This window comes from Pleurodeles waltl, chromosome 5 (assembly GCF_031143425.1).
Source record: "Pleurodeles waltl isolate 20211129_DDA chromosome 5, aPleWal1.hap1.20221129, whole genome shotgun sequence".
NCBI lineage: Eukaryota > Metazoa > Chordata > Amphibia > Caudata > Salamandridae > Pleurodeles > Pleurodeles waltl.
The window spans coordinates 90,075,118-90,219,296 of record NC_090444.1 but is presented as its reverse complement, the minus strand read 5'-3'; positions in this window follow the sequence as shown (position 1 = coordinate 90,219,296).

Genomic DNA, 144,179 nt, shown 5'->3' with positions numbered 1-144,179 from the left:
CAAGCTACTAGAAGGTGGGCACAGGATAATTTGGATTGTGTGTGACTTACCCTGACTGGGACTGTGATCCCTATTTGGACAGGGGTGTATACCTCTATCAACTAGAGACCCCATATCTAACATTGGTGATCAGCAGTGAGTATAGGACTTGTATTTGTGCATTAACATAAAATAGCTACGTGTACACTACCTACCCACAGTTAAAGGTCAATTTGTTTTTTTCTCTTTTTCTGCAAATTCGTTTTTCTGCTTGAAATTTTAACCTAATCCTCAAACAACGTGTCTCTGGCTGGTTCTCAAGTAGGAGCTGGAGAGTTCAACCTAGCTAAGCTGGAGACATACACTGTCAGCCAGCTGAAAGGGTTCAGCAAGGGAATCGGAGTACCTACCCGGGGTGCCTCCAGGAAGGAGAAGTACCAAAAGGCACTGAATGCCTGGGCAGAAGCCCGTTTACAAGAGAATGTTGAGACGGAGAAGCCAGAGAATGGCCACTCAGAGGATTTGCTACCACCAATGGCGGAAGTTACCCCTGGAATTGTGCCCCTGGCTAAACCAGGGGACAGTGTTTCTAGCCATGGCCTGACCGCAGAGGAAAGGAGGGAGGAGAAAATGTTTCAATTGAAATGGCTAGGTTAAACACGGAGGCAGAGAAAAGGAGAACTAAGGCTGTAGTTGAGAGAGCTTTGGCTGAAAAGAAACTTCTGTTGGCTCATGAACTGAGTCTCAAAGAGCTGAACATCAAGGCTAGGCAGTCTTAGTCCAGCAGTGATGGTGGCAGCATACATGCAGGACCTGCTGGGGACAAGCAGGTTTGTATACCCAAAAATGTGGTGCCAAGTTATGTCGAGGGAGATGACATTGATAAGTTGTTGGCTGCTTCTGAAGCTGCACTAAGGGCTCATGGGGTTCCTGAAGAGCAATGGTGGGCATGCTTGTGGGGATATGGTCCAGTTGTTGGGAGGGACACACTCCTCACTTGGGCCCAAAGGATCAGAACACATACTCAACCATGAAAAACAGTTTACTTGCCAAGTTTGGGATGACCCCTGAGAAGTACCGTCAAAGGTTCAGGGACAGCACAAAACTCTCCACGCAGACATGGGTAGACTTTTTGATTTTTCCAGTAAGGCCCTGAATGGATGGGTGCAGGGAAGTAAAGTAGATGACTATGAGGAGTTGTATAGTTTGATCCTGAGACATCATATGCTCAGCGTTTGCTTTACAGAATTGCGCCAGCACCTAGTTGACAGTAGGCTGACTGAGGCCAGGCAGCTTGCTGGGATGGCGGGCCTCTGGGTTAGAACCAGAGTATCTAAAAAGGTATCTGATGGGGACACCAACAAAGGTGGTCAGGGTTCCCACTAGAAGAAAGATGGGGGAGAAAAACTTAAAAATAAGGAGTTCTCAAAAGGCCCGCAAAACAATTCCCAGGGGAGTGGTGGTAACCCATTCTCAGTCTGAGTCTGAGTCTTAGAAGAGGCCAGGGTTCTTTGATAAGAAGAAAGGGAAGTTTCTACCCAAATGCTTAGAGTGCACTAAGCATGGTCACTTCAAGGGTGACTCCAAGTGTCCCATGTCAGCACAGCCCCCCACTGGAGGGCAGACACCTGGGTTGGCTAACGTAGCGATTGGGGAGGAGGTAGTCCCAGAAAGTTTTGGGGAACAGATAGAGGTAACCCTAGTGTCCCTGGGAGATAAGGAAATGGTGCCAAATGCCCACATGCCTGCCAATACTTCCAAGTATAGGCAGTGGGTCACCATTAATGGGCAAAGGGTAGAGGCTCTGCGTGACACAGGAGCCAACATGATCACTATCAGGGGTCAGCTGGTGTCAGCTGGTGTCAGCTGAGGAGGCATTCCCCAATATATTCCACCAGGTCATAGTCGCTGACAATTGTGAGATTCACCTACCGGTGGTTCTTGTTCCCTTTGAGTGAGGGGGGTCTCTGGTGCTCTAAAAGTAGCTGTGAGTCCTGCCATGCCAGTAGATTGTCTGCTAGGCAAGGACCTTAAGCATACCACCTGGAAGGAGGTGGAGCTCAGGTCTCACCTGGAGATGTTAGGTTTGCCTGAATGGGTCTGCATGGCCACACGGTCCATGGCTGCCCGGGATGGGAGTGAAGAGCGTCTGGAGCCTGGAACAATGGCCCAGGCAGCTGCAAAGAGGAAGGTGCAAGGGGCTTCGGGAAACCCGCCCCCGATGTTCCCGTGGTGATTTACGGGCTCCCGGAGGATGTCCTCCCATGAGCCAACAGGGGAGGACATCGCCGCCTTGGGTAACCTACCTGAGCTTGCGGGCTGGCAAGTTGAGGTTGGGCCAACCAGAGAACAGTTATGCAAAGCGCAGAAAGAGTGCTCTACTTTTGAGGGTTTGAGGTGACAGGCCGTGGCCCAGGCAGCAGGTGAAGCTTCTGGCAATCACCATATCTAATGGGAGAATGATCTCCTTTAACGTGAGCACAAGGTGCTGGAAGTGGGACACCATGTGTGCTGGTGGGCCCCCAGTGCTACTGAGGCTTCCTACTGGGTTTGGATCACGACATCTCCCTGGCAGGACATTTGGGGCAAGACAAGACCTTTGCCAGGCTTGTCACCCACTTTTATTGGCTCCAAATGCGGGTAGCCTCAGATGCTTTCTGTAGGTCCTGCCCAAACTGCCAGGCTAGTGGGAAGACAGGGAAAAGGCTGAAGGCCCCCCTGATCCCACTCCCCATCATTGGCACCCCCTTTGAAAGGGTGGGCATCAATGTCATTGGTCCCTCGGACCCCAAAACTGCCCCAGGCAACAGGTTTATCCTGGTTTTGGTGGACCATGCCCCCAGCTATCCAGAGGCAGTCCCTCTAGGACAGTGACTGCACCGGTGATGATCAGAGCTCTAATGGGGATATTTACCCGTATGGGATTCCCAAAAGAGGTTGTGTCTGCGTTTATGAAGCCCATGTGGGATGCGTGTGGGGTGACCTACCAGTTTAACTCCCCATACCATCCTCAATCCAATGGGCTTGTAGAAAGGTTCAAAAAGACCCTAAAAGGCATGGTCACAGGCCTACCTGAGGCCATGAGGCGTAAGTGGGACGTCCTCTTGCCATGCCTTCTCTTTGCTTATAGAGAGGTGCCCCAGAAAGGGGTGGGGTTTAGCCCCTTTGAACTTCTCTATGGGTACCCTGTCAGGGGTCCCCTAAGTACAGTAAAAGAGAGGGGTGGGAGAAAGCTCCCAGGAAACCCCCCAGGATGTGGTCAGTTACATGCTGTGCCTCCGCAACCAGATGCAGCCCTTTTGGAAACAGGCCAAGAGCAACCTCAATGCCAGTCAAGAGATGATTAAGCAATGGTATGACCAGAGGGCCACTCTGGTAGAATTCTCACCTTGAGACAAAATATGGGTAATGGAGCCAGTAGAGCCTAGAGCTCTCCAGGACCACTGGACTGGCCTATTCGAGATCAAGGAGCGGAAAGGGGAGGCCACTTAATTAGTGGACCTCAAGTCCCCTCGAAACCACTCAAGGGTGCCCTAATCTCACCGACACCGGAGGACACCGTCACCGAGCTGCTGCCTGCACCATGACCTGTGGGCACCGCATGTCGCTTCGTCCCATTTCAGACAGCAGCCCTGACGCCATCAACGACATCAACACCAGTGTGCCTGACTTTGTTATCGGCCAAGTGTTCGAACTGCAATGCATGTGACTTCAAGGGCCCAAGGACCCCAGCACTGACCTCTGGAACTGACGCCCACCGACACCTGCCGATGCCAATGACACTGCACTCTGAATCTCATTGTGAGGGCCCCGATGCCCTACATTTCCAAGGTACTATTTGTGGGTCTTCCTGACAGTATAGCTAGCCTGCGACCCCGCGATCGGCCTGAACTGTTGTCAAGAACCCTCAGTGTTGCAATGTTTTGACTCTTGTGAAGTGTGAAAGAAAAGCAAAATATCTGTAGGTCAAGAAGTATCCACAGTAGAAGAGGCGATGTCCTTATTGGCAGATAGTTTGTCGAGTTGCATTACAGGCATTACACGGAAAGAACATAGAGAGAAATCCAAGATGGCCGCCAGGTTGTTCAGGTACAAGTTACAGTTCTAGTGTTGCACTCCTGAGATTAAGCTGTTAATACGTGTGTGCGCGGGACTCAGGCGCCAAGACTTCAGCTGAGTTCTGACTGGCTTCCGGTGGTGTTTGGAGAGAGCACTTGACATGAGGTAAAACTTTCCAGTGAGGTCCCTGCGACGCGGATATTGCAAGGACTAGTCAAGTGAGCCACAGATAATGCTTTAGCAGCCTAAAGACGATAAAAGTTCCAAAGTATTCAGCAGTGTTCTCGAGTTTCCGGCTGGGTTCCACAGTTCAGATATGACAAGAATATTTCTAATAAGTTGCAGATGATTTTGTTAGCCATTAAAGACGATAAAAGTTCTGAAGTATCTAGAGGTCTTCTCTGCAACACCCGTGAATGAGCCTCAAGGATATTGTTACCTATAAATGGTTTATACAAAAGACAGTTAATAAGAATCTCATCTTCATAAGTCATATGACTATATTTAACTTCTATGCATACATAGGAAGTGTAGTCAAAAATGCACTAATAACATATACCTGCGAAGAGACAGCAAAACTCGACAAGAAAATATCAAATTGACTATTACTTCAAGCATTCAGATAGTCCTCAATGTAACTTTATTTACTAATAACATTAACACATGCCATTTGAGAGAGAGGCAAATCCCTCAGAAAATTCAAGTAAAGGGTGTTGAGATTTTAGTAGAAGTAAACCTAATTAATTGCTAGTAATGTAGAAGGATTAGAAAATAGTGTGTCCATAGTAATTGTGGTAATCTTTCAGGTGCTGTTTCCAAGATAAAAGGAGAAGTGTCTGACAGACTGAGTTAATGAAGAAGCAGACCTGTGAGGCAGTCTCTCTTTATCCCAGTCCCCTTTCCCCTTCCAGGGTGCTCGTAACAGGGAACTCCATCCGTTGTGAGCACCCGGGGCTGGGATTGAGGAACTATCTTCTGCTCCTGAGGGAATCGAACCAAGGTACCTTGACAACTGTTGGACTTGTTGTTCACAATGCCGCGATAGCCCCAGATGGAGCTATCAACTTCAAGGCACTGTATTTTTAAGTAATATTCATATCTTTATTACTGTATGTTGGATTTTTTCGTTTTGGTCTTGTTTTACACAGATAAATATTGTTTTTTTTCTAAAACTGATGAGGTGTTACTTTGTAGTGTTTTCACTGTATTACTGTGCATTATGTGCAAATGCTTGACACATTGCTTCTGAAATAAGCCTGACTGCTTGTGCCAAGCTACCAATGGGGTGAGCAGGGGTTATCTGAGCTGGGTATCTCCCTTACCCTGACTAGAGTGAGGGTCCCGACTTGGACAGGTTGTAAAATGACTGCCAACTAGAGACCCCATTTCTAACAATAAGAGCCACAAAAAATGTACAAATTTACAAATTCAAGGGTGATTGTTTCATTTTAGTCCAATAGATCTGATAAAAATCCTATAATGTTCTCGTTCAGAAGAATACATATCATTACAGTAAATTTGAATTTAAAAAAACTTCTGTATTAGTATTTGTATCCCCATGTTGATGAAGATATTACATTTTACTTACTCAATATTTTAATGACAATGAAATAAAATTGCCACCATTGTATTCTCTGACCTTTGTTCTTTACTCCACCCCAAGTACCTTGATGTGCCTATCAATCTGAGGCTATGCCCATATGCAAGCCAGTTGTATGGCAAAGTTGCACAAAACGCAGCAGGCACCAATAGTCTAGCACACAACTTGTGGGGAGTACACCAACAAAAATCCACCCTTCTATGTTCACGACCTCTGAAGTGTGACTGATCACTGTAGGAAGTTGGCACTGTATGTACTATTCCAAAGTAAGAAATAGCATGCACAGAGTCCAAGGGTTCCCCTTAGAGGTAAGATAGTGGCAAAATGAAATAATTATAATACTCTATTTTGTGGTAGTGTGGTCGAGCAGTAGGCTTATCAGAAGGTAGTGTTAAGAATTTGTTGTACACACACAGGCAATAAATGAGGAACACACACTCAAAGACAATTCCAGGCCAATAGGTTTTTATATAGAAAAATATATTTTCTTAGTTTATTTTAAGAACCAAAGGTTCAAGATTTACAATCAATACTTTAGATGAAAGGTATTTCACTCAGGTATCATAGGAACTTTGAATCAGCAAAATAGCATGTACAGTTTTGGCAAAAATGGCAATAAGCTTTTTTAAAACTAGACACAGTGCAAATTTCAACAGTTCCTGGGGGAGGTAAGTATTTGTTAGTTTTGCAGGTAAGTAAACCACCTACAGGTTTCAAAGTTGGGTCCAAAGTAGCCCACCGTTGGGGGTTCAGGGCAACCCCAAAGTTACCACACCAGCAGCTCAGGGTCGGTCAGGTGCAGAGGTCAAAGTGGTGCCCAAAACACATAGGCTTCAAAGGAGAAGGGGGTGCCCCAGTTCCAGTCTGCCAGCAGGTAAGTACCCGCGACTTCGGAGGGCAGACCAGGGGGGTTTTGTAGGGCACCGGGGGGGACACAAGTCAGCACAAAAAGTACACCCTCAGCGGCACGGGGGCGGCCGGGTGCAGAGTGCAAACAGGCGTCGGGTTTGCAATGGAGTTCAAAGGCAGACCCAGGGGTCTCTTCAGCGAAGCAGGCAGAAAAGGGGGGGGCTCCTCGGGGTAGCCACCACCTGGGCAAGGGAGAGGGCCACCTGGGGGTCGCTTCTGCACTGGAGGTCGGATCCTTCAGGTCCTGGGGGCTGCGTATGCAGTGTCTTTACCAGGCGTCGGGTTCTTAGAAGCAGGCAGTCGCGGTCAGGGGGAGCCTCTGGATTCCCTCTACAGGCGTTGCTGGGGGATGTTCAGGGGGGTCAACTCTGGCTACTCACAGGGTCACAGTAACTGGGGAGTCCTCCCTGTAGTGTTGTTTCTCCACAGGTCGAGCTGGGGGCGTCGGGTGCAGAGTGGAAAGTCTCACGCTTCCGGTGGGAAAAGTGCAGTCCTTTAAAAGTTGTTTGTTTGTTGCAAAGTTGTTTCTTCTTTGGAGCAGAGCCACTGTCCTCTGGAGTTCTTGGTCCTTTTAGATGCAGGGTAGTCCTCTGAGGCTTCAGAGGTCGCTGGACCCTGGGGACGCGTCACTGTTGCAGTTTTTCTTGAAGTGGGGAGACAGGCCGGTAAGGCTGGGGCCAAAGCAGTTGGTATCTCCGTCTTCTCTGCAGGGCTTTCAGGTCAGCAGTCCTTCTTTGTCTTCAGGTTGCAGGAATCTATTTTCCTAGGTTCTGGGGCCCCTAAATACTCAATTTAGGGGTGTGTTTAGGTCTGGGGGGTTATTAGACAATGGCTACTATCCCTGAGGGTAGCTACACCCTCTTTGTGCCTCCTCCCTGAGGGGAGGGGGGCACATCCCTAATCCTATTGGGGGAATCCTCCATCTGCAAGATGGAGGATTTCTAAAAGTCAGAGTCACCTCAGCTCAGGACACCTTAGGGGTAGTCCTGACTGGCCAGTGACTCCTCCTTGTTTTTCTCATTATCTCCTCCGGCCTTGCCGCCAAAAGTGGGGCCGTGGCCAGAGGGGGCGGGCATCTCCACTAGCTGGAATGCCCAGTGGCGCTGTAACAAAGGGGGTGAGCCTTTGAGGCTCACCGCCATGTGTTACAGTTCCTGCAGGGGGAGGTGAGGAGCACCTCCACCCAGTACAGGCTTTGTAACTAGCCACAGAGTGACAAAGGCACTCTCCCCATGTGGCCAGCAACATGTCTGGTGTGTGGCAGGCTGGCAAAACTAGTCAGCCCACACTGGAAGTCGGGTATGTTTTCAGGGGGCATCTCTAAGATGCCCTCTGGGATGTATTTCACAATAAAATGTACACTGGCATCAGTGTACATTTATTGTGCTGAGAAGTTTGATACCAAACTCCCCAGTTTTCAGTGTAGCCATTATGGTGCTGTGGAGTTTGTGTATGACAGACTCCCAGAACATATAGGCCCTCATTACAACTTTGACGGGCGGCGGAGGCCGCCCGCCAAAGTTGCGCCGCAGGAATACCGCACCGCGGTCTGAAGACCGCGGCCGGCATTCTGAGTTTCCCGCTGGGCAGGCGGGCGGCCGCCTTAAGGCCGCCCGCCAGCCCAGCGGGAAACAACCTTCCCACGAGGACGCCGGCTCGGAATCGAGCCGGCGGAGTGGGAAGGTGCGACGGGTGCTACTGCACCCGTCGCGTATTTCACTGTCTGCTATGCAGACAGTGAAATACAAGCGGGGCCCTCTTACGGGGGCCCCTGCAGTGCCCATGCCATTGGCATGGGCACTGCAGGGGCCCCCAGGGGCCCCGCGACACCCCCTACCGCCATCCTGTTCCTGGCGGGCGAACCGCCAGGAACAGGATGGCGGTAGGGGGTGTCAGAATCCCCAAGGCGGCGCAGCATGCTGCGCCGCCTTGGAGGATTCTGACGGGCAGCGGAAAACCGGCGGGAGACCGCCGGTTTTCCTGCACTGACCGCGGCCAAAGCGCCGCGGTCAGAATGCCCTAAGGGGCACCGCCAGGCTGTCGGCGGTGCTCCCGCCAACCGCGAGCCTGGCGGTCACAGACCGCCAGGCTCGTAATGAGGGCCATACTCTTATGGCTACCCTGCACTTACAATGTCTAAGGTTTTGCTTAGACACTGTAGGGGCATAGTGCTCATGCACCTATGCCCTCACCTATGGTATGGTGCACCATGCCTTAGGGCTGTAAGGCCTGCTAGAGGGGTGACTTATCTATGCCATGGGCAGTGTGAGGTTGGCATGGCACCCTGAGGGGAGTGCCATGTCGACTTAGTCATTTTCTCCCCACCAGCACACACAAGCAGGCAAGCAGTGTGTCTGGGCTGAGGGAGGGGTCCCCAGGGTGGCATAAGACATTGTAGTAATGAATGAAGCGTTGAAGGTCAAGTATGGAGCAACCTTTATTGTAAGTTGAGATGCAAGGAACAGGTCCGTTCAGGGAATACGCCAGGCTCAACTGACTTCAGGAGACTGCACGTAATCGAACGTGGAATCTCCCTAGGTCAGCAAAGCGAGCATTCCAGTACAGAAGTATGACACACTACACATTTCCAATAACAAGAGAATAAAATGCGAAAGAAAAAAAACAAGGAAAATAAAATATAAATATAAAAGAGAAAATAATTAAACATGAAAATCAGAGACGTCAGCTAAGTATCCTAACAGGTAATCCTTCAACCAACCAGGAGGCATCACTTTCCTTTTCCTTTCTACAGAGTCACACTGAAGTGCGCACTAAGACACATTCACATTCTCTGACTCTGCCGTCGAGTCATTCACATTCTCTGACTCTACCGTCGAGTCACTCACACCCACCTCCTCAGTCAAAACACTATCATGAAAAATTTGTGGAGACGGGGCAGCATCGTGACCCGTAACCTCATCTTCCAACCATTCAGGCCGTACAGGCCTTCCCTTCTCACCTCTCTTACTGTTAATGTGGACTTAATTCGACCCAGGTCCCTGTATATTTCTAAGTAAAACAATGCGCTTAAGATTCCACACCTTACCATCACTTAGTTTAACGGCATTGTGCAAAACTTCCATAACACGTTCAGACTCAAAGTACTGGCTTTCACCCTTCTTGACTTTATAAGGTTTTTTTACTCTAACCCAATCACCAACATTGATTTCCACAGGCTTGACATGATGGAGCTTGTCATAATAAGACTTTGATTTCTCAAGAGACCTATCCAAACAATTCCTAACACTCTCCACTGACCAATGTTGGATGCCTGTCTCAACTAACCAAGCAGGGTTAGGTTTGCCTCTCGGACTCCTTCCCCTCATAATAACAAATGGACTGAGACCAGTAGTCACGTTCTCAGTAATCCTATACGCCCACACCGCTTTAAAAATGGCAATGTGCCAATCCTCTCCCACATTCATAGCACTCTGAATTATACCTTTAATGACTCTATTGAACCTTTCCACAGTGCCATTTCCACTGGGATTATACAGAGATGTGGTTTTATGTTCAATTCCCACCCTCCAAAAATACTTCTTTGCCGCATCCGACATAAACTGCACACCATTATCACTTAGTAACTTAGAAGGAATGCCTTCTGTGAGGAAAACCTTATCCAAAAACTCCAGCACGCTTACCGTATCTGCTTTTTCTAAAATACCAATTTCTGGCCATTTGGAGAACAAATCAATAAGGACTATTACAAACTCTTGAGAGCTACCAACTGGACCTAAGAGATCGATGGCGACATATTCCCATGGTTGCCTGGGAACAAACGCTTGCTGCATAGGTGGTCTAAGGTTACACAAACTCTTGTCAGCAGAGGATCATACATGACAAGTTCTGACAAACCTTTCCACCGACTTGTCAACTCCTGGCCACCAAAACAACTCTTTAACCACCGACTTAGTTCTAACGATGCCAAAATGTCCCTCATGACACAAATCTAAGACTACTTCTCTTAAACCTGATGGAGGAATTATTCTATCACCTCTCCAAAGAACATTGTTTACAACAGTGAGTTCGTTCCTGACCTCCCAAAAACTTCTGCATTGTTCAGGTAACAGATCCTTCTTAGGCCATCCCTCTAACACATATTTGAAAATCAACTGTAAATTGGTGTCCACCTCCATTTCCTTCCTCCAACTATCTTCGTTAAGTACAGGATTACCAGAATCATGTATAAGAGCCACATTCCATTCATACCACGGGTCATCAACACACCTCTCCAACAAATTAGGCAATCTAGAAAGGCAATCAGCCATTACATTACTCTTGCCAGGTACATACACAATGCGATAAATGTAATCCTTTAGACGCATAGACAACCTTGAAATTCTAGCTGAAGCCAGTACACTCCCTTCACTTGTAAGCAGTTTAATCAAAGGTTTGTGGTCACAGCGAATAGTTATGTCTTTTCCCCACACGAATGCTCGGAAGTGCTCTAAAGCCTAAGCACAAGCTAAGGCATCCTTCTCTATAACTGAGTATTTCTCTTCTGGAGGAGACAACGATCTGGAAGCAAAAAGTATAATTTTTTCCTTACCATTACAATCTTTTTGAGACAACACAGCACCTAAGCCTTTATTACTTGCATCCGTGGTAACAAAAGTATCTAACTTAGGGTCAAAACTTCCCAAACATGCAGCCTTTCTTAATTCCCTTTTTACACACTCAAACTCATGGTTGCATGCTTCATTCCACATGAATGAAGAGTTCTTTTTGAGCAAAGATCTTAAATTGTAGACCTTACTGGCAAAGTTCGGAATAAATTTGGCACAAAACTCCGCCATGCCCAAAAAAGATCTTACTTCGTCCTTAGACACAGGAGGAGACAGCCCAATTATAGCATTCACCAAAGAGGCTTTAGGTCTAACACCCTCACCACTTATCTCATGTCCCAAATATTCCACACTCCTCTTTGCACATTTACACTTACTCAATTCAATAGTCAACCCCTTATTACCCAACACATCCAACACATGTTCCAACCGCTCATCATGCATGCCCTTATCCTTTCCAAAAATTAAAATGTCGTCTTGGAAGCACATAACACCTTTGATTTTCCCAAAAAGTTTGTGCATAAGGCGTTGAAAAACAGCTGCTGCAGACGCAAAACCGAAGGGCATCCTCTTGTACTGGAAGCATCCAAAGGGTGTGATAAAGGCTGTTAGTCTTTTGGAGTCCTCCGATAAGGAAATCTGATGATATGCAGAAGACAAGTCGATAGTGGAAAACCAACAAGCTCCTTCCAGACAAGAAACCATTTCCGTGATTTTGGGTAGAGGAAAACGATCAATCAGAATATTATTATTTAAATACCTTAAGTCCACACATAAACAGATTTTTCCATTACTACGCCGAGCTATAACTACAGGCGAAATCCATTCCGAACTCTCAATCGGTTCGATCACATCCATTGAAATAAATTTGTCCAACTCCTTGGAAACTTCCTCTCTGATCATAATTGGTACAGTTCTGACTTTATGAATTTTTGGTACAGCTTCTCTCTTTAATATAATTTTATGTTCAAAACCGGTAAGTTTTCCCAAGCACTTATTAAATACCTTTGAAAATTTGGTTTCCATCAAGGAGGTCAAAGAGTAGTCTTCGTCGTTCACCAATAAAACCTTGTCTTTACCATTTGGATTCAGAATCATCTGTAACTGTCCTTGATCTTTCCAACCTAGAACAAACGGACCTTTTTTGGCCACATATAATTTGCCTCTTGCACTCCTATTCTTGAATGAGAATACCAACCACCTAAAACCCAACAAGTTTATTTTTTCTCCTGTATAACTTTCCGGCTGAATGTCAGGTGAGAAAGCTGCTTGCCAATTTTATCCACGAAAGACTTGTTCCACCCATCTTCATTCACGATTGTGAATGGAGAACCAGAATCTGCATACATTGTAATATGTACTCCACCAATTTCCATGTCACATATGGGTTTTTCCTTAGTGTTAACCTCCATTATATTAAGGATGAAATTCTTATCCTCATCCATCGCTCTAGGATCCGTTTCCACTGTGTCACATTTTACAACGTTTTCACCTTCATACATATACTTGACTATTTTCTTTTTAGATTTACAGACTTTTGCAAAATGGCCCACCACTCCACATTTGTTGCACTTCAATTTTAATGCTGGACATGACTTGGAGGGAGCTAAGTGGTCTTTGTTATCACATCTGTAACACCTTCTTTCAGTTTCCCCACTCTTTAAGGTTTTTCCAGGTTTCCGATTGGTCACTTTATAAACACCCTCCTCATTTTTCCCAGTAGATTTTAATTCGGATAAACATCTTTCAGAGATCTCTGCTTTCCTTACTATGGCTAAAATTTCTTCCAGAGGAGAATCGCCATTTATCCAAAGTCTCTCTTGAATAGATTGATTGCTGCAGTGCATGACAATTTGATCTCTAATAAGTTCATCATGAATTGTCCCGAATTTACAGTCTAGGGCCAATTTCTTTAAGTCTGCAACATAATCATCCACCTGCTCATTTTTTTCTTGTTTCCTTTGGAAAAACTTATAACGAACAATTCCCATACAGACTTTTGGAGCAAAATACTTGTCAAGATCGAGCATCGCAGCATTAAAAGCACAAATGTCGCCACTTACAGCGTTTTTAAACATTTTACTATATGTTTTCAGGCCCATAGGACCCAAAGAATGCAATAGAATTCTCTTTTTCTGTTCTGCAGACATCTTGTTATCAACGTCGATAGCACCTAAATAATTTAGAAAATAGTCCTTCCACTCTTGCCACTTAATGGGTGGAGAATTACCCATGGCCCAAAATGCTTGTGGGGGAACGATTGTAAAGTTAGCTTGAGCCATATCCAAGGCAAATATAAGGAACACAAATTGTATGTTTATTAATTGCTCTTCCCTTCCCGGACCTGTTATTTCTTCCTTCTTCACAGTAGGTATATTTTCTTCTATTATTTTTTTTAATTTTTATAAATCAAGTCCAGCTTCAATTATACTTCTTTCCTTTAGTTTAAGAACAAAAATAACTCTGTAGAAGTAACATCCATGCTGCCATGTTTCTATTGTCACTAAAATGTATGTGGAATCTGCCACCGTGCTTCGCGTATCCTCTTTTTTTTTTAATAGAAAGGCTAGCGTCTCCGTCACCAGGGAGACGCTAGTAAACGCTGCGTCAGTTTCCTTAGCGTGTTGGTTGCCAAGGAGACGCACAGCTGAAGCAGCGTCAGTCCAGGGAAATGCACGCGCAGCGTCTGTTGATAACAGACGCTCGTGCTGAACTCGCGCCCAGTAAGCGCCTGACACCAACGGCCGGTGTTATGAAAAATAAAAAAAACAAAAAAATAAAAACATGGAAAATACACCTACGGAATGTTCCACGCCGGCAGTCAGGAAGCACTACACGGCGAGGCAGCAAAGCGAGATTGGAAATTGAAAAAAACAAAAGACGATCCGACTGGAACAAAAAAACAACGAAGGTTCGAAGAAGCCGGCTCCCTCGTCGCCAAATTGTAGTAATGAATGAAGCGTTGAAGGTCAAGTATAGAGCAACCTTTATTGTAAATTGAGATGCAAGGAACAGGTTCGTTCAGGGAATACGCCAGGCTCAACTGACTTCAGGAGACTGCACGTAATCGAACGTGGAATCTCCCTAGGTCAGCAAAGCGAGCATTCCAGTACAGAAGTATGTCCTCACCAGCACACACAAGCTGGCAAGCAGTGTGTCTGTGCTGAGTGAGGGGTCCCCAGGGTGGCATAAGATATGCTACAGCCCTTAGAGACCTTCCCTGGCATCAGGGCCCTTGGTACTAGGGGTACCAGTTACGAGGGACTTACCTGGATGCCAGGGTGTGCCAATTGTGGAGACAATGGTACAGGTTAGGGAAAGAACACTGGTGCTGGGGCCTGGTTTGCAGGCCTCAGCACACTTTCAAATCATAACTTGGCATCAGCAAAGGCAAAAAGACAGGGGGTAACCATGCCAAGGAGGCATTTCCTTACAATCACAAAGTGCAATTGAATATGCTTCCGTAGGGAGTGAGGAGATGGGCAGAGAGTGCATAACTAACGTCACATACAACAAAAATATGTTTTAGTTTAAAATGTGGCTGCATTATAAATGTAAAACATTTGACGTATACACATGCATTGGTTGACAACATCATGTATGTAGGAAGGTAGCCTCTTTCTAGCCTTGTTACCCCCACGTTTGGCCTGTTTGTGAGTATATGTCAGGGTGTTTTACTGTCTCACTGGGATCCTGCTAGCCAGGGCCCAGTGCTCATAGTGAAGACCCTATGTTGTCAGTATGTTTGATATGTGTCACTGGGATCCTCCTAGCCAGGACCCCAGTGCTCATAGGTTTGTGGCCTATATGTGTTCCCTGTGTGGTGCCTAACTGTATCACTGAGGCTCTGCTAACCAGAACCTCAGTGTTTATGCTCTCTCTGCTTTTAAAATTGTCACTGCAGGCTAGTGACTAATGTTACCAATTCTTATTGGCACATTGGACCACCATTATAATTCCCTTGTATATTGTACCTAGGTACCCAGGGTATTGGGGTTCCAGGAGATCCCTATGGGCTGCAGCATTTCTTTTTCCACCCATAGGGAGCTCAGACAATTCTTACACAGGACTGCCACTGCAGCCTGAGTAAAATAACGTCCACGTTATTTCACAGCCATTTTACACTGCACTTAAGTAACTTATAAGTCACCTATATGTCTAACCCTCACTTAGTGAAGGTTAGGTGCAAAGTTACTTAGTGTGAGGGCACCCTGGCACTAGCCAAGACGCCCCCACATCATTCAGGTTCATTTCCCCAGACTTTGTGAGTGCGGGGACACCATTGCACGAGTGCACTACACATAGGCCAATACCTATATGTTGCTTCACCATGGTAACTCCGAACGTGGCCATGTAACATGTCTAGGATCATGAAATTGTCACCCCATTACCATTCTGGATATTGGGGGGACAATTCCATGCATCCCCGGGTCTCCAGCATAGAGCCCGGGTACTGGCAAACTATCTTTCCAGGGTTTTCTCCGCAGCTACTGCTGCTGCCAACCCTCAGACAGGTTTCTGCCCCCAGGGGCGTGGGCAGCCCATTCCCAGGAAGGCAGAACAAAGGATTTCCTCTGAGAGAGGGTGTTACACCCTTTCCCTTTGGAAATAGGAGTTAAGGGCCTGGGAGGAGTAGCCTCTCCTTGCCTCTGGAAATTCTTTGAAGGGCACAGATGGTGCCGTCCTTCCATAAGCCAGTCTACACCGGTTCAGGGATCCCCCCAGCCCTGCTCTGGTGCGAAACTGGACAAAGGAAAGAGGAGTGACCACTCCCCTGACCAGCACCTCCCAGGGGAGGTGCTCAGAGCGCCTCCAGTGTGTCCCAGACCTCTGCCATATTGGATGCAGAGGTGTGAGGGTACAATGGACAGCTGTGAGAGGCCAGTGCCAGCAGGTGACGTCAGAGACCCCTCCTGATAGGTGATTAACTTTCTCTGTAGCCAATCCTCCTCTGAGGGCTATTCAGGGTCTCTCCTGTGGGTATCTCACCAGATAACGAATGCAAGAGCTCACCAGAGTTCCTCTGCACTTCCCTCTTCGACTTCTGGCAAGAATTGACTGCTGACTGCTCCAGGACGCCTGAAAAACTGCAACAAATTAGCAAGAAGACTACCAGCAACATTGTAGCGCCTCATCCTGCTGGCTTTCTCTACTGTTTCCTGGTGGTGCATGGTCTGAGGGCTGTCTGCCTTCACCCTGCACTGGAAGCCAAGACGAAATCTCCTGTGGGTCGACAGAATCTCCCCCCTGCCAACACAGGCACCAAATTTCTGCATCACCGTTCCTCTGGGGCCCATCTCATCTTGACGAGCGTGGTCCCCAGAACACAGGAGCTGGATCCAAGTGTCTCCGACAGTCCAGTGGCCCTTCTGTCCATATTTGGTGGAGATAAGTCCTTGCCACCCCACGCCAGACAGTAATCCTGTGTACTGAGTGAACTGCAGCTGCTAGGGCTTCTGTTGCAAGACTTCCTTTGTGCACAGTCTAGCCCAGGTCCCCAGCATTCTGTCCTGCATTGCCCAACTCGCTGAGTTGGACTCTGACTTCGTGGGACCCTCTTTTGTTGTGCTGAGTCGACCGTCGTCCTCAGATCTTCTGAACGCCTGTTCAGTTACTTCTGCAGATGCTGCCTGCTTCTGCGTGGGCTCTCTGTATTGCTGAGCGCCCCCTCTGTCTCCTCCTCCAAGGGACGACCTCCTGGTCCTTCCTGGGCCCTGGCAGCACCTAAAATCCTCAAACGCGACTCTTGCAGCTAGCAAGGCTTTTTTGCAGTCTTTCTGCGTGGAAATAACTCTGCAACCTCCAGCACGCCGTGGGACATCTTCTGACCAAAGGAGAAGTTCCTGGCACCTTCCGTTGTTGCAGAATCTTTGGCTTCTTCCACCTGGAGGCAGCCCTTTTGCATCTTCATCCGGGGTTTAGTGGGCTCCTGCCCCCCCTGGACACTTACGTGTCTCTTGGACTTGGTCCCCTTCCTTTCCAGGTCCTCAGGCCCAGGAATCCGTCTTCAGTGTTTTGCAGTCAGTTGTTGTCCTTGCAGAATCCCCTATCTCAACTTTACTGTCTTTCTGGGGTAGTAGGGTAACTTTACTCCTACTTTTCAGGGTCTTGGGGTGGGGTATCTTGGACACCCTTAGTGTTTTCTTACACTCCCAGTGACCCTCTACACACTACACTATGCCTGGGGTCCATTCGTGGTTCGCATTCCACTTTTGGAGTATATGGTTTGTGTTGCCCCTAGGTCTATTTTCCCTATTGCATTCTATTGTGTTCTACAGTGTTTGCACTACTTTTATAGCTGGTTACTTACCTGATTTGGTTTGTGCACGTATATTTTGTGTATATTACTTACCTCCTAAGGGAGTGTATCCTCTGAGACACTTTTGGCATATTGTCACTAAAATAAAGTACCTTTATTTTTAGTAACTCTGAGCATTGTGTTTTCTTATGACATAGTGCTAAGTGATATAAGTGGTATAGTAGGAGCTTTGGATGTCTCCTAGTTCAGCCTAAGCTGCTCTGCTATAGCTACCTCTATCAGCCTAAGCTGCTAGAACACCTCTAATCTACTAATAAGGGATAACTGGACCTGGCACAAAGTGTAAGTACCACAAGGTACCCACTATAAGCCAGGCTAGCCTCCTACAATGTATATCTGTTTGATTTTGTAATGAGAATGTTTAAGATGTCATCCTCCACATGCAGATCAGCCCTAGTGTGAGATGTTCTTACACACCAAAGAGCCATACACCACTTAATTTCAGCATGAATCCATGTGCAATAGGTGAGAGGCAGACGACATACCTGTTGTGTGTACTTCAAGGAAAGGTAGCATACACCTCAGTGAAGCAGCCCCTAACATCACAGATAGTGTGCCAGTTGTGTCTGTTACTGAAAATGTATGGTGTGTTTGAGATGGCTGAGTGGCATGTGGGTGCAATAAATGGCATCTTACCCACAAGTGAAGTGGGCAAAGGCATAACAATCCCTTGTCACCCTTTGCCTTTCCTCCAACTAGTGTGACAAGGCAGTAAGTGTCTGCACTCTTCTGCTGATGCATCTCAGTACCTGATGCAAGCTTTGAGACTGTCATGGTTGTGAGTGGCCTACATTTTCTGGGTTGACCCTCTGGAAAGATTCAATGGCTATATAATGCAGTGAGGCCAGTATTTTGACAGAGGCAACAATATAGCCTGGGAGCAGACTATAAGTAACTAAAAGACCTACCCCCAACCTGAAACCACATCAAGAATCACTTCAGCTGAGAAGAGCTGTCTGTCACTGACTACATTTTCTGAACTTGCCAAAGATGTTTATCCTTTACCTGTAAACATTCTCTAATCTCCTCTAATAAAGCCATCAACACAACAATTACCGACTTAGTGAAGGCAAAAACAAGTTGGTGGGTGTATGAGTTTATTTCTTATGTAGTCAACCTACATGTGATTGGTTAGTGTTATAATGAATCTTACCTGTAGATGAGTGATGGAGTCCAGAGCCATCACTTTTTGCATTTGGCAAGTGTTTACATTAATATCATTAATTTCCTATATATTTCTTTTGTTATTTGGTGCATTCGTTATTTTTTAGTGAGAGCATTTTACAGGTACCTATGAGTGGTCATGTATCCTGCCACACTTACTCCAAGACCTGTCTGGAGTATTTTTACTAATGTTTTGTTCTCTTTCTGACTATAATTACTTTAAAGTTTGTTCATATCAATTGCCTTACTCTTTTGTTGGTGTGTTTTGATACGTGCACCTCCCTTACATCTCCTTCTTGCCCCTTCCAAACCCCACCATATGGGAGTATCAAGCCACTCTCCTTTGTTCATCCCACATTTATTACTACAGCTTATACAGAAAAGATAAGAGAGGCGGAATTCTCTGGGCGTAGGTTGTAAATTGTAATTTTTAGTACAGGAGTCGTACTTCTTTAGTACCTCTTTACATCCTACAATGAGTTTGTAAGTGGGTCCCATACTTTTTACCATTGTGCTAACCTAAACCCTCCTTACTCTGATATAGACTTATTTTAAATTTAACTAAAATGTAAACAAAGGAAGTTTCTTATCTGAGCATAGCACACCACTCTTCCTGTCTTATCAGCAATGTCTCACCAACTGAAGAATGCAAATTGTTTATGCAAGAAGAAATTACTGTGATAAAAACATAAAACACTATTTTTACATAGAAACCAATGTAATTCCTGTTGAAATAAAAATAAATACTTAAATACTTTAGGAATACAAATCAATGTTTGCTAACAAATACAGAGATTATTTTTGTAAAGTATTTTTACTTATTTAACATGTTTTGAAAAACAACCTGTGGGAAGCTGGCTCTGTATATGGAATATCAAAAGGAAATATAGTGTGCACAGTCAGGGGGTTCCCCAGAGACTTAACAGAGGATAAGGTAGATAATACTAATTCTCTTTTTTGTGGTGGTGTGGTCGAGGAGTTAGGCTTATCAGAGGGTAGTGCAAAGCAGTTGTTCGTACACACACAGTCAAGAAATAAGACACACACTCAACTAACTCCAGGCCAATTGTTTTTATGTAGCAAAAATATATTTTGTTACTTTATTACTAGAACCAGAAGACCTTTGTTGCAGGTAAGTACACTCATAAGTTGGTATTACGCATATGTATCAAATGTACTTTGTTTGGTTTTGGCAGATAAAACAGTTTACAAGTAAGTAGCAATTTTCTATTTCAAAAGGTGACACAGTGCATTTTTTCTTAGGATTCAATAGAGTCCTGGGACATGGGGGTGTCAGCAGAGAGAACAGGTAAGTACATGTTAGACGTGACAGCCTTAGGGTGGTCACTCCCAACTTTTTGCGTGCCTCCATCTACTTTTTGACACTGTTTTTGATGGTTTCACCACTGCTAACCAGTTCTAAAGTGCATTTCTAAAGTACATATGCTCTCTCCCTTAAAACATGGTGACATTGGCTTATACCCCATTGGCATATTAAATTTACTTTTAGGTCCCCTGGAAAGTGTACTGCATGTGCCCAGGGCCTGTAAATTAAATGCTACTAGTGGACCTGCAGCACTGATTGTGCCACCCACACAGGTAGCCCCTTAACCATGTCTCAGGCCTGCCATTGCAAGGCCTGTGTGCAGTTTCACTGCCACTTCAACTTGGCATTGAAAAGTACTGGCCAAGCCTGAAACTCCCCTTTTTCTACATATAGGTCACCCCTAAGGTAATCCCTAGGTAACCCATAGGGCAGGGTTCTATGTAGGTAAAGGGCAGAACATGAACATGTATATTCTATATGTCCTGGTACTGTAAAACTTCTAAATGAGTTTTCCACTGCTGTGAGGACTGCTCCTCTCATAGGCTAGCACTAGGGCTACCCTTATTTACTGTTATATACCGTCATATTTAGTATGGGCAGAATGGTAATACAAAATCCTGCTGACTGGTGAGGTAGGCTTTAAAATTACTATTTCAGACATGCCACTTTCAGAACGTGAGCATTTCTCTGCACTTAAAATCCTTCTGTGCCCTACATCCTGTCTCCAATCCACGTCTGGGCTGGGCTGGTTGACAGCTCCCTTGTGCATTTCAAACAGGCAACCACAAAAACAGGATGCTCAGTCACACCTGCACACATCTGCATACTCAATGGGTCTTCCTGGGCTAAAAGGGTGGAGGGCCTGACACTTACATTGTAAAGGACAGTGGCCTGCCCTCACACAATGGACTTCCAAACCCCCTACTGGGACCCTGGCAAACAGGATTGTACTGAAAGGGGGCTTTGTGCACTTCAAAACTACTCTTTGAAGCCTCCCCCACTTCAAAGGCACATTTGGGTATATAAGCTGGGTCCCTGACCTTACCAACTCTTCTTGGGAAAGATACTCTGCACCAGAACCTGCAACCTGCCAAGAGAAGCTGCCTGGCTGCCCAAAGGACTCACCTGGATTGCTTTGCTGTAAAGGACTGCTGCCTTGCTGTTGCCCTGCTGCCTTGCTGGCCTCTGGATCTGCTGAGAAGTGTTCTCCAAGGGCTTGGATTGAGCTTGTCTCCTGTTCCTGAATTCTCAGGCCAAAAGACTTCATCTCCGCAAAGAAATTCCTTATGCAGCAAAAATCAACGCACAGCCTGCCAGAATCTATGCACAGCCTGCCTAGTGGTGAGAAAATAACTGCATTACTGTGCCGGAACGACACAGCCCAGCTCCCTGAGTGGAGATCGATTCAGTGCCAGTGTTGCAACAAGAACTTTGACGCACAGCCCACTGGATTGATGCATCGCCGAGCCAGAACGACGCAGCCCCACTTCCTGCAAGAGGAATCAACGCAGGTTCAACCTGCGACAGAAACTCCACAGCATCGCCCACCGGATCGACGCACCAAATGTGACTTCGTCCAGCATTGTGAGAGAATAGGGCTGATTGCAGAGGACCCCTAACTTTTTGCCCCCATTTTCCACCTTTTGCTGGTGTTTTCCTGACTCTGATGGTGCCCTGGGTCTTGCAAAACAGTCCCAGGGCCTGTGCTCTGTGTAAAATTAGTATGCAATTAGGCTAATTATAATTGGCTAAGTCAACCTACCTGCAAGTCCCTAGTATATGGTAGGGCATGTAGGTTTAGGGCCCCCAGCATAGGTAGTGCCCCCACAGGTGCACTCCCGAGGTGCCCTGTGTCATTTTAAAGGCTGGCCTGCCTTGATGGCTGCTTTTAAATTAAAGATATATACAAATTCGACTTTGGAATTAAAAGTAGTTCCAAAGTCTTAAACTACCTTACTTTTACAAATAAGTCACCCCTAAGGTGTGCCCTATGTGCCCCTAGGGCTGGGTGCCATGTAACTATAAGCAGGGACCTTATAAAAATAGTTTTATGAGCCCTGGTGAGGTAAAAACAGTCAAATTTGTTTCCCCCTCATTATAGTGAATGGCCTCCATAGGCTAGAATGGTGAGACTTTATTTTAATTTTAAAAGTCCCCTTAAGTAACAGATACCAAAAGTTTAGTATCAAATTTATTGTTATAATAAATCCCACAACTTCCAGTTGTGGGATTTAATATAACTTGTTCAGGTAAAGAAAAGTTTCCAACTTCAGCCCTGCAGTGTTTTCGCTGCTGTGCTCTGATTGACCAGCCTCTACCAGCATGAGGTGTGAAGTGGCCTGGCTTCACACAAAGAGATGTGCCTGTGGGAGGAGATCTCCCCTCCGCAGATGGTGAGGCAGGAAGGGGAGGGCTGCCAAACAGGTTTTCAAAGGCAGAGAAGGACATTTGGAGCAGCCCAGCAACACCCCCACATCTTGCAAACCCAGACAATTAGGTGCCCCGTTGATTAGATTAGGAGAGGGCAGGAGAGGGATGTGTTTAGGATTTTTAGCCACACCAGTGGGTGTGCTCAGCCAGATGTAACCTCCAAAAATCACTTCCAGTAATGATGGATATTTGAGGAATGTTGCCTCCTGGGATTGATTTTTGCCACACTTCCCAGGAAGTGGTCATCATAGAGGGAATGACCCTGCACCTGATTGGAGAACCAGGTCCCCCCTGTTTTTCACCCAGGAGCAAGGATAAAACTGGCAGACCTGCACCCACACCTCAGTTCCCTACCAGATCCCCATCAGATTCCAACAAGGAAGAACTACAGGAGAAGAAGGACTGCCCTGCTGGACCCCTGGCCTGCACCTGGACCCTGCACTCTGAAGGACTGCACCAGCTGCACACTTGGGCTTCACCACAAGAAGGGCTTTGCCTGGCTTCAACTAGTTCAAGGAGGGACTCCCTGTTTGCTACAGGTGAAAAATTGCTAACCAGAGTCCCCTGCACCAACTCCTGAAGAAACAGACCAGCTGACCACTGTCCAGTAGCCAAAAAGGAGTTTGCCCAAGGTGCATTCTGGGAGTTGTAGTACACACATTTATCCTGAGCCTATGGATTTCCTGTGAAGATGATAAATTCAAAATGTGACGATCTTTGTGCATATTACGTCCCTAGTACAATTCCAAATGTTTTCCAGGGAATGTTTCAGATTGTTTTGTCCTCATGTTAAAAATTTAGGTGGTCATTACAACCCTGGCGGACGGTGTTAAAGCTGCGGTAATACCGCAAACAGGCCGGCGGACAAAAAAAGGGAATTACGACCCTGGCGGAAACCGCCAACTAAGACAGCCACTTTAACACATCGCCCGCCACGGCGGTACAGACAAACAGCGCGGCGGTCACCGCCAACAGACAGGCGGAAGACAATGTACCGCCCACACTATCACAACACACCAATCCGCCACCTTTTCCAGGGCGGATTCAACATGGATAAAAACACGGCGGAAACAGCTTGTGCTATGGGAAAGCGCTCACCTCAACACATCCCACGAGGAACGTGGACACCATGGAGCTGGAACTACAAATCTTACCTGCCCTTGCATTCCTGCTCATCTACGACCAACAGCGACGTAGGCGCAGAACATACCGGGGGAGGGGGAGGCAAAAGTTACGGGGACACCCACCAAACACCCCCAACCTTCCATATTACAACATCCACACCAATGCATTCACAAAAATCACAGTAACAACCCACAATCCCCCCGGAAGAATGCAAAGACAAAGCGAATAGCGGTCAAACTTTGTATTGTGCCAATATACTACTCATTAAAAAATATACGGATATATATATCACAAAATCTGTCAAAAATAAATGTACAATACAAGAAGTAGTGCAGACATGTACACAACAATGTCCGTGCACCAACAGTCCAAAAATGCATGGGCGACGCCCACAATAGATACCTGACCAAAATCCGAGAGAACACTGCTGGGGCATCAGATAGAAACAATACAGGCACCTCAGGGGGAAGGGAAGGGGGGGCACCTCAGCCAGATGAATGCGAAGCCAGATCCACGACGGGGCTACATGCCCATTGATGTATCCTGGGGAGTGCAAAGCCACAGTCTCTCAAGTCTCTACAGTGGGTGGCTTGCCCACTGCCTTATCCTGGGAGTGCAAAGCCACAGTGTCTCAAGTCTCTCCAGTGGGTTGTTTGCCCACTGCTTTATCCTGGGGAGTGCAAAGCCACAGTCTCTCAAGTCTCTACAGTGAGTGGCTTGCCCACTGTTACATCCTGGGGAGTGCAAAGCCACAGTCTCTCAAGTCTCTACAGTGGGTGGCTTGCCCACTGTTACATCCTGGGGAGTGCAAAGCCACAGTCTCTCAAGTCTCTACAGTGGGTGGTTTGCCCACTGCTTTATCCTGGGGAGTGCAAAGCCACAGTCTCTCAAGTCTCTACAGTGGGTGGCTTGCCCACTGTTACATCCTGGGGAGTGCAAAGACACATCTTCGCAAGTAGATGCAGTTCTCTACTGGTACTGGGTGGGACTGGTGCCCAGACTGAATGAGTCTCCCCTTGAAAGTACATGTCCTGTCACAGTTCCAGCTGCACATGGGAGAACGATGCCTGATGTGCCGGACTATTCATACCCACATGGTCTTTGCCCTGTTCAGCGGTCTTCACCATGGCGGTCTTTGCCCTGTTCAGCGGTCTTCACCATGGCAGTCCTGACCTTGTTCAGCGGTGCTTAGCCATGGCGGTCTTTGCCCTGTTCAGCGGTCTTCACCATGGCGGTCTTTGCCCTGTTCAGCGGTCTTCACCATGGCAGTCTTGGCCTTGTTCAGCGGTGCTTAGCCATGGCGGTCTTTGCCCTGTTCAGCGGTCTTCACCATGGCGGTCTTTGCCCTGTTCAGTGGTCTTTACCATGGCAGTCTTGGCATTGTTCAGCGGTGCTTAGCCATGGGGGTCTTTGCCCTGTTCAGCGGTCTTCAACATGGCGGTCTTTGCCCTGTTCAGCGGTGCTTTGCCATGGCGGTTCTGGTACGGATATTGGTGTGTGGCATTACGATCTCCACACTGGACATTGGTGTGTGGCATGACGATCTCCACACTGGACATTGGTGTGTGGCATGACGAACTCCATACTGGACATTTGTGTGTGACATGACGAACTCCACGCTGGACATTGGTGTGTGGCATGACGAACTCCATACTGGACATTGGTGTGTGGCATGACGAACTCCACACTGAACGTTGGTGTGTGGCTTGACGTTCCATCATTGCCCAGCGGGGCTGTGGGATTCTGGACCCTCATGGGCTGTGACTCCGGCGGTGGCGGTGGTCTCCTGACCAGTAACGATACTTGAGCCCTCCTGGGCTATGACTCTGGCGGTGGCGGTGGTCTCCTGACCAGTAACGATACTTGGGCCCTCCTGGGCTATGACTCTGGCGGTGGTCTCCTGACCAGTTACGATACTTGAGTCCTCCTGGGCTGTGACTCCGGTGGTGGCGGTGGTCTCCTGACCAGTAACGATACTTGGGCCCTCCTGGGTTATGGCTCTGGCGGTGGTCTCCGGACCAGTTACGATATTTGAGCCCTCCTGGGCTATGACTCTGGCGGTGGTCTCTGGACCAGTTACGATACGTGAGCCCTCCTGGGCTATGGCTCTGGCGGTGGTCTCCTGACCAGTTACGATACTTGAGCCCTCCTGGGCTATGGCTCTGGCGGTGGTCTCCGGACCAGTTACGATACTTGAGCCCTCCTGGGCTATGGCTCTGGCGGTGGTCTCCGGACCAGTTACGATACTTGAGCCCTCCTGGGCTATGACTCTGGCGGTGGTCTCTGGACCAGTTACGATACTTGAGCCCTCCTGGGCTATGACTCTGGCGGTGGTCTCCGGACCAGTTACGATACTTGAGCCCTCCTGGGCTATGACTCTGGCGGTGGTCTCCGGACCAGTAACGACAGTGCTGGCGGTTGTGTCTGGACCGCCGGAAATGATGGCGCACTTCTCCGCCGTGACACTCACAACAGGTTGGGGAGACTTCCTCAGGACCTTCCCCACCTTCTTTTGAGTTACAGATGACTCACCAATCGCCTTGGATCCCATTTCACTGTTTGTCCCACCAGGAGTCTTGACACGGTCCCGTCGTCCACTCTCCAATTTCGGAGCCTTTACAGGGGGTGGCCTGACAGTGGCTTGGCTCCGGGTCCTACTGCCTGCCCTGGTGGACGGGGCACTCCAAAAACCTGGTACACGCACCACTGGTACTGGAGGCTTTTTGGCTGAGGCGCTACGACGGGACTGATGAATTGGAGGGGGGGGTGGTGGCAAAAAGGTCAATTTGACAGAGGGACAGTTTCTGACGGACACTGGGATGGGTAGTTGGAGGGGGTCCGGGAGTGGAGGTAGAGGAGGTGGTTGTAGGAGGTGTCACTTTAGCTGTTTTGGGTGCAGGTGTAGGTACTGGAGGCTGTCGTGAGGTGGATGTATGTTGGGTGAGTGATTGCCGGCGTTTGTGTACTTTGGGAGGGGGCGTCACAGACACACTGGGAGAGGACACAGGGGACGTGTAAATGGCAGTGGAGGTGGTGAGTGCAGGTGAGTGGCTTGTGGTGCTGGGTGTCCTGGTGCGAGTCCTAGTGCATGTAGATATGGTGCATGCAGGTGTGTGTGTAGACGAGACTGGGAGGGAGGAGGGAGAAGAGGAGGAGGGGGACACAGTGGAGACAGTGGATGTTGCTGTGTCTGAATGGGTCTGATGCTTGTGTGAGTGCCTGTGGTGTGTGTGGTGCCTATGTTTGCTTGAGCTACTTGTGTGTGTTGACTTGTGTGCATGCTGGTCTGTAGGTGTGCTTGGGATGGGCTGGGGTACAGGGGATTGGGTCTGGGTGGAGGAAGTTGGAGGCTGGACACAGGGACAATGGCTGCCATCAGTGCTGAAGACAGAGATTGCAGGGTTCGCTGAAGGACAGCCTGACCAGAATGAATGCCTTCCAGGAATGCATTACTGTGTTTCAACTCTCGTTCTACACCCTGGATGGCATTCACAATGGTAGACTGCCCAACAGTGAGTGACCTGAGGAGGTCAATGGCCTCCTCACTGAGGGCAGCTGGGGTGACTGGGGCAGGGGCTGAGGTGCCTGGGGCGAAGGTGATGCCCACCTTCCTTGGTGAGCGGGCACGGGGCGAACACTGAGGTGCTGCTGGGAGGGCGGTGCTGGTAGGGGAGGTGGCGGCTGTACCTGTAGAAGTGGGGCGCACAGATGGTGCCGCCACCACAGGGGAGCTCCCATCGGCGGACAAGTCCGTGTCGCTGTTTGGTGATCCTGTGGCCGACGTGAAGCTCCCCTCGCCCTCCGTCCCACTGGTGAATTCAGAGTCTGTGGTGTGGCCCTCCATGGCCATGTGGGATGCAGCTCCCTCGTTCTCCGGTGCCACTGTACCTCCGCCTGTTGATGCTGATGTACAGAAGGACAGGGAGAGCAGAGAAACGGTGGAGACAGAAGAAAGAGAGTTTTAGTGCATGGCATACCGCTACCGTTGGCGGACAAGACAAACGCAGCAGCCCCCTGCATTACGCCGTGCTCCTGCCCTCTGCACATGCAATTTCTGGGATATGGCCTACATGGCAATGGTAGAAATCTGCCCACATGGATGGCAAAGGGGCAACTATACATCAATTTGCAATTTTTTTGAGCTGGGGTAGAGTGCCACATGGCCTACATAACGGAGGGGCCTTGCCTACCTAACTCGCCCTTGCCTATGGACACCCACAGCCCACCACCCCCACCCAGACAGCTCCACTGCACGCAAAGTCCATAGGATGAGGTTGTACTCACCCCCTTGTGTCTGCTGTGATGTCCTTAAGCGCCCATGCAACTCCGGGTAGGCCACCGCCAGGATCTGGAACATCAGGGGGGTCATGGTGCGATGGGCACCCCTCCCACGTTGGGAGGCCATCCCCAGCTGAGCCTCCGCCGTCTTCTTGCTGCAGCGGCGAATGTCCTCCCATCTCTTCCGGCAGTGGGTGCCCCATCTCTGGTGGGCCCCCAGGGTCTGGACTTCCTTGGCGATGGCACGCCAAATGTCCCTCTTCTGGTGGGCGCTGACCTACATGACATGCACAAGGAAAGAGGAACAGTCATTACCTACAGCACCGTCGTTGTAATTGGCCCCCTCCCAACTGTATCCCTGTGGCCCATTCATCCCCATGCATGACTGTTCTATGTACTCTGCACCCTTCCCTCATCCACCCAGCCCTCTCCACCCAGGCCTAGCCCATACAACGTGCTCCCTGTGTACTAACCTGTTGGTCTGGAGGACCGTAGAGTAGCGTATACTGGGGGAGGACCCCATCCACAAGTTTCTCCAACTCCTGTGCAGTGAAGGCAGGGGCCCTTTCCCCAGACGCAGCAGCCATCGTCGCTTCCAGACCGAGGTCACATCAGCACTAGCAGTGTAGGTCCTCTCCTGTCGAAGGTCAGGTATCTAGTGATTGAACAGATAGAAAATGGTGGTGACGTCCGCGGCGGTGCGCATCATCACCGCCAGCGCACCTGTTCATTGGCTCCTGGGACCCATAGGGTCCAATGTTAACCAATGCAGCATTGCGCCGCGCTCTACGACCGCCTACCGCGACGGTGTCCAACGCCAGCGCAGTTACTCCACAATTCCAATGTCCCAGTTTAGAGGTCAGGCAGCCACCATTTCAGGGGCCCACATGGCTTCAATTACTACTGCGTCACACATACCGAGGCCTACACTCAAAACCTTTCCCGGATGGGTTCATTGTCTGTTGTAGTCTTGTGTGTGACTGTGGGTACATACCTAGAGGAATGCTGACAGTTTCTTCGCTGTTGTCCTTCTTAGGCACCGTCAGTTGGGACATATTGGAAGATGGCAGAATCCGCTGGTGTACCGACCGCTGGTGGACCTGTTGACAATGGAAGAGCGACATGTCATCGTGACCTACCGGTTTGACCGTGCCACAATCCAGGAACTATGTACCCAGTTGGAGCCAGACCTGATGTCACCAATCCGCCATCCGACTGGAATCCCCCCTGACGTGCAGGTGCTGTCAGTGCTCCATTTCCTTGCAAGTGGGTCTTTTCAGACAACAGTGGCCATGGCATCAGGGATGTCCCAGCCTATGTTTTCCAACGTCTTGTCCAGAGTGTTGTCTGCCCTGCTGAAACACGTAAGGAGATACATCATTTTCCCTGAGGTGGAGGATTTGCCTACAGTGAAAGGTGACTTCTATGCCCTTGGACATATCCCCAACATCATAGGTGCCATTGATGGGACCCATGTAGCTCTGGTCCCCCCGCAGGAATGAACAGGTGTACAGGAACAGGAAGAGTTATCATTCCATGAATGTCCAGGTGGTCTGTTTGGCAGACCAGTACATCTCGCAGGTAAATGCAATGTTCCCTGGCTCAGTGCATGACGCCCACATCCTGTGGAATAGCAGCATCCCTGATATGATGGGTGAACTCCAGAGGCACTGTGTATGGCTATTGGGAGACTCTGGTTACCCCAACCTGTCCTGGCTACTGACCCCAGTGAGGAATCCCAGGACCAAGGCAGAGGAACGGTACAATGAGGCCCATGGGCTGACTAGGAGGGTGATCGAGCGGACCTTCGGCCTCCTGAAGGCCAGGTTCAGGTGCCTCCATATGACAGGTGGGTCCCTATTCTACTCACCGAAGAAGGTGTGCGACATCATCATCGCCTGCTCCATGCTCCATAACTTGGCATTGCGACGCCAGGTGCCTTTTCTGCAGGAGGATGATCCAGATGACGGTGTTGTTGCAGCAGTTGAGCCTGTGGAGCCTGTGGACAGTGATGAGGATGAAGCTGATGAGGACGAAAACGACAACAGGGAGTCAGTCATACAGCAATATTTTCAATGAGACACAGGTGAGTACAATTTCATGTTTCACATTATATTACATTTCACACGTCTACCTCTATCCTGTACCTACATTTCACTCCCTATTTGGTAACTGAGTTGTCCCCTTCCATTTCAGTTTCAGTAATGTGGTAACCTACGTGTCAACAGCTTGCACCCTTGAAAGGCTTGTGATGTGTGACATTGGTATGTTGACCTTCCAATGGGTAACCTTTTTTAACACTGTAATTGACAATACAAAGTTCACAATCATTGACTGACTCCAATATTATTGAGGTTTCAAGGGTGTTTATTGAAGTGCATAAAAATGTAGGGGGGTTGTGAAATGGGGAGAGGTCATGGTGGAAGAATGTCCATGGCAGAGTCCAGTCTATTAGTCTCACAGGCACATTGGACATCTGGCCATTGGAAGTGGAGCTGGGGCAGCTCCAAGCTGGACAGGGTAACAAAGTGGGACAGTGGGGGGACAATCAGGCTGGTCTTATTTCCTGGCGGGTGTCTTGCCATCTTGCTCTGTCCTGTTCCTGGATCTCAGGGCCCGCTTTCCTGGTGGTTGTCCCTCTGCAGGGGGTGGGGTGCTGGTGTGTTGGTCCTGTGGCGGGGCATCCTGTCCACTAGCGCCGGCGGAGGTGGTGGGCATTTCATCGTCCTGGCTAGTGTCAGGGGCCCCTTGGAGTGCCACAATGTCCCTCAAGGTCTTTTGAATGTCCGTCAGCACCCCTACGGTGGTGCCCAGGGCGGAGCCGATGGTCCTGAGCTCCTCCCTGAACCCCAAATACTGCTCCTCCTGCAGACGCAGGGTCTTCTGCAACTTGTCCAGGACCGTTGCCATCGTCTCCTGGGAGTGGTGGTATGCTCCCATGATGGAGGATAGGGCCTCGTTGAGAGTAGGTTCCCTTGGCCTGTCCTCCCTCTGTCGCACAGCAGCCCTCCCAGTTCCTGTGCCTCCATCCCCTGGACCGTGTGCCCACTACCACTGCCCCCAGGTCCCTGTTGTTGTTGGGGTGGTGGGTTAGCCTGGGTGCCCTGTAGTGGTGGACACACCGCTGATTGACCTGTCCTGGGTAGGGAGGTTTGGGCCCGCTGGGTGGGTGCTGTGCTGGTGTTCCCAGAGTGTGGCAGTTCGGTGTTGGGCTGTGGCTGGGCAAGGGGAACCGACTGTCCTGAGGCCCACGATGGTCCGGGCTGGTCATCAAGATCCAGTAGGGCAGAGCTGCTGTCGTCACTGTGGGCCTCTTCTGGGGGTGGAGTGGTGTTGTCTGGACTCTCTGGTGTGGTGACGTTCCTTCGGGTTCCTGCGGGGGTATAAGTACATGATTATTGCATGTGTGTGTTTCATGGTGTGCAACGGTTGGGTGTGCGTGAACCCCAGTGCAGGCATTCCTGTGTGGGGGTTTGTGTGGTTATGTTTGGGGGGTGTTGTGGGTATGTGCAGTGGGCATGCTTTAGTGATGAGTGTCCATGCTTAGTTGTGTCATGCAGGTCTTGGGGTTGGGATGGGTGGTTGGTGTTATGGGTAGATTAGTGAGGAGTTAGGGTGATAGGGGAGGGTGTGAGGGTGGGTGTGTGTGATAGCATGCAGGTAGGGTGGGGGATATGATAGTGAAGATTTGACTTACCAGTGTCCGTTCCTCCAACGACTCCTGCGAGGCCCTCAGGATGCAGGATCCTCCCATGTTGTTAGTTGTGGGAGAGGAGGTGGGGGTCCGCCACCAGTCCGCTGTACCGCGATGTGGTGCCTGGATACCGTGGAACGCACCTTCCCCCGTACGTCGTTCCACCTCTTCCTGATGTCCTCCCTATTTCTTGGGTGCTGTCCCACAGCGTTGACCCTGTCGACTATTCTTTGCCATAGCTCCATCTTCCTGGCTATGGATGTGTACTGTACCTGTGAGCCAAATAGCTGTGGCTCTACCCTGATGATTTCCTCGACCATGACCCTGAGCTCCTCCTCGGAGAAGCGGGGTGTCTTTGGCGTGACATGGGGTGGTGTGTGTGATGTGTGGGGTGGTGTATGTGTTGATGAGTGTGGTGAGTGTAGTGGTATGTGGTGTGTTGTGCGTGGATGTTGTGTGGGTGATGGTGTAGTGTGCCTCTGTGTGATGGTGTTATCTATTCTGTGCTGTCTCTCTCTGGCCTTCGTCTCTGATTTGTGGTCGTAGGGGTTTGTGGGTGATGTGGGTGTGTGTTTTGTATTGTGTTGGGTGTGTGGGTGTGGTGTTTGTATGAGTATCAGGTGTTTGTATTTGGAATTGTCCAATGTGGCGGTGTTTTGGAGGTGTGTGTGTATTTTGAGCACGGCGGTGTGTACAGCCAATGGAATCCCGCGGTTGAAAGACCGCCGCGTGGATTCGTGGGTCGTAATAGCATGGGCGTGTTTCTGTTGGCGTGGAGGTGGAGGATTTGTTTACGCATATTTATCGCTGACCTTTGGTGTGGCGATCTTGTGTGGGTGTCTGAATTTTGGCAGAATCCGTGATGTGTGTCATAATAGCTGTGGCGGTCTCCCGCCGCCGCCGCGGTGTATTGGCGGTCTTCTGCACGGTGGTAAGCGGCTTTTACCGGCAGTGTTGTAATGAGGGCCTTAGTGTTTGTTCTAAATCAGTATTCTAGAAGGTTCTTGTATTTCTAGACATTATGCGACGTTTCATGTATAGCTTATATGAAACATTGTATTAACCCATTCTTGATTTTTTCCAGGTAGATTTCTTGAGGCCTAGTTAGAGTCTAGTTCTAGGCCATTCATGTTCCTTCAGTCTAAGTGTTATTTCATGTTCTGAGCATCATTGAACCCTAGATTCAACAGAGTGTTATTTCATGTTCCGAGTATCATTGAACCCTAGATTCAACAGTGTTATTTCATGTTCCGAGTATCATTGAACCCTAGATTCAACAGTGTTATTCAACAGAGTGTTATTTAATGTTCCTAGTATCATTGAACCCTAGATTCAACAGTGTTACTCAACAGAGTGTTATTTCATGTTCTGAGTATCATTGAACCCTAGATTCAACAGAGTGTTATTTCATGTTCCGAGTATCGTTGAACCATAGATTCAACAGAGTGTTATTTCATGTTCCGAGTACCGTTGAACCCTAGATTCAACACAGTGTTATTTCATGTTCTGAGTATCGTTGAACCCTAGATTCAACAGAGTGTTATTTCATGTTTCGAGTATCGTTGAACTCTAGAATCAACAGAGTGTTATTTCATGTTCCGAATATCATTGAACCCTAGATTCAACAGAGTGTTATTTCATGTTCTGAGTATCATTGAACCCTAGATTCAACAGAGTGTTATTTCATGTTTTGAGTATCATTGAACCCTAGATTCAACAGAGTGTTATTTCATGTTCGGAGTATCATTGAACCCTAGATTCAACAGAGTGTTATTTCATGTTCCGAGTATCATTGAACTCTTGATTCTACAGTGTTATTTCATGTTCCGAATCCCATTGAACCTTAGATTCAACAGAGTGTTATTTTATGTTCTGAGTATCATTGAACCATAGCCTCAACAGAGAGTTTTTATGAAACTCAATGTGATTATATCATGATATTGTGTTGTTTAACCTTTTGCTTTCTACAGGTCTCCTTCCCAGCTGTTCCCTACCTAATCCTCTTTTCCCCCACTTGGACTCTCTCAGGCTCTGTGATATTTCTATCGGAGCTTTGGAGCTGTCTAGTGGTGGACTTGTTGGGAACGTGCGCAGGCCCAAGGATCTGATCTCCGTGACAAGAGGGCAGGAGAGGGGTGTGTTTAGGATTTTTAGCCACACCAGTGGGTGGGCTCAGCCAGATGTAACCTCCAAAAATCACTTTCCGCCATGATGGATTTTTGAGGAATGTTTCCTCCTGGGATTGATTTTTGCCACACTTCCCAGGAAGTGGTCATCACAGGGGGAAGGACCCTGCCCCTGATTAGAGAACCAGGACCCCCCTGTAGGAAGTTGTCCGGGTCCTCCCAGCCAGCGTATCCGAGGAGGGCTCCAAGGACGTCGGATCAAGATCCAGGTTTACCCCGGTCGAAGGATTTTCACCTCGAAAAAAATGATGAAGTCCGAAGGTAAAAATCTCCACCGAGGGCTCCCGCGACACGTATCCGGAGAAGAGTTCCAGGAGGTCGGATTGGACTGGCAGGTTCGTCCCGCTGGAGAAAATCTTTTAAAAAATGACTGAGTGCGAAGGTAAACTTTTGACCGGGGCCTCCTGCGGGCTGTAGCCGAGCCGGACTCCATTGCGGTCAGCCTTAAACTTTGACTTTGCCCCGGTCGAGGTGCAACCAGATGACCGGATTGACGCTTTTTGTTTCTAGGCGCTAGAAAACAATAATTCTTTAAAAATTCATATCTCCGATTCCCCTTATCCGATTTTATTCGTTTTTGTGTCATCTTAAAGATAAAAATATAATCCATTTTTATAAATTGGTTTGGAATTTTTAAACTGTTTCCTGTGTTTTATTTAATTACTGATTTGTGATATTTGAATGCTTTACACTCTGGGGGTCATTACAACATTGGCGGTAAAAGCTGCTTACCGCCGTACAGAAGACCGCCAATACACCGCCGCGTCTGCGGAATTCCGCCACAGCTATTATGACCCACATCTGGGAATCTGCCGAAATTCAGACACCCACACAAGTTCGCAACACCAAAGGTCAGTGATAAACTGGCGAAAACAATTCCTCCACCGTCAGGCCAACAGAAACACGCCCATGCTATTACGACCCACGAATCCACATGGCGGTCTTTCAACCGCGGTATTCCATTGGCGGCACACACCGCCATGCTCAAAATACACACACATCTCCAAAACACCGCCACATTGGACAATTCTAAATACACACACCTGATACACATACAAACACCACTCCCACACAATCAATAATATATAAAACACACACCCACATCACCCACAAACCCCCTACGACCAAAAATTCAAGACGAAGGCGACAGAGAGAGCACAGCAATAGACAACCCCACCACACAGAGGCACACAACACCATCACCCACACAACATCCACTCACAAAACACCACACACCACTACACATCACCACACTCATCACCACATACACCACCCCACACATCACCAACACCACCCCATGGCACGCCAAAGACACCCCAGGTTTTCGGAGGAGGAGCTCAGGGTTATGGTGGAGGAAATCGTACGGGTAGAGCCACAGCTATTTGGATCACATGTGCAGCACACCTCTATAGCTAGGAAGATGGAGCTATGGCGAAGGGTCAACGGAGTGGGACAGCACCAAAGAAATCGGGAGGACATCAGGAAGAGGTGGAATGACCTACGGGGGAAGTAGCGTTCCGTGGTCTCCAGGCACAACATCGCGTTGCAGCGGACTGGCGGCGGACCCCTACCTCCTCCCCCACAACTAACAACATGGGAGGAGCAGGTCTTGACCATTATGCATCCTGAGGGCCTCGGAGGAGTCGGTGGAGGAATGGACACTGGTAAGTCAAATCTTAACTATCATATCCCCCACCCTACCTGCATGCTATCACACACCCCCAACCTCACCACCTCCCCATCACTCCAATTCCTCACTAATGTACTAATAACACAAACTACCCATCCCAACACCAAGCCCTGCATGACACAATAAAGCATGGTCACCCCTCACTAAAGCATGCCCACTGCACATACCCATAACACCCCCCCAACCATCACCACACATGCCCCCACACAGGAATGCTAGCACTGGGGTACACGTTCACCCACCCATTGCACACCATGACACACACAGATGCAATAATCATGCTTTTATATCCCTGCAGGACCACTACTTAACATCACCAGACAGGAGGGTCCAGAGATCTCTACCCCACCCACAGAAGAGGCCCACAGTGATGACAGCAGCTCTGGCCAACTGGATCGAGATGACCAGCTCGGACCATCGTGGGCCTCGGGACAGTCGGTTCCCCTCGCACAGGCACAGCCCAACACTGACCTTCCACCCTCTGGTAACACCAGCACAGCACTCACCCAGCAGGCCCATACCTCCGTCCCCAGGACACGTCAATCAGCTGTGTGTCCACCACTACAGGGAACCCAGGATAACCCTCCACCCCAACAACAAGAGGGACCTGGGGGCAGTGGTAGTGGGCACACGGTCCAGGGGACGGAGGCACAGGAACACAGGGGAACTGGGAGGGCTGCTGTGCGACAGGGGGCAGACAGGCCAAGGGAACCCACTCTCCACGAGGCCCTCTCCTCCATCATGGGAGCATACCACCACTCCCAGGAGCCGATGGCTACGGTCCTGGCCAAGTTTCAGGAGACCCAGCGCATGCAGGAGGAACAATATTTGGGGTTCAGGGAGGAGCTCAGAACCATCAGCTCCGCCCTGGGCACCATCATGGGGGTGCTGAAGGACATACAGAACACCATGAGGGACACCGTGGCACTCCAAGGGGCCCCTGACACTAGCCTGGATGATGAAGTGCCCACCATCTCCGCCGGTGCTAGTGGACAGGACGCCCCGCAACAGGACCACATCACCAGCACCCCACTCCCTGCAGACGGAGAACCACCCCGCAAGGGGTCCCTGAGATCCAGGAACAGGACAGAGCACGATGGCAAGACCCCCCCCAGGAAATGAGACCACCCTGATTGTCATCCCACTGTCCCACTTTGTAACCCTGTCCATATTCGAACTGCCCCAGCTCCACTTCCTATGCCCATATGGGCAGTGCACCTGTGAGACTAATAGACTGGACTTTGCCATGGACATTCCTCCACCATCACCCATCACCATTTTGCCACCCCCTCCAATAATTAGCACTTTAATAAACATCCTTGAACCACAAAACAATCTGGAGCCAGTCTGTGATTTTGAAAATGTGTATTATCAATGACAATGACAAAATCTGTTCGAAAATGTAATGTCAACATACCTATGTCACACATCACAAGTCCATGAAGGATGCAAGCAGATGACACACGTTGGTAACCACACCTGTGAAACCAAAATGGAAATGTACAACTCAGTTACCAAATACTGCTTCAAATTGACAGACAGGATAGAGGTAGAAGTGTGAAAGTAAATGTACTAGTAAAGAAAGTGTTCTCACCTGTGTGTCACTGGAAATATTGCTGTATGACTGAGTCCCTGTTGTCAATGTCTTCTTCCTCTGCTTCCTCCTCACCACTGTCCACAGGCTCCACAGCTGCCACAACACCGTCATCTGGACCATCCTCCTGCAGAAAAGGCACCTGGTGTCGCAAAGCAAGATTGTGAAGCATAGAGCAGGCGATGATGATCTGGCACACCTTCCTTGGTGAGTAGAATAGGGAACCACCTGTCATATGGAGGCACCTGAACCTGGCCTTCAGGAGGCCGAAGGTGCGTTCGATCACCCTCCTAGTCCGCCCATGGGCCTCATTGTAGCGTTCCTCTGCCCTGGTCCTCGGATTCCTCACTGGGGTCAATAGCCATGATAGGTTGGGGTAACCAGAGTCCCCTAATAGCCACACCCGGTGCCTCTGGAGTTGACCCATCACATAAGGGATGCTGCTATTCCGCAGGATGTAGGCGTCATGCACTGAGCCAGGGAACATAGCATTTACCTGCGAGATGTTCTGCCAAACATACCATCTGTACATTCATGGAATGATAACTCTGCCGGTTTCTGTACACCTGTTCAGTCCTGTGGGGGCCGGACCCGAGCTACATGGGTCCCATCAATGGCACCTATGATGTTAGGGATATGTATAAGGGCATAGAAGTCATCTTTAACTGTAGCCAAATCCTCCACCTGAAGGAAAACTATGTAGCTCCTCATGTGTTTCAGCAAGGCAGACAACACTCTGGACAACACATTGGAAAACATAGGCTGGGACATCCCTGATGCCATGGCCACTGTTGTTTGAAATGACCCACTTGCTAGGAAATGGAGCACTGACAGCACCTGCACTTGAGGGGGGATTCCTGTGGGATGGCGGATTGGTGACATAAGGTCTGGCTCCAACTGGGTACACAGTTCCTGGATTGTGGCACGGTCAAACCTGTAGGTGATGATTACATGTCGCTCCTCCATTTTCAACAGGTCCACCAGCGGTCGGTACACCGGAGGATTCCGCCATCTCCTCACATGTCCCAGCTGACGGTGCCTAGGAAGGACAACAGCGACCACAGAGTCAAGCAATTCAGAGGTATGTACCCACAGCTACACAGAACACAAAACAAATTCCAAAAAAGTTGTCTGTATGTGTGTTGATTCCAGGCCTAGGTATGTGTGACGCAGTTGAAAATGAAGCCATGTGGGCCCCTGAAATGGCAGATTCCTGACCTCTAAAGTGGGACAATGGGATGTGAGGTAACTGCGCTGGCGTTGTACACCATCGCGGTAGGCGGTCGTAGACCGCGGCGCAATGCTGCATTGGTTAAAATTGGACCCTATGGGTCCCAGGAGCCAATGACGAAGTGCACCGGCAGTGATGATGCGCACCGCCGCGGACGTCACCGCCGCAGACGTCACCGCCATTTTCTATCTGTTCAATCACTCGATACCTGATCTTCGACAGGAGAGGACCTACACTGCAAGTGCTGCTGTGACCTCGGTCTGGAAGAGACAATGGCACGTGCATCTGGGGAAAGGGCCCCTGCCTTCACTGCACAGGAGTTGGAGAAGCTCGTGGACGGGGTCCTCCCCCAGTACACGCTACTCTACGGTCCTCCAGACCAACAGGTGAGTACATAGGGTGCAAGTTGTATGCGCTATGCCTGGGTGGAGAGGGCTGGATGTAAGTAGGAAAGGGGCAGAGTTCTGCGAGCATGAAGGAGTGTAAATGCATGTTCCACATGGCAAGGGCAGGGATGTGGGCCACTCACTTCGACGGTGCAGTTGGTAATGACTTCTCTTCTTCCCCTGTACATGTCATGTAGGTCAGCGCCCACCAGAAGAAGGATATTTGGCGTGCCATCGCCAAGGACGTCCGGACCCTGGGGGTCCACCAGAGACGGAGCACCCACCGCCGTAAAAGAGGGGAGGACATTCGCCGCTGGAGCAAGAAGACGGCGGAGGCTCAGCTGGGGATGGCCTCCCAAATTGGGAGGGGTGCCCGTCGCACCATGACCCCCCTGATATTCCGGATCCTGGCGGTGGCCTACCCTGAGTTGGATGGGCGCATGAGGGCATCACAGCAGACACAAGGGGGTGAGTACACTCACATTCTAATGACTTTGCGAGCAGTGGAGGGGTCTGGGTGGGGGAGGAGGGCTGTGGCTTTCCCTAGGCCAGGGCGAGTTCCGTAGGCTAGGCCCCTCCGGAATGCAGGCCATGTGCCACTCCACCCCACCTCTGTAGAGTGCCAAGTACAGGTATACAAGGCCCTGTGTCATCTATGTGTGCAGATGTCGACCATAGCCATGTAGGACATATCCCAGGAACTGCATCTGTAGAGGCCAAGAGCAGGACGTAGTGCAGGGGGCTGCTGAGTCAGTGTTGTCCGCCAACGGTAGCGGTAAGCCATGCACTCAACCTGTCTTTCTTCTGTTTCCCCACCCCTTTTTGTGCTCTCCCTGTTCTTTTGTGCATCAGCATCATCAGGCGGAGGTACAGTGGCACAGGAGCACGAGGGGGCTGCATCCCACATGGCCATGGAGGGCCACACCAGGGACTCAGAATACACCAGTGGGACGGAGGGTGAGGGGAGCTTCACAGCGGTCAGCGGATCAGCAACCAGCGTCACGGACTCGTCCTCCGATGGGAGCTCCCTTGTGGTGGCGGCACCATATGTGTCCCCCACTTCTACAGGTACAGCCGCCACCCCCCCTACAAGGACTGCCCTCCCAGCAGCCCCTCAGCCTTCGCCCGTGCCCGCTCATCCAGGAGGGTGGGCATCACCTTCGCCCCAGGCACCTCAGCACCTGCCCCTGTCACCCCTGCTGCCCTCAGTGAGGAGGCCTTTGACCTCCTCAGGTCACTCACTGTTGGGCAGTCTACCATAGTGAATGCCATCCAGGGTGTAGAAAGGAAGTTGCAACACACTAATGCATTCCTGGAGGGCATTCATTCTGGTCAGGCTGCCCATCATCGAACTCTGCAATCTCTGGCCTCAGCACTGATGGCAGCCATTGTCCCTGTCTCTAGCCTCCCCCCTCCAACTTCCTCCACCCAGGCCCAATCCCCTGTACCTCAGCCTATCCCAAGCACACCACCAGACCAGCCTGCACACACCTCAACACACAAGGGCAGCTCAGGCAAACATAGGCACCACACATCCCACAGGCACTCACACAAGCATCACCCACATACAGACACAGCAACATCCACTACCTCCACTGTGTCCCACTCCTCGTCGTCTCCCTCCTCCCTCCCAGTGTCGTCTACACTCTCACCTGCATGCACTACCACTACAGCCACTAGGACTCGCTCCAGAACACCCAGCACCACACCCCGCTCACCTGCACTCACCACCCACACTACCATTTACACGTCCCCTGTGTCCTCTCCCAGTGTGTCTGTGACGCCCCCTCCCAAAGTACACAAACGCGGGCACACACACACCCAACATCCATCCACCTCACGACAGCCTACAGAACATGCACCTGCACCCAAATCATCAAAAGTTACACCTCCTACAACCACCTCCTCTTCCTCCACTTCCAGACCCCCTCCAGCTACCCGTCCCAGTGTTCGTCAGAAACTTTTCCTGAGCAACGTTGACCTCTGTCCCACCTCCCCCCCTTCAATTCATAGGTCCCGTAGTAGCACCTCAGCCAAAAAAAGTCTGGTACCAGTGGTGCCTGTTAGAGGTATGTTGAGTGCACCAGGGCAGCCAGTGTGACACGGAGCCAAAGCACAGCCAGCCCCCCCGTGAAGCACCAGAAGTTGGACAGTGCCCGACGGGAGAGGGTGAAGACTCCTGCCGGCAAAGCCGCTCACAAGGGTCCTGGGGGGAGTGTCGAGTCAGCTGTTACTCCTCCCAAGGTGGGGAAGGGGCAGAAGAAGTCGCCAAAGTCTGGGAAGAGCAGCACGGCGGAGAAGGCCGCCATCCTCCCCGCTGCCCAGGACGCCACCGCCAGCCCCATCGTCACTGGTCCGGAGACCACCGCCAGAGTCAGTGCCCAGGAGGGCAGCACAATCGTTACTGGTCAGGAGACCACCGCCAGAGTCAGTGCCCAGGAGGGCAGCACAATCGTCACTGGTCGGGAGACCACTGCCAGAGTCAGTGCCCAGGATGGCCCCGCAGCCACAGCCCCGCTGGGCAATGAGGGACCGCCATGGCACACACCGCTGCACAGGTCAGAGAGCAAAGTCAAGCACCGCTGAACAGGGCAAAGACCGCCATGGCAAGCACCACTGAACAGGTCAGAAACTGCAAAGTCAAGCACCGCTGAACAGGGCAAAGACCGCCATGGCAAGCACCGCTGAAAAGGGCAAGCACCGCTGAACAGGGCAAAGACCACCATGGCAAGCACCGCTGAACAGGGCAAGCACCGCTGAACAGGGCAAAGACCGCCATGGCAAGCACCGCTGAACAGGGCAAAGACCGCCATGGCAAGCACCGCTGAACAGGTCAGAAACTGAAAAGTCAAGCACCGCTGAACAGAGCAAGCACCGCTGAACAGGGCAAAGACCGCCATGCAAGCACCGCTGAACAGGGCAAGCACCACCAACTCAAGCATCGTTAGCCCATGTGTGGCAGGGGCAGTGACGGAACTGGGACCGTCACGGGGAGCATGATGCACTCTGGGCACCAGTGTCCCCTCCAGAACCAGTGGAGAACAGCATCCACTACCTGACTCCTTAACAGGATGAAGCACTCTGGGCACCAGTCCCCCTCCGGAACCAGTGGAAAACAGCATCCACTACCTGAGTCCTTAACAGGATGAAGCACTGTGGGCACCAGTCCCCCTCCAGAACCAGTGGAGAACAGCATTCACTACCTGAGTCCTTAACAGGATGAAGCACTCTGGGCACCAGTCCCCCTCCAGAACCTGTGGAGACTGTCATCCACTTGAGAGACTGTGGCTTTGCACTCCCCAGGATGGTACAGGCGGGCAAACCACCCACTGAAAAGACATGTGAGACTGTGGCTTTGCACTCCCCAGGATGGTACAGTGGGCAAACCACCCACTGAAAAGACTTGTGAGACTGTGGCTTTGTACTCCCCAGGATACATCAATGGGCATGGAGTCCCGTCGTGGATCTGGCGTGGTGCTGTTATCCGGCTGAGGTGCCCCCCCTTCCCTTTCCCCTGAGGTGCCTGTTGTATTTCTATCTGATGCCCCTGCAGTGTTCTCTCCGTTTCTGGACAGGTATCGTGTGTGGGCCTCGCCCATGCATTTTGGGCTCAGTGGTCCATGGACATTGAAATGTGCATACCTGCACTACCAATCATGATGTATATATTTGGAATGTGTATATATTTCTGTATATATGAGCTTACTGTATTTTGATACATTACAATGGTTTTACTAATTTCGTTTTGTCTTTGCATTCTTCCGGGGGGAGTTGGGGGTTGTTACTGTGATGTTTGGAAATGCATTGGTGTGTGTTGTAGTGTGCGAGGGTTGGGGTGGGGGTGGGAGTGTTGCATGTGTGTCCCTGACTTTTGCCTCCCCCCTCCCCTATGTCGTAGGTGCAGTACTCACCATTGTCTTCGGCGCCGCCGTTGCTGATGTCTGTAGATGAGCAGGAACACTATCGCAGGGAGTATTTGGAGTTCCGGCTCCATGGTGCCCTCCTTCCTCGTGGAGTGTGTTAAGGTGAGCGTTTTCCCATTGTAAAAGCTGTTTCCACCGTGTTTTTATCCACGGTGAATCCGCCCCGGAAAAGGTGGCGGATTAGCCTGTTGTAATAGTGTGGACAGTACTTTGTCTTCCGCCTGTCTGTTGGCGGTGACCGCCGCGCTGCTTGTCTGTACCGTTGTGGCGGTCGGAGTGTTAAAGTGGCTGTCTATGTTGGCGGTTTCCGCCACAGTCATAATTCCCTTTTTTGTTCCGCCGGCCTGTTTGTGATATTACCAACGCTTTAACACCATCCGCCAGGGTTGTAATGACCCCCTCTGTCTCCTAAGTTAAGCCTTGTTGCTTGTTGCCAAGCTACCAAGGGTTGAGCTGGGTTTAACTTACTGAGACCTAACTGGACCTAAGTGGAGGTTAGTGGCCTATTGCTAAGTGTATGCACTTACCTGCCCTTACCAATAACCCATTTTCCAACATTTTCAGTGCAGAGTGGTGGGATCCTGTACTTGTGTTCAGTATCACATTACAGATTTAAGTAAAACAAATAAAAAATCCATTAAATTGTCCTAGTGCAAAAAAACGTTTAATTTTTAATTCAGATTAATTTCAATTATTGAATTTTTGAGATTTTTGTAAATTCTTGTTTCCAATTTTTGCAAAAAGTTTTTGTTGACACAAAACCAGGGAACCATGGAGCTTGATCTGGCTAGCCTACCCACACTGACAGTAGTCCAGCTTATGGGGTTGTGTACTGAAAGAGGGTTGCCTGCAACCACTGACCTCAGGAAGCATGTCCTGGTCAAATCCCTGACAGCATGGGCTGAGGCCCAAGAGGTAGACTCAGAGGAAGGTCCAGAGGAGGAAGAAGCAGGGGAGGATGCTAGCTCCAACTACTCAGGGGAGGGAGGGCATCTGAGCCTAAGTGAGGAGGAGGAAGTTCAGTCCTCACTACACACAGTCACTAGTGTCATACCCAAAGCTAGTTGGGAGAAGGGGGTCCCTTTAGGAGGAGAGAACCTGTCCCTCAGGGAAAGAGATCTGGAGGCCCAGCTAGCATTTATTGCTTTGGAGGCAGAAAAGCTGGCCCTAGAAAAGTGGGCAAGGGAAGAGAAAAGAGATGGTGGCAGCGACAGAGAAGCTGAGGTGTCCACGGGTGTTTTTTTCCCCCCAGATTACCCAAGGGGGTGGTTCCTACCTATGTAGAGGGGGATGACATAGACAAGGGGCAGAAGGCCTTTGAGAGGGCACTCCAAATGAGAAGGGTTAGGCCTCAATACTGGGGTTCACTTTTATGGGAGTTGGTCTCCAACTCAGGAAGCATAGGCTTCTGACCTTAAGTGGGGAGGAGGCAGATTCATACCCTAGTATGAAGAGGTGCTTAACTAAAAAGTTTGGTCTGACCCCAGAGCAGTATAAGATGAAGTTCAGGGACACCCAAAAGGTCAGTACCCTGTCTTGGGTTGACTTTGTAGGCACCTCACTTAAGGCACTAGAGGGCTGGATTCATGGCAACAAAGTAAATACTTATGAGGGGTTATACAATCTGATCACGAGAGATCACATCTTGACCAATTGTATCCAAGAAAGGTTACGCCAGCATCTAGTGGACTCTAAGCTGACCAACCCTAGAGAGCTAGGGGAGGCAGCTGATGAGTGGTTGAGAACCAGGGTGGTTGTCAAGTCCCAGGGGGGAGACTCCAAGAAGGGGGGTCAGATCCCCAAAAACCTAAGGTTGGAGGTGGTAAGCCCACCCCAGAGACTCCCTCTGTACCCCAGAACCCTAAGAAGGAGGAAGGTAAATCCTACTCCAACTCTGACAAGCAGAGACAGGGAGACCCAGGGTTAAAACAGCTCTTGGACAGTAAGGCTTGCTTTGACTGTCAGCAGACAGGTCACTTCAGAGGAGATGCAGCCTGTCCAGAGAAGGTGGTTAGCACTGGGCTGTCCAGTGTAGCCATGGAGGAGGACTCCTCAGATGATGAAGTCCTCCTAGCATTGAGCTGGGATACAGGACCAGATGGTAAGCTGGTGATACCTGAGGGTGGGAGTAGGCACTTTCACCCCATTCAAGTGAATGGGATCCCTACCACTGGCCTGAGAGACACCTGTGCCAGTCACACTATAGTGAGTGACCGGTTAGTGACCCCAGACATGTATGTCCCAGGAGAGACCAAGAAAGTCAGGATAGCCATAGGGGAGGTCACCTCCAAACCTGTAGCCATAGTGCCCCTAGAGAGGGAGGGTATCCTTGGCTGGTTTAGGGTGGTAGTCAGTGCTGACCTCCCCCTAGATTGTATCCTGGGCAATGACCTCCCAGAGGTGAGTCTGGACCCACATGGGGCGGTCGCCCAGGGCGCCCCCCCAACCCAAAGTCCTGGGGAGTCAGTCCCTGCAGTTAGGAGACAAGGGTCCCCAAGAAAAGGAAAGAAGAAAAGGAAGGGTGGGCCACTCTTAAAGAGAGTTCCAGGGAGACAAAGGCCTTCTGCCCCAGTGGGGGAGGAGCTCAGAGTTGGCCCTGGTGAGGCCCCACCTGACCCCAAGGAAGTCCTGAGTAGTCAGGCAGCTGTCCAGATGCAGGGTGTTGCCCCTGCACTGACAGAAGGGAGAGTGGAAGGAGGGTGTCTGCCACAGAAGGTGGTAGCCCCCCAATCTAGACAGCAAAAGTGGTGCCAGGACCCCACAGTTGCCCCTAAAGCAGCTCAGCCACCTGTCAGTTGAGAGCTTAGGGTGTGGTTCTGGGTACTGACAGCTGTCAGTAGCCTCTGCTGGGTGCTAGCCTTCCTGGCAGCACTGTACTTGGCCTGGGAGGCAGACCCCAGGGCAAAAAGCAAAGTAGGCCCCCTGACCCTGTTGGTCATGGTAGGGTTGCTTAAGTGTTGGGTGATCTTTTTGGGTAAGCTAGGTGTTGCCATAGCAAAGTTAGGAGTAGGGGAGGTGGGCACCTCACTACCCAAGTTGGCAGAGAGAGAGGAGGAAGACCCCCCTAGAGGGAAGTTTCAGTTTGAGACTTTTTACTGTCTTTTTACTGTTGGGATGGATACACTACCCAGAGGGAGTGACCATGGCAGGAGGTTGTAAGGCAGAGTAGGCCCTGCAAAGGGACAGCCTGTTCTCTTTTTCTGTTTCTCTTCCACTTTTTGCTGGTGTTTTCCTGACTCTGATGGTGCCCTGGGCACTTCTAACCAGACCCAGGGCCTGTGCTCTGTGTAAAATCAATATGCAATTAGGCTAATTATAATTGGCTAAGTCAACCTACCTATAAGTCCCTAGTATATGGTAGGGCATGTAGGTTTAGGGACCCCCGCATAGGTAGTGCCCCCATAGGTGCACTGCTGAGGTGCCCAGTGTCATTTTAAAGGCAGGCCTGTCTTACTGGCTGCTTTTAAATTAAAGTTATATGCAAATTCGACTTTGGAATTAAAAGTAGTTCCAAAGTCTTAAACTACCTTATTTTTACATATAAGTCACCCGTCACCCCAAAGGTGTGCCCTATGTGCCCCTAGGGCTGGGTGCCATGTAACTATAAGCAGGGACCTTATAAAAATAGTTTTATAAGCCCTCGTGAGGTAAAAACAGTCCAATTCGTTTTTCGCTCATTGTAGTGAATGGCCTCTATAGGCTAGAATGGGGAGACTTTATTTTAATTTTAAAAGTCCCATGACGTAACAGATACCAAGAGTTTGGTATCAAATTAAGGGGGTCATTACAACCCTGGCAGACGGTATTAAAGCTGCGGTAATACCGCAAACAGGCCGGCGGGAAAAAAAGGGAATTATGACCGTGGCAGAAACAGCCAACATAGAAAGCCACTTTAACACTCCGACCGCCACGGCGGTACAGACAAGCAGCACGGCGGTCACCGCCAACAGACAGGCGGAAGACAATGTACCGCTCACAGTATTACAACAGGCCAATCCGCCACCTTTTCCGGGGCGGATTCACCGTGGATAAAAACACGGCGGAAACAGCTTTTGCAATGGGAAAACGCTCACCTTAACACACTCCACGAGGAAGGAGGGCACCATGGAGCTGGAACTCCAAATACTCCCTGCGATAGTGTTCCTGCTCCTCTACAGACATCAGCAACGGCGGCGCCGAAGACAATGGTGAGTACTGCACCTACGACATAGGGGAGGGGGGAGGCAAAAGTCAGGGACACACACACGCAACACTCCCAACCCCACCCCGACCCTTGCACACTACAACACACACACCAATGCATTTCCAAACATCACAGTAACAACCCCCAACCCCCCCGGAAGAATGCAAAGACAAAACGAAATCAGTACAACCATTGTAATGTATCAAAATACAGTAAGCTCATATATACAGAAATATATACACATTCCAAATATATACATCACGATTAGTAGTGCAGGTATGCACATTTCAATGTCCGTGGACCACTGGGCCCAAAATGCATGGGCGAGGCCAACACATGATACCTGTCCAGAAACGGAGAGAACACTGCAGGGGCATCAGATAGAAATACAACAGGCACCTCAGGGGAAAGGGAAGGGGGGGCACCTCAGCCGGATGACAGCACCACGCCAGATCCACGACGGGACTCCTTGCCATGGTGGTCTTTGCCCTGTTCAGCAGTCCTTGCCCTGTTCAGCGGTGCTTGCCAAGGCGGTCTTTGCCCTGTTCAGCGGTCATTGCCCTGTTCAGCGGAGCTTGCTATGGCGGTCTTTGCCCTGTTCAGCGATCCTTGCCCTGTTTAGCGGTGCTTGCCCTGTTCAGCGGGGCTTGATTTTGCTGCCTCTGACCTGTGCAGCGGTGTGTGGCATAACGGGCCCTCAGTGCCCAGCGGGGCTGTGGCTGCCGGGGCCCTCCAGGACACTGACGCTGGAGGTGGTCTCCGGACCAGTGACGATAGTGCTGCCCTCCAGGGCACGGACTCTGGCGGTGGTCTCCGTACCAGTGATGGTAGTGCTGCCCTCCTGGGCACTGACTCTGGCGGTGGACTCCGGACCAGTGACGATGGGGCTGGCGGTGGCGTCCTGGCCAGCGGGGAGGACGGCGGCCTTCTCCGCCTTGCTGCTCTTACCAGACTTTGATGACTTCTTCTGCCCCTTCACCACCTTGGGAGGATTCACAGCTGAGTCGACACTCCCCCCGGGACCCTTGTGAGCGGCTTTGCCGGCAGGAGTCTTCCCCCTCTCCCTTCGGGCACTGAACAACTTCTGGTGCTTTACAGGGAGTGGACTGGCAGTGCTTTGGCTCCGTGTCACACTGGCTGCCCTGGTGCCCGGTGCACTCCACATACCTGTAACACGCACCACTGGTTGCGGACTTTTTTTGGCTGAGGTGCTAGTACTGGACCAATGAATTGGAGGGGGGTGGTGGGACAGAGGTCAAGGTTGCTCAGGAAAAGTTTCTGACGAACACTGGGACGGGTAGCTGGAGGGGGTCTGGGAGTGGAGGAAGAAGAGGTGGTTGTAGGAGGTGTAACTTTAGATGATTTGGGTGCAAGAGCATGTTCTGGAGGGTGACGTGAGGTGGATGGATGTTGGGTGTGTGGGTGCCCGCGTTTGTGTACTTTGGGAGGGGGCGTCACAGACACACTGGGAGAGGACACAGGGGACGTGTAAATGGTAGTGGGGGTGATGAGGGCAGGTGAGCAGGGTGTGGTGCTGGGTGTTCTGGTGCGAGTCCTAGTGGCTGTAGTGGTAGTGCATGCAGGTGAGAATGTAGACAACACTGGGAGGAAGGAGGGAGACAACGAGAAGGGAGACACAGTGGAGGCAGTGGATATTGTTGTGTCTGTATGTGGGTGATGCTTGTGTGAGTGCCTGTGGGATGTGTGGTGCCTATGTTTGCCTGAGCTTCCCTTGTGTGTTGAGGTGTGTGCAGGCTGGTCTGAAGGTGTGCTTGGGATAGGCTGGGGTACAGGGGATTGGGTCTGGGTGGAGGAAGTCGGAGGGGGGAGGCTAGACACAGGGACAATGGCTGCCATCAGTGCTGAGGCCAGAGATTGCAGGGTTCGATGATGGGCAGACTGACCAGAATGAATGCCCTCCAGGAATGCATTAGTGTGTTGCAACTCCCTTTCTACACCCTGGATGGCATTCACAATGGTAGGCTGCCCAACAGTGAGTGAGCTGAGGAGGTCAATGGCCTCCTCACTGAGGGCAGCAGGGGTGACAGGGGCAGGGGCTGAGGTGCCTGGGGCGAAGGTGATGCCCACCCTCCTGGATGAGCAGACACGAAGCGAAGGCTGAGGGGCTGCTGGGAGGGCGGTGCTGGTAGGGGGGGTGGCGGCTGTACCTGTAGAAGTGGGGGGCACAGATGGTGCCGCCACCACAAGGGAGCTCCCATCGGAGGACGAGTCTGTGTCGCTGTTTGCTGATCCGGTGACCGACGTGAAGCTCCCCTCGCCCTCCGTCCCACTGGTGTATTCTGAGTCCGTGGTGTGGCCCTCCATGGCCATGTGGGATGCAGCCCCCTCGTGCTCCGGTGCCACTGTACCGCCGCCTGATGATGCTGATGCACAAAAGAACAGGGAGAGCACAAAAAGGGTTGGGGAAACAGAAGAAAGACAGGTTAAGTGCATGGCTTACCGGTACCGTTGGCGGACAATACAGACACAGCAGCCCACTGCACTACGCCGTGCTCTTGGCCTCTACAGATGCAGTTCCTGGGATATGGCCTACATGGCTATGAGTGTCATCTGACCACATAGATGACACAGGGGCATGTATACCTGTACTTGGCACTCTACAGAGGTGGGGTGGAGTGGCACATGGCCTGCATTCCGGAGGGGCCTAGCCGACGGAACTCGCCCTGGCCTAGGGAATCCCACAGCCCTCCTTACCCACCCAGACCCCTCCACTGCACGCAAAGGCAGCAGAATGAGTGTGTACTCACCCCCTTGCGTCTGCTGTGATGCCCTCATGCGCCCATCCAACTCAGGGTAGGCCACCACCAGGATCCGGAACATCAGGGGGGTCATGTTGCGATGGGCACCCCTCCCACGTTGGGAGGCCATCCCGAGCTGAGCCTCCGCCGTCTTCTTGCTCCAGCGGCGAATGTCCTCCCATCTTTTACGGCAGTGGGTGCTCCATCTGTGGTGGACCCCCAGGGTCCGGACGTCCTTGGCGATGGCACGCCAAATATCCTTCTTCTGGTGGGCGCTGACCTACATGACATGTACAGGGGAAGAAGAGAAGTCATTAGCAACAGCACCGTCGAAGTGAGTGGCCCACATCCCTGCCCTTGCCATGTGGCACATGCAATCACACTCCTTCATGCTCGCAGAACTCTGCCCCTTTTTTACTGACATCCAGCCCTCTCCACCCAGGCATAGCCCATACAACTTGCACCCTATGTGCTCACCTGTTGGTCTGGAGGACCGTAGAATAGCGTGTAGTGGGGGAGGACTCCATCCACGAGCTTCTCCAACTCCTGTGCAGTGAAGGCAGGGGCCCTTTCCCCAGACGCAGCAGCCATTGTCTCTTCCAGACCGAGATCACAGGAGCACTTGCAGTGTAGGTCCTCTCCTGTCGAAGATCAGGTATCGAGTGATTGAACAGATAGAAAATGGCGGTCACGTCTGCGGCGGTGACGTCCGCGGCGGTGCGTATCATCACCGCCGGCGCACTTCGTCATTGGCTCCTGGGACCCATAGGGTCCAATGTTAACCAATGCAGCATTGCGCCGCGGTCTATGACCGCCTACTGCGACGGTGTACAACGCCAGCGCAGTTACCTCACATCCCATTGTCCCAGTTTAGAGGTCAGGCATCCGCCATTTCAGGGGCCCACATGGCTTCATTTACAACTGCGTCACACATACCTAGGCCTAGACTCAACACACATACAGGAAGAATTTTGTATTTTGTGTCGTGTTCTGTGTAGCTGTGGGTACATACCTCAGAATTGGTTGACTCTGTGGTCGCTGTTGTCCTTCCTAGGCACCGTCAGCTGGACATGTGAGGAGATGGCGGAATCCTCCGGTGTACCGACCGCTGGTGGACCTGTTAACAATGGAGGAGCGACATTTAATCACCACCTAAAGGTTTGATCATGCCACAATCCAGGAACTATGTACCCAGTTGGAGCCAGACCTGATGTCACCAATCCGCCATCCCACAGGAATCCCCCATCAACTGCAGGTGCTATCAGTGCTCCATTTCCTAGCAAGTGGGTCATTTAAACAACAGTGGCCATGGCATCAGGGATGTCCCAGCCTATGTTTTCCAACGTGTTGTCCAGAGTGTTGGCTGAACTGCTGAAACACGTGAGGAGCTACATCGTTTTCCCTCAGGTGGAGGATTTGGCTACAGTTAAAAGTGACTTCTATGCCCTGGGACATATCCCCAACATCATAGGTGCCATTGATTGGACCCATGTGCCTTTGGTCCCCCCCACAGGAGTGAACAGGTGTACAGGAACCAGAAGAGGTATCATTCCATGAATGTACAGATGGTATGTTTGGCAGACCAGTACATCTCTTAGGTGAATGCTATGTTCCCTGGCGCAGTGCATGACGCCTACATCCTGCGGAATAGCAGTATCCCTTATGTGATGGGTCAACTCCAGAGGCACCGTGTGTGGCTATTAGGGGACTCTGGTTACCCCAACCTGTCATGGCTATTGACCCCAGTGAGGAATCCCAGGACCAGGGCAGAGGAACGCTACAATGAGGCCCATGGGCGGACAAGGAGGGTGATCGAACGCACCTTCGGCCTCCTGAAGGCCAGGTTCCGGTGTCTCCATATGACAGGTGGTTCCCTATTCTACTCACCAAGGAAGGTGTGCCAGATCATCATCGCCTGCTCTATGCTTCACAACTTGGCTTTGCGACGACAGGTGCCTTTTCTTCAGGAGGATGGTCCAGATGACGGTGTTGTGGCAGCTGTGGAGCCTGTGGACAGTGATGAGGAGGAAGCAGAGGAAGAAGACATTGACAACAGGGACTCTGTCATACAGCAATATTTCCAGTGACACACAGGTGAGAACAATTTGTTTACTATTACTTTTACTTTCGCACTTCTACCTCTATCCTGTCTGTCAATTTGAAGTAGTATTTGCTAACTGAGTGGTACATTTCCATTACGGGTTCACAGGTGTGGTTACCAAGGTGTGGCATCTGCTTGCATCCTTCATGGGCTTGTGATGTGTAACAGAGGTATGTTAACATTACATTTTCGAACAGTTTTTGTCATTGTCATTGATAATACACATTTTCAAAATCACAGACTCTCTCCAGATTGTTTTGTGGTTCAAGGGTGTTTATTGAAGTGCTAATTATTGGAGGGGGTGGCAAAATGGTGATGGGTTATGGTGGAGGAATGTCCAAGGCAGAGTCCAGTCTATTAGTCTCACAGGTGCATTGCCCATACGGGCAAGGAAGTGGAGCTGGGCCAGTTTCAATCTGGACAGGGTAACAAAGTGGGACAGTGGGAGGACAATCAGGGTGGTCTCATTTCCTGGCGGGGGTCTTGCCATCTTGCTCTGTCCTGTTCCTGGATCTCAGGGACCGCTTGCGGGGTGGTTCTCCGTCTGCAGGGGGTGGGGTGCTGGTGTGGTGGTCCTGTTGCGGGGCGTCATGTCCACTAGCGCCGGTGGAAGTGGTGGGCACTTCATCGTCCAGGCTAGTGTCAGGGGCCCCTTGGAGTGCCACGGTGTCCCTCATGGTCTTTTGTATGTCCTTCAGCACCCCTACGATGGTGCCCAGGGCTGGGCTGATGGTTCTGAGCTCCTCCCTGAACCCCAAATACTGTTCCTCCTGCATGCGCTGTGTCTCCTGAAACTTGGCCAGGACCGTAGCCATCGTCTCCTGGGAGTGGTGGTATGCTCCCATGATGGAGGAGAGGGCCTCGTGGAGAGTGGGTTCCCTTGGCCTGTCCGCCCCCTGATGCACAGTAGCCCTCCCAGTTCCCCTGTGTTCCTGTGCCTCCGTCCCCTGGACCGTGTGCCCACTGCCACTGCCCCCAGGTCTCTGTTGTTGTTGGGGTGGTGGGTTATCCTGGGTTCCCTGTAGTGGTGGACACACAGCTGATTGACGTGTCCTGGGGACGGAGGTATGGGCCCGCATGGTGGGTGCTGGGCTGGTGTTACCAGAGGGTGGAAGGTCAGTGTTGGGCTGTGCCTGTGCGAGGGGAACTGACTGTCCCGAGGCCCACGATGGTCAGGGCTGGTCATCTGGATCCAGTTGGCCAGAGCTTCTGTCATCACTGTGGGCCTCTTCTGTGGGTGGGGTAGAGAGGTCTGGACCCTCCTGTCTGGTGACGTTACGTAGTGTTCCTGCAGGGGTATAAAAGCATGATTATTGCATCTGTGTGTCATGGTGTACAATGGGTGGGTGAGTTTGTACCCCACTGCAAGCATTCCTGTGTGGGGACTTGTGTGATGATGGTTCAGGGGTGTTATGGATATGTGCAGCGGGCATGCTTTAGTGATGGGTGTCCATGCTTTGTTGTGTCATGCAGGGCTTGGTGTTGGGATGGGTGGTTTGTGTTATTAGTACATTAGTGAGGAGTTTGAGTGATAGGGGAGGGGGTGAGGGTGGGGGTGTGTGATAGCATGCAGGTAGGGTGGGGGACTATGATAGTTAAGATTTGACTTACCAGTGTGCATTCCTCCCCTGACTCCTCCAAGGCCCTCTGGATGCATAATGGTCAAGACCTGCTCCTCCCATGTTGTTAGTTGTTAGTTGTGGGGGAGGAAGGGGGGTCCGCCGCCAGTTCGCTGAATCGCGATGTTGTTCCTGGAGACCACTGAATGCACCTTCCCCCGTAGGTCGTTCCACCTCTTCCTGATGTCCTCCCGATTTCTTGGGTGCTGTCCCACTGCATTGACCCTGTCCACGATTCTTCGCCATAGCTCCATCTTCCTAGCTATAGAGGTGGGCTGCACCTGTGATCCAAATAACTGTGGCTCTACCCGTATGATTTCCTCCACCATCACCCTGAGCTCCTCCTCGGAAAACCTGGGGTGTCTTTGGCGTGCCTTGGGGTGGTGTAGGTGATTTGTGGGGTGGTGTATGTGGTGATGAGTGTGGTGATGTGTAGTGGTGTGTGGTGTTTTGTGCGTGGATGTTGTTTGGGTGATGGTGTTGTGTGCCTCTGTGTGGTGGGGTTGTCTATTGCTGTGCTCTCTCTCTGTCGCCTTCGTCTCTAATTTTGGGTCGTAGGGGTTTGTGGGTGATGTGGGTGTGTGTTTTATATTGAATTAAGTGAGTGTGAGTGGTGTTTGTATGTGTATCAGGTGTGTATTTCGAATTGTCCACTGTGGCGGTGTTTTGGAGATGTGTGTGTATTTTGAGCGTGGCGGTGTGTACCGCCAATGGAATACCGCGGTTGAAAGACTGCTGCGTGGATTCGTGGGTCGTAATAGCATGGGCGTGTTTCTGTTGGCGTGACGGTGGAGGATTTGTTATCGCCGGTTTATCACTGACCTTTGGCGGACTTGTGTAGGTGTCTGAATTTCGGCGGATTCCGAGCAGTGGGTCATAATAGCTGTGGTGCAATTCCGCGGCCACGGCTGTGTATTGGCGGTTTTCTGCACGGCGGTAAGCGGCTTTTACCGCCAATGATGTAATGAGGGCCTAATTGTCATAATAAATCCCACAACTTCCAGTTGTTGGACTTGATATAACTTGTTCAGGTAAAGAGTTTTAAACTTTACCTGAAAAGTTGCCAACTTCAGCCCTGCAGTGTTTTTGCTGCTGTGCTCTGATTGGCCAGCATCTGGCAGCCTTGATGAGGTGTGAAGTGGCCTGGCTTCACACAAAGAGATGTACCTGTGGGAGGAGATCTCCCCTCAGCAGATGGTGAGTCAGGAAGGGGGAGGGCTGCCAAACTGTTCTTCAAAGGCAGAGAAGGACATTTGGTGCAGCCCAGCAACACCCCCACATCTTGCAAACCCAGACAATTAGGTGCCCCCTTGGTTAGATTAGGAGAGGTGTCAACATCAGGACAGTGCCCGCTCTACGGGCGACTAAAATGCAAAAACTTAATCTTTATGCAAGAGCATAATTCATGCATTGTGTTTATATGCAGTTTGTTAACCTTTTGCATTGCAGAGTTTTACCTTGAAACCACTATTAATGATGTTTGTAAATAATTTTCATTTGCAAGGTATTACTGCAGGCTTACAGAGTGTATCAGGGTGTGATCCCTTTCTAGGACCTTCTAGAAGCTTTCCCTACAGCATGACTGGGTGTGGTTTGTGGGCTGGGCCAGACTCTGTATAAGGGAGCCAGCCCAGCTCCACGTGCCCACTATTCAGAGGTCCCGTGCAGAGCAGCTGCAATTTCCTGAGCTCCTGTTCCAGTGGCCTACCTTGACGTGCCCGCATTATCTTGGTGATCCTTGAGCAGGGTGGTAAGACGGAGGTCGGGCTGGGCCCCTGACCCCGTTCTAAAAGACTCTTGAGTTTTGGGCCTACTCGTGAAACTTTCAGAGTACGTGAATCATTGCTCTGATTTAAATCTTGGTGTTCAGATCGGCAACGGCTTGCGCGATCATTTCATGGCATTTACATATTCTTGGTAGAATCGTCAGTGTGCACGATTAATTTCCCGCAAGTAAAACTGGGTGTTCAGATCGGCAAAGGCTTGCGCGATCATTTCATGGCATTTATATATTCTTGTTAAAATCGGCAGTGTGCGCGATTCATTTCCTGCATGTAAAACTTGGCGTTCAGATCGACAACAGTGTGCGCGATCATTTCATGGCATTTACATATTCTTGGTAGAATCGGCAGTGTGCGCAATTCATTTCCTGCAAGTAAAACTTGGTGTGCAGATCGGCAAAGGCTTGCGCAATCATTTCATGGCATTAACATATTCTTGTTAAAATCGGCAGAGTGCGCGATTCATTTCCTGCATGTAAAACTTGGCGTTCAGATCAGCAACAGTGTGCGCGATCATTTCATGGCATTTACATATTCTTATAAAATCTGCAGTGTGCGCGATTCATTTCTTGAATGTAAAACTTGGTGTTCAGATCGGCAACAGTGTGCGTGCTCATTTCATGGCAAGTAAAAACTTTGATGTGTAATGTTTGTTGAAGTACACACATTTATCCTGGGCCTATGGATTTCCTGTGAAGATGATAAATTCAAAATGTCATGGTCTTTGTGCATATTAAGTCGCTAGTACAATTCCAATTGTTTTCCAGGGAATGGTTCAGATTGTTTTGTCCTCATGTTAAAAATGCAGTGTTTGTTCTAAAACAGTATTCTAGAAGGTTCTTGTATTTCTACACATTATGTGACATTTCATGTAAAGCTGATATGAAACATTGTATTAACCCATTCTTGATTTTTTTCCAGGTACCTAGATTTCTTGAGACCTAGTTAGAGTCTAGTTCTAGGCCATTCATGTTCCTTCAGTCTAAGTGTTATTTCATGTTCTGAGCATCATTGAACCCTAGATTCAACAGAGTGTTATTTCATGTTCCGAGTATCATTGAACCCTGGATTCAACAGAGTGTTATTTCATGTTCCGAGTATCATTGAACCCTAGATTCAACAGAGTGTTATTTCATGTTCCGAGTATCATTGAACCCTAGATTCAACAGAGTGTTATTTCATGTTCCCAGTATCATTGAACTCTAGATTCAACAGAGTGTTATTTCATGTTCCGAATATCATTGAACCCTAGATTCAACAGAGTGTTATTTCATGTTCTGAGTATCATTGAATCCTAGATTCAACAGAGAGTTTTTATGAAACTCAATGTGATTATATCTTGATATTGTGTTGTTTAACCATTTGCTTCCTACAGGTCTCCTTCACAGCTGTTCCCTACCTAATCCACTTTTCCCCCACTTGGACTCTCTCAGACTCTGTGATATTTCTATCGGAGCTTTGGAGCTGACTACTGGTGGACATGTTGAGAACGTGCGCAGGCCCCGAGAATCTGGCCTTCTGACAGAATAGTGAGCCCACTAATGTATTATCCTCCTGGTTTGCGTGTGTTCTCAGCATGGCCACATTCCACGAGCTAGTCAAAGTGATCACGCAGCTCCAAGCAGAGGTAGTGTCATCAAAGGATATAGCAGCCAGCTTAGCTGAGAGAGTGAGTCAGTTGCAGGAAAGAGTGGGAAAGATAGAGCAAGGTCCTTTGGGTGCGGGTTGGCTTGGTCCTCCTCCTCATGGTACAAGAGGTAATCCTCCAACTAACATTTCTCTCAACGTTCCCTCAGCCATTCCTCTGGCTCCTCCAGAACGGTTCTCATGTGATCCTTTGAAAGCGCAATCCTTTTTGATGCAAGTAGAATTGCACTTTACCTGTCGACCAAGTGTTTTCCCTGATGCCCAATCCAGGGTGGCCTTCTTTCTATCTTATCTGACTGGAGACGCGGCCACCTGGGCAATTCCTCTTGTGTGTAAAGACAGTTCTTTGCTCTATAATTGGAGACATTTTGTTCGTGAGTTTGAACGAGTGTTTGATCGAAGAACAGTGACATTGTCGGCAGATCGTGAACTATTAGACTTGCAACAAGGTAACCAAGACCGTGGCCCTCATTCTGACCTTGGCGGGCGGCGGAGGCCGCCCGCCAAAGTCCCGCCGTCAGATTACCGTTCCGCGGTCGAAAGACCGCGGCGGTCATTCTGACTTTCCCGCTGGGCTGGCGGGCGGTCGCCTTCAGACCGCCCGCCAGCCCAGCGGGAAAGAGGCTTCCACGATGAAGCCGGCTCGGAATCGAGCCGGCGGAGTGGAAGCTGTGCGACGGGTGCAGTTGCACCCGTCGCGTATTTCACTGTCTGCGCAGCAGACAGTGAAATACATGTAGGGGCCCTCTTACGGGGGCCCCTGCAATGCCCATGCCAGTGGCATGGGCACTGCAGGGGCCCCCAGGGGCCCCGCAACCCCCCCTACCGCCATCCGGATCCCGGCGGTCCGACCGCCGGGATCTGGATGGCGGTAGGGGGGGTCGGAATCCCCGCGGCGGTGCAGCAAGCTGCGCCGCCGTGGAGGATTCAATGGGGTGGCGGTACACTGGCGGGAGCCCGCCAGTGGTGCCGGTCCGACCGCGGCTTTACCGCCGCGGTCGGAATCCCCATTGGAGCACCGCCGGCCTGTCGGCGGTGCTCCTGCGGTCCTCCGCCCTGGCAGTCAAAGACCGCCAGGGTCAGAATGACCACCCTAGTTTCCGACTTAGCTAATTTTAATCGGCTGGTAGCCGAGACATCCTGGCCTGAAGAAAAACAAGCAGCCTTGTTCTACCAAGGACTCAAGGACGAGTTAAAAGACATTTTTGCTCATATAGACCCGCAGCCTACAGATTGTCAAGATCTAATAAACCTTGTTTTGAGACTGGATTATCGTCTTGCAGAACGAAGGGGAACACGCAAAAAAACTGAGAAATATCCCTGGCGTGTTCATGATCATAGAGAATCACAAGTTCAGAAAGAGAACAATGAGGAACCAATGGAAATTGGAACTATCAGGCGGTCCTTAACGAATGAAGAGAAAGACCTACGCTGGAAAAAGAGACAATGCGTGTATTGTGGCCAGGAAGGTCATTTTGTTAAAGAGTGTCCAGTAAAACCAAAGAGCAAATTGGCTGGTGCCAAAATAAATATTGAACAGGAAAAACTAAAATCCCCAGAGTGCAAGGAAGGGTTAATCTTGGGAGTTACCACAGACCCTTCTCAGGAAGAGACACAACCGTTAAGAAAATCACGGTATTTCAAATTGGATCTAGAAATTCAAGTAGAAGAACACACCTACTTTAGTGGACTCAGGTGCTACTGAGAATTTCATAGACACTCAATTGGGGGAAGCATGGGAGATCCCGTGTGAGAAAAAGAAAACACCAGAGCTAGTTGAAACCGTAGATGGCAAGTTCCTAACTGGAGGTCCAGTGACTCTGCAGACCCTGCCCTTGTCAGTAATTTGTAAAGGACAAACTTATGACACTAGACACGTCGAGTTGGTAACCTTTAATGTTATTCACGCTACTCAGTATGGAATCATCCTCGGAAAGCCCTGGTTGAGTTACCATAATCCTCAGATAGACTGGGAGGAGAGAAAGATAATATTCCAGTAATCTCTTTGTAAGACAAGGGGGGTCATTACAACATTGGCGGTAAAAGCTGCTTACCGCCGTGCAGAAGACCGCCAATACACCGCCGTGGCCGCGGAAATCGGCCACAGCTATTATGACCCACATCTCGGAATCCACCGAAATTCAGACACCCACACAAGTCCGCCACACCAAAGGTCAGTGATAAACTGGCGAAAACAAAACCTCCACCGTCACGCCAACAGAAATACGCCCATGCTATCACGACCCACGAATCCACGTGGTGGTCTTTCAACCGCGGTATTCCATTGGCGGTACACACCGCCACGCTCAACATACACACACATCTCCAAAACACCGCCACATTGGACAATTCCAAATACACACACCTGATACACATACAAACACCACTCCCACACACCCAACACAATATAAAACACACACCCACATCACCCACAAACCCCTACGACAAAAATTATTGACGAAGGCCAGAGAGACTGCACAGCATAGACAACCCACCACATAGAGGCACACAACACCATCACCCACACAACATCCACGCACAAAACACCACACACCACTACACATCACCACACTCATCACCACATACACCGCCCCACACATCACCTACACCAACCCATGGCATGGCAAAGACACCCAAGGTTCTCCGAGGAGGAGCTCAGGGTCATGGTGGAGGAAATCGTACGGGTAGAGCCACAGCTATTTGGATCACAGGTGCAGCACACCTCCATAGCTAGGAAGATGGAGCTATGGCGAAGAATAGTCGACAGGGTCAACACAGTGGGACAGCACCCAAGAAATCGGGATGACATCAGGCAGAGGTGGAACGACCTACGGGGGAAGGTGCGTTCCGTGGTCTCCAGGCACAACATCGCGTTGCAGCGGACTGGCGGCGGACCCCCACCTTCTCCCCCACAACTAACAACATGGGAGGAGCAGGTCTTGACTATTATGCATCCTGAGGGCCTCGGAAGAGTCGGTGGAGGAATGGACTCTGGTAAGTCAAATCTTAACTATCATATCCCCCACCCTACCTGCATGCTATCACAGACCCCCACCCTCGCCCCTCCCTTTTATCACTCCAACTCCTCACTAATGTACTAATAACACAAACCACACATCCCAACACCAAGCCCTGCATGACACAACAAAGCATGGACACCCCTCACTAAAGCATGCCCACTGCACATACCCATAACACCCCCCCAACCATCATCAGACAAGCCTCCACACAGGAATGCTAGCACTGGGGTACACGCTCACCCACCCATTGCACACCATGACACACACAGATGCAATAATCATGTTTTTACACCCCTGCCGGACCACTACCCAATGTCACCAGACAGGAGGGTCCAGACATCTCTACCCCACCCACAGAAGAGGCCCACAGTGATGACAGCAGCTCTGGCCAACTGGATCCAGATGACCAGCCCGGTCTATTGTGGGCCTCGGGAAAGTCGGTTCCCCTCGCACAGGCACAGCCCAACACAGACCTTCCACCCAGTGGTAACACCAGCACAGCACCCACCCAGCGGGCCAATACCTCCGTCCCCAGGACAGGTCAATCAGCTTTGTGTCCACCACTACAGGGAACCCAGGATAACCCACCACCCCAACAACAACAGGGACCTGGGGGCAGTGGTAGTGGGCACACGGTCCAGGGGACGGAGGCACAGGAACACAGGGGAACTTGGAGGGCTGCTGTGCGACAGGGGGCAGACAGGCCAAGGGAACCCACTCTCCACGAGGCCCTCTCCTCCATCATGGGAGCATACCACCACTCCCAGGAGACAATGGCTACGGTCCTGGCTAAGTTTCAGGAGACCCAGCGCCTGCAGGAGGAACAGTATTTGGGGTTCAGGGAGGAACTCAGAACCATCAGCTCCGCCCTGGGCACCATCGTAGGGGTGCTGAAGGACATACAGAACACCATGAGGGACACCGTGGCACTCCAAGGGGCCCCTTACACTAGCATGGACAATGAACTGCCCACCACCTCTGCCGGCGCTAGTGGACAGGATGCCCCGCCACAGGACCACCACACTAGCACCCAACCCCCTGCAGACGGAGAACCACCCCGCAAGCGGTCCCTGAGATCCAGGAACAGGACAGAGCACGATGGCAAGACCCCCGCCAAGAAATGAGACCACCCTGATTGTCATCCCACTGTCGCACCTCCACTTCCTATGCCCATATGGGCAGTGCACCTGTGAGACAAATAGACTGGACTCTGCCATGGACATTCCTCCACCATCACCCCTCACCATTTTACCACCCCCTCCAATATTTAGCACTTCAAGAAACACCCTTGAAGCACAAAACAATCTGGAGTCAGTCTGTGATTTTGAAAATGTGTATTAGCTATGACAGTGACAAAATCTGTTCTCAAATGTAATGTCAACATACCTATGTCACACATCTCAAGTCCATGAAGAATATGAGCAGATGACACACGTTGGTAACCACACCTTTGAAACCGTAATGGAAATGTACAACTCAGTTACCAAATACTGCTTGAAATTGACAGACAGGATAGAGGTAGAAGTGTGAAAGTACTTGTAGTAGGCAAGAATGTGTTCTCACCTGTATGTCACTGGAAATATTGCTGGATGACTGAGTCCCTGTTGTCAATGTCTTCTTCCTCTGCTTCCTCCTCATAACTGTCCACAGGCTCCCCAGCTGCCACAACACCGTCATCTGGACCATCCTCCTGCAGAAAAGTCACCTGGCGTCGCAAAGCAAGATTGTGAAGCATACAGCAGGCGATGATGATCTGGCACACCTTCCTTGGTAGAATAGGGAACCACCTGTCATATGGAGGCACCTGAACCTGGCCTCCAGGAGGCCGAAGGTGCGTTCAATCACCCTCCTTGTCCGCCCATGGGCCTCATTGTAGCGTTCCTCTGCCCTGGTCCTGGGATTCCTCACTGGGGTCAGTAGCCATGACAGGTTGGGATAACCAGAGTCACCTAATAGCCACACACAGTGCCTCTGGAGTTGACCCATCACATAAGGGATGCTGCTATTCCGCGGGATGTAGGCGTCATGCACTGAGCCAGGGAACATAGCATTTACCTGCGAGATGTACTGGTCTGCCAAACAAACCATCTGTACATTCATCGAATGATAACTCTTCCGGTTCCTGTACAACTGTTCACTCCTGTGGGGGGGGGGGACCAAAGCCACATGGGTCCCATCAATGGCACCTATGATGTTGGGGATATGTCCAAGGGCATAAAAGTCACCTTTAACAGTAGCCAAATCCTCCACCTGAGGGAAAACGATGTAGCCCCTCATGTGTTTCAGCAGGGCAGACAACACTCTGGACAACACGTTGGAAAACATAGGCTGGGACATCCCTGATGCCATGGCCACAGTTGTTTGAAAAGACCCACTTGCCAAGAAATGGAGCACTGATAGCACCTGCACTTGAGGGGGGATCCCTGTGGGATGGCGGATAGCTGACATCAGGTCAGGCTCCAACTGGGTACACAGTTCCTGGATTGTGGCACGGTCAAACCTGTAGGTGATGATTAAATGTCGCTCCTCCATTGTCAACAGGTCCACCAGCGGTCGGTACACCGGAGGATTCCGCCATCTCCTCACATGTCCCAGCTGACAGTGCCTAGGAAGGACAACATCGACCACAGAGTCAAGCAACTCAGAGGTATGTACCCACAGCTACACAGAACACGAAACATGATCCAAAAGTTGTCTGTATGTGTGTTGAGTCCAGGCCTAGGTATGTGTGACGCAGTTGAAGATGAAGCCATGTGGGCCCCTGAAATGGCGGCTGCCTGACCTCTAAACTGGGACAATGGGATGTGAGGTAACTGCTCTGGCGTTGAACACCGTCGCAGTAGGCGGTCGAAGACCGCTGCGCAATGCTGCATTTGTTAACATTGGACCCTATGGGTCCCAGGAGCCAATGACGAAGTGCGCCGGCGGTGATGATACGCACTGCTGTGGACGTCACCGCCATTTTCTATCTGTTCAATCATTCGATACCTGATCTTTGACAGGAGAGGACCTACATTGCAAGTGCTGCTGTGACCTCGGTCTCGAAGAGACAATGGCTCGTGCGTCTGGGGAAAGGGCCCCTGCCTTCACTGCACAGGAGTTGGAGAAGCTCGTGGACGGGGTCCTCCCCCAGTACACGATACTCTATAGTCCTCCAGACCAACAGGTGAGTACACAGGGAGCAAGTTGTATGGGCTATGCCTGGGTGTAGAGGGCTGGTTGTAAGAAGGAAGGGGGCAGAGTTATGCGAGCATGAAAGACTGTGAATGCATGTGCCACATGGCAAGGGTAGGGATGTGGGCCATGCACTTTGACGGTGCAGTTGGTAATGACTTCTCTTCTTCCCCTGTACATGTCATGTAGGTCAGCGCCCACCAGAAGAAGGCTATTTGGTGTGCCATCGCCAAGGACGTCCGGACCCTGGGGGTCCACCAGAGACAGAGCACCCGCTGCCGTAAAAGATGGGAGGACATTCGCCGCTGGAGCAAGAAGACGGCGGAGGCTCAGCTGGGGATGGCCTCCCAACGTGGGAGGGGTGCCCGTCGCACCATGACCCCCCTGATGTTCTGGATCCTGGCGGTGGCCTACCCTGAGTTGGATGCAAGTGGGTGAGTACACTCTCATTCAGCGGACTTTGCGCGCAGTGAAGGTGTCTGGGTGGGGGAGGAGGGCTGTTGGTTTCTCTAGGCCAGGGCGAGGTCCGTAGGCTAGGCCCCTCCGTAATGCAAGCCATGTGGCACTCCACCTCACCTCTGTAGAGTGGCAAGTACAGCTATACATGCCCCTGTGTCATCTATGTGTGCTGATGTCCACCATAGCCATGTAGGAAATATGCCAGGAACTGCATCAGTAGAGCCCAACAGCGCGGCGAAGTGCAGGGGGCTGCAGTGTCTGTAGTGTCCGCCAACGGTACCGGTAAGCCATGTACTCAACCTGTCTTTCTACTGTCATCCCCCCTCCCTTTTTGTGCTCTCCCTGTTCTTGTGTGCATCAGCATCATCAGGTGGAGGTACAGTGGCACCGGAGCACGAGGGAGCTGCATCCCACATGTCCATAGAGGGCCACACCACGGACTCTGAATACACCAGTGGGACGGAGGGTGAGGGGAGCTTCACGGCGGTCACAGGATCAGCAACCAGCGACACAGACTCGTCCTCCGATGGGAGCCCCCTTGTGGTGGCGGCAAAATCTGTGCCCCCCACTTCTACAGGTACAGCCGCCACTCCCCCTACCAGCACCGCCCTCCCAGCAGCGCCTCAGCCTTCACCCCGTGCCCGCTCACTCAGGAGGGTGGACATCAACTTCGCCCCAGGCACCTCAGCCCCTGCCCCTGTCACCTCTGCTGCCCTCAGTGAGGAGGCCATTGACCTCCTCAGGTCACTCACTATTGGGCAGTCTACCGTTGTGAATGCCATCCAGGGTGTAGAAAGGGAGTTGCAACACACTAATGCATTCCTGGAGGGCATTCATTCTGGTCAGGCTGCCCTTCATAGAGCCCTGCAATCTCTGGCCTAAGCACTGATGGCAGCCATTGTCCCTGTGTCTACCCTCCCCTTCCAACTTCCTCCACCCAGACCCAATCCCCTGTACCCCAGCCTATCCCAAGCACACCATCAGACTAGCCTGCACACACGTCAACACACAAGGGAAGCTCAGGCAAACATAAGCACCACACATGCCACAGGCACTCACGCAAGCAACACACACATACAGACACAGCAACATCCACTGCCTCCACTGTGTCCCCCTCCTCGTCGTCTCCCTCCTCCCTCCCAGTGTCGTCTACACTCTCACCTGCATGCACTACCACTACAGCCACTAGGTCCCACACCAGCACACCCACCACCACACCCCGCTCACCTGCACTCACCACCCGCACTACCATTTACACGTCCCCTGTGTCCTCTCTCAGTGTGTCGGTGACGCCCCCTACCAAAGTACACAAACGCGGGCACACACCCACCCACCCAACATCCATCCACCTCACGACAGCCTCCAGCGCATGCACCTGCACCCAAATCAACAAATGTTACACCTCCTACAACCACCTCCTCTTCCTCCACTCCCAGACCCCCTCCACCTACCCGTCCCAGTGTACGTAAGAAACTTTTCCTGAGCATCCTTGACCTCTTTCCCACCACCCCCCCTCCAATTCATAGGTCCCGTACTAGCACCTCAGCCAAAAACTCTGCGGTACCAGTGGTGTCTGTTAGAGGTATGTGGAGTGCACCGGGCACCAGGGCAGCCAGTGTGACACAGAGCCACAGCACAGCCAGTCCCCCAGGGAGAGAGGGAAGACTCCAGCCGGCAAAGCCGCTCACAAGGGTCCCGGGGGGACTGTCCACTCAGCTGTGACTCCTCCCAAGGTGGGGAAGGGGTAGAAAAAAGCGCCAACGTCTGGGAAGAGCAGCACGGCGGAGAAGCCCGCCATCATCCCCACTGCCCAGGAGGCCACCGCCAGCCCCATCGTCACTGGCCAGGAGGCCACCGCCAGAGTCAGTGCCCAGGAGGGCAGCCCCATCATTGTCACTGGCCAGGAGGCCACCGCCAGAGTCAGTGCCCAGGAGGGCAGTCCCATCGTCACTGGCCAGGAGGCCACCGCCAGAGTCAGTGCCCAGGAGGGCCCCGGCAGCCACAGCACCGCTGGGCAATGAGGGACCGCCATGGCAAACACCGCTGCACAGGTCAGAGACAGCAAAGTCAAGCACCGCTGAATAGGGCAAGCACCGCTGAACAGGGCAAAGACCGCCATGGCAAGCACAGCTGAACAGTTCTGAGACAGCAAAGTCAAGCACCGCTGAACAGGGCAAAGACTGCCATGGCAGGCACCGCTGAACAGGTCAGACAGCAAAGTCAAGCACCGCTGAACAGGGCAAAGACCGCCATGGCAAGCACCGCTGAACAGGTCAGAGACAGCAAAGTCAAGCACCGCTGAACAGGGCAAAGACCGCCATGGCAAGCACCGCTGAACAGGGCAAGCACCACTGAACAGGGCAAGCACCGCCAACTCAAGCACCGCTAGACCATGTGCGGCAGGGGCAGTGGCGGAACTGGGACCGTCACGGGGAGAGTGATGCACTCTGGGCACCAGTCCCCCTCCAGAACCAGTGGAGACATGCATCCACTACCTCAGTCCTTAACAGGATGAAGCACTCTGGGCACCAGTCCCCCTCCAGAACCAGTGGAGAACAGCATCCACTCCATCTGTCCTTAACAGGATGAAGCACTCTGGGCACCAGTCCCCCTCCAGAACCAGTGGAGAACAGCATCCACTCCGTCTGTCCTTAACAGGATGAAGCACTCTGGGCACCAGTTCCCCTCCAGAACCAGTGGAGACTGTTATCAACTTTAGAGACTGTGGCTTTGCACTCCCCAGGATGGTACAGTGGGCAACCCACCCACTGTAGAGACTTGATAGACTGTGGATTTGCATTCCCCAGGATTGAACAGTGGGCAACCCACCTACTGTAAAGACTTGAGAAACTGTGGCTTTGCACTCCCCAGGATACATCAATGGGCATGGAGCCCCCTCGTGGATCTGTCGTGGTGCTGTCTTCCGGCTGAGGTACCCCCCCTTCCTTTCCCCCTGAGGTGCCTGTTGTATTTCTATCTGATGCCCCAGCAGTGTTCTCTCCGTTTTGCTCAGGTATCGTGTGTGGGCCTCGCCCATGCATTTTGGGCCCAGTGGTCCACGGACATTGAATGGTGCATTACCTGAACTACTAATCGTGATGTATATTTTGTTGAATGTGTATATATATCTGTATGTATTTGGTTACTGTATTTTGATATATTACAATGGTTGCACTCATTTCTTTTTGTCTTTGCATTCTTCCGGGGGGTTTTGGGGTTGTTACTGTTATGTTTGGATATGCATTGGTGTGTGTGTTGTAGTGGGTGAGGGTCGGGGTGGGGGTGTTGCATGTGTGTGTCCCTGACTTTTGCCTACCCCTCCCCTATGTCGTAGGTGCAGTACTCACCGTTGTCTTCGGCGCCGGCGTTGATGATGATCGTACAGGAGCAGGAAGATTATCGCAGGGAGTATTTGGAGTTCCGGTTCCATGGTGTCCTCCTTCCTCGTGGAGTGTGTAGAGGTGAGCGTTTTCCCATTGAAATGGCTGTTTTCGCCGTGTTTTTATCCACGGTGAATCCGCCCCGGAAAAGGTGGCGGATTGGTAGGTTGTGATACTGTGGGTGATACTTTGTCTCCCGCCTGTCTGTTGGCGGTGACCGCCGCGCTGTTTGTCTGTACTGCCATGGCGGTCGGAGTGTTAAAGTGGCTGTCTCCGCCATGGTCATAATTCCTTTTTTTTTTCGCCGGCCTGTTTGCGGTCTTACCGCCGCTTTAACACCGTCCGCCAGGGTTCTAATGACCCCCAAGATGTCTTAAAACTTTGAATGTTCCAAATCTGAGTGAATCTCAGTTAGCTATAGTTGCTACAAAGGAAATGACATTGCCTTCACAAAACATATCATATACTGGTGTGGAGGGGGCAAGGAAGAAAAGCAGAGCCCTTCTTGTGGTCCCCAGAAGTCGATAAGGCCTTTTCGGTTTCAAAGGAAGTCTTTTCCAGTACTCCTATCTTGACTCGTTCAGAGGCTGAAAGTCTCATTGTCACAGAAAGCTGTCTCCAGACATCTAGTGATATAAATCCTCAACAAGCCCACATAGCCAAGGATGCTGAAAAAGAAGACTTCTCCACCGTCCCAGTCTTGACTCATCCCGATCTTGACCGTCCAGTCATAGTGAAAGCAGGTGCTTCAAATATAACGAGTGGTAGCGTGTTATTGCAAAGCAATAAAGACAGACAAAAGCATGCAGAGCATCACGACAAGAAACATTGTGAAGGACTTCAATATAAAACAGGTGATAGAATGTGGCTTTCTACACAACATATTGACTTCAAGAAAAGACACGTGTTTAGTCCCAAGTTCACAGTTCCTTACACCGTCTTTCAACAAGGCAACCCAATAACCTATAAACTGGAGCTTTCTTGGAGAAATTACAGTCCTGAGAGTAACTCATGGGTCTCCACTTCCGACATTCATGCTCCACGATTAGTGAGGCATTTTCATCGCCTAAACCCAGACAAATCAGGCCCTGGAGCGCGTTTGGGACAGGGGAGTACTGTCAACATCAGGACAGTGCGTGCTCTACAGGCGACTAAAATGCAAAAACCCAGTCTTTATGCAAGAGCATAATACATGCATTGTGTTTATATGCAGTTTGTTAACCTTTTGTATTGCAGAGTTTTACCTTGAAACCACTATTAATGATGTTTGCAAATAATGTTCATTTGCAAGGTATTACTGCAGGCTTACAGAGTGTATCAGGGTGTAGTCCCTTTCTAGGACCTTCTAGAAGCTTTCCCTGCAGAATGACTGGGTGTGGTTTGTGGGCTGGGCCAGACTCTGTATAAGGGAGCCAGCCCTGCTCCACGTGCTCACTATTCAGAGGTCCCGGTGCAGAGCAGCAGCAATTTCCTGAGCTCCTGTTCCGAAGGCCTACCTTGACGTTCAAGGCCTGCCCCACATTATCTTGATGATCCTTGAGCAGGTTGGTAAGATGGAGGTCGGGCTGGGCCCCCGACCCCGTTCTAAAAGACTCTTGAGTTTTGGGCCTACTCGTGAAACTTTCAGCATACGCAAATCATTGCTCTGATGTAAATCTTTATGTTCAGATCGGCAATGGCTTGTGCGATCATTTCATGGCATTTACATATTCTTGTTAGAATCGGCAGTGTGCGCGATTCATTTCCTGCAAATAAAACTTGGAGTTCGGATCGGCAAAGGCTTGCGCGATCATTTCATGGCATTTACATATTCTTGTTAGAATCGGCAGTGTGCGCGATTCATTTCTTGCATGTAAAACTTGGTGTTCAGATCGGCAACAGTGTGCGCGATCATTTCATGGCAAGTAAAAACTTTGCTGTGTAATGTTTGTTGAAGTACACACATTTATCCTGGGCCTATGTATTTCCTGTGAAGATGATAAATTCAAAATGTGACCGTCTTTGTGCATATTAAGGGGGTCATTCTGACCCCGGCGGTCTTAGACCGCCGGGGCCAGGGCCGGCGGGAGCACCGCCGACAGGCCGGCGGTGCCCCGCAGGGCATTCTGACCGCGGCGGTAAAGCCGCGGTCAGACCGGCAACACTGGCGGTCTCCCGCCAGTGTACCGCCGCCCTTCTGAATCCTCCAAGGCGGCGCAGCTAGCTGCGCCGCCGAGGGGATTCCGACCCCCCCTACCGCCATCCAGTTCCCGGCGGCCGGATGGCGGTAGGGGGGTCGCGGGCCCCTGGGGGCCCCTGCAGTGCCTATGCCACTGGCATGGGCACTGCAGGGGCCCCCGTAAGAGGGCCCCTACAAGTATTTCACTGTCTGCTTGGCAGACAGTGAAATACGCGACGGGTGCAACAGCACCCGTCGCACCTTCCCACTCCGCCGGCTCGATTACGAGCCGGCATCCTCGTGGGAAGGGAGTTTTTCCCTGGGCTGGCGGGCGGTCTTTTGGCGACCGCCCGCAAGCCCAGGGAAAAACTTAGAATACCCTCCGCGGTCTTTCGACCGCGGAGCGGTATTTCGGAGGGGGAAGTCTGGCGGGCGGCCTCCGCCGCCCGCCAGACTTAGAATGACCCCCTAAGTCCCTAGTACAATTCCAAATGTTTTCCAGGGAATGTTTCAGATTGTTTTGTCCTCATGTTAAAAATTCAGTGTTTGTTCTAAAACAGTATTCTTGAAGGTTCTTGTATTTCTAGACATTATGGGTGTCATTCTAACTCTGACGGGCGGCGGAGGCCGCCCGCCAGAGTTCCCCCCTCCAGAACACCGCTCCGCAGTCATAAGACTGCTGCGGTGATTCTGGGTTTCCCACTGGGCTGGCGGGCGACCGCCAAAAGGCCGCCCGCCAGCCCAGTGGGAAACATCCCTCCATGAGGATGCCGGCTCCGAATGGAGCCGGCGGAGTGGAGGATGTGCGACGGGTGCAGTTGCACCCGTCGCGAATTTCAGTGTCTGCTCAGCAGACACTGAAATTCTTTGTGGGGCCCTCTTACGGGGGCCCCTGCAGTGCCCATGCCATTGGCATGGGCACTGCAGGGGCCCCCAGGGGCCCCACACCACCCCATACCGCCAACATGTTCCTGGCGGGCGACCCGCCAGGAACAGGATGGCGGTATGGGGTGTCAGAATCCCCATGGCGGCGCAGCAAGCTGCGCCGCCATGGAGGATTCTGCAGGACAGCGGAAAACCGGCGGGAGACCGCCGGTTTTCCTGTTCTGACCGCGGCTGAACCGCCGCGGTCAGAATGTCCTGAGGAGCACCTCCAGCCTGTTGGCGGTGCTCCCGCCGACCCTGGCCCCGGCGGTCCGTGACCGCCGGGGTCAGAATCAGGCCCTATGTGACATTTCATATGAAACATTGTATTAACCCATTCTTGATTTTTTCCAGGTACCTAGTTTTCTTTAGGCCTAGTTAGAGTCTAGTTCTAGGCCATTCGTGTTCCTTCAGTCTAAGTGTTATTTCATGTTCCGAGCATCATTGAACCCTAGATTCAGCAGTGTTATTTCATGTTCTGAGTATCATTGAACCCTAGATTCAACAGTGTTATTTCATGTTCCGAGTATCATTGAACCCTAGATTCAACAGAGTGTTATTTCATGTTCCGAGTATCATTGAACCCTAGATTCAACAGTGTTATTCAACAGAGTGTTATTTCATGTTCCGAGTGTCATTGAACCCTAGATTCAACATAGTGTTATTTCATGTTCCGAGTATTGTTGAACCCTAGGTTCAACTGAGTGTTATTTCATCTTCCGAGTAGCGCTGGAATCTAGATTCAACGGAGTGTTATTTCATGTTCCGAATATCATTGAACTCTGGATTCAACAGAGTGTTATTTCATGTTCTGAGTATCATTGAACCCTAGATTCAACAGAGAGTTTTTATGAAACTCAATGTGATTATATCGTGATATTGTGTTGTTTAACCTTTTGCTTTCTACAGGTCTCCTTCCCAGCTGTTCCCTACCTAATCCCCTTTTCCCCCACTTGGACTCTCTCAGGCTCTGTGATATTTCTATCGGAGATTTGGAGCTGTCTAGTGGTGGACATGTTGGGAACATGCACAGGCCCCGAGGATCTGGTCTGCCTGACAAGAGGGCAGGAGAGGGGTGTGTTTAGGATTTTTAGCCACACCAGTGGGTGGGCTCAGCCAGATGTAACCTCCAAAAATCACTTTCAGCCATGATGGATTTTTGAGGAATGTTGCCTCCTGGGATTGATTTTTGCCACACTTCCCAGGAAATGATCATCACAGGGGGAAGGACCCTGCACCTGATTGGAGAACCAGGATCCCCCTGTTTTTCACCCAAGAGCAAGGATAAAACTGGCAGACCTGCACCCACACCTCAGCTCCCTACCAGATCTCCATCAGATTCCAACAAGGAAGAACTACAGGAGAAGAAGGACTGCCCTGCTGGACCCCTGGCCTGCACCTGGACCCTGCACTCTGAAGCACTGCACCAGCTGCACACTTGGGCTTCACCACAAGAAGGACTTTGCCTGGCTTCAACTGGTTCAAGGAGGGACTCCCTGTTTGCTACAGGTAGAAAATTGCTAACCAGAGTCCTCTGCACCAACTCCTGAAGAAACCAACCAGCTGACCACCGTCCAGTGGCCAAAAAGGAGTTTATGCCAGGTGCATTCTGGGAGCTGTAGTCCACACACCCAAGGATCATCTCAGAGCTCCTGGAACCTTGGGGTGAGCTGTGGACCCCAAAAGAACTTTAAAGGAACATCTGGAAGAAGTTCCAGAAGTTTGGGGAAGTTTGGAGATCTTTTGAAAAAAAGCTCCATAGAGGGACTGACCAGCCGCAGCAACTCTAGCCGGCTTGCCTCAACTGCGACCCGGCCTGACTTGCAGTTTTGTCCCGGTGAAGAAATCTCCAAAAAAGAGACTAAGGGGGTCATTCCAACCCTGGCGGTCGGTGTTAAAGCGGCGGCTAACCTGCCAACAGGCTGGCGGTAAAATAAATGGAATTTCGACCCTGGCGGAAACCCCCAACAGAGACCGCCACTTCAACACTCCGACCGCCATGGCGGGACAAACAAACAGCGCGGCGGTCACCGCCAACAGACAGGCGGGAGACAATGTACCGCCCACCCTATCACAACCCACCAATCCGCCACCTTTTCCGGGGCGGTAGCCCCGCTGATAAAAACACAGCGGAAACAGCCATTTCGAATGGAAAACACTCACCTCCATACACCCCACGAGGAATCTGGACAGCATGGAACCCGAACTCCACATCCTCCCAGCGATTGTCTTCCTGCTCCTCTACCAGGAGCACGAACGCCGGCGCAGAAGACAACGGTGAGTACTGCACCTACGACACAAGGAGGGGGGAGGGAAAAAAGTACAGGGACACACATACGCCACACACCCACCCCCACCCTCACCCACTACAACACACACATCAATGCATAGCAACAACTCAGAGTTACACCCCCCAAACCCCCCGGAAGAATGCAAAGACAAAAGGAAATGATTATAAACAGTCGATTATATTGTATCACTGGCTTATAAATATATCACACATCTAAAACTATTATATACATAAATATTAAAGTCCGAAAATGTTAGCAGGCATTGTCCGTGGACCACTGGGCCCAAATCACATGGGCAAAGCCCACACAGGATACCTGACTCCAACGGAGAGAACACTGCAGGGGCATCAGATAGGAAAACTACAAGCACCTCAGGGGGAAGGGAAGGGGGGCACCTCAGCCAGATGAGTCCACGACGCCAGATCCACGAGGGGCCTCCATGGTCTGATGGTGTGTCTGGGATAGGCAGAGGTACAGGGGATTGGGTATGGGTGGAGGAAGTTGGAGGGGGGAGGCTAGAGACAGGGACAATTGCTGCCATCAGTGCTGAGGCCAGACTGTTGAACGATCGCTGATGGGCAGCCTGACCAGAATGAATGCCCTCCAGGTATGCATTACTCTGGTGCACCTCCCTTTCTACACCCTGGGTGGCATTCAAAAGGGTAGTCTGCCCAACAATGATCGTCCTCAGGAGGTCAATGACCTCCTCACTGAGGGCAGCAGGGGTGACTGGGGCAGGGTCTGAGGTGCCTGGGCGAAGGAGGTGCCCACCTTCCTGGGTAAGCGGGCACGGGGCAAACTCTGAGGGGCTGCTGGGAGGGCGGTGCTGGTGCGCTGGGTGGCGGTTGTACCTGTTGTTGCGGGGGGCACGGATGTTGCCGCCACCACAAGGGAGCTCCCTTCAGAGGACGAGTCGCTATCACTAATGTACGCACGAGTCCCCGCTGTGGAGCTCCCCTCGCCCTCCGTCCCACTGGTGTATTCAGACTCTGTTGCATGGCCCTCCAAGGCCATGTGGGATGCAGCTCCCTCGTGCTCTGATGCCACTTCTCCTCCGCCTGATGATGCTAATGCACACATGAACAGGAAGACCACAAAAAAGGGAGGGGGGGAGAAATAAAGACATGTTGAGTGCATGCATTGGCGACACCGTTGGCGGAGAGGACAGACACAGAAGCCCCCTGCACTACGCCGCGCACTTGGGGTCCACTACTCAATCCGTGGGACATGGCCTACAAGCCTATGGATGACAACTGCACACATAGATGACACAGGGCCATGGATACCTGTACTTGGCACCCTACAGAGGCGGGGGCGGGGGCACAGGGCCATGCCTTACGGAGGGGCCTAGCCTACAGAAATCGCCCTGGCCTAGGGAAACCCACAGCCCTCCTCCCCCACCCAGACACCTCCACTTCGTGCAAAGTCACCAGAGTGAGAGTGTACTCACCCCCTTGTGCCTGCTGTGATGTCCTCACGCGCCCATCCAAATCGGGGTAGGCCACCGCCAGGATCCGGGACATCAGGGGGGTCAAAGTACGACTGGCACCCCTCCCACGTTGGGAGGCCATCCCCAGCTGAGCCTCCGCCGTCTTCCTGCTCCAGCGTCGGATGTCCTCCCATCTCTTAAGGCAGTGGGTGCCCCGTCTGTTGTGGACCCCCAGGGTCCGGACATCCTTGGCGATGGCACGCCAAATGTCGATTTTCTGGTGGGCGCTGACCTATGTGACATGTACAGGGAGAGAAGTATAATCATCACCTTCTGCATGCTCCATGTGAGTGGCCCTCCATCCCCACCCTTGCCATGTGGCACATGCTCTCATCTGTCGTTTGATGCATGCCTCAATCGCTCCCCTCCCCACAATCTTTCATCCATTCCACTCAACACAGGCATAGCCCATAAAGCATGGTCCCAGTGTACTTACCTGTTGGTCTGGAGGACCGTAGAGTAGCGCATACTGGGGGAGGACCCCATCCACAAGTTTCTCCAACTCCTCCGCAGTGAAGGCAGGGGCCCTTTCCCCAGTCTCATGAGCCATTGTCTCTTCCAGACCAAGGTCACAGCAGCACTTGCAGTGTAGGTCCTCTCCTGTCGAAGATCAGGTATCGAGTGATTAAGCTGATAGAAAATGGCGGTCACGCCCGCGGCGGTGCGTACCGCGACCGCCGGCGCACATCGTCATTGGCTCATGAAACCCATAGGGTTCAATGTTAACCAATGCTGCATTGCGCCGCGGTCTTCGACCGCCTACCGCCACGGTGTCCCACGCCAGCGCATTGACCTCACATCCCATTGTCGCACTTCACAGGTCAGGCAGCTGCCATTTCAAGGGCCCACATGCCTTATTTTCTACTGCGTCACCCATACCTAGGCCTTGCATCGACACTCATACAAGCCATTCAATACATTGGGAATCGTGTTATGTGCAAGCTGTGGTTACGTACCTGTGGGTTGATTGACTCTGTGCTCGCTGTTGTCCTTCATAGGCACCATCCGCTGGGACATGCGAGGAGATGGAGAAATCTTCCCGTGTACAGACCGCTGGTGGACCTGTCGACAATGGAGGAAAGACATGTCATACTGACATACAGGCTTGACCGAGCCACTATACACGAACTGTGTACCCAGTTGGAGCCAGACCTGATGTCACCAATCCGCCAACCCACAGGGATCCCCCCTCTTGTGCAGGTGCTGTCAGTACTCCATTTCCTAGCAAGTGGGTCATTTCAAACAACAGTGGCCATATCATCAGGGATGTCCCAGCCCATGTTTTCCAAGGTGTTGTCCAGAGTGTTGTCTGCCCTGCTCAAACACATGCGGAGCTACATCGTCTTCCCTGAGGTGGGGGATTTGGCTACAGTGAAGGCTGATTTCTATGCCCTTGGACATATCCCCCAACATCATTGGTGCCATTGATGGGACACATGTTGCTTTGGTCCCCCCCAGCAGGAGTGAACAGGTGTACAGGAACAGGAAGAGTTATCATTCCATGAATGTCCAGATGGTCTGTTTGGCTGACCAGTACATCTCCCATGTTAATGCCAAGTTCTCTGGGTCAGTGCATGACGCGTACATCATGCGGAATAGCAGCATCCCTTACGTGATGGGTCAACTCCAGAGGCACCGTGTGTGGCTATTAGGAGACTCTGGTTACCCCAACCTGTCCTGCCTACTGACCCCAGTGAGGAATCCCAGGACAAGGGCAGAGGAACGCTACAATGAAGCCCATGGGAGAACTAAGAGGGTGATCTAGCGGACCTTCGGCCTCCTGAAGGCCAGGTTTAGGTGCCTCCATATGACAGGTGGATCCCTAATGTACTCACCAAAGAAGGTGTGCCAGATCATCGTGGCCTGCTGTATGCTTCACAACCTGGCTTTGCGACGCCAGGTGCCTTTTCTGCAGGAGGATGGTCCAGATGGTGGTGTTGTAGCAGCTGTGGAGCCTGTGGAGAGTGAAGAGGAGGAAGGCGAAGAGGACGACATAGAGAACAGGAACACAGTAATACAGCAGTATTTTCAATGACACAAAGGTAAGAATGCCCACCGGCATATTACATATACTTAACCCCTACTACCTCTCTACTGTCTGTCCTTTTCCCCCAGTGTATGGTAACTGAGTTGTGACTTTCCCTTCCGATTTCAGAGATGTGGGCCCCACTGCGTGACATCTGCTTTATTTCCCCATGGACTACAGCTGTGTGACATTGGTATGTTGGCATCACAATGTGGATATGCCATTTGGCACGGTAATGTCTAATACATTTTTACAAAATCACAGCCAGACTCCAGAATGTTTTATGCAATAAGTGTGTTTATTACAGTGCTCAAAATTGGTGGGTGGTTGCAAATCGTTGAGGTGTGATGGTGGAGGATTGTCCATGGCAGTGTCCAGACTATCAGTATCACAGGTGCATTGTCCAGATGCCTGTGGAAAGTGGAGCATGGGCAGTTTAAGGTTGGACAGGGTGTCAATGTGGGACAGTGGGATGACAATCAGGGAGGTATCCTTTGCTGGCGGGGGTCTTGGCATCTTACTCTGTCTTCTTCCTGGATCTCAGGGCCTGCTTGCGGGTGGTTCTCCTTCTGCAGGGGGTGGGGTTCTGGTGGCCTGTTGGTCTTGTGTCGGGGCCTCCTGTCCACTAGCACCGGCGGAGGTGGTAGGCAGTTCTTGGTCCATGCTAGTGTCAGGGGCCCTTTGTGGTGCAACAGTGTCCCGCAATGTGGTGACTACCTGATTCAGAACCACTACGATGGTGCCCATGGCGGTACTGATGTTTCTTAGTTCTTCCCTGAACCCCATATACTGTTGCTCCTGCAGAAGCTGGATCTCCTGAAACCTTGCCAGGACCGTGGCCATCGTCTCCTGGGAGTGCTGGTATGCTCCCATGATGGAGGAGAGGGCCTCATGGAGGGTGGGTTCCCTTGGCCTGTCCCCCCCCCTGTCGCACAGCAGCCCTCCCAGTTCCCCTGTTTCCCTGTGCCTCTGTCCCCTGGACTTTGTGCCCACTACCACTGCCCCCAGGTCCCTGTTGTTGTTGGGGTGGTGGGTTAACCTGGGTGCCCTGTAGGGGTGGACACACCGCTGATTGACGTGTCCTGGGGACAGAGATATGGGCCCGCTGGGTGGGTGCTGTGCTGGTGTTCCCAGAGGGGGGAAGGTCTGCTGTGGCCTGTGGCTGTCTGAGGTGAACCGACTGTCCAGAGGTCCCCGATGGGCCGGGCTGGTCATCTAGATCCAGGGAGAAAGAGGTGCTGTCATCACTGTGGGCCTCTTCTGGGGGTGGAGTGGACATTTGTGGACCCTCCTGCGCGGTGACGTGGCGTTCGGGTCCTGCAGGGGTATAAATGTATGATTATTGCTTCTGTGTGTGCCATAGCGTGCAATGGGTGGGTGCCCGTGTACCCCTGTGCTTGCATTCTTGTGTGGGGGCTTTTGTGATGGTGGTTTGGGGGGGGGATGGGTATGTGCAGTGGGCATGCTTAGGTGATGGGTGTCCATGCTTTGTGGTTGCATGCAGGGCTAGGTTTTGGGATGGGTGGGTTGTGTTGGTGAGACATTTGCAAGGAGTAGGTGTGATGGGGGTGGGGGTGAGGGTGGGGGTATGAATTGGCATGCTGGTGGGGTGGGGGGGATGAAGTAGTGAAGATTTGACATACCAGAGTCCATTCCTCCAGATACTCCTGCGAGGCCCTCAGGATGCAGGATGTTCAAGACTTGCTCCTCCCATGTTGTAAATTCTGGGGGAGGAGGTGGGGGTCCGCCGCCATTCCGCTGCACCGCGATGTTGTGCCTGGATACCATGGAACGCACCTTCCCCCGTAGGTCGTTCCACCTCTTTCTGATGTCGTCCAGATTTCTTGGGTGCTGTCCCACAGCGTTGACCCTGTCTACTATTCTTTGCCATAGCTCCATCTTCCTGGCAATGGTGGTGTGCTGCACCTGTGTCCCGTACAATTTCCTCCACCATGACCCGAGTTCATCATCAGAGAACCTGGGGTGTCTTTGCGGTGCCATGGGGTGGTGTGGGTGATGTGTAGGGTGGATTGTGTGGTGCTAAGTGTGGTGATGTGTATTGTTGTGTTGTGTGAAGTGCGTGCTAATATTGCTGGGTGACAGTGAATTGGGCGTCTGGGTGCTCAGATGTCTTTTCTCGGTGCGTGTTCACGAATCTCTAGGAGTGGAGGTTTGTGTGTGATGTGGGTGTGTGTTTTATATTGTATTGGGTGTGTGGGAGTGGTGTGTGTATGTGTATCAGGTGTGTGTATTTTGAAATGCCCAACTTGGGGATGTTTTGTAAGAATGTGTGTATTTCGAGCGCAGCGGGGTGTACCGCCAATGGAATACCGCGGTTGAAAGACCGCCGCGTGGATTCGTGTGTCGTGATAGTGTGGGCGTATTTCTGTTGGCGTGACGGTGGAGGTCTGGTCATCGCCAGTTTCTCGCTGCCCTTTGGTGTGGCGGACTTTTGTGGATGTCTGTATTTTGGCGGTTTGCCTGTTGTGGGTCAGAATGACCGTGGCGGTTTACCGCGGCGGTGTTATGGCGGTCTTCTGCACGGCGGTAAGCGCCTTTTACCGCCGAGGTTGGAATGACCCCATAACGTAGGAAGTTAAACGGGACCTCCCAGCCAGCATATCCGAGGAGGGCTCCAAGGACATCGGATCAAGATCCAGGTTTACACCGATCGAAGGATTTTCACCTCGAAAAAAACGACTAGGTCCGAAGGTAAAAATCTCCACGAGGGCTCCCGCGACGTCTATCCGGAGAAGAGTTCCAGGAGGTTGGATTGGACTGGCAGGTTCGTCCCGCTGAAGAAAATCTTCAGAAAAACCCATCACGGTCAGCCTTAAACTTTGACTTTGCCCTGGTCGAAGTGCGACCAGATGACCAGATTGGCACTTTTTGTTTCTAGGCGCTAGAAAACAATAATTCTTTAAAAATTCATATCTCGGGTTCCCCTTATCCAATTTTATTCGTTTTTGTGTCATTGTAAAGATAAAAATATAATCTATTTTTATGAATTGGTTGTGGATTTTTAAACTGTTTCCTGTGTTTTATTTAATTACTGTTTTGTGATATTTGAATGCTTTACACTCTGTCTCCTAAGTTAAGCCTTGCTGCTCGTTGCCAAGCTACGAAGGGTTAAGCTGGGTTTAATTTACTGAGACCTAACTTGACCTAAGTGGAGGTTAGTGGCCTATTGCTAAGTGAAGGTACTTACCTGCCCTTACCAATAACCCATTTTCCAACAAGCATGCCCAGGATGTGGACCACTGCATCACAAAGAAGATCCAAGCCTGCGTGCCGGAATTTAGTGCAAAGCCCTTGCCGCGTGGAAAAGAATCAACGCATCATCTGTGTGCGCCCAGAGAACCGACGCACACCTACCTTTTTCATCGCATCCCCTCCTCTGCAGTCTTTATGCGTGTAATTTTGACGCAAACCAGGTACTTTCTGCTTACAAGACACAATTGTTGCTTTTAAGAACTGAAAATTTCTTATCATTACAAAAGTGATATTTCAACTTGTGATTATCAAATCTTGATGGTTTTGACCTTAGTTTTATCAGATAAACATCTTATATTTTTCTAAACGTGTGGTGTCTTTTTGTAGTGTTCTTAAGTGTGGGTCACCCTGACAGTGTACAGTAGCTGGCCTGAGACCCCGCGACCGGCCTGAACTGTTGTCAAGAACCCGCAGTGTTGCAATGTTTTGACTCTTGTGAAGTGTGAAAGAAAAGCAAAATATCTGCAGGTAAAGAAGTATCCACAGTGGAAGAGGCGATGTCCTTATTGGCAGATAGGTTGTTGAGTTGTATTTCAGGCACAACACGGAAAGATAATAGAGAGATCCAAGATGGCCGCCAGGTTGTTCGTTACAGTTCTAGTGTTGCACTCCTAAGATTAAGCTGTTAATACGCGTGTGCGCGCCGCTCAGGCGCCGCAGACTTCAACTGAGTTCTGACTGGATTCCAGAGGTGTTTGGAGAGAGCGCTTGACATGAGGTAAAACTTTCCAGTGAGGCTCCTGCAACGCGGATATTGCAAGGACTATTCAAGTGAGCAACAAATAATGCTTAAGCAGCCTAAAGACGATAAAAGTTCCAAAGTAATCAGCAATGTTCTTGAGTTTCTGGCTGGGTTCCACGGTTCAGATATGACAAGAACATTTCTAATAAGTTGCAGATAATATTGTTAACCATTTAAAGACGATAGAATTTCTGAAGTATCTCGAGGTATTCTCTGCAACACATCGTGAATGAGCCTCAAGGATATTGTTACTGTAAATGGTTTATAAAAAAGACAGTTAAGAAGAATCTCATCTTCATAAGTCATATAACTATATTTAACTTCTATGTATACATAGGAAGTGTAGGCAAAAATGCACTAATAACATATACCTGCGAAGAGACAGCAAAACTCTACAAGAAAATATCAAATTGACTATTAATTCAAACATACAGATAGTCCTCAATGTAACTTTATTTACTATTAAGATTAACACATGCCATTTGAGAGAGAGAGGCAAATTCCTCAGAAAATTCAAGTAAAGGGTGTTGAGATTTTAGTAGAAGTAAACCTAATTAATTGTTAGTAATGTAGAAGGATTAGAAAATAGTGTGTCCATAGTAATTGTGGTAATCTTTCAGGTGCCGTTTCCAAGATAAAAGGAGAAGTGTCTGACATACTGAGTTAATGAAGAAGTAGACCTGTGAGGCAGTCTCTCTTTATCCCAGTCCCCTTTCCCTTCCAGGGTACTCGTAACGGGGAACTCCATCCGTTGTGAGCACCATGGGTTGGGATTGCGGACCTATCTTCTGCTCCTGAGGAAATCGAACCAAGGTACCTTGACAACTGTTGGACCTGTTGTTCACAATGCCGTGATAGCCCCAGATGGAGCTATCAACTTCAAGGCACTTTATTTTTAAGTAAAATTCATGTCTTTATTATTGTATGTTGGATTTTTCTCGTTTTGGTCTTGTTTTACAGATAAATATTGGCTTTTTTTTCTAAAACTGATGTGGTGTTCCTTTGTAGTGTTTTCACTGTATTACTGTGCATCATGTGCAAATGCTTCACACATTGCTTCTGAAATAAGCCTGACTGCTCGTGCCAAGCTACCAACGGGGTGAGCAGGGGTTAACTGAGCTGGGTATCTCCCTTACCCTAGAGTGAGGGTCCTGACTTGGACAGGTTGTAAACTGACTGCCAACTAGAGACCCCATTTCAAACAATAAGTGCCACAAAAAATGTCCAAATTTACAAATTCAAGGATGATTGTTTCATTTTATTCCAATAGATCTGGTAAAAATAATATAATGTTCTCGGTCAGAAGAATGCAAACCATTACAGTAAATTTGAATTTGAATTTAAAAAAACTGACTGTATTAGTATTTGTATCCCCATGTTGATGAAGATATTACATTTTGCATGTTAGTCAAACTCAATATTTTAATGACAATGAAATAAAATTGCCACCTTTGTATTCCCTGACATTTGTTCTGTACTCCACCCCAAGTACCTTGATGTGCCGATCAATCTTAGGCTATGCCCATATGCAAGCCAGTTGTATGGCAAAGTTGCACAAAACGCAGTAGGCACCAATAGTCTAGCACACAACTTGTGGGGAGTACACCAACAAAAATCCACCCTTCTATGTTCACGACGTCTGAAGTGTGACTTATCACAAAGTGCAATTTACGATGCTTCTGTAGGGAGTGAGGAGATGGGCAGAGAGTGCATTACTAACGTCATCTACAACAAAAATATGTTTTAGTTTAAATTTTTAATATATTTTAACTAATTATTGTTAGCTAACAAATACAGCGATTATTTTTGTAAAGTATGTTTACTTATTTAACATGTTTTGAAAAACAACATGTGGGAAACTGGCTCTGTATATGGAATATCAAAAGGAAATATAGGCCCTCATTACAACATTGGCAGTAAAAGCCGCTTACCGCCGTGCAGAAGACCGCCAACACACCGCCGTGGCAGAGGAATTCCGCCACGGTCATTATGACCCAAAGCCCGGAATCCGCTAAAATTTAGACACCCACACAAGTCCGCCACACCAAAGGTCAGTGATAAACTGGCGATAAGATATCATCCACCGTCATGCCAACAGGAATACGCCCACGCTATCACGACCCACGAATCCACGCGGCGGTCTTTCAACCGCGGTATTCCATTGACGGTACACGCCGCCGCGCTCAAAATACACACACACTTACAAAACACTACCACATTGTACAATTCCAAATACACACACCTGATACACATACACACACCACTCCCACACACCCAATGCAATATAAAACACACACCCACATCACCCACAAACCCCTACTGCCAAAAATTAAGAAAGAAGGCCAGAGAGAGACACCACAATCTACAAACAAGCATCCACTGGCACTCAACACCATCACCCACATAACATCCACACACCTCACACAACACACCACTAAATATCACCCCACACATCACAACACACACCACCCCACACATCCCCCACACCACCCCATGGCACGGCAAAGACACCCCAGGTTCTCTGAGGAGGAGCTCAGGGTCATGGTGGAGGAAATCATCCGGGTAGAGCCACAGCTATTCGGAGCACAGGTGCAGCACACCTCCATAGCTAGGAAGATGGAGCTATGGCAAAGAATAGTGGACAGGGTCAACGCAGTGGGATATCAGGAAGAGGTGGAACGACCTACGGGGGAAGGTGCGTTCCGTGGTCTCAAGACACCACCTTGCGGTTCAGAGGACTGGCAGTGGACCCCCACCTCCTCCCCCACAACTAACAACATGGGAGGAGCAAGTCTTGGCTATTCTGCATTCTGAGGGCCTCGCAAGAGTAGCTGGAGGAATGGACTCTGGTAAGTCAAATCTTTAATACTATATCCCCCACCCTACCTGCATGCCATCACATACCCCCACCCTCACCCCCATCACTCCAACTCCTCACAAATGTTCCAATATCACAAACCACACATCCCAACACCAAGTCCTGCATGCAACAACAAAGCATGGACACCCATCACCAAAGCATGGCCACTGCACATACCAATACACCCCCCTAAACCATCATCATGCAAGGCCCCACACAGGAATGCAAGCACTGGGGTACACGGTCACCCACCCACTGCACACCATGGCACACACAGATGCAATAATCATACTTTTACACCCCTGCAGGACCCCTACCGAACGTCACCGGACAGGAGGGTCCAGACATGTCCACACTACCAACAGAAGAGGCCCACAGTGATGAAAGCAGCTCTATCCAACTGGATCTAGACGACCAGCCAGGCCCATCTGGGACCTCTGGACAGTCGGTTCCCCTGATACAGTCCCAGGCCACCACAGAGCTTCCCCCATCTGGAAACACCAGCACAGCACCCACCCAGTGGGCCCATACCTCTGTCCGCAGGACACGTCAATCAGCAGAGTGTCCACCACTACAGGGAACCCAGGCTAACCCACCACCCCAACAAAAACAGGGACCTGGGGGCAGTGGCAGTGGGCACACAGTTCAGGGGACAGAGGCCCAGGGAAACAGGGGAACTGGGAGGTCTGCTGTGCGACAGGGGGAGGACAGGCCCAGGTAACTCACTCTCCACAAGGCCCTCTCCAACATCATGGGAGCCTACCATCATTCCCAGGAGACGATGGCAACGGTTCTGATCAAGTTTCAGGAGACCCAGCGGCTGCAGGAGGAACAGTATTTGGGCTTCAGGGGGAAACTCAGATCCATCAATTCCACCCTGGGCACCATTGTAGGGGTGCTGAAGGAAGTCCTATACACCAGGAGGGACACTGTGGCACAACAAGGGGCCCCTGACACTATCCTGGATGAAGAACTGCCCAGCACCTCCGCCAGCACTAGTGGACAGGAGGCACCGCCACAGGACCACCACACCAGCACTCCACCCCCTGCAGAGGGAGAACCACCCCGCAAACGGTCCCTGAGATCCAGGACAAAGATAGAGAACGATGCCAAGACCCCCGCCAAGAAATGAGACCACCCTGATTGTGATCCTTTTGTCCCACTTTGTCACGCTGTCCATCCTCAAACTGCCCCAGCTCCACTTCCTATGCCCCTTTGGACAATGCACCTGTGAGACTAATAGCTTGAACTCTGCCATGGACATTCCTCCAATATCACCCCTCACCATTTAACAACCCCTCCAATATTGAGCACTTAAATAAACACCCTTAAAGCACAAAACAATCTGGAGTCTGTCTGTGATTTCGAATTAGTGTATTAGCAATTACAGTGACAAAATGCTCTTTCAATTGTAATGTCAACATACCTATGTCACACAGTTCTAGTCCATGAGGAAACAAAGCAGATGTCACACAGTGGGACTCACATCTGTGAAATCGTAAGAGAAAGTGAAAACTCAGTGACCATACACTGGGTAAAAAAGACAGACAGTAGAGAGGTAGTAGTGTTAAAGTACATGTATTAAACATGTTTGGCTTCTTACCTGTGTCTCACTGGAAGTATTGCAGGATCACAGAGTTCCAGTTGTCGATGTCCTCTTATTCTGCTTCCTCGTCGTCACTGTCCACAGGCTCCACAGCTGCCACAACACCTCCATCTGGACCATCCTCCTGCAGAAAAGGCACCTGTCGCTGCAAAGCCAAGTTGTGAAGCATACAGCAGGCCACGATGATCTGGCACACCTTCTTTGGTGAGTAGAATAGGTTGTAGGCACCAGAACCTGGCCTTCAGGAGGCCGAAGGTCCGCTCTATAATCCTCCTAGTTCGCCCATGGGCCTCATTGTAGCGTTCCTCTGCCCTTGTCCTGGGATTCCTCACTGGGGTCAGTAGCCATGACAGGTTGGGGTAACCAGAGTCACCTGCAAATGGCGACGGACAACTGTTAGACACACACTAACTCTTAGGGATATCCCCAGACAACTACTCCCACTGATTTGGTACCAGGTGCTCACCTAGTAGCCACACATGGTGCCTCTGGAGTTGCCCCATCACATAAGGGATGCTGCTATTCCGCAGGATGTAAGCGTCATGCACTGAGCCAGGGAATTTGGTATTAACATGGAAGATGTACTGGTCTGCCAAACACACCATCTGCACATTCAATGGTAACTCATCTGGTTTCTGTACACCTGTTCACTCCTGCGGGGGGACCAAGGCCACGTGTCCCATCAATGGCACCTATGATGTTGGGGATATGTCCCAGGGCATAGAAGTCACCTTTCAGTGTTGGCAAATCCTCCACCTGAGGGAAAACGATGTAGCTCCGCATGTGTTCCAGCAGGGCAGACAACACTCTGGACAACACGTTGGAAAACATAGGCTGGGACATCCCTGATGCTATGGCCACTGTGGGTTTGAAATGACCCACTTGCAAGGAAATGCAGTACCGACAGCACCTGCACTTGAGGGGGGATTCCTGTGGGATAGAGGATAGCTGACATCAGGTCTGGTTCCAACTGGGCACACAGTTCCAGGATTGTGGTTCCAGGATTGTGGCACGATCAAGCCTGTAGGTGATGATTACATGTCTTTCCTCCATTGTCGACAGGTCCACCAGCGGTCTGTACACCGGAGGATGCCGCCATCTCCTCACATGTCCTAGCGGACGGTGCCTATGGAGGACAACAGCGAGCACAGAGCCAACCAACTCAGAGGTACGTAAACACTGCTTACTCAGAAAACTATTCATAACCCGAAATTTGCCTGTATGAGTGTTGAGCCAAGGCCTAGGTATGTGTGACGCAGTTAAAAATAAAGCCATGTGGGCCCCTGAAATGGCAGCTGCCTGACCCGTAAAGTGGGACAATGGGATATGAGGTAACTGCGCTGGCGTTGTACACCGTCGCGGTAGGCGGTCGAAGACCGCAGCGCAATTCTGCATTGGTTAACATTGGACCCTATGGGTCCGAGGAGCCAATGATGATGTACGCCGTCGGTGGCGGTACTCACCGCCACGGACGAGACCGACATTTTCTATCTGTTCAATCACTCGATACCTGATCTTCGACACGAGAGGACCTACACTGCAAGTGCTGCTGTGACCTCAGCTTGTGCGTCTGGGGAAAGGGCCCCTGCCTTCAGCACAGAGGAGTTGGAGAAACTCGTGGATGGGGTCCTCCCCCAGTACACGCTACTCTACGGTCCTCCAGACAAACAGGTAAGTACACTGTGAGCATGATGGATGGGCAATGCCTGTGTGGAGTGGTGTGGATGAAAGATAGGGGGGGGAGAATGACGCGTGCATGAAATGACGGTGAGTGCATGTGCCACATGGCAAGGGTAGGGATGCGGGCCAATGACTGTGACGGTGCAGTTGGTAATAACTTTTCTTTTTCCCCTGTACAATTCCTGTAGGTCAGCGCCCACCAGAAGAAGGATATTTGGCGTGCCATCACCAAGGACGTCCGGACCTTGGGGGTCTACCACAGACGGAGCACCCACTGCCGTAAAAATGGGAGGACATTCACCGCTGGAGCAGAAAGACGGCGGAGGCCCAGCTGGGGATGGCCTCCCAACGTGGGAGGGGTGCCCGTTGCACCATGACCCCCCTGATGTTCAGGATCCTGGCTGTGGCGTATCCGGAGTTGGATGGGCGCTTGAGGGCATCACAGCAGCAACAAGGGGGTGAGTACACTCTCATTCTGCTGATTTAGCGCGCAGTGGAGGTGTCTGGGTGGGGGAGGTGGGCTGTGGGTTCCCCTAGGCCAGGGCGAGTGTGCTAGTTAAGTCCCCTTTTTCAGGCAGACCCTGTGGCAATCCACTTTACCTGGGTACAGTGCCAACTACACCTAGTCAGGCTCATAGTCACATCCATGTGTGCAGATATTGGCCATAGCCTTGTAGGCCATGTCCCAGGGATTGAATAGTGGACCCCAAGTGCGCAGCGTAGTGCAGGGGGCTTCTATGTCTGTCGTGTCCTCCAACGGTAGCGGTAATGCATGCACTCAACATGTCTTTCTTCTGTCTCCCCCCCCCTTTTGTGGTCTCCCTGTACTTGTGTGCATTAGCATCATCAGGCGGAGGAGCAGTGGCACTGGAGCAGGAGGGAGCTGCATCTCACATGGCCCTGAAGAGCAAGACTACGGACTCCGAATTCACCAGTGGGATGGAGGGCGTGGGGAACTCCACTGCGGGGACAGGAGCTGACACCAGTGATACGGACTCGTCCACTGATGGGAGCTCCCTTGTGGTGGCGGGGCCATCTGTGCCCCCGCATCTACAGGTACAGCTGCCACCACCCCCTCCAGCACCACCCTCCCAGCAGCCCCTCAGCCTTTGCCCTGTGCCCGCTCACCCAGGAGGGTGGGCATCACCTTCGCCCCAGGCACCTCAGGCCCTGCCCCAATCACCGCTGCTGCCCTCAGTGAGGACCTCCTCAGGTCCCTCACTGTTGGGCAGTCTACCATTTTGAATGCCATCCAGGGTGTGGTGAGGCAGTTGCAACAAACCAATGCATTCCTGGAGGGCATTCATTCTGAATACCGGAGGGGGAGATTTTTCTGGTCCAGTGTACAGTCTCCTACAGTAAGTAATATAAACAAAAGGTACACTGTTCCAAACTATACTAACATTCTAGGAGAACTGATGTCTCAGGAGCAAGAACCCTCAAGCTTCACAATGGATGACTAGCATCATCATCGGGAATGCTCCAGGCCAGCGCTGCAATACCTGACGGGATCCCTGAACAGGGGCTCTTGGCCATGTTAATTTGATAGTGGCTGGTAGGTTCAAACTATATAGACAAAAAGTGCCTGCATTCAGGCACCGGCACAGGTGGAGAGAACAAAGACATATGGAAATTAAAATTGGTTATTCATCCCAAAAGTCCATCATAATTTTAATCAGTTCAAACAGGGAATGAAGACCCAGATTAAAAACGAACATGAAAGTCACAAATTGAGTTATAATGCTCAATTACTTTCAAAGAGCAAAAACCACAGAGGACTACAGCAATTAAGGTACCTCTAAACTCGTGTCAACATGTTTCCCGTCTTTCGGTCCAACAGGATCCATTGACGCTTCATCAGAACCAAACATAAATACTTCTCCAAATAGTACAACAAAATCAATCAAATCAAAAGGTAAGAAAGACACCTAATTCTAGGAGTACAGGACAGTCACTTACGTCAAGCAAACTGGTTGAGTCAAAAGAAGGCCGCCCACCCTCAATTCGAGATAGGGCCCCTAGGGAAGTGCATTCCAAGGACTCCAAAAGACAGATTATGTTGGAGGTCCTTTGCCATGGACCTACTCTCTGGACAGCGCTCATGTAACATTCATTCTGGTCAGGCAGCCCTTCAGCGAGCTTTTCAGACTCTGGACTCAGCACTGATGGTAGCCATTGCCCCTGTCTCTAGCCTCCCCCTCCCACTTTCTCCACCCAGACCCACACCCCTGTACCTCAGCCTATCCCAAGCACACCATCAGACCAGCATGCACACACCTCAACACACAAAGGAAGCTCTGGCAAACATAAGCACCACACATCCCACAGGCACTCACGCAAGCATCACACACATGCAGACATACCAACATCCACTGCCTCCACTGTGTCCCCCTCCTCCTCGTCTCCCTCATCCCTCCCAGTCTCGTCTCCACTCACACCTGCATGCACTGCATCTTCAGCCACTACGTCCGTCACCAGCACACCCACCGCTCACGTGCAGTCACCACCCCCACTACCATACACACATCCCCTGTGTCCTCTCCCAGTGTGTTTGTGAGGCCACCTCCCAAGGTACACAAATGCAGCCACACACACACCCAACAGCCATCCACCTCACGACAGCCTCCAGCCCATGCACCTTCACCCAAAGTCAGCAAACGGACACCTCCTGCGACCACTACCTCTTCCTCCACTCCCAAACCCCCTCCATCTACCCGTCCCAGTGTTCCTAAGAAACTTTTCCTGGCCACCCTTGATCTCTTTCCCTCACCTCCCCCACCCCGTCAGTCTCCTAGGGCCCGACTCTCCAGGTCCCAACCTAGCTCCTCAGCCACAACATCGTCGGGACCAGTGGTGCCAGTAGTCACTGGATTATGGAGTGCACCAGACAGCAGGGCAGCCAGTGTGGCAAGGAGCCACAGCACGGACAGTCCCCCACCTGTCAAGCATCAAAAGTTGGCCAGTGCCCGGCCGGAGAGGGGGAAGACACCAGCCACCAAAGCCGCTCCCAGGGGTACAGGTGGGAGTTTGGAGTCAGCTGCAACACCTTCCAAGGTGGGGAAGGGGGCACAAGAAAACCGGCATGTCTGGGAAGATCAGCACGGCAGAGAAGACTGCCATCAGCCCCACTCCCAAGGAGCCGACCGCCAGCAGCCCCACTGCCCCAGACAGGAACGCCAGCAGCAGCCCCGCTGCCCAAGACAGGACCGCCAGCAGCAGCCCCGCTGCCCAAGAAAGGACCACCTGCAGCTGAACCGCTGCCAAAGACACCGCCGCCACAAGCACCGCTGGCAAAGACACTGCCGCCAAAAGCACCACTGCCAAGGACACCGCCGCCACAAGCACCGCTTCCAAGGACACCGCCGCCACAAGCACTACTGCCAAAGACACCGACGCAACAAGCACCGCAGGCCCATGAGCGCCAAAGCTCTGACGCTACTGAGGCCGCCACAAGCAGGATGAAGCACTCTGGGCACAAGGCCCCCTCCAGAACCAGTGGAGAAAGACATCCACTACCTCTGTCCTTGGAAGGATGAAGCACTCTGGGCAAAAGGCCCCCTCCAGAACCAGTGGAGGAAGACATCCACTACCTCTGTCCTTGGCAGGATGAAGCACTCTGATCACAAGGCCCCCTCCAGAACCAGTGGAGAAAGACATCCACTTGAGAGACTGTGGCTTTGCACTCCCCAGGATTGAACTGTGGGCAAACCAACCACTTGGGTGACTTGAGAGACTGTGGCTTTGCACTCCCAAGGATTGAACAGTGGGCAAACCACCCACTGTAGAGACTTGTGAGACTGTGGCTTTGCACTCCCCAGTATTGATCAGTGGGCATGAGGCCCCCTTGTGGATTTGGCGTCGTGCACTCAACCGGCTGAGGTGCCCACCCTTTCCCTTCCCCCTGAGGTGCCTGTTTTATTTTTATCTGATGCCCCTGCATTGTTCTCTCCGTCTTGTGAGGGTATCTTGTAAGGGCCTCGCCCATGCATTTTGGGCCCAGTGGTCCAAGGACTTTAATGGTGGAATACCTGGGACTAATATTATTGGTGTATATATTTGTAAATAGTGTATGTATATTTTTTGAATACTGAATTTTAATATATTACAATCGTTACCCTCATTTCCTTTTGTCTTTGCATTCTTCCGGGGTTAGGGGGTGTAACTGTAATGTATCATGCTGTATTAGTGTGTGTGTTGTCGTGGGTGAGGGTCGGGTGGGGGTGTTGCGTGTTGCGTGTGTGTGTCACTGTTTTTTCCCCTCCCACTCCCCTGTGTCATAGGTGCAGTACTCACCGTGGTCTTCGCCACCGGTGTTCATGCTCCTGGTAGAGGAGCAAGAAGATAAAGGCTGTAAAAATGTGTAGCTCTGGTTCCATGGCGTCCTGGTTCCTCGTGGGGTGTGCAGAGGTGAGCGTTTTCCCTTCGAAGTCCTGTTTCGGCCGTGTTTTTGTTCGTGGTGAATCTGCCCCAGAAAAGGTGGCGGATTGGCCTCTCATGATACTGTGGGCGGTACATTGTCCTCCGCCTGTCTGTTGGCGGTGACTGCCGCTGTGTTTGTTTGTACCGCCGTGGCGGTCGGAGTGTTAAAGTGGCTGTCTATGTTGGCGGTTTCCGCCACGGTCGTATTCCATTTTTTTTACTGCCGGCCTTTTGGCGGTCTTACCGCCGCTTTAACACCGACCGCCAGGGTTGTAATGACCACCACAGTGTGCACAGTCCAGGGGTTCCCTAGAAGCTTAACAGAGGCTAAGGTAGATAATACTAATTCTCTTTTTTGTGGTGGTGTGGTCGAGCAATTAGGCGTATCAGAGGGTAGTGTAAAGCATTTGTTGTACACACACAGTCAAGAAATTAAACACACACTCAATGACTAACTCCAGGACAATTGCTTTTATATAGCAAAAATATATTTTGTTACTTTATTACTATAACCAGAAGACCTTTGTTGCAGGTAAGTACACTCGTAAGTAGGCATTACGCATACGTATCAAATGTAATTTGTTTGGTTTTAGCAGATAAAACAGTTTACAAGTAAGTAGCAATTTTCTATTTCAAAAGATGACACAGTGCATTTTTTCATAGGATTCAATAGAGTCCTGGGGGAGGGGGTGTTAGCAGAGAAAACAGTCAAGTACATGTGAGACCTGACTGCATTATGGTGGTCACTCCCAATGTTTAGCCTCCCTCCCTCCACTTTTTGACACTGTTTTTGCTGGTTTTATGACTGTGCACTTTACCACTGTTACCAGTTCTAAAGTGCATATGCTCTCTCCCTTAAAACACGGTGCCATTGGCTCATACCCCATTGGCATAATAAATTTACTACTAGTGGGCCTGCAGCACTGATTGTGCCATCAACATAGGTAGCCCCTTAACCATGTCTCAGTCCTGCCATTGCATGGCCTGTGTGTGCAGTTTAACTTCCACTTCGACTTGGCATTTAAAAGTACTTGCCAAGCCTTAAACTCCCCCTTTTCTACATATAGGCCACCCCTAGGGTAAGCCCTAGATAACCCATAGGGCAGGGTTCTATGTAGGTAAAGGGCAGGACATGATCATGTATATTCTATATGTCCTGGTAGTGTAAAACTTCTAAATTAGTTTCCCACTGCTGTGAGGACTGCTTCTCTCATAGGCTAGCAATAGGGCTACCATGATATACTGTTTGAGTGGTATATTCTGATCTGAAAGGGGTAACCAGGTCATATTTAGTATGGGCAGAATGGTAATACAAAATCCTGATGACTGGTGAGGTAGGATTTAAAATTACTATTTTAAACATGCCACTTTTAGAACGTAAGCATTTCTCTGCACTTAAAATCCTTCTGTGCCCTACATCCTGTCTCCATGTCTGGGCTGTGCTGGTTGACAGCTCCCTTGTGCATTTCACCCAGGCAACCACAAACACAGGATGCTCAGTCACACCTGCACACATCTGCATACTGAATGGGTCTTCCTGGGCTGAAAGGATGGAGGGCCTGACACTTACATTTCAAAAGGACAGTGGCCTGTCCTCACACAATGGACTGCCAAACCCCCTACTGGGACCCTGGCAGACAGGATTGTACTGAAAGGGTACCTTGTGCACTTAAAAACCTCTCTTTGAAGTCTCCCCCACTTCAAAGGCACATTTGGGTATAGAAACTGGGTACCTGACCCTACTAACTCAGACACTTCTTGGGAAATACACTCTGCGCCAGAACCTGCAACCTCCCAAGAGAAGCTGCCTGGCTGCCCAAATGACTCAACTGGATTGCTTTGCTGTAAAGGACTGCTCCCTTGCTGTTGCCCTGCTGCCTTGCTGGCCTCTGGATCTGTTGAGAAGTACTCTCCAAGGGCTTGGATTGAGCTTGCCTAAATTCTCAGGGCCAAAAAGACTTAACCTCTGCAAAGAAACTCCTTGTGCAGTGAAAATCCATGCACACCCTGCCAGAATCGATGCACAGCCTGCCCAGCGGTGAGAAAATCACTGCATTGCCAAACCGGAATAACGCAGCCTGGCTCCCCAAGTGGAGATCGACGGAGTGCCAGCACTGCGACTGGAACTTTGACGCACAGCCCACCAGATTGATGCATCGCTGAGCCGAAATGACGCAGCCCGACTTTCTGCGAGAGGAATCAACGCAGTGCCAGTCTGCGACGGAAACTCCACCTCATTGCCCACCGATCGACGCAGCAATTGTGACTTCGTCCCGCATGCCCAGGATTTCGACGCATCGTCCCTGGGCGTCAAAATACCCCGCATCATAAAGAGGATCCAAGGCTGCGTGCCGGAATCCAGTGCAAAGCCCTTGCCGTGTGGAAATGAATCGACACATCGTCTGCGTGCGCCCGGAGAACCGACGCACACCTACCTTTTTCATCGCATCCCCTCCTCTGCGGTCTTCATGCGTGTAATTTAGATGCAAACCAGGTACTTTGTGCTTGCAAGAGACAATTGTTCCTTTTAAGAACTAAAAACTTCTTATCATTACAAAAGTAATATTTCAGCTTGTGATTATCAAATCTTGATTGTTTTGACCTAAATTTGGTCAGGTCAGATAAATATCTTATATTTTTCTAAGCCTGTGTGGTGTCTTTTTGTAGTGTTCTCACTGTCTTATTGCATGATTTATTGCACTAATTACACATTGCCTTCTAAGTTACGGCTGACTGCTCCGTGCCAAGCTACCAGAGGGTGGTGACAGGATAATTTGGACTGTGTGTGACTTACCCTGACTAGGATTGTTATCCCTATTTGGACAAGGGTGTATACCTCTGCCAACTAGAGACCCCATTTCTAACACTGGTGATCAGCGGTGAGGATAGGACTTGTATTTGTGCAGTAACATTCAGTGGCTACGTGTACACTACCTACCCACAGTTAAAAGTCAACTTCCTTTTTTCTCTTTTTCTGCAAATTCGTTTTTCTGCTTGACATTTTAACCTAATCCTCAAACAACATGTCTCTGGCTGGGTCTCAAGTAGGAGCTGGAGAGTTCGACCTAGCCAAGCTGGAGACATACACTGTCAGCCAGCTAAAAGAGTTCTGCAAGGGGATGGGAGTACCTACCTGGGGTGCCTCCAGGAAGGAGGAGTACCAAAAGGCGCTGAATGCCTGGGCAGAAGCCCGTTCACAAGAGAATGTTGAGATGGCGGAGCCAGAGAATGGCCACTCAGAGGATTTGCTACCAGCAGTGGCGGAAGTTACCTCTGGAATTGTGCCCCCGGCTAAACCAGGGAGCAGTGTCTCTGGCCATGGCCTGACCACAAAGGAAAGGAGGGAGGAGAGATAGTTTCAATTGCAAATGGCAAGGTTAAACATGGAGACAGAGGAAAGGAGAGCTGAGGCTGCAGCTGAGAGAGCTTTGGCTGAAAAGAAACTTCTGTTGGCTCATGAACTGAGTTTCAAAGAGCTGGACATCAAGGCTAGGCAGTCTGAGTCCAGCAGTGATGGTGGCAGCATACATACAGGATCTGCTGGGGACAAGAAGGTTTGTATACCCAAAAATGTGGTGCCAGGTTATGTGGAGGGAGATGAGATTGATAAGTGGTTGGCTGCTTATGAAGTTGCACTAAGGGCTCTTGGCGTTTCTGAAGAGCAATGGGGGGCACGCTTGTGGGGATATGTGCCAGTTGTTGGGAGGGAGACACTCCTCACATTGGACTCAAATGATCAGAACACATACTTACCTATGAAAACCAGTTTACTTGCCAAGTTTGGGATGACCCCTGAGAAGTACCGTCAAAGGTTCAGGGACAGCACAAAACTCCCCACACAGACATGGGTAGACTTTTTTTTATTTTTCCAGTAAGGCCCTGAATAGATGGGTGCAGGGCAGTAAAGTAGATAACTATTTGGGGTTGTATAATTTGATCCTGAGAGAGCATATTTTCAGTGTTGGCCTTACTGAATTGCGCCAGCACCTTGTTGACAGTAAGCTGACTGATCCTAGGAAGCTTGCTGAGGAGGCGGACCTCTGGGTTAGCACCAAAGTATCTAAAAAGGTATCTGAGGGGGACACCCACAAAGGTGGTCAGGGTTCCCACCAGAAGAAAGAGGGGGGAGAAAACCTTAAAAATAAGGATTTCTCAAAAGGCCTCCAAAACAATTCCCAGGGGGGTGGTGGTAACCCAGTCCCAGCCTCCCAGAGTCTGAGAAGAGGCCAGGGTACTTTGGTAAGAAGAAATGGAAGTTTCTACCCAAATTCTTAGAGTGCACCAAGCATGGTTACTTCAAGGGCGACTCCAAATGTCCCATGTGGGCACAGCCCCCCACTGGAGGGCAGACGCCTGGGTTGGCTAGCGTAGCGCTTGAGGAGGAGGTAGTCCCAGATAGTTTTGGGGAATAGGCAGAGGTAACCCTAGTGTCCCTGGGAGATAAGGAAATGGTGCCAAATACCCACATGCTTGCCAATACTTCTAAGTATAGGCAGTGGGTCACCATTAATGGGTAAAGGGTAGAGGCTCTGCGTGACACAGGAGCCAACATGATCACTATCAGGGGTCAGCTGGTGTGAGCAGAGCAGGTCATCCCCAATACATTCTACCAGGTCATAGTCACTGACAATAGTGAGAGTCACCTACTGGTGGCTCTCGTTCCCTTTGAGTTGGTGGGAGGGGTCTCTGGTACTCTAAAAGTAGCTGTGAGTCCTGCCATGCCTGTAGATTGTCTGTGAGGCAAGGACCCTAAGCATACCACCTGGAAGGAGGTGGAGCTCAGGTCTCATCTGGAGATGTTAGGTTTGCCTGAATGGGTCTGCATGACCACACGGTCCATGGCTGCCCAGGAAGGGAGTCTAGGGCGTCTGGAGTCTGGAACAATGGCCCAGACAGCTGCAAAGAGGAAGGGCAAGGGGCATAGGAAACCGGTCCAAGATGTTTCTGCGGTGGTTGACGGGGTCACAGAGGAGCAGGCCCCTGAGCCAACTGGGGAGGACATCGCCACCCTGGGTAACCTGCCTGAGCTTGCGGGCTGGCAAGTTGAGGGTGGGCCAACCAGGGAAGAGTTCTGCAAAGCTGCAGAAAGAGTGCTCTACTTTTGAGGCGACAGGCTGTGGCCCAGGCAGCAGGTGAAGCCTCTGGCGCCCACCATATCTAATGGGAGAATTATCTCCTTTACAGTGAGCCCAAGGTGCCGGAAGCTGAGGCAATATGTGTGCTGGTGGTCCCCCAGTGAAACTGGGCCTTCCTACTGGGTTTGGCTCACGACATCTCCCTGGCAGGACATCTGGGGGAAGACAAGACCTTTGCCAGACTTGTCACCCACTTTTATTGGCCCGAATGTGGGTAGCCTCAGATGCTTTCTGTAGGTCCTGCCCAACCTGCCAGGCTAGTGGGAAGACAGGAAAAAGGCTGGAGGCCCCCCTGATCCCACTCCCCATCATTGGCACCCGCTTTGAAAGGGTGAGCATCAACGTCATTGGTCCCTTGGCCCTCAGAAAGGCCAAGGCAACAGGTTTATCCTGGTTTTGGTGGACCATGCTGCCCGCTATGCCCTCTAAGGACAGTGATTGCCCCGGTGGTGACCAGAGCTCTAATGGGGATATTTACCCATGTGGGATTCCCAAAAGAGGTTGCGTCTGCGTTCATGAAGTCTTTGTGGGATGCTTTTGGGGTGACCTACCGGTTTACCACCCCTTACCGTCCTCAATCCAATGGGCTTGTAGAAAGGTTCAATAAGACCCTAAAAGGCATGGTCACAGATCTACCTGAGGCCATGAGGCGTAAGTGGGATGTCCTCTTGCCATGCCTTCACTTTGCTTATAGGCAGGTGCCCCAAAAAGGGGTGGGTTTTAGCCTCTTTGAACTTCTCTATGGGTACCCTGTCAGGGGACCCCTAAGCACAGTGAAAGAGGGGTGGGAGAAAGATCCCAGGAAAACACCCCCAGGATGTGGTCAGTTACATGCTGGCCCTCTGCAACCAGATGCAGCACTTCTGGAAAGAGGCCAAGAGCAACCTCAAGGCCAGTCAAGAGGTGATGAAGCAATGGTATGACCAGAAGGCCACCCTGGTAGAATTCTCACCTGGAGACAAAGTATGGGTAATGGAGCCAGTAGATCCTAGAGCTCTCCAGGACCGCTGGATTGGTCCATTCGAGATCAAGGAGCTGAAAGGGGAGGCCACTTACTTAGTGGACCTCAAGTCCCCTAGAATCCTCTTAATGGTGCCCTGGTCTTACCAACATCGGAGGACACCGTCACCGAGCTGTTTCCTCCAACGTGACCTGTGGAAACCGCCCGTCCCATCATCCCATTTCACACAGCAGCCCAACGCCATCAACGCCATTAACACCAGCGTGCCTGACTTTGTTATCGGCCCAGTGTTCGAACTGCAATGCATGCATGTGACTTCAAGGGCCCAACGACTCCAGCACTGACCTCTGGAACTGACGTCCACTGACACCTGCAGACGCCAGTGAAGCTGCACTCTGGATCTCATTGCGAGGACCCCGATGCCCTACATTTCCAAGGTACTCTTTGTGTGTCTTCCTGACACTGTAGCTGGCCTGCGACCCAGAGATCGGCCTGAACTGTTGTCAAGAACCCTTAGTGTTGCAATGTTTTGACTCCTGTGAAGTGTGAAAGAAAAGCAAAATATCTGCAGGTTCAGAACTATCCACAGTGGAAGAGACGGTATCCTTATTGGCAGATAGTTTGTCGAGTTGTATTACAGGCATTACACGGAAAGAACAGAGAGAGAAATCCAAGATGGCTGCCAGGTTGTTCCGGTACAAGTTGCAGTTCTAGTGTTGCACTCCTGAGATTAAGCTGTTAATACGCGCGTTCGGTTCAGACGCAGTGCACTTCCGGAGGTGTTTTGGAGAGAGCGATTGACATGAGGTATCCCTATGTTGATGAAGATATTACATTTTACCTGTTAGTCAAACTCAATATTTTGATGATAATGAAATAAAATTGCCAGAATTGTATTCTCTGACCTTTGTTCTGTACTCCACCCCAAGTACCTTGATGTGGCTATCAATCAGAGGCTATGCCCATGTGCAAGCCAGTTGTATGGCAAAGTTGCACAAAACGCAGCAGGCACCAATGGTCTAGCACACAACATGTGGGGAGTACACCAACAAAAACCCACCTTTCTATGTTCACGACGTCTGAAGTGTGACTGATCACAAAGTGAAATTTGAGATTGCTTCTGTAGGGAGTGAGGAGATGGGCAGAGAGTGCATAACTAGTGTCACCTACAACAAAAATATGTTTCAGTTTAAAATCTGGCTGCATTATAAATGTAAAACATTCGATGTGTGAACATGCATTGCCTGATAACATCATGTGTATCTGTTTGATTTTGTAATGAGAATGTTTAAGATGTCATCCTCCACATGCACATCAGCCCTAGTGTGAGATGTTCTCACATACCAAAGAACCACATATCACTGAATTTAAGCATGATTCTATGTGCAATAGGTGAGAGGCAGACGATATAGCTTTTGTGTGTACTTCCAGGAAAGGTAGCATACACCTCAGTGAAGCAGCCCCTGTTGTGTAGCCGTTTTAGTCATAGCTCCATGCATGTTATTTTAACACACTAGCCCACGCCGCTGTGCACCATAACCTATATATATTTTATTCTGCTTTATTTTATTATTGTTACAATAGCAACTTTTACTGTCTTGTTTTATTTTCTGTTTCCTGTTTTTGCCTAGGCCAGCACTCTGTTCTCAAACACGACATTCTTGCTCACTCTGTGCTTCTTCCAAGGCTACAGCACGGTACATTGCCGGTGAACGTGGTAGAAGTTTAGGCTCCAACATTCATAGAAAACACACATCTTTATGTAGGAACATTTTCTTAGAACATCAGCTGTGTTGTTATAAAAACACTTCCTTGTCCCTTACACGTTAGAGAGATTCCAGCCAGGGACCAAGACTGTGTGCTGATTGCTGAATGCCTCGCTACAGATGCTAACGCAGACCGCAGGCCTTTGCTCTGGTATGGGGGATGATGTCTTCCAAGGGAAACCTGAAGGGCAGAATTAGAGCTTAACATGCTGTGCTCTATTATAGCCTAGGTAGGAGCTAGTCTATGGACTATAGTGACAATATGATAGCGTTGTTTTTATGCTTCACTCTTCTCGTCACAATTTTAATACTGTCATGTTGTTTCGTCCTGGTTATTGCAGCTCACGCTTTGCTATCTAAGATGCAGACGTTTTATTAAACTCATTATTGAAACATATACTGCTTGTGTTTGTCATTTATATATGAGACTGAATGGTAAATGAGAGAAAAGGATGAGACCTGAGTGACCACGACTTCCCTGAGAAACCAAGTATGTCATGCGCTCGGCTGCCCAGTCATCCCTACCCTCGGGTGGAGATGTGGCACTGCTAGTTAGCTGGAGCAAAACCCGGACTAGAGCGACAGGTGTCACCTGTAGTGGGTTAGACTTAGTCCCCCACATCGCGGGCGATCCTGCCGCTCAAAATCCAGTAGTCTCACTAGAATAATGAGAGCCTATGCGACATGGCGCCGCCAAAGTTTGGTAAGGCTCTCATTTTTCAGGTCCTCCGGAGTATCTCTGTCTCATTATATACCTCAATACTATATACGGAGACGTCCGTGGTACTGAGGATTTCCACCCTGTAGGCTATCCTATTTGAGGCTGGAGGTTGTTCAAGCTTGAACTTTAAAAGGAAAACCCTATTTGGTATGCCTTCTCTGAACATTTCTTTGATCTAATATGGTGAATCCACAGCAGATAGTAATAGCAGGTAATATGAGACAACCTCTGACTGCACACCTACTAGCAAGTACCCTAACGGCCCAGGGGGGTCCAGTCACATTTGTGGTGGATGCCCATCCAGCTTATAGAACAGAACTCTTTTATTCTTGGGTCATATTTCCAGCAGTTGACGGGAACACAAACACAAACACATTTGATTACTATACACATGCAAACGCACCTGGAAAATACAGGGCATAATCATATTTAGAGATACCATTATCTTATCAAGAACATAATAATTGGCTTGATGGCGCCCTACCCCACACAATATTACCAGTAAGATTAGGTCCTCTAAGTAATGAGGGTCCTACCTGGCCTTTATTGGCCACCTATACACCACATCCTGCAGTAGCAATGTTAGCAATAGCTGAGATTTGTCGCTTATATACTGAATTTATAGCGACATATAGACGATTAGTACAGTTTGTGATGCAAACATTAAATAAAAACCCAGCACGTGCTGCTCCAGCACAACCACATGCAGTCACATCAGGTATAAACCCTGCGACTGTACATTCGATCATGGGTAATGTACCCGCCAAACGAGAGGAAGCTCCATTTTGGTTAGCACAAAAAATAAATGCGCTGGAAGCAGTATTTCCCCATACATGACCCCAGGATAAACATAGGATTCTAGCAATGTGCTTGCCATTTGGGATGGTCCCTACAGTAGATAACTGTAACACTTGGGGCACGATATTTGCCGTGCTCTATACAACCGCACACGGTACACCAACACTTGCCAATGTGCTGGAAGTGTTGAAACAAATTCGAGATGAATAAGGGGCTTCCCCGGCCCTGGACTTGGGGATGCAACTAATGGGCAATTTTGCCACAGTATCCTCATTTATTTTAAGTAATCTTAAAGGGGAAGCGGTCGCACTAGCATGCTGCTCTGTGACGTTCCTCAACAGGATCAGGAACGCAAGCTGCCTAAGATTATCGCAGACACCTATTCTAGTATTGGTCGTGATCAGGGCAAATCTAACAAAGATTTTTCCAAGCAAGCTCCTGAGGGTAATAAGAAACGCTGGGATAAAAAACAACAAACTCCTAAAAAAGAGAGGGGAGAATCTCCACGTATGGAGACCCCACAGAATAGATACAATCTCAGAAATAGAGATAATATAAAAACGCCTGATAGATATCAATATACTGATACATGCTAATCTCGTTCCTTTCAGGACTCATTAGAAAAACGAAATGAGAGAGGTGGGTGAGCAGAGCGAAGATCAGGGTACGTGAAACCGAGACAGGAATCACAACGCTCATCGGAGGTTTCTGTTAAAAAGGAAGAGAAACCTGCCTAACAAAAAACCCAATTCAAAAAGAAAACAGTGAAAGCAGTCGCAGTCCGACATGCCACTCAGGAAGAGGGTCCTCTTGAAGAACAGGAAGTGGGCACTAGCACTGCTAGACAGCGCGGCAGAGGTCACAATAGTTCACCAGAGTCTTCTAGAGCATCTGGAGATGAAAGCAACTGATGACTTTATACAAGTAGAAACTACGGACATGCGTGTCTCCACGCCAGATAGGGTGTATAAAGTAACGCTACAGTTAGAAGGAGACATTGAGCCCATAATAGACGCAATCTTTTGGGATCGCGTAGTAAACATATATGATGTTTTGGTGGCTGAACAAGATTGGCCACCTGAATTTGTCCATACCTGCCCATATGGAGAAGACGTTATTAAACGTTCCTTCTCGCCCCTTGTTCCAGAGGAACTCGCTGAATCCAATGCCATTGATTGGGCTTTGGCACAGGCACCTGCGTTATATCGCAATCACGTATGATGGGATAAAGAATCCCCCTACCATGTAATTCCTATTAAAACTCAACCCCAACCACAACCTCAGTGTCCAATAAAACATGATGCTACAGCACCTGTGAGGGAAATACTCACACAACTAGAATACCAGGGTGTAATTGAACCCTGTGTCTCCCCAATGAATAATCCTTTATTCCCAGTAGATAAACCTGACCATTCATACAGAATAGTCTTAAACTACAGACACTTAAACAGTCACACACGCACATATGCTATACAAAACTCACATAGCACAGCACTGATGAACAATATAGTGCGTATAAAATACAAAACAACACTTGACATTTCTAATGGTTCTTCTGCCAGAATATAGCAACTGAGAATAGAGGCCTAATAAGTTTCAGTGCACTAGGCTCTCAGAAAAAATTCTGTTGTTTACTCCATGGGTATAAGAACAGCCCAGGACTATTTGCAGCTCGTGTTACTGCAATTTTGCACGAGATTGACCCTAAAGCATTGTCCTATGTAGATGATATTTATCTTACGGATGATGAATTGCTACAGCATTTAAGAAAGGTAGCCCACATAGTTGTAGGATTTGCTGAATTTGGTTACAAATTCAACTTCAAAAAAACTAAAACTGCCTTCCTGAGTGTTCTGTTCTTGGGATATGAGCTATCAAGTGAAGGAAAGAGCCTAGCGCCACAATTCTTAGAAAAATGCGCACAACTACAACCTCCAAATACGATTAAAAAACTCCAATCTCTATTGGGTTTCCTAAATTTTGGCAGAATTTACATTCCAGATTATGCTTCACGCATAAAACCTTTATATGATCTGATGCATCCTGATTTTTCAAGCAAATTCTGGACAATTTAACATTCTTAGAGAATTGCAAACAGGCAACATCTACACACAAGGGACAACAAAACACATTTGGTCATCAGAGTAATTGCTGGTGCCATCGGTTTCACCTATGTGACATTTAATGAAGGTGAGACGGTCCCAACTGCATACAAATCACACTTATACTCAGCAGCAGAACAACGCTTTGCTCCCACTGAGAAACTTCTCACTGCTGTACAGATGGCTGTCATTAAAGAAAGACCTCTAGCTCAGGGCAAACGCATAATTGTTGTTTCCCCAATCCCAGCACTAGAGACTGTAACAAAAGCCAGCGTTCCAAACGCAAAAGCATTACATCCACATTTGATACAATGGGCCACGTCTTTGACAGCCATTGATGAAGACTACATTTTATACCCAAAACTCAAGAATGTTTGCAGTATGAACTAGAACACCCAGTTCCACCAAATACACTACCTATCGAACAATATCATAGAGTCATGTACACCGATGGCTCTGCACAACCTGCAATTGGCACAAAGCACCAATATTCTGCTGCTTGCGCAGTCGTATGTGGCTATATGGAGAACAATACATTTTGTCCCCTACAAACATTCATGCAAACCCTAGGGGATTGCACAATTGGCAGAGCTAAAAGCTCTGTTGATTCCATTGCAAAATACGGATCCTGTACAGCCAACACTGATTGTTTGTAATTCGTACTATTGTGTTCAGTCCTTCAATGAATACCTGCATTACTGGCGCCAGAATGGGTTCAGAGATTCTAAAGGCAACACCATTAAACACAGAGTTCTGTGGGGGAAAGTAGCAGATCTGAAAGAAACACTACAAAATGTCCATGTTGTACACACACTTGGACACCAGCGCGTTGGAATACACGTTGCTGGGAATATATTGGCTGATGAAGCAGCAAAGTCAGCTGTGGCTGTGGCTGCTGTAGCTGCAGTGACACGTTTGAGTTCAAAACCGGACGCAGACATATAGGCTGCCGTGACAGCTATGGCGGATTGTACGCCCTATCCAAAAGGTTTTCCTGACAAATATTCCTACCGGATGGGAGGTATTCTGAACGCCGAGGTTAAGATACCAGGCGTAGGGGTACAAGATATTCTCAACAGAGATATAAGATCACAATTAATAAAAGCAGCGCATGAAGGGGTGGCATCTGCCCATGCTGGTGTGGCGGCTACAATTTCAATTTTACAAGCCCGCTATTGGTGGCCAGGCCTCTACAAAGAGACGAAGCAGTATGTCCTTTGCTGTGACATCTGCCAACAAATCAAAGTTTCCACTGCCAAACGCCCGCCAGAGACACCCCTTTAGATTTAAAACAAACCATTACAATGTGTATACTTGGACCATTGTGGTCCCCTAACACCGGATAGTCCATACAAGTATATATTAGTCACTGTTGATTCATGCTCCAGATTTTTATGGGTGTGGCCACAACGCTCGGCTGACGCTCTGACTGTTATTAAAGATTTGCAAGTCTTTATTGGTACATATGTGGTTGCGGCTTTCCACTCGGACAAGGGCCCTGCTTTCGCCTCAAGGGCATTCAGGGACACCATGGCTTCATTGAGGGTCCAACTCCAGTACTCGTCTCCATTTCATCCCGAGGGAAATAGTGTTGTGGAGCAATTAAACCGTAATTTAAAGCAATCCTTAACAGCCAGAGTCTTAGGTACAGGTCGTAGTTGGCTTAATCATCTGTATGGAGTTCAGAGAGGACTTAACAATCTGCCTAGAAGGTCCCTGGGGGGTCGTACTTCATATGAGTGCCTGTTCGAAAATCAATTATGTGTCCCTGATCTTGATTGTCCTGACGTGTAGGTGACAGAAACACCTTTTGACATAAATGAACGTGTCACCGCGAGAAACTCCAACTCCACCAATGAATACAACTCCAGCCTTTGCACGAACTGCTTCTGGATATTTTGCCGACATCAATGATGACGTCTCAGGCTCATTCGCCTCTTTGACACCTAAACTGTCAAACAAACGTAAGCTAATTAATTGGCTTAAAATAACATACTTTATTTTTCCATGGAACTATCTATGGCTTTCCTTGACTGTGCTAGCTTTCCTACTGTGGATTGGTTTTGTTATCACTTTCTTTTAATTAATACATGGTCATTTTCTTCCTGAAAAATCAACAGTTGAACTGGTGGATGAGGTTATAAAACCACATTTTTCATCACACAAGGTCCGAAGAGACTTATCTTTTGTGAATATTTCCGCAATACCAATTCCTGATGGCATTGTTTGGGATAAAGTTATATTCAATATATATGGTCCCACTGAAGTTATTCAAATACCATATGTATTCAAACTATCAATGAATGATATAATAATACCAGGCATTGTTTCTGACGATTGGAATGTGAAAACAATTGATTTTATGATGACTGAGTTGCAGTATTATACTGTATTTGATTACGAAGATGTTTATCAATCTAAAGAAAATTATGGTGATATGTTTTGCTATAATTATTATGGGCACCATTTCATACATAGAGCGAGCAGTCCCAAAACAATTTTTAAACTATACACAATGGGAACATTGTCCGACTTCACCACAAGGGAGTTCCAAAACATATTCTGAAAAGTTTACATATTTTTCTGGGCACAATGTAAAAAATGCTGAGTCATATTATTTTAAATTGCCACCTACTAAAGATATACATATATTATTGATGAATACGAAATTTACATATTCGGAATCCTTTCTTTCCCAGTTGTCTATAGAAGGCTATGAATACTGGCTGAAGTCGATTGACTTAAAAAGTGTATGGGGAACTAAACATTGGCAAATAAGGGGAAAGGAAGCTTTATTCAGAGCATGCCTGATACCTGTACAAATTATATTCTTAAATGAATCAGTACAACAATCAACTTGTTTAGGCTTAGCTAAGATTAAGGAACTAAACATGCCCAGTATACCTGCCCCTGCAAAGTTTCATAAATGGCAAAAATATTCAAATGCAACTGAAGATCTGCTCAACGAATGGGTCCATAATGGTACATTTAATGTTTCACTGACACGTCCTGGCGGGTGGTTATTGCGGCCGGTAGATACCAATGGGTGTCACAAACCTTTCACTAGCTCCTTGGGGGGCTTTAGAACTAATAGGTCGGACCCTCGCTATATATCATCTGAACATGCGGGTATAGTAACAACATACAGTGTAGGGAAACTATGCCAGCAATGGTTAAGAACTTCCTCACTGGATGCGGTTAGAGAACACCTCAGTCTCCTGTCTAATAATACCGATTTGCTGGATTTCCTGTTGGGCCCCAGAAAACACTGCAGAAAGCATTTCTTATATGAAGTATATAATGAAATTTGGAAGATTTCCCAACAAGAAGCAGCTGCCCGGTTAAGGCAAATAGACCAGGAAAATTTTAAAAAGGAATTAGCTGTTGTGAATAATGGGATTAATACCCTGTACGACTGAATATACACCTTAAATAACATTGTCTCTTCTGCTATAGACATTATATAAACAGATATGTCTTCTTTACACCATGGACAGAGTCAGCTAAGGTCCATTATGCAGTTGGGTTGGACACTTCAAACATTGAAGGCGGGTCGCGTTCCCTGGCAGCATGTCAGTGCGAGGGAGATATTTTCTTCCTTTAATTTAATGCAACAACAACAACTAATGGCTAAGAAAGAAGCGACTTATGCCATGCTTAATATTGAGAAATTAGAAAAGTTGCCTTTTACTGTGGCTGAAATACCATCTGCTGAGAGGCTAATACACGGGGTCATCAATCTGCCTATTTCTACACTTCAATTCACCTCCTGTTTAAAACACATTCTGGTAGGCAGATATGAAAGCCTGGGAGATAGTTACACCCATGAGGTGTGGGAGCTTCCCTTCTTATACAAGTGTCTCAGTGGCATGAAATAACTCTTTCTTAGCGGTAGTGAATGTGAATGCATGATGCAGTATTTTGGAGCAACACTCATGGAGCAATTGGAGTGTGGCTGGTCTCTGTCATTCAGACCGGTTTTACATTGTGTGCAGCCCGTGTTTCGGTGCCTCTGGTGCTCTTTCGACCATGCACTGGAAGTCTGTCTTTCTATGCAGCGCTTGCTTTCATTGGATGCTGATCTGTTGATGTTCTCGCTGAGGGCTCATTACCAGACATGAGCGTTGAGGTTGCATTTACTACGGGAAGCTACTTATGAGTTGCTATTCCTGGAGGATGTGGCTTGTCACTTGTGAGAAAACAGGGCTGATTGCAGAGGCCCTCTAACTTTTTGCCCCCACTTTCCACTTTTTGCTGGTGTTTTCCTGACTCTGATGGTGCCCTGGGTACTTCTGACCAGTCCCAGGGCCTGTGCTCTGTGTAAAATCAGTATGCAAATTAGGCTAAATATAAGTGGCTAAGTCAACCTACCTATAAGTCCCTAGTGTATGGTAGGGCACGTAGATTTAGGGACCACAGCATAGGTAGTGCACCCATAGGTGCACTGCTGAGGTGCCCAGTGTCATTTTAAAGGCAGGCCTGCCTTGCTGGCTGCTTTTAAATTAAAGTTATATGCAAATTCGACTTTGGAATTAAAAGTAGTTCCAAAGTCTTAAACTACCTTATTTTTACATATAAGTCACCCGTAAGGTGTGCTGTATGTGCCCCTAGGGCTGGGTGCCATGTAAATCCATGTAACTGTAAGCAGAGACCTTGTAAAAATAGTTTTATAAGCCCTGGTGAGGTAAAACAGCCACATTTGTTTTTCCCTCATTGTAGTGAATGGCCTTCATAGGCTAGAATGGGGAGACTTTATTTTAATTTTAAAAGTCCCCTTAAGTGACAGATACAAAGAGTTTGGTATCAAATTAATTGTTCTAATAAATCCCACAACTTCGGGATTTAATATAACTTGTTTAGGTAAAGAGTTTTAAACTTTACCTGAAAAGTTGCCAATTTCAGCCCTGCATTGCTTTTGCTGCTGTGCTCTGATTGGCCAGCCTCTGGCAGCCTGGCCAGGCTGCATTGATGAGGTGTGAAGTGGCCTGACTTCACACAAAGGGATGTGCCTCTGGGAGGGGATCTCCCCTCAGCAGATGGTGAGCCAGGAAGGGGGAGGGCTGCCAAACTGGTCTTCAAAGGCAGAGAAGGACATTTGGAGCAACCCAGCAACACCCCCACATCCTGCAACCCCAGACAACTAGGTGCCCCCTTGATTAGATTAGGAGAGGGCAGGAGGGGGTGTGCTTATGATTTCTAGCCACACCAGTGGGTGGGCTCAGCCATGATGGATTTTTGAGGAATCTTGCTTCCTGGGATTGATTTTTGCCACACTTCCCAGGAAGTGGTCATCACAGGGGGAAGGACCCTGCCCCTAATTGGAGAACCAGGACCCCCTGTTTTTCACCCAGGAGCAAGGATAAAACTGTCAGACCTGCACCCACACCTCAGTTCCCTACCAGATGCCTACCAGGAAGAACTACAGAAGAAGAAGGACTCCCCTGCTGGACCCCTGGCCTGCACCTCGAACCTGCACTCTGAAAGACTGCATCAGCTGCACACTTGGGCTTCACCACAAGAAGGACTTTGCCTGGCTTCAACTGGTTCAAGGAGGGACTCCCTGTTTGCTACAGGTGAAAAATTGCTAACCAGAGTCCCCTGCACCAACAAGAAATCAACCAGCTGACCACTGTCCAGTAACCAAAAAGGAGTTTGTGCCAGGTGCATTCTGGGAGTTGTAGTCCACACCGCCAAAGATCATCTCAGAGCTTCTGGGACCTTGGGGTGAGCTGTGGACCCCAAAAGAACCTTTAAGGAACATCTGGGAGAAGATCCAGAAGTTTGGAGAACTTTTGAAAAAAAGCTCCATAGAGGGACAGACCCGCCACAGCAACTCTAGTCGGCTTGCCTCAACCGCGACCCGGCCTGATTTGCAGTTTCGTCCCGGTGAAGAAAATCTCCAAAAAAAGAGACTAAGGGGGTCATTACAACCCTGGCGGACTGTGTTAAAGCGGCGGTAATACCGCAAACAGGCCGGCGGAACAAAAAAGGGAATTATGACCGTGGCGGAAACCGCCAACATAGACAGCCACTTTAACACTCCGACCGCCACGGTGGTACAGACAAGCAGCGCAGCGGTCACCGCCAACAGACAGGTGGAAGACAAAGTACCGCCCACAGTATTACAACGGGCCAATCCACCACCTTTTCCGGGGCGGATTCACCGTGGATAAAAACACGGCAGAAACAGCTTTTGCAATTGGAAAACGCTCACCTTAACACACTCCACGAGGAAGGAGGGTACCATGGAGCCAGAACTCCAAATACTCCTTGCGCTTGTCTTCCTGCTCCTCTACAAACATCAGCAACGGCGGCGCCGAAGACAACGGTGAGTACTGCACCTACGACATAGGGGAGGGGGAGGCAAAAGTCAGTGGGACACACACGCAACACCCCCACCCCCAACCCGACCCTCGTACACTACAACACACACACCAATGCATTTCCAAACATCACAGTAACAACCCCCAACCCCCGGAAGAATGCAAAGACAAAAGGAAATCAGTACAACCATTGTAATGTATCAAAATACAGTAAGCTCATATACAGAAATATATACACATTCCAAATATATACATCACGATTAGTAGTGCAGGTATGCACATTTCAATGTCCGTGGACCACTGGGCCCAAAATACATGGGCGAGGCCCACACACGATACCTGTCCATAAATGGAGAGAACACTGCAGGGGCATCAGATAGAAATACAACAGGCACCTCAGGGGGAAGGGAAGGAGGGGCACCTCAGCTGGATGACAGCACCACGCCAGATCCATGACGGGGCTCCATGCCCATTGATGTATCCTGGGGAGTGCAAAGCCACAGTCTCACAAGTCTTTGCAGTGGGTGGTTTGCCCACTGCTCTATCCTGGGGAGTGCAAAGCCACAGTCTCTCAAGTCTCTACAGTGGTTGGTTTGCCCACTGTACCATCCTGGGGAGTGCAAAGCCACAGTCTCACAAGTCTTTGCAGTGGGTGGTTTGCCCACTGGACCATCCTGGGGAGTGCAAAGCCACAGTCTCACAAGGTTTTGCAGTGGGTGGTTTGCCCACTGGACCATCCTGGGGAGTGCAAAGCCACAGTCTCTCAAGTGGATAACAGTGGGTGGTTTGCCCACAGGACCATCCCGGGGAGTGCAAAGCCACAGTCTCTCAAGTGGATAACAGTCTCCACTGGTTCTGGAGGGGGCTTTGTGCCCAGAGTGCTTCATCCTGCCAAGGACAGACGTAGTGGATGGGATACTCTACTGGTTCTGGAGGGGGCTTTGTGCCCAGAGTGCTTCATCCTACCAAGGACAGAGGTAGTGGATGTCTTTCTCCACTGGTTCCGGAGGGGGCTTTGTGCCCAGAGTGATTCATCCTGCCAAGGACTGAGGTAGTGGATGTATCTCTCCACTGGTTCTGGAGGGGGACTGGTGCCCAGAGTGCTTCATCCTGTTTAGGACTCGGGTAGTGGATAATGTTCTCCACTGGTTCTGGAGGGGGACTGGTGCCCAGAGTGCATCACGCTCCCCGTGACGGTCCCAGTTCCGTCACTGCCCCTGCCGCACATGGACAAACGATGCTTGAGTTGGCGGTGCTTGCCCTGTTCAGCGTTGCTTGCCCTGTTCAGCGGTGCTTGCCATGGCGGTCTTTGCCCTGTTCAGCGGTGCTTGCCATGGCGGTCTTTGCCCTGTTCATCGGTGCTTGCCATGGCGGTCTTTGCCCTGTTCAGCGGTCTTTGCCCTGTTCAGCGGTGCTTGCCATGGCGGTCTTTGCCCTGTTCATCGGTGCTTGCCATGGCGGTCTTTGCCCTGTTCAGCGGTTCTTGCCCTGTTCAGCGGTGCTTGCCCTGTTCAGCGGTGCTTGCCATGGCGGTCTTTGCCATGTTCAGCGGTGCTTGCCATGGCGGTCTTTGCCCTGTTCAGCGGTGCTTGCCCTGTTCAGCGGTGCTTGCCATGGCGGTCTTTGTTCAGCGGTGCTTGCCATGGCGGTCTTTGCCCTGTTCAGCGGTGCTTGCCCTATTCAGCGGTGCTTGCCATGGCGGTCTTTGCCCTGTTCAGCGGTGCTTGCCCTGTTCAGCGGTGCTTGACTTTCCTGTCTCTGACCTGTGCAGCGGTGTGTGCCATGGCGGTCCCTCAATGCCCAGCAGGGCTATGGCTGCCGGGGCCCTCCTGGGCACTGACTCTGGCGGTGGTCTCCGGACCATTGACGATTGTGCTGCCCTCCTGGGCACTGACTCTGGCTGTGGTCTCCGGACCAGTGACGACAGGGCTGGCGGTGGCGTCCTGGGCAGCGGGGAGGATGGCGGCCATCTCCGCCGTGCTGCTCTTCCCAGACTTTGGAGACTTCTTCTGCTCCTTCACCACCTTGGGAGGAGTCACAGCTGACTCCACACTCCCCCCGGGACCCTTGTGAGCGGCTTTGCCGGCAGGAGTCTTAACCCTCTCCCGTCGGGCACTGTCCAACTTCTGGTGCTTCACAGGGGGTGGACTGGCAGTGCTTTGGCTCCGTGTCACACTGGCTGCCCTGGTGCCTGGTGCACTCCACATACCTCTAACAGGCACCACTGGTACCGGACTTTTTTTGGCTGAGGTGCTAGTACAGGACCTATGAATTGGAGGGGGGGGTGATGGGACAGAGGTCAAGGTTGCTCAGGAAAAGTTTCTGATGAACACTGGGACGGGTAGCTGGAGGGGGTCTGGGAGTGGAGGAAGAGGAGGTGGTTGTAGGAGGTGTAACTTTTGATGCTTTGGGTGCAGGTGCATGTTCTTGAGGCTGTCGTGAGGTGGATGGATGTTGGGTGTGTGTGTGCCCGCGTTTGTGTACTTTGGGAGGGAGCGTCACAGACACACTGGAGAGGACACAGGGGATGTGTAAATGGTAGTCGGGTGGTGAGTGCAGGTGAGCAGGTGTGGTGATGGGTGTTCTTGTGCGAGTCCTAGTGGCTGTAGTGGTAGTGCATGCAGGTGAGAGTGTAGACGACACTGGGAGGTAGGAGGGAGACGACGAGAAGGGGGACACAGTGGAGGCAGTGGATGTTGCTGTGTCTGTATGTGGGTGATGCTTGTGTGAGTGCCTGTGGTATGTGTGGTGCCTATGTTTGCCAGAGCTTCCCTTGTGTGTTGACGTGTGTGCAGGCTGGTCTGATGCTGTGCTTGGGATAGGCGGAGGTACATGGGATTGGCTCTGGGTGGAGGAAGTTGCAGGGGGAGGCTAGACACAGGGACAATGGCTGCCATCAGTGCTGAGGCAAGTGATTGCAGGGTTCGATGATGGGCAGCCTGAACAGAATGAATGCCCTCCAGGAATGCATTAGTGTGTTGCAACTCCCTTTCTACACCCTGGATGGCATTCACAATGGTAGACTGCCCAACAGTGAGTGACTTGAGGAGGTCAAAGGCCTCCTCACTGAGGGCAGCAGGGGTGACAGGGGCAGGGGCGGAGGTGCCTGGGGCGAAGATGATGCCCACCCTCCTGGATGAGCGGGCACGGGGTGAAGGCTGAGGTGCTGCTGGGAGGGCGGTGCTAGTAGGGGGGGTGGCGGCTGTATCTGTAGAAGTGGGGGGCTCAGATGTTGCCGCCACCACAAGGGAGCTCCCATCGGAGGACGAGTCCGTGTTGCTGGTTGCTGATCCGGTGACCGCCGTGAAGCTCCCCTCGCCCTCCGTCCCACTGGTGTATTCCGAGTCTGTGGTGTGGCCCTCCATGGCCAGGTGGGATGCAGCCCCCTCGTGCTCTGGTGCCCCTGTAACTCCGCCTGATGATGCTGATGCACAAAAGAACAGGGAGAGCACAAAAAGGGGTGGGGAAACAGAAGAAAAACAGGTTGAGTGGATGGCTTACCGCTACCGTTGGCGGACAATACAGACACAGCAGCCCCCTGCATTACGCCGTGCTCTTGGCCTCTACAGATGTAGTTCCTGGGATATGGCCTACATGGCTATGAGTGTCATCTGCCTACATAGATGACACAGGGGCATGTATACCTGTACTTGGCACTCTACAGGGGTGGGGTGGAGTGGCACATGGCCTGCATTCCGGAGGGGCCTAGCCTACGGAATTCGCCCTGGCCTAGGGAAACCCACAGCCCTCCTCCCCCACCCAGACCCCTCCACTGCGCGCAAAGTCATGAGAATGTGAGTGTACTCACCCCCTTGGGTCTGCTGTGATGCCCTCAAGCGCCCATCCAACTCAGGGTAGGCCACCGCTAGGATCCGGAACATCAGGGGGGTCATGGTGCGACGGGCACCCCTCCCACGTTTGGAGGCCATCCCAGCTGAGCCTCCGCCGTCTTCTTGCTCCAGCAGCAAATGTCCTTCCCATCTTTTACGGCAGTGGGTGCTCCGTCTGTGGTGGACCCCCAGGGTCCGGACGTCCTTGGTGATGGCACAACAAATATCCTTCTTCTGGTGGGCGCTGACCTACATGACATGTACAGGGGAAGAAGAGAAGTCATTACCAACTGCACCGTCGTAGTGAGTGGCCCACATCCGTGCCCTTGCCATGTGGCACATGCATTCACACTCCTTCATGCTCGCAGAACTCTGCCCCCTTCCTACTTACATCCAGCCCTCTCCACCCAGGCATAACCCATACAACTTGCACCCTATGTACTCACCTGTTGGTCTGGAGGACCGTAGAGTAGCGTGTACTGGGGGATGACCCCGTCCACGAGCTTGTCCAACTCCTGTGCAATGAAGGCAGAGGCCCTTTCCCCAGAAGCACGTGCCATTGTCTCTTCCAGACCGAGGTCACAGCAGCACTTGCAGTGTAGGTCCTCTCCTGTCGAAGATCAGGTATCGAGTGATTGAACAGATAGAAAATGGCGGTCACGTCCGCGGCAGTGCGTATAATCACCGCCGGCGCACTTCGTCATTGGCTCCTGGGACCCATACGGACCAATGTTAACCAATGCAGCATTGCGCCGCGGTCTACGACCGCCTACCGCGACTGTGTACAACGCCAGCGCAGTTACCTCACATCCCATTGTCCCACTTTAGAGGTCAGGCATCCGCCATTTCAGGGGCCCACATGGCTTCATTTACAACTGTGTCACACATACCTAGGGCTGGACTCAACACACATACAGGAAGAATTTTGTATTTTGTGTCGTGTTCTGTGTAGCTGTGGGTACATACCTCAGAATTGGTTGACTCTGTGGTCGCTGTTGTCCTTCCTAGGCACGGTCAGCTGGGACATGTGAGGAGATGGCGGAATCCTCCGGTGTACCGACCGCTGGTGGACCTGTTGACAATGGAGGAGCGACATTTAATCATAACCTACAGGTTTGACCGTGCCACAATCCAGGAACTGTGTACCCCGTTGGAGCCAGACCTCATGTCACCAATCCGCCATCCCACAGAAATCCCCCCTCAAATGCAGGTGCTATCAGTGCTCCATTTCCTAGCAAGTGGGTCATTTCAAACAACAGTGGCCATGGCATCAGGGATGTCCCAGCCTATGTTTTCCAACGTGTTGCCCAGAGTGTTATCTGCCCTGCTGAAACACGTGAGGAGCTACATCGTTTTCCCTCAGGTGGAGGATTTGGCTACAGTTAAAGGTGACTTCTATGCCCTGGGACATATCCCTAACATCATAGGTTCCATTGATGGGACCCATGTGGCTTTGGTCCCCCCCACAGGAGTGAACAGGTGTACAGGAACCGGAAGAGTTATCATTCGATGAATGTACAGATGGTATGTTTGGCAGACCAGTACATCTCGCAGGTAAATGCTATGTTCCCTGGCTCAGTGCATGACGCCTACATCCTGCGGAATAGCAGCATCCCTTATGTGATGGGTCAACTCCAGAGGCACTGTGTGTGGCTATTAGGTGACTCTGGTTACCCCAACCTGTCATGGCTATTGACCCCAGTGAGGAATCCCAGGACCAGGGCAGAGGTACGCTACAATGAGGCCCATGGGCGGACTAGGAGGATGATCGAAAGCACCTTTGGCCTCCTTAAGGCCAGGTTCAGATGCCTCCATATGACAGGTAGATTCCTATTCTACTCACCAAGGAAGGTGTGCCAGATCATCATCGCCTGCTCTATGCTTCACAATCTTGCTTTGCGACACCAGGTGCCTTTTCTGCAGGAGGATGGTCCAGATGACGGTGTTGTGGCAGCTGTGGAGCCTGTGGACAGTGGTGAGGAGGAAGCAGAGGAAGAAGACATTGACAACAGGGACTCAGTCATACAGCAATATTTCCAGTGACACACAGGTGAGAACACTTTCTTTACTAGTACATTTACTTTCACACTTCTACCTCTATCCTGTCTGTCAATTTGAAGCAGTATTTGGTAACTGAGTTGTACATTTCCATTTTGGTTTCACAGGTGTGGTTACCAACGTGTGTCATCTGCTTGCATCCTTCATGGACTTGTGATGTGTGACATAGGTATGTTGACATTACATTTTCGAACGGATTTTGTCATTGTCATAGATAATACACATTTTCAAAATCATAGACTGACTCCAGATTGTTTTGTGGTTCAAGGGTGTTTATTGAAGTGCTAATTATTGGAGGGGGTGGCAAAATGGTGTGGGGTGATGGTGGAGGAATGTCCATGGCAGAGTCCAGTCCATTAGTCTGACAGGTGCACTGCCCATATGGGCATAGGAAGTGGAGCTGAGGCAGTTCCAATATGGACAGGGTAACAAATTGGGACAGTGGGATGACAATCAGGGTGGTCTCATTTCCTGGCGGGGGGTCTTGCCATCTTGCTCTGTCCTGTTCCTGGATCTCAGGGACCGCTTGCGGGGTGGTTCTCCATCTGCAGGGGGTGGGGTGCTGGTGTGGTGGTCCTGTGGCGGGGCGTCCTGTCCACTAGCGCCGGCGGAGGTGGTGGGCAGTTCATCATCCAGGCTAGTGTCAGGGGCCCCTTGGAGTGCCACAGTGTCCCTCATGGTCTTCTGTATGTCCTTCAGCACCCCTACGATGGTGCCCAGGGCGGAGCTGATGGCTCTGAGCTCCTCCCTGAAGCCCAAATACTGTTCCTCCTGCATGCGCTGGGTCTACTGAAACTTGGCCAGGACCGTAGCCATCGTTTCCTGGGAGTGGTGGTATGCTCCCATGATGGAGGAGAGGACTTCGTGGAGAGTGGGTTCCCTTGGCCTGTCCGCCCCCTGTCGCACAGCAGCCCTCCCAGTTTCCCTGTGTTCCTGTGCATGCGTCCCCTGGACCTTGTGCCCGCTACCACTGCCCCCAGGTCCCTCTTGTTGTTGGGGTGGTGGGTTATCCTGGTATCCCTGTAGTGGTGGACACACAGCTGATTGACGTGTCCTGGGTACGGAGGTATGGGCCCGCTGGGTGGGTGCTGTGCTGGTGTTACCAGAGGGTGGAAGGTCAGTGTTGGGCTGTGCCTGTGCGAGGGGAACCGACTGTCCTGAGGCCCACGATGGTCCGGGCTGGTCATCTGGATCCAGTTGGCCAGAGCTGCTGTCATCACTGTGGGCCTCTTCTGTGGGTGGGGTAGAGATGTCTGGACCCTCCTGTCTGGTGACGTTACGTAGTGGTCCTGCAGGGGTATAAAAGCATGATTACTGCATCTGTGTGTGTCATGGTGTGCAATGAGTGGGTGAGCGTGTACCCCAGTGGTAGCATTCCTGTGTGGTGGCTTGTGTGATGATGGTTAGAGGTTGTTATGGGTATGTGCAGTGGGCATGCTTTAGTGCTGGGTGTCCATGCTTTGTTGTGTCATTGGATGGGTGGTTTGTGTTATTAGTACATTAGTGAGGAGTTGGAGTGATAGGGGAGGGGGTGGGGGTGAGGTTGGGGGTGTGTGATAGCATGCAGGTAGGGTGGGGAATATGATAGTTAAGATTTGACTTACCAGTGTCCATTCCTCCACCGACTCCTCCGAGGCCCTCAGGATGCATAATGGTCAAGACCTGCTCCTCTCATGTTGTTAGTTGTGGGGGAGGAGGTGGGGGTCCTCTGCCAGTCAGCTGAATCGCGATGTTGTGCCTGGAGACCACGGAACGCACCTTCCCCTGTAGGTCGTTCCACCTCTTCTTGATGTCCTTCCTGGTGGAGAAGTGTGGCTCAGTGGTTAGAGTGGCAGACCTTGATGCAGAAATCTAGCCTGGGACCAGGGTTCAATTCCCGCCTTGGTGGGTCTTTTGCTCAATTTCCTCAGACCTGATAATTCTCGCATCAGTGCCTAATCTAATTCATGGGTCCCACTCTGTAACTCTGGGCAATAGCTTGCTTAATCTCCACAACGGCCTCAACAGCGCTGGGATGCCTGGCTTCACCTTGGAGGTTGCCCAGGAGTGGGCACCTCACAGGGAAAAGCCAGGTGGGGTTCCACAGCGGTATGCGTACAGCGCCTTGAGACCCTAACGGGTGAGTAGTGCGCTATACAAGTACGAAGTTTACAGTTTCCCCCCGATTTCTTGGGTGCTGTCCCACTGCGTTGACCCTGTCGACTATTCTTCGCCATATCTCCATCCTCCTAGCTATAGAGGTATGCTGCACCTGTGATCCAAATAGCTGTGGCTCTACCCGTACGATTTCCTCCACCATAACCCTGAGCTCCTCCTCCGAAAACCTGGGGTGGTGTAGGTGATGTGTGTAGTGGTGTGGGGTGTTTTGTGCGTGGATGTTGTGTGGGTGATGGTGTTGTGTGCCTCTGTGTGGTGGGGTTCTCTATTGCTGTGCTCTCTCTCTGTCGCCTTCGTCTCTAATTTTTGGTCGTAGGGGTTTGTGGGTGATGTGGGTGTGTGCTTTATATTGTGTTGGGTGTGTGGGAGTGGTGTTGTATGTGTATCAGGTGTGTGTTTTTTTAATTGTCCAATGTGGTGGTGTTTTGGAGATGTGTGTGTATTTTGAGCACGGCGGTGTGTACCGCCAATGGAATACCGCGGTTGAAAGACTGCCGCGTGGATTCGTGCGTCGTAATAGCATTGGCTCTGTTTCTGTTAGCGTGACAGTGGAGGATTTGTTTTCGCCAGTTTATCACTGACCTTTGATGTGGCGGACTTGTGTGTCTGAATTTCGGCGGATTCCGAGATGTGGGTCATAATAGCTGTGGTGGAATTTCGCGGCCGCGGCGGTGTATTGGCGGTCTTCTGCATGGCGGTAAGCGGCTTTTACCGCCAATGTTGTAATGACCCCCTAAGTCTGAACGTAGAAAGTTGACCGGGACCTCCCAGCCAGCGTTTCCGAGGAGGGCTCAAAGGACGTAGGATCAAGATCCAGGTTTACACCGGTCGAAGGATTTTCACCTCGAAAAAACGACTGAGTCCGAAGGTAAAAATCTCCACTGAGGGCTCCCGCAACGCGTATCCGGAGAAGAGTTCCAGGAAGTCGGATTGGACTGGCAGGTTCGTCCAGCTGAAGAAAATCTTCAGAAAACCGACTAAGTGTGAAGGTAAACTTTTAACCGAGGCCTCCCGCGAGCTGTAGCCGAGCCAGGCTCCATCGCGGTTGGCCTTAAACTTTGACTTTGCCCCGGTCGAGGTGCGACCAGATGACCAGATAGGCGCTTTTCGTTTCTAGGCGCTAGAAAACAATAATTCTTTTAAAATTCATATCTCCGGTTCCCCTTGTCCGATTTTATTCATTTTTGTGTCATTTTAAAGACAAAAATATAATCTATTTATATAAATGGGTTTTGGATTTTTAAACTGTTTCCTGTGTTTTATTTAATTACTGTTTTGTGGTGTTTGAATGCTTTACACTCTGTCTCCTAAGTTACGCCTTGACGCTCGTTGTCAAGCTACCAAGGTTTGAGCTAGGTTTAATTTACTGAGACCTAACTGGACCCAAGTGGAGGTTGGTGGCCTATTGCTAAGTGTAGGCACTTACCTGCCCTTACCAATAACCCATTTTAAATTGCCCCTTTACATGCTCGCGTGTCCCTTCGACTTGTCATCATTGACATTGCTTTTATATATATATCTTAGGTTGAGCTTTTTAGTAACAATTTTATCTGTCCTTAGGCTTTGAACCACCTTCAACCCACAAGGGGAGGGTGTTGTGTAGCCATTTTAGTCATATCTCCATGCAAGTTATTTTAACACACTAGGCCACGCCTCTGTGCACCATAAACTAGATATGTTTTATTCGGCTTTATTTTATTAGTGTTATGATAGCAACTTTTACGGTCTTGTTTTATTTTCTGTCTATCTAACTGTTTTTGCCTAGGCCAGCACTCTGTTCTCAAACAAGACATTCTTGCTCACTCTGTGCTTCTTCCAAGGCTACAGCACGGTACATTGCCGGTGAACGTGGTAGAAGTTTAGTCTCCAGCATTCGTAGAAAACACACATCTTTACGTAGGAACATTTTCTTAGAACATCAGCTGTGTTGTTCTAAAAACATTTCCTTGTCCCTTTTACTTTAGAGGGAGATTCCAGCCAGGGAACCACAACTGTATGCTGTTTGCTGAATGCTTCACTACAGATGCTAATGCAGACCGCAGGCCTTGGCTCTGGTATGGGAGATGATGTCTTCCCAGGGGAACCTGAAGGGCAGAATTAGAGCTTGACATGCTGTGCTCTATCATAGCCTAGGTAGGAGCTAGTCTATGGACTATAGTGACAATATGATAGCGTTGTTTTTATGCTTCCCTCTTCTCGTCACAATTGTAATACTGTCGTGTTGTGTCGTCCTGGTTATTGCAGCTCACGCTTTGCTATCTAAGATGCAGTTGTTTTATTAAACTCATTATTGAAACATATACTGCTTCTGTTTGTCATTTATATATGAGACTGAATTGTAAATGAGAGAAACGGATGAGACCTGAGTGACCACGACTTCCCTGAGAAGCCAAGTATGTCATGCGCTTGGCTGCCCAGTCATCCCTACCCTTGGGTGGAGTTATGGCCGCAGCAAAACCCAGATTGGAGCGACAGGTGTCACCTGCAGTGGGTTAGACTTAGTCCCCCACACGCGGGCGATCCTGCCACTCAAAATCCAGTAGTCTCAATAGAATCATGAGAGCCTACGCGACACCCCTAGCATCACAGACAGCTTGCACATTGACAGTGTGCCAGTTGTGTCTGTTACTGAAAATGTGTGGTGTGTTTGAGGTGGCTGAAGTGGCATGTGGGTGCATTAAATGGCATCTTACCCACAAGTGAAGTGGGCAAAGACGTAAAATGTAATTTGCACCCTTTGCCTTTCCTCCAGCAAGTGTGACAAGGCAGTAAATATCTCCACCCTTCTGCTGATGCACCTCAGTAGCTGATGCAAGCTTTGAGACTGTCATGGTTATGAGAGGCCTACATTTTCTGGGTTGACCCTCTGGAAAGATTCAATGGCTATATAATGCATTGAGGCCAGTATTTTGACAGAGGGAACAATATAGCCTGGGAGCAGACTGTAAGTAAATAAAAGTCCTATCCCAAACCTGAAACCACATCAAGAATCACTTAAGTTGAGAAGTGCTATCTGGCACTGACTGCTTTTCTGAACTTTCCAAAGATGTTTATCCTTTACCTGTTAACCTTCTTTAATCTCCTCTAATAAATATTACTAAAAATGAAAGGCAAAGCTATCAACGCAACAATTACCAACTTAGTGAAGGCAAAAGAAAAGTTTGTAGGTGTATGAGTTCATTTCTTATGTGGTCAACCTGCATGTGATTGGTTAGTGTTATAATGAACCTCACCTGTAGATGAGTGATGGAATCCAAAGCCATCACTTTTTGCATTTGGCAAGTGTTTACATTAATATCATTAATATCCTATATATTTATTTTGTTATTTGGTGCCTTCATTATTTTTAGTGGGAGCATTTTGCAGGTATCTGTGAGTGGTCATGTATGCTACTACACTTATTCCAAGGCCTGGCCGGAGTATTTTTACTAATGTTTTGTTCCCTTTCTGACTATAATTACTTTAAAGTTTGTTAATAGCAATTGCCTTACTCTTTTGTTGGTGTGTTTTGGTATATGCACATCCCTTACATCTCCTTCTTGCCCCTTCCAAGCCCCACCATTTGGGAGTATCCCCCCTTTTCAAGCCACTCTCCTTTGTTCATCCCACATTTATTACTACAGCTTATACAGAAAAGATAAGAGAGTCGGAATTCTTTGGACGTAGGTTGTAAATAGTATTTTTTAGTACAGGAGTCGTACTTCTGTAGTACTTTTTTACATCCTACAATAAGCAGTTTATTTGTGGGTCCCATAATTTTTACCATTGTGCTAACCCAAACCCTCCTTACTCTGATTTAGACTTACTTTAAATTTAACTAAAATGTAAGATCACTCTTCCTGTCTTATCAGCAATGCCTCACCAACTGAAGAATGCAAATTGTTTATGCAAGAAGTAATTACTGTGATAAAAACATAAAACACTATTTTTACTTAGAAACCAATGTAATTCCTGTTGAAATAAAAATAAATACTTGAATACTTCAGGAATCTTTATTATAAAATAATGAGTTCAGAAATGTTTTAATATATTTTAACAAATTAATGTTTGCTAACAAATACAGAGATTGTTTTTGTAAAGTATTTTTACTTATTTAACTTGTTTTGAAAAAACAACCTGTGGGAAGCTGGCTCTGTATATGGAATATCAAAAGGAAATATAGTGTGCACAGTCAGGGGGTTCCCCAGAGACTTAACAGAGGCTAAGGTAGATAATACTAATTCTCTTTTTTGTGGTGGTGTGGTCGAGGAGTTAGGCTTATCAGAGGGTAGTGCAAAGCATTTGTTGTACACACACAGTCAAGAAATGAGACACAAACTCAATGACTAACTCCAGGCCAATTGTTTTTACATAGCAAAAAATATATTTTGTTACTTTATTACTAGAACCAGAAGACTTTTGTTGCAGGTAAGTACACTCGTAAGTAGGTATTACACATATGTATCAAATGTTCTTTGTTTGGTTTTAGCAGATAAGACAATTTACAAGTATCAATTTTCTATTTCAAAAGATGACAGTGCATTTTTTCATAGGATTCAATAGAGTCCTGGGGGAGGGGTGGTAGCAGAGAAAACAGGTAAGTACATGTTAGACCTGACAGCCTTAGGGTGGTCACCCTCAACTTTTTGCCTGCCTCAATCCACTTTTTGACACTGTTTTTGCTGGTTTTAGAACTCTGCGCACTTTACCACTGCTAACCAGTTCTAAAGTGCAAATGCTCTCTTCCTTTAAAACATGGTGACATTGGCTCATACCCCATTGGCATATTAAATTTACTTGTAGGTCCCCTGTAAAGTGCACTGCATGTGCCCAGGGCCTGTAAATTAAATGCTACTAGTGGGCCTGCAGCACTGATTGTGCCACCCACAGAAGTAGCCCCTTAACCATGTCTCCGACCTGCCATTGCAAGGCCTGTGTGTGCAGTTTCACTGCCACATCGACTTAGCATTTAAAAGTACTTGCCAAGCCTTAAACTCCCCTTTTTCTACATATAGGTCACCCCTAAGGTAAGCCCTACGTAACCCATAGGACAGGGTTCCTTGTAGGTAAAAGACAGGACATGAACATAGGTATTCTATATGTCCTGGTAGTGTAAAACTTCAAAATTAGTTTTCCACTGCTGTGAGGCCTGCTCCTCTCATAGGCTAGCACTAGGGCTACCCTCATATACTGTTTGAGTGGTTTATCCTGATCTGAAAGGGTAACCGGGTCATATTTGGTATGGGAAGAATGGTAATACAAAATCCTGCTGACTGGTGCGGTTGGATTTAATATTACTATTTTAGACATGCCACTTTTAGAACGTGAGCATTTCTCTGCACTTAAAATCCTTCTGTGCCCTACAGCCTGTCTCCAATCCATGTCTGGGCTGGGCTGGTTGACAGCTCCCTTGTGCATTTTATCCAGGCAACCACAAACACAGGATGCTCAGTCACACCTGCACACATCTGAATGGTTCTTCCTGGGCTGAAAGTGTGGAGGGCCTGACACTTACATTTCAAAGGTCAGTGGCCTGCCTACACACAATGGACTGCCAAACCCCCTACTGGGACCCTGGCAGACAGGATTGTACTGAAAGGGGACCTTGTGCACTTCAAAACCACTCTTTGAAGTCTCCCACACTTCAAAGGTACTTTTGGGTATATAAACTGGGTCTCTGACCCTACCAACTGAGACACTTCTTGGGAAAGACACTCAGCACCAGAACCTGCAACCTGCAAGGGAAGCTGCCTGGCTGCCCAAAGGACTCACCTGAATTGCTTTGCTGTAAAGGACTACTGCCTTGCTGTTGCCCTGCTGCCTTGCGTGCCTCTGGCTCTGCTGAGAAGTGCTCTCCAAGGGCTTGAATTGAGCTTGCCTCCTGTTCCTGAAGTTTTAGGGCCAAAAAGACTTCATTGCTGCAAAGAAACTCCTTGTGTGGTGAAAATTGATGCACAGCCTGCCGGATCCAACACACAGCCTGCCCAAGGGTGAGAAAATCACTGCATCGCCAAACCGGAACTACCAAGCCAGGCTCCCCGAGTGGAGATCGACGCAGCGCCAGCGTTGTGAGCAGAACTTCAAAGCACAGCCCACCGGAAGGACGCATCGTGGAGCCAGAACAATGCAGCCTGACTTCTTGCGAGAGGAATCGACGCAGTGCCAGACGTGTGACAGAAACTCTGCTGCATCGCCTATCGGATTAACGGAGCAACTGTGACTTTGTCCCGCACACCCAGTATTTCAACGCATCATCCCCTGGGCATCAAAAGACCCCGCATAGCAAAGAGGATCCAAGCCTGTGCACCAGAATTCGCCGCAAAGCCCTTGCCGCGTGGAAAAGAATCACACAACTTCTGTGTGCGCCCGGAGAACCGACACACACCTAACTTTTTCCTTGCATCTCCTCCGCTGTGGTCGTCATGCGTGTAATTTTGACGTGAACCATGTACTTTGTGCTTGCAAGAGACAATTGTTGCCTTTAAGAACTAAACACTCTTCTTATCATTACACAAATGATATTTCAACTTGTAATTATCAAACCTTGATCGTTTTGACCTTAATTTTATCAGATAAATATCTTATATTTTTCTAAACCTGTGTGGTGTCTTTTTGTAGTGTTCTCACTGTGTTATTGCATGATTTATTGCACAAATACTTTACACATTGCCTTCTAAGTTAAGCCTGACTGCTCAGTGCCAAGCTACCAGAGGGTGGGCACAGGATAATTTGAATTGTGTGTGACTCACCCTGACTAGGATTGTGATCCCTATTTGGACAAGGGTGTATACCTCTGCCAAGCCAAGGAGGTTAGGATGTCCATAGGTCGATGTTTAGGTTGACCCGAAAAGTACACCACTAGCAACTCGGACCGGATGAGTGCAGAGGTCAGAATTGGCATATGGTTTGCAATGGAATCTGATGGGGCCAGCGGGTACTTGGAAAAGATCTGCTTGCAGGCAAGTACTTGCATCTTCGGTGAGCAGACCTGGGGGTTTAGGTGAGCACCGGGAGGGGGGCCACAGGTAGGCACCCCCTCAGTGGCACAGGGGCAGCCAGGTGGATGGTGCAAACATGAGGCTGGGCACCCAATGCTTTGCAACAGTAGGACCCTGGGGGTCACAAAGATGCTGCAGTCTGGGTCCAGGGGATAGGTTCTTGAAAAACACAGTATGGACAAGGAGGAGGGCCGCCTGCTGATTGTCGCTGGACCATCGGTTTGATTTCTCAAAGCCAAGGGCCTACAGGTGCAGGGCTACCTTTAGGTGCCAGGAATCCTCGTCGGATCCGGTTGCCGTCAGGGGGGTCCTTGGGTTTCAGGCTGCATGCATAGTTGTGTTGGCCAGGAGGGATCAACCCAGAGTGGACACAAGGTTGGAATTGCCTGGGTACCTGCTCTGGACTGGTGGGTGAGCTGGACAAGAGCTGTGGGCGTCGGGTGCAGAGTGGGCAGGACTCGCCGATCGGGGGCTGTTCTGGAGTCCTTTTTGGAGTTTCTTGTGGTCAGGGATGCTGCCCTCAGGAGTTTTTGGTCCTCTGCTGGGCAGGCAGTCCTCTGGGGGTTTGTAGAACTTGCTGGTCCTGCAGGATGCGTCACCTTTTTGTTGTAGGAGTCTGTGAAGCTGCAGACAGGCCGGTAGTGCTGAGGCGAAGTCAGTTGGTGTCTGCAGTCTTCTCTGCTGGGGTCAGCTTAGCAGTCATTCTTTTTGCTTCTTTCTTCTTTTCTTCTTGAGGTCACCAATAATCTGGTGAGCTAGTTTCAGGAGTGCCCTTAAATCTTAGATTTAGGAGCATTACATGGGTCAGAGGGCAGTGTGGCCAATGGCTAGTGTCCCTGAGGGTGGCTACACCCTTCCTGTGCCCACTCTCTTTGGGGAGGGGGCACATTCCTAACCCTATTGGTCCCTGTCCTCGAAACCAAGGTGGAGGAATCTGCAGGGAGGGGGTCACTTCAGCTCTGGACACCTTAGGGGTGTTCCCAGCTGGAATGATCGCTCCTCCCTGTTTTTCCTAATTTGCCCACTGGACTTGACGCCAAAAGTGGGGCTTCGTATGGGGCACTTTCCTACACAACCTATCTAAAACTGCCTTAGGAAATAGTTTTATTTTTTGTATTTGAACAGTTAAAATAATTTTTTGTAAAATTGTTTATATTATGGACTATTCATTAAACGTTTTTGAACTCTGCTAGTACTTTTTAAACATATTTTGTTATTTTCTAAAATAGCAACAATTAATTAACTAATCTTTTCTAAAATTCCCTATAAAATAATATTTGTTAAGCATCATTGCACAATTTTGTATTGTACATTTTCATATTATGATAATGTGATGTATTGACATGTGATGTAATAATGCCTGATTTAAAAAGCTGTAAATACACCCATGTAAGTGTACCACTTAGGAAAGACAGCATTGTAAAGGTAATTCATGTCTCAAAAGCATTGCTATGATAATTATAACTTTACATCTGAGTGGCCCTACTGCTGTACGTTCTGTTCATCTATAGGTTTTAAATGAGTAGGTATAAGTTGATACATGGGTGGGCCCCGCAGACCCACTACTGTGGGTTTTGTACTGCCAAAAGAATGCTACCAAGTTAACTATGTTTCAACTCCTGGATAGGCCTGAAGTTCAGGGAATATCACAATGGTAGTCAACATCATCTTATTTGTACGTGCCATACAAACTTACAACTATGGACTCTGGGGTTCAGGAGTAGCCACTGAATAACTTCATCACTGCTTCAGAGTGGACATCACACATCAAATACTGAAGGTTCCGTACAAAATTGGATTACTCGTTATAGTGGGTGAAACCCTACTCAAGCAGCAACCACAATCCTTGTCATAGAGAAGTCATGAGCAACTCCCAAATTAATCTGTGGTCAACCCCCTGGTAGCTTTGCACAGGGCAGTCAGGCTTAACTTAGTGGCAATGTGTAAAATATGTATGTAGCATTTCAAACAATAATTAAATGAAAACACAAGAAAACTCCCATACGAATTTAGAAAAATAGTGAATTTAAAAAGTTCTTTGGGACCCGAAATGACATAAATCAAATCATAAAACTGGAGAAATACAATTTGAAAGACTTAAGTGAAAATAGTGCCCAAAGCACAAAGTCCCAAGTGTGGTTGTCTGGTGGTTGTCTGGTCGTGTCTTACTGGGACGATAGAGCGTGAGTTCGATACAGGGACCAAGTTAGGTCTGCTTACAAGAGCACCTTAAATCCTGGTTGTGTAGCATTGCGCGATCTTGCATCGAAGATGCGTCGCACAGCCAAGACAATGTGAGGTCATGCATCAAGTTTGCCGTCAACAGAGAATCTGTGGGGATTGCGATGCAGAGTCCTGTGTTGTTGCTGAGGATGCTGTTGATGAGGGGTTAGCAATGCGAGGTCCTGTGTCAGAGATGCTTCAAGCAGTGGTTCCAGTGTGGAGTTTGGCAAGGCAATGCATTGGTCTGCGTTGGTTTTGCTGAGACCACAGATGGGCTGGCAGAGCACCTTCAGGCCCTCTTCAAGGATCCAGGAATTGGGTGGCATCTCTGGGGAGCAGTGGACTCACAGCTGACAGAGTCCAGGCGCTGGGTTCAAGGTTGTTGAAGTCTGTTCTGTCCCTGAGGCTCTGTTCAGGAGGCAAGGCAACTAGCCCTTGGAGTCACTCTGGTGGTCCTGAGTTCAAAATACAGGTTCCGACTTTCTCACTGAGGCAGCAGGGCAGCAGTTTGGAAACAATTATGGGAGCAGCACTGACACTGTTCCACAACTATACAAGGATGAATAACATATATTTTACCTATGATCTACATTAGCAATATTAATGGCAACCCACATGCGGTACTTGATCGTCAGCACAGTGGCACTGAAACTGCCATAATAAAAAGTAGAGATGGGGACACTGACACTAATTCATGAGTATTGCAATTTGGGCACTAAGATAGGGACACTGACGGACTGAAATTGTGACTGCCACTGATATTCAGAAACTGACACAGGGAAATGGGCTATAGCGACACTGGGTCACCGACAGGGACACTACAACGCATATAGAGGCACCAACAGTGGGACCAGAGGACACAGGGACACAAACAGGGCCAATGGGACAGACTGCGAGACCAGAAACCCGTGCACCATGGACATAAGAACATGCAAAACTGTGGCCCCAGCTAAAAACATTGCTCTTCAACAATCCTCAGCACCATGAGGGCATATTTTGACAAATGGTGCTCATTAGCTATAATTTCTAACCTTTATTCTTGAGATAATAAGGCAGCCTATGACCTTCCACGTACAATGCCCCCTTAGTTCTGCCCAAAATAACCGTAACCCCTGCTTCAGCTAGTGTGAATTACCACAATAGATCTTTTTGGTTTCCAGCACTGGGAGAAGACCACTACAATCGGGTTAGACCTGATGCATCTGGAGGTTGTCAAATAAAAGGTTTCTTAGTTTTGATTCCATCTCCTGACTCTTTCTTCCATCAGCCTGTACTTCATATCTCTTTTTCTTACTGCTTCAGTCCTTTTTCAACCCTTTCTCATTGTTTCCATATCCTTCTCTTCCTCCTCTCTATTTTTTATGCCTTTCTCTCCTTTAGTGTGGTTCAAAGAAGGATATTAAAAAATAAGACGGGCCCCTAGAAATGACTGCCAGTGCCCACCACCTACACAAATTAAGAATCGGGTCCAAGGCTCTGGAAAACTGGCTGGCGGTTGCCTGGCCATTTCTTACTCCTTTGAATCATGGATGTTGGCCTGATTGCCACACTCATTCCCTGAGCTGCGCTCATGCTGATCCACCAGCCTAGGCCCACCTTGTCTTACTGTCCTGCCAACTCTTCCATCAAGGTCTTCCCATGAAGGAGCTGGGTACCTTCAGTGCAGTGCTGACTGACAGTGGGACCTCCTATTTTGGTACATCATGTCTGTACGCTCATAACTATGTACCAATATCTTTAAACCCATTAGATAGGAAGGGAGAAAGCCATTAGACTCAGGGAGATAAAATCCCTTAAAAATAAGGGGTGGGGTGTCCTACACAAGTGTTGTGCCATGAACTTATCTCGCAACAGTTTTTCTGCTCCTCCTGGGTGCAGAAAGGGGATGTTTACTCCAATGTTCCCTTCCTGGGACAGAAAGCTATTATGCCCCAGGGCAAAAATTGGTTAAGAAAAAGAAATGGTGGAGGGCAGCTGCAGTATTCGGGCTTAGGGTCAGCTAGCAGCCCGCAAACTCTTCTAAACCCAAACATTTATGAAAGCTAGGCCTGATTGAAAGTATAGGTGCTATTTATTGTGCCTGGTGAATAATGGTCCCAGAGGGTTTGTTATTTATCAGGTGCGATACATAGCACCTATTACAGGTTATTCGGGAGTGGCAGTTGAACGCACCAAAATCCGCATGATGCAGTAAATACAGTTCGCCCCCATTAAATTTCAGCAGCTTTGACCTGCCAAAATTTAACAAATTTCGAGTTATTTAAATTATCTAATAATTATCAGAGGTGTTAAATAAAACTAAACTCGTAATTCCAACCAGTGCATAAACAGGGGTTTATGAATTAACCGAACCACTCGTAATCAGGCCCTAAGTATTCTTACCTGCAATGCCCTGCAAACGCAAACTTTGGCTGAAATCTCCCATTTTCCTCATACTTCTGTGAGAGACACTTCCACAATCTGCGGGGTCCACAAAATTCCTACCACCCAAAGTTCCTACAATTTCCTCGATAAAAACTTTTCCCATCTATTGTGACTGGACCAAGTGCCCGCAACAGGAACCGATCAAGTGGGAGGCCATGTGAAAGGAGGAAAAGCACCAGCAGCTAAAGGGTTACAAGGCACAATTTCCTACTATCATCACTTGTAAATGATATTAAAAATGTCTGCAAAATAAGTTGTCATCTTTGAAATCTCCCCATATTCTACCATTGTCTTTGCTGTGGATGTTGCTTGAGACCAGGGCCCCTAAACAGCTACCCTTGGTTACTGGCCTGTCTATCCAGGCACTGATTCACAAAGAATGGGTAACAAAATACACAGCAACTGATCTCTTTACGGGGGGCCCCCCAGAGGTAGGGCACATTGCAATTGTCTGCTGTGACTGTTCTTTAAAACGTCTTTGCTTTTATATTTTTCACATAAAAATATGCGTTGACCGGGGTTTTTTTGAGACCGCGTTTTTTTAAAGCTCGTATTTTACATGCCATTTTTTTTACTGAATATACAGACCCTCTTCTGACCCCTGTGTGCTGCTTGATGTCTCAGACAGGTCATCCTACTTAAAAGAATGTGAAAGGCCTAAAAACGACCTTAAGAATGAAATGTAGATGGGGCAGTGGCACCTCCGTCTCTTCGCCTCTCTCTTTCTATCTCCCTTTTCATCTATTTCCCCATATCTTCTTCTCTCTCTCGCTCCCCCTCACCCCGCCCCCTTGTTCTCCCCAACTTCTGTCCCCTTTCTGCCTCGTCTGCCAGATGTTTCCTTAATGAAATCTCATCAGGGTGGGGACAGGAACTAACTTGCGCTTAATGTGCTGCCAGGGGAGGTGTCAGCCCTCTTTTATTGGCAAACAGACTGAGATCCCGAGGTGTGTGTCTATAATTATCCTGTATATTCTGGCAGTCTGCCTCTTCCTTGGAAACCCAGGTGGCACGTCATCAGTACACAGAGAATTTGTGTATGAAATGTAAGCCTGCGAGCTGCATGTATCCGATTCCAGATAAAGTGGCTAAGAACACTGGGGACAACAGCTCATATGTGGCCCTTTCTCTTACAAAGTGGGCGCCACTGCACCGCAGCGAATGTTTGCACCAATCCAGTCTGTTCCATTGATTGTCTGACTTGTTTGGGGTCATTAATTTGTAGATCGTGGAACCCTTTGTCACATGGAATTTGTAATTTGAAATATAAACACTGAGCAGGGCCTTCTGCTCAGTGGTCTCAAAGTGGTTCTTTCTGAGTGACAACGTCGGTTTGTCCGAAGGCAAAGGACTACGATTGGCACATTTACTCACTTAAAAGTTTTCACAAAATGGGGGTTCAAACAATTTCGAAGCTGTTGTCCAGACACTGTAAATCTGATTTTAGAATAGTGAATGGTTAACAGTGCTTGTTTACGACCCTGCACAAGCTGTCAGACTATCTAGTTGTCTGCAGACCTTGCTGAACAGAGTACAGCAGGGCGACTACAGTGGAATATGGCTGCTTAAACGAGAAGCTCCAGTAACCCCTCAGGTCAAAGCCAAATAGAGCTGATTGCCCCACTGTTAGACCTGCCAGCCTTAGGGTGGTCATCTCCCAAAGGTTTTGCCTCACCGCCTCCATTTTTGCTGGACTTCTTTTTGTTGGCCTTTTAAGACGGTGCACTTTAGCACCGCTAACCAGTGCTAAAGTGCGGTGCTCACTGTAGGAATCTGGCCTGGTGTGTAATGGGTAGCAAAGGTTCTTACACCTTACACCAGTTCCAGGTATCCCTATTAGTGAAATGTGAGCAGTGTCTGGAAGCCAGGCTCTCTAGAAGTAGCTGTGGATGAGCAGCCAAGACTTATCTAGGAGACATGCAAAGCTCATGCATTACCACTGTAGTCACACAGTACTCACACACAGGAAAGAAAATACTCAGTGTTACAAAAATAAAGGTATTTTATTAGGGTAACACAACACCAAAAATACTATAGAGCCAATACTCCCTTAGGAGGTAAGTAATAATATATACACACTAGTTGCTAGAAATAGGATTACGAATAGTTAGAAAACAGTGCAAAGCAATGTAAAACACAAAAGAGAATAGTGACCCTAGGGGGAGCACAAACCATATACAAAAAAACTGGAATGCAAGAGTTGGATCTCTGCCTGGGTAAGTGGAGTGTGTAGAGGGGTGCTGGGGGTACCAGGAATGAACATTGGTAAGTACCACAACACTCCACAAGGACCAGGAAGTTAGGAGTAAATTACTAGAATTTCCACAGAAAACACCCACTTAAAAAAAAAAGAAGAGAAATGAAAAACCCAGAGATGACTGCAAGAATTCAACAGTGGATTACTGTGTAGAGAGGGGACCAAGTCCAGAAGACACAGCAGAGGCAGGAGCCCAAACCCACCAAGCTGAGGATGCAGGAGTTGGTCGACTGTGAGGAAGAAGAGTCAGCACTGCAGCCCTGGAGTTGAGCTCCTGGAGGATGCAGGTGATGTCCCATGCCGGACAGAAGATTGCAGTAAGGTTTGCGTGTCTGGGTTCCACCAACAAGTCTTGGCACAGGCAAAACTTGCAGTTGGCGGAAAGTGGTGCTGCCGGGGACCAGCAAGGCCCAGGAGGACTCAACCCAGGAGGGGGAGTCAAGGGGGCCCTCAACTTCGCACAGAGCCCACAGAAGCACAGGCAGCATAGGATGCACAGGAGTCCCACAGGACACAGAAAGTACAAATGGAGCCAACGCAGCACTACGAAAAGGAGTCCCACATCACAGGAGAGTCATTCAGGGAGCTGTGCGACACAGGAAGGAGTGCTGGGGGCTGGAGCTACAGGATTCCTGAAGACCCCTTGGAGAGAGTGCCAACAAGCCTTGACAGCTGCAAAGGATGAGGTGCATGGGGGTACTTTCCTGCGTAGGAAGGCAAGGGCTTACCTCCACCCAAGTTGGACAGCTGATAGAGAAGAACATCTGGACCACTTCAGACTACCACCCGTGTTGCAGGACCCATGCAGCTCAGCAGGAGAGGGGATCCGTGCAGCCGGTCGTCATTGCTGTTGGTGCCTGCAGATGCAGGGCAGTGACTCCTTCACTCCAAGGGAGATTCCTTCTTCTGTCCTCTGCAGACTGAAGACGGGGTGTTCTCAGATGCTGCACGGCTGGGGAAATGTTGCAGAAGCTGGAAGGAGCAATGGAAACAATATTGCAGGCAAGGTCTTTGTCGTTGCAGATTGTTGGGTCTTGGAGAGTCCAGATGCAGTTTCTATGGTCAGAAGTCAAAGTAAGGGATGCAGAGGAATCCTGCTGGAATCTTGCAAGCAAAATCTGAGGAACCACCCAAAAGCCCTGAAATGGGGACTGGTCACCTATCAGGAGGGCGCTCTGATGTCACCTGCCTGACCTGGCCACTCAGATACTCCAAGAGTTCCCTGCCAACCCTGGATCCAAGATGGCAAAACCAAGGGACCCTCTGGAGGAGCTTTGGGCACCAACCGTGGGGTGGTGATGGACAGGGGAGTGGTCACTCCCCTTTCCATGTTCCAGTTTAGCACCAGAGCAGGGACTCTGATCAGGTGTAGACTAGTTTATGCACAGAGGGCACCAAATGTGCCCTTCAAAGCATGCCAGTGGCTTTGGGAGACTACCCCTACCAAGTCCAGTAACACCTATTTCCAAACGGAGAGGGTGTAACACCCCTCTCCCAAAGGAAATCCTTTGTTCTGCCTTCCTGGGCTTGAGCTGCTCAAGCAACAGGAGGGCAGAAAACTGTCTGTGAGGTGGCAGCAGCTGGGGCTGCCTGGAAAAACTCAGAAGGCTGTAGGACAACACTGGGAGCCCCCAGAGTGCATGGGATAATACAACCAATTCTTGGAAACATATTGGGGTATGATTCTGACATGTTTGATATCAAACATGCCTAGGTTTGGAGTTACCATTATGTAGCTGGTCATAGGTAGTGACCTATGTCCAGTAAACACGTAAAATGGCGTCCCTGCACTCACAAAGTCCAGTAAAATGGGACTGGAGTTTGTGGGGGTACCTCTGCTAGTACAGAGTTGCCCTCACACACAGGTGCATGCACCCTGCCCTTTGTTGTAAGAGGGCCTGCTATAGGGGTGACCTATAGTGAAAACGGGTGCATGCACCCTATTCACGCAGACTGCAATGGCAGGCCTGCAGAACCCTTTGTATGGGCTCCCTATGGGTGGCAGAATAACTGCTGCAGCCCAGAGGAATCCCCCGGAACTCCAATGCCCTTGGTACCTAGGTACCATATACTAGGGGCTTACTTGGGTGCATCAGTATGCCAATAGGCATATTTATTTTACTAGTAAGTGCCTTGTAGAGTGGTATACCATATACCCAGGGCCTGTAAATTAAATGTCACCAGTTGGCCCACAGCACATATTGTGCCATCCAATTAGGTAACAACTTAAAGTATGTTCCTGGCCTTCTACTGCAGCCTGAATGCAGTTTTAAAGTGCCATGTCGACTTGGTATTAAAATCTACTTGCCAGCTTTCAACTCCCCTTTTATTACATACAAGTCACCCCTAAGGAAGGCCTTAGGTAGCCCATCTGGCTTAATGCTGTGTAATTAAATGTTTGGACATGTTTAAATGTCCTAGTAGTGAAGATCTCCAAAATGTCTTTCTTCCCTACTGTGTGGTCTACCCCTCCCGTAGCATAACCTTGGTTTTTTTTAAATTTATTTTTTTAGTCTTCATATATGACAAAAGGTAGGTGGTGTGATCTGGGAGGCATGTAGCAAAACAACCTCCTTAATTTAGCCTTCTTCAAGCAGATGATTGGGGGTTTTACAATAGCCACAACTGTACTCCTCCACTGCAGAAGTTTGGCATAATCTTTGGACTGCCATGGTAGAAAAAAAGCCAATACTTGTTGTATACTGTTTCCCCATCTCTGCTGCAAACACTGGTTATCCTAAGCAATAAAAAAGAGGTTACCACATTTTCCTTCTCTTAGCTGAGCCATTTAAAACAATCTAACCTGCCAATATGTTTTGCAGAGCGTGCCCATCTGAGCAGGAGGGTAATGTGTCTAAACTCATTTTACACATATTTTTCTGCGTGCTATCATTATTAATTTAAAGACCAACTAAGCTTGTACCCTCCCCAGTTTTTGAGCGGGCCCTCCACCTTCTAAAATTCCAAAAATAGCTAGGGGGAGTATTACCTCTATTTCTTGCCCCAGGATTCCTTTTAGCACCTTACCCACATCTTGCCAGAAGAGCGTGATGCCTGGACACTGCACAAAAGGTGTACGTCATCCACATTTTCCAGGACACATTTTGGATAACATCTCTTCTTCTGTCTTCCCAACTTCGAAAACTTCTGTGGAGACTAGTATACCTTGTACCTGGTGAATAAGTGGTTTCTCCTTAGAGGTACAGTTTTCACTGTGAGCCAGAGTGTAGCCATAAATACTTGTCATAGATGTAAAATTTCTGACGTCAGCAGGTCCACCTTGCATATCTCTTCTGGCAAAGTGGGAGGGTCATCTGTTCTCCCAAGAATAGAGAGGGGAAGATATGCCTATAATCACAACAGCTTCTTGGTTTCCACTCTATCAAGGTCCTTTACCACACGTACTCCTAGATATCTAATTTCTGACTTTTCTAATGGGCTATCCACTGATCCATTCCAAGTCATGACCTCTGTTTTTTCCTTATTAACTAAGTAGCCTGAAACTCTCCCAAAATTGCTTAGAATATTGATTATTTTGGGGCAGAGGATTTGAAGTCTTGAATGTAAATTATTAGTTAATCCGCACATAAAGCTTCTTTTTTAACCCAATCAAGGTATTGAAAGGGGAGGTTTTCTGTTCAGACTGAATTTTTGCAGCCAGTGGCTGTATATAGAGGTTAAATAATAACAGAGACAATGGACACCATTGTCAGATACCCCTTCCTATATGAAATTGTGAATTGAGAGAACCGTTGACCAATATCCTGGCTGTTGGAGTGTTTTAAATAGATTTTTTTGGTTTGAGAAAATTCTCCTCTAAGCAAAATTGTTTGATCACTTCGTATAGAAAGGGCCAGCTGACTCTATCAAAGGTTGTGGCTGTGTCTACTATTAAGACCAACAAGGGAGCTCTAGTTACCTTGGCTACAACAACCGCACTTACCCAATCATGAATCAGCTCATAAAGCTGCCAGTGTTTCATAAAGCGGTTTTGGTTTTCATGCACAATGTCTAATAATACCTTGTCAAATCTTTTAGCTAGTATTTGTGTATGTATCTTGTAATTATTATTGAGCAAGGATATTGGTCTGTACGATTTACATTTCTTTGGGTCTTTATTAGGTTTTAATATCAATGTTATTATTGCTTTGTTCCCTGACATTGGAAGAGGTAGATGTTTTATATAGATGGTGTTCATTAGGCTGGATAAAACAGGGGTGAGTTCCTCCCTAAGCATCTTGTATAGCTCACTAGGAAGGCCATCAGGCCCTGGCGCCTTTCCCTTACTTAACCCTCTTAATACTCTATCTACTTCAAGTGTAGTAATTTCTTGGTTGGGGGAGAGTTGTTTGTCCTGTCCTATCCTAGGCAGTCTACCCTGCTTCAACCAATCCTCTATTTCTACATTAGTTGCCTTCAAGTCATCAGTGTATAAATTGTGGAAGAAACCCATGAAGGCCCTCTCAATATAGTGATCTTCCATGCAATGTTTGTTAGTAACATCAATCTCTATTTCCTTGACCACATTTCGTGCACTATCTTGCCTTGTTTTCCAAGACTAAGGTTTTCCTCATCGTTCGCCATACTCATAGGCCTTCCACCAGTTCTGCACCCTTCCTTCCAAGTAGTCTGCTAGGTGCCCCTTAGCCTCCTTATGGTAGTTTAATGGTAGTTTGAGCTCAATAAATCAATCAAAATGCTTTTTAATTGTAGTAATATTGAAAATGCAGGGAGCGGCTGCTGAGAGAATTGATCGGCCCCCAGACTGACTGCAGGCAGCAGCCACCTTTAGCATTTTCAATATTATTACACTACCATCCCATATCTAAGACCAATTTGAGTTTTAAATTTTCCCTCATTGGCCGTTTTGCTTTTGCTAAATTCATTCTTACTCTATCTGAATGTTTATGTCCGTGCCCCCCACCAAACTAATGCAGTTTGAGCTTGCCAACTTGAAGAGCTACACTGTGGCTGAGCTCAAGGAGTTTTGCCATTTGAGGGAACTGCCTGCCAAATGAAGCTCCGGGAAGGCAGGGCTCCAAAAGGCTTTGAGGACAAGGGGGGAGGCTCACCAGTTGACAACCACAACAAATGACAAGGATTAAGAAGACGATGTGGAGTAAAACTTGGATGCCAGTCCTGAAGCGCAGCATTCAGCTTAGGGGGATGACGTGACCCCAGATTTTTAAATTCTCTGCCAGGGCAAGTAGCAGTGTGTCTTCCAAGGGCCTGTCACCAGAAGTGTTGGAAGACAGTTTGGAGGAGAGAAATCTCAAGCGGGAGCTGGAGAAGGAGAAGGCTGAGAGGGCTGCTTATGAAGTTGCACTCAGGGTACACAAGGTCCAAGAGGAATACTGGGAGGGGGATAGTATTAGAAATGGGGTCTTTGGTTGGCAGTCAGGTTACCCCCTGTCCAAGCAAGGACCCTCCCTCTAGTCAGGGTAAGTCACACACAATCCAAATTATCCTGTGCCCACCCTCTAGTAGCTTGGCACTGAGCAGTTAGGCTTAACTCAGAAGGCAATGTGTAAAGTATTTGTGCAATAAATCATGCAATAACACAGTTTAACACCTCAAAAATACACCACACAGGTTTAGAAAAATATATAATATTTATGTGATTAAATGCAGGTCAAAATAATCAAGATTTGATAAGTACACTTTGAAATATCACTTTAGGAAATTATAAAATGAGTCTTAAGTTCTTAAAAGCAATGAGTGTCTCTTGCAAGCACAAAGTACCTGGTTTGCGTCTAAATTATGCGCATGGGGCCACAGAGGAGGACACTTGTGGAAAACTGGAAGGTGTGTGTCGGTTTCCCTGGGCGCACACAAACGATACGTCGATATTTTTCACGTGGCCAGGGCCTTGTGTCTATTTCCGGCGCACGGACTTGGATCCTCTTTGGGTTGCAGGATATTTGGATGCCCCGGGGACGATGCAGAGAAGTCCTGGGCATGCAGGTCTAAGTCACAGGAGCTGCGTCGATCCGGTGAGAAATGCAGGGAAATGTCTGTCGCACGGCAGGTGCTGCCTCGATTTTTCTCGCAGGAAGTCAGGCTGTGTTGTTTCGGCTCGGCTATGCGTTGATCCAGTGGGCCGTGAATCGAAATTCCGGTCGCAACACTGGCACTGCGTCGATCTCCACTCTGCAAGCCGGGCTGTGTTGTTCCGGTCCGGAATACAGTGTTTCTCTCACCATGAAGCAGGCTGTGGGTCATTTCTGGCAGGCTATGCGGCGAATTTTTGCCACACAAGGAGTTCTTTTGTAGAGATTAAGTCTTTCTGGCCCTGAGACTTCAAGGAACAGGAGGCAAGCTCAATCCAAGCCCTTGAAGAGTACTTCTCAGCAGAGCCACAGGGCAGCAAGGCAACAGGGAAACAGCTGGGCAGAAATCCTTTTTAGAAAAGCAGTCAGGTGAGTCCTTTGGGCAGCCAGGCAGCTTCTCTTGGCAGGCTGCAGGTTCAGGTGCAGAGTTTCTTTCCCAGGAAGTGTCTGAGTTGGAAGGGGCAGAGGCCATGTTTAAAATCCCAAATGTGCCTTTGAAGTGGGGGCGATTTCAAAGAGTGGCTTAGAAGTGCACAAGGTCCCCTTTCAGTTCCATCCTGTCTGCCAGGGTCTCAGTAGGGGGTTTGGCAGTCCGTTGTGTGAGGGCAGGCCACTGTCCTTTGACATGTAAGTGTCAGGCCCTCCACCCTGCCAGCCCAGGAAGACCGATTCGGTATGCAGATGTGTGCAGGTGTGACTGAGCATCCTGTGTTTGGGGTTGCTGAGTGAAATGCACAAGGGAGCTGTCACCTAACCCAGCCAGACATGGATTGTAAGGCACAGAAGAATTTAAGTACAGAGAAATGCTCACTTTGTAAAAGTGGCAGTTCAAAAATAGTAATATTAAATCTAACTTCACCAATCAGCAGGATTTTGTATTACCATTCTGGCCATACTAAATATTACCTTGTTACTCCTTTCAGATCAGAATCTACCACTCAAACAGTATATGTGGGTAGCCCTAATCTTAGCCTATGAAAGGAGCAGGCCTCACAGCAGTGTAAAACGAATGTAGGAGTTTTATACTACCAGTACATATGAACTACACAGGTATATGTCCTGCCTTTTGTCTACACAGCACCCTGCCCTATGGTTTACCTAGGTCCTACCTTAAGGGTGACTTATATGTAGAAAAAGGGGAGTTTTAGGCTTGGCAAGTACTTTTAAAAGCCAAGTCCAATTGGCAGTGAAACTACACACAGGCCTTGCAATGGCAGGCCTGAGACATGGTTAAGGGGCTATTTATAAGGGTGGCACAATCAGTGCTGCAGGCCCACTAGTAGCATTTAATCTACAGGCCCTGGGCACATATAGTGCACTTTACTAGGGACTTATAAGTAAATTAAATAAGCCAATTGGGTATGAGCCAATGTCACCATATTTTAAGGGAGAGAGCATATGCACTTTAGCACTGGCTAGCAGTGGTAAAGTTTGCAGAGTTCTAAAACCAGCACAAACAGTGTCAAAACGTGGAGGGAGGCAGGCAACAAGTTGAGGGTGACCACCCTAAGGCTGTCAGGTCTAACACATAGCCTTTGGAAACACATGCCGACAGTGGGGAGAGACACACCACTCATGCTAGAGGCAGAGGATCAGACTAGGTATACCCAATGATGGTAATACTTGTTACTTTGGGCTGACCTCTGAGGAGTACCTTCAGAGGATCAAGGAGAGCCACCACCTCCCAAACCAGCTGTGCCAATGCCAGCTAGGTACTGAATGGCTGAATGAGGGGGAGCAAAATGGATGATTTTACTGGGCTGTACAAGCTAATTGTGAGGGAGTACATTTTCAATATTCACTTTACAGAGCTGCTCCAACATCCAGTGGATAGCAGGTCCAAAGTAGTTTACAGGGGCAATGGCCCTAACCAAAGACTTCACAGATCAGAAAACTGGAAAGTTTGTCCCCAAGTGCTATAAGTTCTACGTATATGGACATATCAAGGTAAATGCTAAGTGCTCCAAGAGGGCACTGCTCCCAGTGGTAGACAGTGACAGGAGATAGCCAGCATAACGTTTTGGGAGGAGATGACCCCAGTTAGTGTGGGGGAGACTAGTGAGGTTACCCTAGTGTCCCTGGGTGATACAGCGATGGTGCCCAAAGCCCAAATGCCTTGCAATATTTCAAAGTGTGTCATCATAAATGGGCAGAAGGTGGAGGCTCCGAGGAACACAAGAGCCAGAATGGGACTGTCATTGGTCAAGTGTCATATGCTGTCCTTAGAACAGGTGATACCCTCTACATTCCATCAGGATATGGTAGCAGACAACCAGGAGAGCCCCTACCCCATGACTCTTGCTACCTTTGAGTAGGGGTGGGTCTCAGGACTTCTGAAAGTTGTTTTGAACCCTGCTATGCCAGTGGACCATCTGTTTAGGAATGACTTAGCGCACACTGCCTGGAAGGAAGTGGAGCTCAAGTCACACCTGTAAATGTAATGGTTGCCTGAGTGGATCTGTGCAATCACTAGGTCCATTCCTGCCCAGGAGGGGAGTCAAGAAGGTCTGGAGCCTGGAAGAATTGTCCAGACAGCTGCCAGGAAAGGGAAGGGAAAGGGGCATGGGAAGCCAGCATATTAATGTCCCACAGCACGGACAGATGCAGCACCAGAGGAGGCCGCCCCAGAGCCTACTTGGGAGGACATTGCCTCCATTAGTACTCTGCCTGAACTTGTTGGATGGCTAGTGGAATGGAAGAAAGACCCACGGGGAAGGAGTTCTACAAGGCAGAAAAGGAGTGCTCATCCCTTGAGGACCCGAGGTGACAAACTGAAGCCCAGGAAGCTGGTGGCACATCTGGAGATCACCTCATATATTGGGAGAATTACCTCCTCTATAGTGAGCCTAAGCCTCTTGCACATGGGGCAACTCATGTACTAGTAGTTCCCAATGTTACATGGCCTTCTTTCTGGGACTGGCTTGGGAGATACCCCCTCGCAGGACAAATGGGGCAGGACAAGACCTCTGCTAAGCTTGTTACCCACTTCTATTGGCCCTGGACGAAGACCGCCTCTGATGCATTCTGGAGGACTTGTCTTACCTGCCAGGTTAGTGGGAAGACTGGGAAAAAGCTAAAAGCAAACCTGACTCCCATGCCTGCTGTTAGTATACCATTTCAGAGGGTGGCAATTGATATTGTAGGAGCCTTGGCCCTCAAGACAGCCTTATGCAACAGGTTTATCCTAGTCTTGGTGGACCATGCCACTAGATACTCAGAGGACATTCCTCTGAGGTCTGTCACTGCATTGAAAGTGACCAAGGCCCTGATGGGGATTTTCACCAGGGTGGGTTTCCCCAATGAAGTGATGTTAGACAGGGACACCAACTTCATGTCTGCGTACATGAAGTCTATGTGGAAGGAGTATGGAGTTATCTATAAGTTCTCCAATTCCTTTCATTCACAAACCAATGGGCTTGTTGAGAGATTCAATTAGACTCTTAAATGCATTATTATGGGCCTGCCTCAGCCCTTTAGGCAGAAGTGGGACGTCCTTATGCCATGCCTGCTTTTTGCTTACGGGGAGGTGTCACAGAAGAGAGAGTGCTTTAGCCCACTTGAACTTCTCTACGGCCATTCTGTAAGGGGATCTCTCAGCCTGAACAAGGAGGGGTGGAAGTATGCTCCCAAAAAACCTCCCCCAGGATGTGTTTAGCTACATGCTAGTGCTCAGAAACCAGATGGCCAAGTCCGGGAAGAAGGCTTCTGAGAACTTGGAGGCTATCCAGGAAGTAATGAAGCAATGATATGGGCATATTTATACCTTTTGGTGCGAAACTGCGCTAATGCAGTTTTCCGTCAAAAAGTTTACCGCCGGCGTGCGTCATTCCAAAGCACCAGTTGGGCGCCAAATTTATGGAATGTCTGAGCATCAAAAAATACGTTAGGCTGGTTAGAGGCACAATAAAATGCCACTAACCAGCCTAGTGTAATCTCCTGATGCACAGCCATTGTTAAACATGACTCCTGTCAGGAATCATGCCCACCACCCCAATGGCCATCACAGGGGACCAGTGTCCCCTGGGCATGGCCATTGCACCCAGTGTCATGCAGGGGGCCCCATGTCAGGGCCCCCAATGGCACTTACATTTTGTTTTTTACAAATACTTACCTATACTTACTCTACTTACCTAGCTTGGGGTCCCCCATCCTCTGGTGTCCCCCTGGTGTGGGTAGGGTTGTACCTGGGGCTTGGGGTGGGCACCTGTGGGCCCATTCTATGGTGTTTAGCCATGGAAATAGGCCCACAGGTTCCCTAACGTCTGGTCTGACGCAGGCTTAGCGCCATTATTTGGTCTAAGCCTTCCACCTTCCAACAGTGCGTCATTTTAGCACGGGGAGAATAAGGGGGCCATTATGGCCGCCAGGATCACAGTCGTGGTCTGAGCCGCCACGGTCAAACCACTGCTGGCAGTTGTAATCCGCCAGGGCCGCGCTGCCCTCGGGATTACGAATCCCCATCCTCCAGCCTGTCCATGGCATTAAACACCACCATGGGAGATCTTGGGGGGCCCCTGGGGGCCCCTGCACTGCCAATACACTTGGCATGGGCAGTGCAGGGGCCCCATGCACAGCCCTATTGCGCACTCCACTGCCGGATGTACGGGCAGTGGAATGGGGCCCCCATGAACAGCCCTATTGTGCATTCCACTGCCCAAATTACAGGCAGTGGAATGTGGGATGGGTGCTGCTGCACCTGCTGCACCACCACATTGCCGCCGGCTCCATTAGGAGCCAGCTGTAATGTTAAGGCCCTGTTCCCCACTGGGCCAGCGGGCGGAAACATTAGGGCTGGAGGGGTTCATGCCGCACAGGCGGCCTGATGGCAGGATGGCATTGGTGGGCAGCCTCCACCGCCTGCCAATGTCAAAATGAGGGCCTAAATATGGCGCTATGTGGATAGCATCATTTTTTGGATAGGAACACCTACCTTGCATCTCATTGACATAAAGTGGGTTCACACATCCATTAAATGGCGCAAACTCCAATATTTTGATGCTAGACATGTCTAGCAACAAAATATAAATATGGAGTTAAGTTTGCACCGTATTTGCGTAAAAATGAATGATTCAAATGTGGTGCAAACAAAGTATAAATATGCCCCTAACTGTCTTCCATGGTGGATTTCCAACCTGGACAGATAGTGAGGGTGACGGAGCCAGTGGAGTCCAGGGCTCTCCAGGATCACTGGACTGGACCATATGAAGTGGTAGAGAGGAAGAGGTTGTCTACTTACTTGATGAATCTCAAGACCATCCGAAACCCTCTAAGGGTACTCCATCTCAACCACCTCAAACCCCACTATGAGAGGTCTGAAGACACCATGCTGCTGGTGACAGAGAATGGGTAGGCAGAGGAGGAGTGAATCTCTCCCTGATCTCCTGTTGTCTAAAGAGAAAGATGGGTCAATGGAGGGTATCACCCTCTCCACTACCCTGACCTCAGAGCAGTAGAGGGACTATCACCAGATACTGGAACAGTCTTCCTCCCTTTTTTCCATCACTTCTGGTTTTACACACTGGTGTAACCATGATATAAACACTAGGGGCAGCCTGCATGTCAAAAACAAAATGTACAGGCTATCTGAAAAGTGAGGGCAAGAATCAGAGCAGAAGTCACTAAGATGCTGTTGGTAGCTATTGAGCCCTCCAGTAGCCCCTGGTCCATTCAAGTGGTGCTAGTACCAAAGGCGGCCCCACCGGTCACTGGCCCAGAACTCAGGTTCTGTGTTGACTACAGAGGACTCAACTCAGTCACCAAGACTGATGCACACCCTATCCCCCAACTGATGAGCTCATTGGTAGGTTAGGGACTGCCAAGTTCCTGAGCACTTCTGACTTGAGTTCAGGGTACTGGCTAATTGCCTTGACCAAGAGGGCTAAAGAAAGGCAAGCTTTATCTACACCAGAGGGCCACTTTCAGTTTAAAGTGATGCCCTGTGGAGTCAAGAGTTCCCCTGCCACCTTCTAAAGGCCAGTGAATCAGGTCTTAGCTGGAATGGAGGCTTTTAATGCTGCATATTTAGATGGCATAGCTATCTTCAGCAGAACTTGGCATGACCATCTGTTTAACCTACAGCAGGTGCTTCAGGCTCTGCAGCAGGCATGCCTGCCTATCAAGGCCAGCAAGTGACATATAGGGCAAGGAACTATGGTGTACTGTGGACACCTAGTGAGTGGGGGTAAGGCACAAATCCTCTAGGTCAAAATAGAGACTATCCTGGCCTGTGAGCCCTCAAACAACTCACAAAGAAGTGAGGGCCTTCCTTGGCCTCACTGGGCACTACAGGAGAATTGTCAAGGGATATGGAACCACTGTTGCCCCCTTGCCTGGGCTAACTTCCAAGAAGCAGCCCAAGAAGGTGATTTGGACAGAGGCCTCTCAGAACGCCTTTGACTCCCCAAAACAAGCCATGTGCACAACCCCTGTGGGCCAGGCTCCTGGCGTTTCCCAGGAGTTCATTCTGCAAATAGATGCCTCAGAGCATTGTATAGGGGCAGTTGTTTCAAAACTAAATGAGGAGTGCCTAGACTTACCCGTAACATTCATCTCTAGAAGGCTACTTCCCAGGCAAGAGAGGTGGAGTGCTGCTGAGAGAGAAGCCCTTGTTGCAGTCTAGGCACTAAAGAATTTAAGTCCATACTTGTTTGAGACTCACTTCTGGGTTCAGACAGGCCACAGGCCCCTCAGGTGGCTAATGCAAATGAGGAGTGAGAATCCAAAATTGTTGAGGTGGTCAACCTCCCTCAGGGAATGGACTTTACCATGGAACATAGACCTGGGTCAAACCATGACAATGCTCTCTCTGGGTTTTTCTGCCTTAGTGATGAAAACTCCCAAGGGGGTGGGTAATTCTCCCCACTTTCAGCTGTCGGGTCATGTGTTAGATCTGTCAGCCTTATGGTGGTCTCCCTCAAATGTTTTGCCTCACCTCCTACATTTTGCTTGACTTCTGTTTGTTGGCCTTTGGACTCTGAGCACTTTACCCCTACTAACCAGTGCTAAAGTGCTTGTGCTCACTTCCCTTAAACATGGTTAAACTGGCTTTTCCTCACCTGGCATATTTAAGTTACCTGTAAGTCCCTTGTTGTGTGGTATACCATATACCTAAGGCCTGTAAAATAAAGGCTACCACTGTGCCTGCAACACTTATTCAGCTACCTGCTTAAGTAGTGCCTTAAACATGTTCCAGGCCTGCCAATGCACCATGAATGCAGTTTTAAACTGTCTTGTCGAATTGGCATTAAAATACCCTTGACAAGCCTTAAACTCATCCTATATTACAGATAAGTCACTCCTATGTTTGGCGCTAGGTAGCCACTGGCAGAGTGCTGTATAATTAAAAGGTTTCACATGTACTTTTAAGTTCCTCACATCCTGGTAGTGAAGAACTCATGAATTCATTTTTCACTATTGTGAGGCCTACCCCTCTCACAGGATAACATTGGAGATTCATTTTTACATTTAATAGGCTATAATTTCCAGTTGGAAGTAGCTGGTTATGACATGCTTAGTGTTTTTGGAATTGCGGTGCAGAGCCCTATGTACTGGTAAAGTTGGGGTTTTGATCACAATTTTAAAAATGCCCCTTTTAGAAAGTTGTCATTTTTCTGCCTATTGCCCTTTTGTGTCCTTCTTGGGTCACATGATTGGGTTTAACTGCCAATTGGGTTTTGTGAATTCCTCCCAGACATCCAGATAACAGAGGGATAAGGTATGCCTAGAATGGACATCTGCTGACAGAATGGGGAGGTGAAGCTGAGCACAGCCCCACATAAAACTGAACAGCCAGTGGTCTAACTTCACACAAAGGGGCTGACGACCTCTCACTGTTACAGTAGCCAGCTTGGAGCCAAGTCGGGGAAGGCAGGAAATTCCATGCACTTCACTGTCACTGTCTAGAAGCTTCTCCTACCTTCCAGAACCAGGGCACCAGGGCATACAAAGGGCCCTAAGACACCAACTCTTCAGTACAATGCTGGACCTGTGGATACTCTACCAAGAAGAAAACTGCTGTGCTGATGAAAGAACTGCCACTCTGCTGGACTGCTGCCCTGCTGTACGGACCTGTTGCCTTCTGGCCTGGGGAGGAAGAACTGGATCTGCAACTTCATCTTGAACCCAAACTTCCAGAGTGACTGCAAGAGCTGGTCTGCTAACTCCGATTAGAGTCTCAGGGACTGTTAGAAATGGGGTCTTTGGTTGGCAGTCAGCAAGGACCCTCACTCTAGTCAAGGTAAAAAAGAATCACCCTCAGCTAACCCCTGCTTACCCCCTTGGTAGCTTGGCACGAGCAGTAGACTTAACTTCAGAGTGCTTGGTGTAAAGTATTTGTACCAACACACAC